At 40.6% G+C, this 144,179-nt stretch overlaps 2 protein-coding genes and 1 long non-coding RNA gene across 16 annotated transcripts; 1 reads left to right on the forward strand and 2 right to left on the reverse strand.

The window, feature by feature from the left end:
- Nucleotides 1–7,371: 7,371 nt before the first annotated feature.
- Nucleotides 7,372–18,981, reverse strand: KCNJ2 (potassium inwardly rectifying channel subfamily J member 2). 2 transcript variants are annotated; one of them, XM_047706850.1, is made up of 2 exons: nt 18,601–18,981; nt 7,372–12,692 (listed from the first exon to the last, which is right to left on the reverse strand). In XM_047706850.1, the coding sequence occupies exon 2, from the start codon at nt 12,475–12,477 to the stop codon at nt 11,194–11,196; it is 1,284 nt and encodes a 427-aa protein (XP_047562806.1). In that variant the 5' UTR covers nt 12,478–12,692; nt 18,601–18,981; the 3' UTR covers nt 7,372–11,193. The 2 variants fall into 2 exon arrangements, with proteins under 2 accessions (XP_047562806.1, XP_047562805.1); XM_047706849.1 differs by lacking the exon at nt 18,601–18,981 and adding an exon at nt 17,742–17,919.
- On the forward strand, nt 18,070–31,044 carry LOC125087024 (uncharacterized). Of its 2 annotated transcripts, none has more exons than XR_007123333.1 (2): nt 18,070–18,182; nt 26,870–31,044. It is a non-coding gene; the product is annotated as an uncharacterized LOC125087024 (long non-coding RNA). The 2 variants fall into 2 exon arrangements; XR_007123332.1 differs by lacking the exon at nt 18,070–18,182 and adding an exon at nt 23,858–23,890.
- A 14,944-nt stretch (nt 31,045–45,988) lies between these two features.
- KCNJ16 (potassium inwardly rectifying channel subfamily J member 16) lies at nt 45,989–103,399 on the reverse strand. Of its 12 annotated transcripts, XM_047706854.1 has the most exons (6): nt 102,959–103,399; nt 93,955–94,053; nt 71,715–71,841; nt 51,452–51,620; nt 50,050–50,193; nt 45,989–49,565 (listed from the first exon to the last, which is right to left on the reverse strand). In XM_047706854.1, exon 6 carries the CDS (start codon nt 49,475–49,477, stop codon nt 48,218–48,220), a length of 1,260 nt encoding a protein of 419 aa, XP_047562810.1. In that variant the 5' UTR covers nt 49,478–49,565; nt 50,050–50,193; nt 51,452–51,620; nt 71,715–71,841; nt 93,955–94,053; nt 102,959–103,399; the 3' UTR covers nt 45,989–48,217. The 12 variants fall into 12 exon arrangements, 11 of the variants coding, with proteins under 11 accessions (XP_047562810.1, XP_047562808.1, XP_047562813.1 ...); XM_047706852.1 differs by lacking the exon at nt 71,715–71,841; XM_047706857.1 differs by lacking the exons at nt 51,452–51,620; nt 71,715–71,841.
- Nucleotides 103,400–144,179: the final 40,780 nt, after the last annotated feature.

The following is a 144,179-nucleotide window of genomic DNA, read 5'->3' on the forward strand; positions in this document are numbered from 1 at the left end:
AAAAAAAAGAATGGGGAAAATGAGCCGTGTGTTCAACTCAACAATCTTGCATAAGACCTCAAACAATGATATCTTTTCACTGGAAAGTTATGGAAATTGTAAATAAATTATAAAGCAAAAAGTGAGACTCGGGTTAAATGATCTGGATTATGGGATGTTTGCACCATCTCCGGGCTGGACTTCTCCTTTGGTCTTACCAATATCACAAGAGAGACTGCTTAGAAGTAGGACTCTGGGAGTAAATGGAAACAGTGGAGTGCGTTCCGTCTTATTCACACACACGTAGGTGGGCGCACGTGGGTGCCGGTGCATGTGTGCGCACGTGATAGGGTGTGGATGATGGGCAAAATGAGCTCCTTCCAAACTAAACTCCTTGTCAGGAATACTGCTTTCCTTTTAAAATAATTTGTCAAAGGAAAAGCAATGGTTCCTTCTAGCAAATTTTCCAGAAAGATTTCAGTGACATGAAAATGTAGTGATTTGGCTTGCCAAATGATTTGATAAAAGCAGTGAGAGAAAATAAAAAAATCTGTAAGGAAGTGATAGAGAACGAATCCTTTGGAATCTGATGAGGGGAAATTGCTTCAGACACGGAGATGGCAGAAAGGAGTGCCTTTCTCCTACAACCAACCCTGATGGAAACATCACCAATCCCCGGTGACAGATCAAGGCCACTCTAGATCGGCTCCAGCCCCTTGCACTTGGAAAGCAGCTGTGTTTTTGGCCAGCTGAAGCCATTTTCTTCAGCAGAACCCATCTGGGGTACCTAATCCATTTCTTGTTTGGGCATTGACCCTACTAGAAGGTATGCCAGGAGACTACACTCTTCTCTCAGAAAGAACGAGAAGAAGAAATAGCTAGCATGTCTTAACAAGTTGTAAAATCCTATTCTTCTTGCCCCCTGAATAGAATCCAATGCCCCAAGATAAAGGAAATCCACTCTGTAATCTGATAGGTTTGTTACTGAGCATTTTGCCAAGAACAACGCCTTTCCTTCACGTAGTGCCAGGGTCCAGGTGCATAAACTCCAACCTTATAAACTCCAGTACAAAAAAAAAAAAAAAAAATTGGCATTTAGTCCATATAATATAACATGACAGGTAATGCCACAGATTTTCTCGGCAAGGGTGAGGAAGACTAGGCTTACATCTCTTGCAAAGACACTATAGTGGAGGTCTTTTTGACTTGAGTGCTAAAGTCAGAGCACAAATATAGAAATCTAAAATTAGTTTACTGTGATTGTTGTTCTCATTCCCCTCACCCCGCGGCAAGCTCTTTGAAAAGAGTACTTTTGAATCTCCAACATACATCATAGTTCTAGGTGCTAGATGGTGAATGTTTCTAAAATGAGAAAGGGCAATTTTCTCTTTCTCTTTTTTATTTTTCTTTCCTTTTTTCTTTCTCTTTTTTTGGGGGAGGGGGGAATGGAGAGGGGAGATGGACAAATGTTTTGTATTTGGGGAAAAGATGATCTATATTAGGAAATTTAAAAAATGGTTACTAAAAATATAAAACTAATACATATAGTATTTTCAATCATAAAACACTCTTACAAACACTATCTCCTTTTAAATCTCACAAAATTCTGTTTTTGTTCTTATTTCCCAACAAGCAAACCAAGGTTCGAAAGTCAAAAGTAACTGGATTCTAAAATCTAGAATTCCAAGACCTTTGTACCCAGAGGCAGGTCATAACCACTCAGAGGTTCCTCAAACACAGCTTTAAATATCTGCTTGGCTCTGAGTTCAGATGGACCCTTTCTGGTTTTTAGTTGCTGTTGTTGGTGTTGGTTTGATTTTGGTTTTGTTTTCCCCACATCGACCCACAACTAGAATTCAATTCCTCTTTGAGTCTTTCCAAAATGATTTAAAAATCCATTATTAAGCAATGTGGGCTCTGCAGAAAATTTCATATGGGAGGTTGAGTAAGGGTTTTCAACACAGGAAAAACACAAGAAAAACAAAAAAACATCTTGCAGGTCCTATCTCAATAAGGACATTTTTCTTTTCCCCCTGCCCCCTTCACAAGGAGTGCCCAGCCAGACTTGGCTTTTTTTTTTTTTTTTTAAACCTCCTAAAACCCAGGAAAATGCTGAGCAAAACAAATGGCCATGGGATTCGTAAGAACCTCCTGGCTAGCAACGGGCAACTTTGCAACTGCACAGATTTCTTTTTATCTTGTATAATAACTAAGATGGACAGAGTAATAACCTCCTCTGAGTAGTTGTTACGTACCTCTAGGTACAAAGGTCTGAGAATTCCAGGTTCATTAAAGTAAACATTTCCAACCTTAGATTGGCAAGCAAGTTCTTCAGCTCCATATATTTTGCAAGCATGTCGCTTGTTCCAGCATTAGCAACCCAGCCAGCGTGGTTTTACAAATGGCACCAGCTGAACCAGCCAGTTTTTACCTGCAGGCTGCCATCTCCATAAAGGGGAGATTCTTTCAAATTTTATCCACAAGAAGGACTCATTTGCCTTGCAGAGAACCTCAGTGTAGGACCCACACACTATGGAACATGGTGAAGGGGTGCACCCAGTCCTCCCAACCAAGAGAACGTATTCATAGGCATATGCACAGACCACAAGGAACATCGTATTCTTGCTTATCCGACATACCTTGTACCTTTGCATTTTCCTTTTTAAGTATATTCCATATCGCATACCAGTTCATGCAAATCACTACCAGGAAATGGCAACGCTTTTCAAATCAAGCCAGCAGGTAGGCTCTGTATGGTCTCGTTTCCAGAACAGGAGAGGAGGGAGAAGAGGTAAGCTTCTCTTCTGATCCATTAGCCCATCAGAAGGGTGAAAAACAGGGACCGCCACTCTTGTACCCACCCTTTCTCCTAGGGAAATATTACAATAGGACCGCTGTTGAGGTATGTGTGTCTCCCTCCTTCTCCTCTTCATTGTGAAAGGAGCTTGTATTGCAAGTAGCAACAGGATTGGGGGGAAAAAAAATAAGGAAGTAGACGAAGAAGAAGAAGAAGAATTCTGTTAGCTGGCTTTTCCGCTGACTGCTTTCCTGGCATATTCCTGTCCAGTTTTTTTTTTTTTGTTTTTTTTTTTTTTATTAACCTACACAATGATCCTAAACCTATAGAATGTTTTAGACTAGGGAATGCCTGAAGGCAGAGAGATTTCAGTAGGCCCTGGTGAGTCCAGGGGGGCTAATAACAAATGAACAGACACTAGAAATGGACCCTCTTTCAAAAGACTTCACATTCAGATGTCGAGTATGAGCTGGGGAAAGGTAGAAATGCAGCAGACAGCCTCATCCCCTTATCTTGCAAACCTGGGCTCACTTCCCTTAAACCTTAAATGAAGACTCCCGTTCTGAAGAGTTCAAATGTCTCGAAATAGAAGGGAGGAGCGAGCGGCAGGCTGAGGCTAAAGTACATACTGTATTTATCATCGAAAACAGCTTTTTAAATAATGACATCCTTGTGCACTTTTTATTTTTGGTTCTTGAATCAAGTCACTCAGATGAAATTAAAGAGAATGCGGGAGAAGGTGCCTCGAGGCTTCTTGTGGTTTCTATGGCAACACCGGGGCATCTTATTCAGCTGCCTCATTGACAGAATATGCCCGAGTCATGCAGGCTGCAACTTTTGGCTGCTTCTGGAAAAGGCAAGGAGGAGTGCTGTTGATCTTATGGCCACCCAAAGAGCTTCTGACAGAAGTGAAGAACATCTCTGAATGGCTGATTCGACTTTCCCTCGTTTTTGCATGAATGGCTGCCATCGGAGAGCACGTTTGCCAAGAGTATTTTGTTACGGGATGCGCATACACTTGACATTTCCCTGTTGGTAAATAATCTGTTGGCATGGGTCTGTGTCTAAACCCCTAATGCAGCTATTTATAGATTTTAAAAGAAACTCTGATACCCTAGTTAGGGGAACATTCTGCAGGATCAAAGAAAAAATTGCTTCACTGGGACCTTAGATGTGGAAATGTATTAGCAAAAATTTGAAATACAAAAACCAAATAAAACTCTTACCCTGTGAGATTTGGTTCATTTCTCTGTTAACCAGGAGTGAACCCAGACACTTGCCCAAGGGATGTTTTTCTGCCCACGTGTCAGGATAGGGAAAGTGTGATTCCGAAGACCTAATCTTAGCAGAGACTGGGGTCAGAGGGGTCACTCAGGCTGAAGCGGAAGAACAGCATCCTTGGGAGCAAAAGTTTTACAAAACCAACGTAAGCAAGTCCCAGTAAGGTGTTACAAAAATATTTGACTCCATGGCAACATCCCTGAAAAAAATACTTAATGGAGTGAGGATTCCTGCAGATGGAGGGCAAGAATTCTATCTTTGTGTAGTGCCTAATGCAAGTACCCAACTGGGAACTATTGTTGTTATACATAAATTTCTTATATCTGAAACTCAACCGCTTTTCTTGGCTGCCAGACAGAAATGGAGATCCCTCGGCACGGCTCATTTTCTAAACTATGATCTACATAAGACCAAGTCCATGTAGAAAACTCTGAATAACCCACAGTGTATCGTAATTCTTCAATAACTATCTGGTCAAGTTGAATAGGATTTTTCTAGAAGCCAAACCCCTTCCCAGCCTCAACTTCTTAGCATATAATCTGAAACCTGTAATTTAAAAAAAACAAATAACGAAAACAAACAAACAAAAAACCAACAACAAAAAACTCTGAAAATGAGTGCAGTCACCCTACAGTCCCACCATTCAAGCCATACTTTGGTGTCTCATCTGTGCCTTTCCTGATTTGCCTGGCTGGCGTTCTGATGTTCGTCATATAGTCCTTAGAATGGATTATCTTATTTCCTGGGCACAGCAGATGCGAAGCAAAGACCTAAATGACCCGCTAGGGGACTCTGGCAATGGACAAAACAGCAGTTGATGATTTCATGGACAAAATTTACAGACACATCCCACGAAGCAGAGCAGCACCCATTAGCTCGTGTACCACAAGAAAACATGAAATAACACTGAGAATTATGTAATATTTTAGAAAACCATTCCTCCAAAACAACTGATGCCCTTGAGGCAACAACTTTCAGTTATTTGGAGAAAGACAGTTAGAGGTAATTATTCATCATTATTATTCTTATGAGTTAATAACACTCCTGTGTTGGATTTTGAACTCCTCCCCTTTCACGTTCTTCTTAACCGCATCTCTCCTTTCCTTCCCCAACACTCCACTCCTCTAGCTTCCAAACCAGGAGACTGACTCATCCGGGTTTGTCCAGCAGTTTCCCAGTTTTAGCACTGTGAGCCCCATGTCTGGGGAAACCCCTCTCTCCCGGGCAAACCAGGACAGGTGGTCACCCTATTCTGAAAGCAGTGACAGGATTATGCTGGTGCCTTGTGGGTATCACCTTGTAATCAGGCAATTTTTGAAGTCATGATAACAGTCCTCATGTAGTGGCTCAAATCATCAGCTCACTAGAACCCTTAACTCGAACTATTTGGGAAAAAAATAAAAAAGGCTCTGGGTTCTTGAAATACGCTGATCACGGACTCAGTTCTTAAAGTGGGTAGAGCTAGCCTTCCTTTATTTATGCACCAATTTATTTAAATTGGGGAAGGAAATCTGATTGACTTAATCCATTCTGCCAGCTCTAAGATGGAAATTTCTAGAGGGAAATTTGTTTTCTTCTTTGCAAGTGTGATCTGGGCTGCCACTGCTTCAGAAGGCCAGCGTTTGGAGGTTTTTGTTTGTCGCCGAAAAGAAGCCTAAGCTTCTCAGAAGGACCCAGATCCCACCTCTGTCTTTTCTTTTTGCACATATATTTAATAATAATTCTTACAAAGTAGAGATGAGGCCCATATTGCATTCAGCTCTCTGCCTGGAGGTACCATTATCTTGCTCCATGGGATCAATCACCAAGAAGCTCATGTTACACCTTTGGTTCCCTACAGTGGGAAGAGAGCAGAAATGTGTGACGTGCTGGGGCGCCTGCAACTGGCTTAGTAACAGGGCTTTGTGGTTTCACCTGGAGTCAGGACTAAGCAATTCCTAGTTAACTGAAATTAATCTGAAGTTTGAAATTTACCCAAATTCCACAACCAGTGCCCTTAGTGTACCCTCTGTGAGTTGTTCCCTCTCTCCAAGAACTAGATGAAAAATGGTGGAGAAGATTTTGAAGGAGGTGGGAATCCTGGGCTCATGCGTCCCATGTGGAGAAACAGAATGCAATTTCATCATCTAGGAAAATAAAAACTAAGGAGCAGAAAGGTCCCAGGGCAAATGGTGAAACTTTTACCAAGAATGCCTCCAAAGGAAAAGCAGAGAGTACTGACAAAAAGCCCAGCCAGGTGCTCAATGGCCTCAGTTTTAAATCTCAGCTCTCATACCTACTTGCTGTGTGTGCTTACACAAAGCACTCCACCTCTCTGGTCCTGGTTCCTCATTTCTTAAGTGGGGATAATACCACTGCCTACTCCACAGAGTTGCTGTTAAGATGAAATTACTACTTACAAAGAATTCAAGAACCATGCTTGAAACACAGAAAGTGCCACGTGAGTATTTGTTAAAAGAATATTAAGGAGCAACCCATATTCCAGAATGCAGATTTTTCTCAAGATTTCCAATCATGTGACAGCAGTGAAGTTATTCCAAATCTGCTAGAAGAAGTGGCATTTTCTCTGAGACTATGGTAACTTGGTGTCCTGGAACAATATACAGTTTAGTGGATTAAACTAAGCGTGGAGGCAGTTAAAATCTGAATTTGAAATACGACCTCCATGGCCTCTTAGCTTTCAACTGAGCCTCAGTTTCCTCTATACCGGAGGTTGATAAATTACAGGCCATGGGCCCCACGTGGCCCATCACCTGTAGTTACAAGTAAAGTTTTACTGACACACAGTGACAACATTTGTTTTCCTGTTATCACTGATTGCTTCTGGGCTCCAAGGGCAGAGTGGAGACAGGCCCTCTATTCCACAGAGCCAAAGGTGTTTACCATCTGGCCCTTTACAAAAACACTTTCATCAACTCCCAATGTACAATACAAGAAGAATATTATCCTAATCTGGGAGGGGGCAGGGCTGAGATAACATACAAGGCAGAACCCTATACAGAGTTTAGGCTCCACAATGGATAACTATTATCATTAAACAGAGACTCAACTTAAAGATTAGAACTTGTTTCATCAGTATTGTTTTCTCACTTGTTTTCTATCCTCTCTACCTACGACTGTTTGGTCCAAAAACAAAATATGAGCTTGACTTCCTCTAACTTGGATTAAGCTAATCTGTCACCCACCACCCCTCCCTGTTGAGGCCATTTCTATGGCTCTATTCATCCCAATGTTCAGCCTTTCTGCCCTGTGGTTAGGGAACCTTTGCTTTGTTTCTCAGCAATGCTACAGTAATCATACAGGAGGCCCGCAGATGCCTGCACCAATGTGTCTTCAATTTTTTAATTTTTTATTTAGAAATAATAAAATAAGACATAATATATAAAAATATGTACAATCCATGGTTTGTGCAGTACAATAGGAAGACTTTTAGATACAAAAAGACGGCAAACGGGAAAATAGTAACTATCACGATTGTCAAAGGCCAGGACTGTTCAACGCACCAGAGCCCAGAGCTGAAACCCAACGTCACTAGAAAAGAGATTCTAGTCAGGAGTCGGGAGTCAGGAGGGGACTACGCAACACTTTTATTTTTTGCCTTAACATTATTAGACAACAGAGTGAGAAAGAACTCACCCTGTTTTTCAGAACAAGCTCTTTGCCTTTACCGAGTGACTTATTATAAAACACGAGCTGACATTTGTCATTTGCATGGGTAACATGATTCGGGGGATAGAGCTCATCACATAGACAGTCAAGGTTTGGGATGGGAGTTCACAGGGAAGAAGGAAAGTGAAGAAATAATGCATGAATAGTGTTTTTCGTGTTTTTGTTTTTTAAAAAGGTAAAACAGACTTTCTCCAGGAATTTGGAAATGGCTACAGTGCTGTACTGACATCCTTACAATGTCTGATTCAAGTATACTCTTAGAGGGATAGAAAACTATTCCATTCTCAATAGTCAAAATAGAATTCACTTTGTCTATCTTTTATTTAAAAATAGGAGAACCAGGAATCTATGCCTCCTACCAAAAATATAATGCCCATCCAGATACGAGCAAAAATTCTTTGAAAGGGAGTAGTAAATTCAACGGCAGGGTGGGAGGGTTTGCTTGCAACAGAGAAGCAACACGGAGCTGAGAACAGACCCCAGATATTCACGGCGAGTCTCCTCTGACTTCATTCTAATGATGTATGTGCACTAATTAAGGAGACCCAGTCAATAAGGACAAATGCTTTGAAGGTAAAATGCAACAAAAAAAATATTGTGCATTACCTGTGTCTTGGCTCTTGACAAAAAAAAAAAAAAAAAATTGCCATTTAAAGCTTGTAATTGTTAAAATACTAATAACTAGAAAAAGCTTTCAAAGAAACAGTCCATGCTGAAATAAATAACAGAACATAGCAATACGAACCTTATAAGGCTGGTAAATATTTGCTAAAACCATGCTAACCGGTAGCATAGAGGTACTAGCTCTCCGAAATTGCTGCACTGAAATTGTACTTTCTATGGCAATTTTTTTTTCCTTTACAGACTTCTATTTACATTTGGCTTTAAATATGAAAATATCTGATAAACTTTATAAAATGTACACTTTAAAAACATAGCTTCTGCAAAATTTTCTTGGAAAAACAAAACAAAAACAAAAACAAACCTGTGCACCAGAAATCTTAGATTTTTTTTTCTGTTTTTCAGAAAGAAGTTGAAAGATTTCCCTCCCTCGTTCCTGCCCCCAGACCACCCCCTTCCAACTCTCTTAAGTCTTCTGGAGTGGCAGCACTCTGTTTGGAAGGAGCCCTCTTCGTGGCCCCCTCCGTGCTCCACTGCATCTTCATTTGATTTACATATCATGGAATACTCTTTGGTTTGATTATTTTCCTTTGCAAAATATCGAAATAGCAGCAGCTGAAGCCCTCAGTAACCTCTCGCCCTCGACAGCCGAATCGTTCCCTTGTCTGTCCATTCTTTTTGTCCACCCAACCCCAGTTCCTCCAACTCTCTGAACAACTTCCCCAACCTGCCTCTAGATTTGGATTTAAAATAGCAACCACTTGCTTGACATCTCTGCCTCGGTTTCCAGGAAAAGAACGCCACAGTCTTCAAACCCATCGGCTTTGAGGGCTGAGAGCAGCAGACACTGTCCTATTATTGCAAGCAAGGCATTTCAGAGATGGCTGTGTAAGACCCAGAGACCATCACACGCTTTGACTTACAAAATACAGGATTCCAGAACAAGCTGTTTTTTAATGGCATACAGGGATATAATACCATAAGAGAGTTGATTTTGAGACTCCAATGAAAAAGAAAAGTCAGCAACCCCCAGATTTCACACATAAGGAAATTTAAACCAAAAAAGAGTTCCATGATTGAGTTAGAGCAGGGGAAAAATAAAATAAAATAAAATATATATGTATGTATGTTTCGATCCAGTCAGGCAGCCAGGCAGGACAGACTTCTGGAAAATAATGTGTCCTTAGTAACCTGCTCTTCGGCTCTACAGGTGACAAGAATCAGTTCAGATCCCATCTCAAATGTGCATCCATAATGTAGAAATAACCCTTTTAGATCATTATCTCCTCCACTTGTGGCTGTGTTATATTTTGTATGGCTCTTTGTTGACCCCAAAATACTGCGGCATTTTCATTCCTACCCACTACCATGAAAGAAAAAAAAAAAAGTCACTTTCCTCTCCCTCCCGAATACTTAAACGGATGTGTTACATCAATGTGGTTGGTCCACACCTCGCTGTCTCCCGCCGTTGACATCTACAACCTCCCAGATGTGGGAGGACTCGCTCCAGACAGGCTGATTGGAAGAACCAGCCTAGAGGCCAGGCATGGAATCTTCTCCAAGGGGAAATCAAGCTGGAAATGTCCTGACAGTTGGGGCAATGTATTCAGTCGCAAGGATTTAAACCTGTCTATCTTTCATGTTGGGTAGCTCAGATTTTGAGCCAACTAACTCCAACCTAGGTCTTATGGAATACATTTTGGAATGTGCAGAAAGGGGAAATCCAAAAAAATCTAAGAGCACATCACCTTCTTTCATCTTGTGCGTTGACCTGGCCAGCCTTAGCAAGCAGGAAAGAGAAGGTATTTTGATTGCATATGTGTGAATTTTAATTCACCTTTCTTCTTCCCCTATCATAAACAAGTTGCATGAAAGAGTGAAATCGGAAAAGCAGGACACTGACTAGACTCTGTGCGTATGATGTTGTATTTCTGAGTAAGTGAAAGAGGAGAGGGTAGTTCAAGGTCTTGCTGAGGTTCAAAGTTATTGTTTCTTGATTTCAAGGCAGCTGTGGGGCTTTCTATTCTTTTTAGTCTAAGCTCCACTGTGCAAAAATGTGCATTATCTTTGGTATTTATTTTAGGTAGTCTAACTTAAAATTTGAGATAACCCATTAACATCATGGAAGGGAAAAAACAAAACAAAACCCAGAGGCTACCATTTGGCTAGTGTTACATAATGCCCTTATGTAACCAAAGAGAGAGAGAGAGAGAAAGAGAGAGAGAGAGAGAGAGAGAGAGAAAAAATCAATTCTAGCAAACAAATTACTGGCCTCAAAATAATCAGGCTCTCGTTTTGGCAGCTTAATAGCCAAATACTTGCCACTTTGAAGCACATATCATGAGCTTTCAACAAAGTTCAACACTGACTTTTAAATTACACGAAAGAAAAACTACACGGCAACAAAAATACAATTTGTGTTCATGTAGTTAGCAGCTTTTCAAAAATTAAGGCAGAGTCTTGCCTTTGTTATGCCATTAAAAACATTCTTGTTCCCTAAAGAGAAGCATTCTGGATTAGTCAAATACCCAACCAAGGCTTGCCTGCAAGTTCAAGTTTTGTAAAAACACAAAACAAAACATAAAAACCCCATAACTTATTCTACAACATGTATGTGCCATTGGGTCACGGGGAGGGGGGGAGGGGGTGGGGAGGGAGGCATGTTGAGTGCTTTATGTTCATCTCCGAGCTTACAGTCTTTCTTGGAAACCATCGTGCTCGCCTCGGTCCCTTGTGGCCACTCGCCTTGACCCACCTCTTCACCAGTACCGTCGTCTGAGTAACTGTTTTGGGCCTTTGACCAACAGACTGTTATTTTAAAGTAAATATTCCAGAGAAGGAAGCAGTCATATCTCCGACTCTCGCCTTAAGGGCCTGGGCTCTAGAGGGACACTTGCCTGGTTGTGAAGGTCTATGTCAGGGGGTGTGTCCGTACTGGTGCTTTCTGGAACCCCATTGTCACTGTCATCTTCCTCTTTGCTTGTGAGGGCGACTTCATTTTCGTAGCAAAATGAATTAGCATTTGAGAGGATATATTTCTTTTCTGCTAAGTCTCTGGCACTACAAAGAGGAGTGTTGGGCACCTCATAAGTCTTGTGGAACCTTGAATAGTCTACTTTGTAATAGTGCTTCTCCTCAAAGAGTACAGGCTCGTAGCGGTGGCCCCAGAGGATTTCATTTGCCAGATAGGAGCTCCGGCATTGTGTGGTCATGGCAGTGGCTTCCACCATACCTTCCAGAATGACCACAATTTCAAAGTCTGCGTTGTCAATGTCCTGTTTACTCAGATCATATAAAGGACTGTCTTCATCTATTTCATGAACTATCGTGATCGGAGACACCAGAAATATGCGGTCAATTCCACTGTCAAACCCGACGTTGATATCTATTTGATCCAGGGGGATGTACTCCCCTTCCGAAGTAATTCTGGATTTAAGCAGCTGGGCTCTCACGTGAGCTTCCACCAGGTGGCTTTTCCTAAGGTTGCCCACCCGCCACATCAAGCACAGCTTGCCGTCTCTCATGGCGATCACAGCATTGTGACTGAAGACCAGAGTCTCGTTTCTCTTCTTTGGCTTTGCCATCTTCGCCATGACAGCGCCAATGATGAAGGCGTCAATGATGCAGCCCACAATTGACTGGAACACCACCATGAAGACAGCAATCGGGCACTCGTCCGTGACACACCTGAAGCCGTAGCCTATGGTTGTCTGGGTCTCAATGGAGAAAAGGAAGGCAGCCGTGAAGCTGTTGACCTCAGACACACAAGCTTTGCTCTCTTTTGACGCATCCAGATCCCCATGGAGCAGAGCTATCAACCAAAACACACAGCCAAAGAACAGCCACGAGAGAACGAAAGCCAGGCAGAAGATAACCAGCATCCACCGCCAGCGAATGTCCACGCATGTGGTAAAGATGTCTGCAAGGTACCGTTGTCCTTTCTCCCCGACGTTGATGAACTGAACATTACAGTGGCCATCTTTCTTCACAAAGCGGCTCCTGCACTGTTGTCGGGTGTGGACTTTGCTCTTCCCGTTCCCAAAGCCATTTGCAACCGCCATGGTGGCCAACTTCATTCCGTCTTCTTCTGAAGAGACAATGCTATAGCGGTTGGTTCGCACACTGCCCATCGCTTCTGCTGTGGACGCCAGTGCTTCTGCTTTGGAAAACAGTCTGAGTTTTTGCAAAACCCTTTGGAGAAACAGTTTTGAATGTTCAGTGAGGTCACACACAAAAAAGAAGAAGGAGAGATGGGGGTTTCCAGGAGCCTTGACGGTCTACCAAGGTCTGTCTACGGACATGCAAAGCTACCTCAGTAACTCAGCTGACATCCAGAGTACATGTCCTGAAAACAACAACAACAACAAAAAGACATTATTTTTTTTAGAAAAGAAGTCATTATTAATGGGTTCTATTCTCTAAGTAACGACGTTTCCTAGCAAGACACAGCCAGATACAGATAAAAATACCAGTAAATTATAAGGTATTTCATTTCTTCATCCCCTAAAAATATTCTTATTGTATTTAAAAGCATGAAGTTATTACACATGGGAGAGTTCATTGTTTGGGACAGTCTTTCAATCAAAATTTCAGGTTCTTTTTCCCTCTATTGTTTCCAGCAATCTAGGAGATTCTATTTTTACAGATAAACCTCTCTTATTTTCTCTCTGGCCTCCCCTACTTGCTAGGGTCCCAAGTTATTAAGCAGAAGAAAGACTTGCTTAGTCCAAGGTTTGTCACGAGGCTTTGAGAACTCAGACATGTCTAGAGAACAGTTCGTATCAAGGCAGAATGTTAATATTAATTGAGGTACAGGTGCATTATGGGAGAATACCAGAGCCCTTGATGACATGATGGAAATCAGAAGGCACAGACTATTTTGTTTAAACAATAATTTAAAAAGGAAAAAAAAAAAACTAAGCCTACAGCCCTTATAATGATCTGAAATCGGTCCCAATTTCTGAAGACTGTTTGGGCTTGCTTCATCACCTCACACACTATAAGCAGCCACTTTGCAGAAATGCTTGATAACATCTCTGTTAGTGCAAGTGATTCTGACTTGAAGGCGTAGGTTTGCTCTGGGGGATAAAGAGCGAGTCTGTTGCCTAGCGATGAGTCCTGAAATTCTCCAGAGATGGGACTGCCATGTGTAATGACAGGCTAGGAAGTAAGCACCTTTGTGCCAAAGGACCAGGTCTTTAGCGAACTGAGATAAGGCAGGAACTCATTTCATGTGGGTCCAATTCTGTGTTTTCCCAAACAGAGACAACTTTGTGGGACTGGATCATAATTGTCAGTCAGCTTACTTTCACTTCGAGCGCTGCTGTTTGCTATATGTTCCCATGGAGAAGGCACTCACCTTTACCTAATGTGAACAAACAGTAGTTTTCAGTTTTCTCCTCTAGCCTCATCCTAACCTCGAGAAAAGCGATCTATTTACTTCAACTTCCCCTCTTCACTCTAAAGAAACTATTTTTTTTCCTTGACTCACAAAAGTCTAAGATAAAGTCCAAAGTGTTTCCCTGTATCAAACAGAAATTAACAAAATGAATACAGCATAGAATGAAAAACTAGTGATTCTCCCCTCGTCCAGCCACCCAGTCGATCTCCTATAGTAAAGGGGGACGAGGGAAAACAGATGGAAAGGAGCAGACATTTGCTGAAGCCCTGATAACAAGGACTCCACTTTTTCATTCTCCCCCAAAACCACATTGAGATCAAGCCGAACCACCTGCAAACAAATCATGCAAGTCATTTATCTTGTTTCTGAATACCCCCTTAAAGAGGGGCAAGGTGCATTGTCTTTGAAAATGCCTTGTTACAGTCTTTTCACTTCTCCCTCCTTATCCAAGTTATTATGCAAGAATGTGCCCCAACACATTTTTCCTGAGATTAGTCATCTGTGAAAATTGCAATGTGTGTTACATTTTGGCAGCTTTTGACACGTAAATGATGCCCGATTTGAAAGTGCCTTTGAATTACTTTATAAAAAGAAGTTACTGTGCCTTCCCAGTCTTCCACCTGCTTCAATGTTTTGTCTGCTTCCCTATGAAGTTTGTACTTGGACAAAAGAAATAAGACTCCTATCCCTCGGGGTTCTAGATCCTGGACATGGGAGGAATTTTTTTTTTTTTTAACAGTGATTTCAGATTATTGGACTCATATGAAATTGCCAAGGATTTCTACGCAAAACTAGAGAGACGTAATAATAGAACACCAGATGCAGGTGTACTCTCCCAAAAAGGGGGAAGGGAGGGAGGCCTCATTTAAATAGTGCTTGTATCTTGAGGTCTGAATGACTTCAGAATCTTACACGTTGACCCCAAGAAAGTCCCTTTTCATGATTCAAAACAACCCTTCCATCTGAGTTACCATTAGGGACCGTGAGTAGACAGTTTCAAATTTCTTCTGACTTATTTCTGCACTCTTTCCAGATTAAAGCATAACAACCATATGAAATCTAAAGACTGAATTACGACCTCCCCAAAATCATGACCCCAGGACATTCGTTCGAATTCCATAAAACACACAATACCAGTTCCCTACCAAGAGCCTCCTGCCTTTAGAACTTTGAAAAGAGCCTGTATTGAATGACTCTTATTGTCTTATTTCCACTGTTAATGACAGAATTTGTTCCACATGCAGAGCATCATTTAGAAATTTTACCATTCTGCCTGGAAAGGGGGGGGGGATTTTTTTTTGGCAAAGTGGAAGCTTCTGTCACTTCAAATAATACACTCCAAAACAGATTTGTGTGTGTATATGTGTGCACACACATTACGTGTCTTCCGAGTTTTGGGGAGCTGACTACATAGCAAAAATCTGGAACCTGCCAGTCTGCTGGGGTGATTGTCTTAATAGTTCATGGAGAAGAACGCTCTCCTTACTGACTTGCCCACATGCCCAAGTGGCTTTAGGCAAGCAGAAAATTTCCTTGCCTGCTTTTTATCTCACTAAAAAAAAAAAAAAAAATCACCAATTCGTGAGTGTCTGGAAAAAAAAAAATTTCCTTCAGAATAGGGCTTCTGTGCAACTTTATTTTAGGCCTATATTCAAAAGAGTTCTTTTGAGAAGCATTTGATTGAGAGGAGATGAGAACACTAAGTGATCCGACTCCTTGATGGGTGCAATTCAGGAGAAACCATAACTGATTTGACGGACAATGTGTAAATTCCCCTCTTCGCCAAAATATTGAAGGGCCTGATGTAAATCTCATAGATAGAAATAATCATTTTACCCAGGCTATCACCAATGAGGTAGAAAGTATTTCTGGGAAATTGAGAGGCTACATGCGGTGCTGTTCATGTTAAGACTATTTATAGGCTGAGCCAAAATTAAGCATAAGCAATGGAAAAAAATAGTTCAGCCATTTCAGTCTTAGGTAGATGTTAAAGAGAGAGAGCCCTATAGATCAATTCAAGGTCAAGGAGATAACACTGTATAAATGAGTGCATCTAAATAATTTTTTCCCATTTAGGAAATATCTCCAATAGAAAACCAAAAAAAACATAATTATGACAAATAAATGAGGATGAATGTATCTCATAATATGGTCATGGTGTGCAATGGGTGAGAAAGTTTGTGGACTGCAAATAAGGACAGTAAAAGAAAGTGTGCTGGGTTGAGAGAGACGTCTGCTAATGAGTGTTCAGAGCAGTTATTCCCCAGCTGACGCCATATAGACCAGCCTGAGTCTGCTCTGGGCACATGTTGCTATGTGGGCACAACTGCTAGCAAAGCAACCTCTTAGGAGCTCAGTAAACAGAAGGGAGGGGGAGGGGGAAGAAGGGAAGGGCAGAAGGATTGGCATTTATCTCTGTGAGCACTTTAAAATCTATATTCAGCAGTGCACAGACCATCACTCAGCATTTGCGAATGCTGAGAAATATACATATCTGGTGATTAAAAAAACAAAACAAAAACAACCCTGCAATGGTCTATCTGTTCAGGTACAGATGTGGCCAATCTTTCATGCTACTGAGAAGTCATACAAGGACTTTACAGCTACCCAGAGATTCTACACCTGAGGCAGCAGAAGAAAGTAGAAATATGGTGTGTCCAAAAAAAAAAAAAAAAAAGGCCAAATTCATAGGAGTTTAGAACAAATATTCCTATGGATACCAATAAGTTTAAAGAAAGTATAGGCAAAACAGGAGGGAGACAGGTTAAAAGTAAAGTTAAATGACCTTGACCCCAACTTTGACCCCTCTCACCATCCCTGTAGTAACATCTCTTACTCCTGAGCCTTGAGATTTTTCCAGCTATTGGCAAATATAAATAAAGCATTAGGGGTGGGGGGTGAAAGTGAGTTTACAAAATGTTAACAAGTGTACAGGTAATATACAGCAGACCTAGGGCACTGGTTAGTGAGAGGGAAATCTAACAGAGGATTGATTATTAATGGGAAAAGAAAGCAAGTGATAAAAGGCAATATGCATTCTTTGCATACCCCAAACATGTTTTCAATGCCCTGTTTCCTAACAGGTAAGTTCTAAGTCCATGAAAACCCCCAGGATTCACAGCAGTATCCTAGTTACCATCCCACTGGTAAGGCTCATCCAGGCACAGACATTAAACTGCCCATTTCCTATCTCGATTTTTTTTTTTCAATTGTCATGAGGAGTCTATGCTATGATGCAATCTTTTTGCAGAATCCACTGTGCTTTCCTGAAACCACGCTGTCTTCAACTTAGGTATTAATGCTATTGTTACTAAGAATAATACGTTGCTTAGGAGAGAGTGGCATAGGATGTGAAAGTTTTGCGGGGTTCGGGCTCAAATCCAACTCGGGCTCGCTCTCTCTTTCCCCAGCAAAGCAACTTTGAGACGCTCGCTCTGTTTGGAACTCGACACTACACTTGAAGCAATGACAAAGGGGGAAAAAAAAGAGAGAGAGAGAGAGAGAGAGAAAGAAAAAAAAAAAAAAAGACGCGAAGGGTCAAGACTAGGGCTGAGTCCCAAGTCTGCCTAGGTTTGAGACCAGTGTTCTAGAAGCACTCCCCAGCCCCCGCCTTTTTTTTTTTTTTTCTTTCTTCGAGCAAGAATCGAACAGGCTCCCTCGCCCTTGTCTCCAAACTCAGTATCTCGCTACAGCTGGTGCATTGGAAGTAATGAGCACAAACAGATGCTGCGGAGAAATCTGTTCCTATTGCTCAACTGTTCCAAGCATGTCTCAGTATTTTTAGCTCTGGGGATGTTCTGGTGCGCACACAAACTCTATAGGCATGATCTGGGACTCCGCAGCGTCGGGAAGCGCTACAGCAGCGTGACAGCTGGGCACCTCTGGAGCACTGGGGCAGGGTAGGGTTGGGGACGGCGGCCCGAGTCCACTCACTCCCCAGGACACCCAGGCAGCGGGAGACAAGGAGGGAAGAAAACACACAGCAGCCCTTACCTGTTGCTGGCGCAGGAGCATGGGGACATGAAGTGGAAGTGGGGGGTACAGAGGCATGTAAGATCCAGGAGTTTGTAAAAGCGAGTGAGCCAAAGCAAACCAGAATCCCCAAGACCCAGCTTGCCGGCGCCGGGGAAGGCTGCGCGCTGGCCAGGGCTCCAGTGCGCTCTGCAAATATCCTGGGCTCTTTTGAGATACCGGCCCGCCTGGCTCCGCCCCCCGGCCCCAGCCAGCCAATCGCAGCGCGCCTGGCGGCACGGGCCGGCCCCGGGAATCGCGGCGGGGAGGGGACGATGCTACACCCGCGGCCCGCGACGCTGCCAGCGAGGAGAACCTGCCGCCGCTTCCTCCCCCCACCCCTCCGCCCTCCGAGCCGGGTCTGGAAGTCCGGCCCCGGCCGGGGAGGAGGAGGTGGCGCCCCAGCTGGGACAGCAGCAGCAGGTGGGAAGCTCCGCGGCCGGGCGTTTGCGGCTGCCTAATTGCAGCGTGGCCTTGGGCAGAGCTTCCTAGCCCTCTCCGAGCCCCACACTTCCCTTTCCCTCTGCTCGGGGGCGGCGGTGCCGTGCGTGCTCCTAGAGCGGCCCTGGCGCAACGCTTGCAGGCGGGGAGGGTTGCCTTTCAGCCCAGGCGCGTCTCCCTCTCCCCTCGCTCCCACCCAGTGCCCCCCGCACGCACCCCCCCCCCCCCGCCCGAATTCCCCGCAGAACCTGCGGTGCGCGGAGGAGCCGCGAGTCCAACGGGAAAAGGGACCGGGACCGGGACCCGCTCGCGGAACCCGGCTGGATTTAGACTCGCACAACTGTTGCAACTGCAGAGCCGCTGGGCTCTTTCTGCTCCGGGCTGCTGGTGAATTACTTACAAAGCGCCCAGACTTCTCTGAAGGGTGAACGACTCGTTCCCTCTCGCACTGTCCGCCCTCAATCGCTTTCTCCACCACCGCCCGGCACGCTCTACTGATCTAAAATCAGAGCAATTAGAGTAATGAATTCTCTGGAACAGCAACTCCTACAGACACTCAGCTCTGCCCTCGCATCAGCGCCTCCCAGCCTCAATTCCCAGCAACCAGGCAAGAGCATGCAGACCCTTTAAAAAACCTATGTCAGCTTCAGTGTTAACCGCGTCTGGATCCTGGAACTTTGCAGATTGATCCGTGTGTCCGTGTGTCCGTGTGTCGGTGTGTGTGTCTGTGTGTAAATGGAGTGAGTGCGTGTACCTCTGAGTACTGTGGTGTCATAACGAAGCTTTGCTCTTAAAGGACGCAATATATTTAGGAGTCTTCCTTACACGGAGTTTGAAATTCCTGCGTGTGTGTGTAATGTTTATTGCCTCAAGCGAGCAAATGCGTCTTTCGTGCAGTTTGGTTAAACCTCTAAAGGCCTTCCTGGAGTCGCCGAACTGCTTCGCCAAGCTGGCTTGGATTCCCGGCGGCACAGACCGGGTGCAATTTTGCGTGTAGGGGAGGGGAAACTGACTATTCAAGGAAAGGGTCTGCGCGGGTACCGGCTTCCTAGCCTCATACCCTCCTACGGCCCCTAGGAGGTGCTGGTGAGATAGGGAAGGTTTTGCAGATGCGTCCTTAACCCTGCTTTAGCAAGCGTGCCGCTTTTCCTAGCACGGAGCGAGATACTGAAATTTAAAAAGTGTGGAATAAGTTAGGCATGCGGTGTTTCTGCTATGAGAGCCAAACGTATTGCCGTTCCATTCCACTCGCTGACATTATGCAGTCTTCCAAGCCCTGTAACCGCCTTGCCTTTTAAAAAAAACCCTGTGTGCGCGGCTGGAGGTGGGAGAGTGGAAAAGGCTCACGCCATGGGGGCTGGGGGGGGGGTGCTGGGGAAGGAGGGGAAGGGGTCTGTCTACTTGAGTATTTATTAAGTAATGCATTACTTTTAAACTGCTTGAATTAACTCTGCAAAATAGATGGGTGTATAGAAACCCAGTCTGTAGCCCTGAGACAGAGGAGCTAAAATTCTATGTAGTCAAAGGGAGGAGAAGGAGTAACATTTCACCCCACCACAATATGCTTCTTCTGAAATGTATTTCAGCATGGATTTCTTCTAAGAAACAGGTGGGAGAGGTCCAGTTAATCCCTTAAAACATATTAAGCCTAAGTGGGAAGAGGAAATTAATCATGATGTATGTTCTCTTCTTTATTATGATTCAATCCGTGCATCTGTGGATGGCTAAAAATTTTCCAAACCATGAATTCAGAGAGGCAGCATTTTTATTTCCAGGTAATGAGCTCTTTTTGAAAATCAGTTACCCAGAAAGGGATCCCATTTCTCTGGAACATGGATTGAAATTGTTTTATTTTAATGTTCTTCTCTAAATAAACTGAGTACACCATAGGACAAAATAGTTTCATATAATAGAAAAATCTTCAAAGAAATGAACACAGAGTTATAAGATTATTGTTGGTTGCATAAATTTAGTTATGGGAGGAGACAAATAAATACACATATCCTAATCTTTCTTACCAACATCACTCTTCCTCACCATGGGCTGATATACAGCAATGCTTATTTCTTGAAGTAGAAAGTTAGAGAAAAACTGATTATTGGAATAAGTACCTTCCCAGCCTGAATCAAAGTTGTACCTTAATTATTTAGCTACATAAGGAAAATGAAGGATTATGTTTTGTAAGTAAATGTAACTTTGTGAATCAGGATAGCATTGATTAACTCCACTGTTTCCTGCTATAAATGAAAAAAATTAAATGTGCATTTTAATTAGTAAGTGACTCTTCACTATGTGCCTATTAGGAAAATTCTAGTGTTCCAAAGTCTTCAGCACTTTTTGGAGTGATGCATGATACAAATTTCTCTAGTCAGAGTATCTTTTTTGGCTGAATCAGTCCTTATTTAGCAAAAATCCCCGTTAGTTTTGGACACCAGTGCTGTTGGGTGTTGGGATCCATCTGTGGATTAATTTTTTCCAAGGAAATGACAGTTATGCTCTTACTGATTCCCTCCACAGTAACCACCTATAATATTAGAGCCAAATATTAGTCATAATCTAGATCTGCAACTCAGATTATGAATGGTTGTGTGACGCAGAAGGTGATTGTTCCACTAGCAGCACAGATCTTTCCTTTGCACTTATATAAATATCTCTAGCAATTTGCTATATTTTCAGACTTCCATTAACTATATATGGCTCTCATATATAGTATATGAGTATATGCTATATAGTAAATGCTATATATATAGATATATATAGCAGTCCAATTTTACAATGATGAGAAATGAAAATCTCTCATTTGTATCTGCCGGTATTGAGAACCCCTTACTAATCTTCACAGAATAATTAATAGCATAAATAATAAATGTTGGGTGAACTTAAAGTGTAGGAAGGATGAGTTTGCAATCTGCTGCAATGAGGACAAGCCATTGACTATGGTATTTTAAGGCACTGAATGTAATTTTTTTTTTAAAGATTTTATTTATTTGTTTGAGAGAGAGAGGGAATGAGAACAAGTGGGAGGGGGGAGAAGCAGCAAAACCAGAGGGAGAAGCAGGTTCCTGGCCAAGCAGGGAGCCCAGTGTGAGACTCAGTCCCAGGACCCTGGGATCATGACCTGAGCTGAAGGCAGACACCCAACTGACTGAGCCACCCAGGTGCCCAACACTGAAGTAATCTAATCAATGGGAAAACAGCTCTGGCAATTTCACTTACCATCCTGGTAAGATTTCATCTTCATGTTAAATTCCATAAATGTATTTGTTGAGTAAACACTTTGTAGCTTTGTGATAGGCTGAGTGATACGGGAGACTTAAGAGTCCTAGGAGGAACAATTCATTCCCTCTGAGAATTCACAGTCTCTCATTGACAAGACAAGCAATGCACAAGTGAAATCGAATGGCCAAATGACAGTATAAATAAGGCAGCTTATGACTAAAGTGCTAAAATCAATCATGCAAGGAAAAAAAAATCTAGAGAGTGTCTGAGGAGTGAAATCAACTAGAATTCATGGGCATGTTTAGAATGGAGGTTTAAATACGTGTGACATATTGCCGTGTAGAGCTGGGTTAAGGATACTAAGAGAGAACCAGAAGACAGGATTGCCTCTTCATTCAGTTTATGTCCTAAAACGCCTGTTATGCTTCCAGATCTGTCAATACACATGTAATCATGTGTATAAATTAGAAGCTGCTTCTACAAAGGCTGTATGTCTCTGCTTACACAGACATTTTTTTTTTTTTCTTCTAAAGCAGTGGGCTTTATTCCATAAGGCTTACTGGCCATTTGTGACCACTGGGGCACACACAGTGATGATGCCTTATTATTCTGGCATACATGGGAATGCAGCATATCACATCATAGCTTTTCCAGCTTATGGACATGTGTTTGGGCTGAGAATCATTGTCTCTAATACACTGTATGCATCCTCGAACTCTAGCTGATTGCCCCTGGAACACTCTAGCATGTTTTGAAGTTTTGTTCTTTTCATGCTATTACAAATATGTCTCCCTATATTTTTTCCACTTTTCAAAATCCACTGCCATGTCTTTTTTTCTCTTTATATCCTCCTTGCCTTGCACCCAGGCAAGGAAATACATCAGTTTCAATAAATGTCAGCTGAATGAGGGAATGAAAATAACAGTGTTTTTGAGTAGACTACGACTTTTGAACAATGACTCAGTATCATTATAATAAACATAAACTATTTCATTTTTACCTGCAACAGAGGGGACTATCCAAATACAGTGAAAGCAATGTCGTCTATGTTAAATGACCATAAACTAAGCTTATTTAAGTCTTCTGTTTGTTTTTTCTCTCTTCTCCACCAATGACAGCCTTCACTTCTCATTTTTGCTTCTGCCAAATATATCAGGCTGTCACCATGCTCTATCTAATTCGTTGATTCTCGTCTGCACTGGACTGAGAAATTACATAACCAAGGTTGCTTAAAAATATATGCAAAGTGAAAGCAAATATAATCTAAAGGGCTTAAAGTGGACATATATTTTTGAAATAGTATGAGCAGATACCAAATTTAGAGTTACCTTGTTTTGGTCAGTTTCCATTTTGGGTCAAGAAGCTTCAGGATATGGATTTATGACATCTATTTTGGCTTCTCAGAGCATTTAAATGCATTAGTCCTTGCATTTACTGTGTAATGAATAGTTGAGGGAGACCTCTGGGTAAGGGAGGTGACTTTGTGTCTGCAAATGTGCATATGTTTACATATATATGTACAACAAAGTCATATATAGTCATTTATCGAGAGATCGTCTGAGTGCTTACTGTGTCCATTAATAGGATCTTTATTTTCCGTCAGATATGTTAAAGCCAACAATAATGAGTGGGATTTTTTTTTTTTAATTCACAATTCCAGAGCAGCTGAATTATTACTTAGCAAATTACTCTTCTGTCGTGCTCTGGAATACTTTACGTATTTCATGTGGGTGAGATGACTACACTCTGAAAATGCTGCATCCTCCAGACCCCCCATGACCGTGCCTCTTAACACAGTGATGATGATGACCATTTCATCCCTGTTGTCTGTGGCACATTAGCTCCCTTAGAGGTAATGACCCTAAAGTCCCGGGTTCATTCTCTGTTCAAGTGGATGGCACCTCCTCCGGTCAGGTAACCTTATTATAAAATGCCTGCAACTTGGTGTTTTCCAGAACTAACAACAACAAGAAACAACTTCAAACAACCATTGTACTCACCATTGTAGACATTTTAGGACTATGCCACAAAATACAAAGAATATACAAAACATATTTTGAGTAATGTCAATGATCCTGTCATGTTACTTTTTTTTTTGTCATGTTACCTTTGAAAAGGTAACCTTTCTACCTTTGAAAAGGTATCTTTCTGTTTCTATTTTTATATCTTTATAGATATATTTTTTATGATTTTAGGATCCATTGTATGATACATGAGTATCATACTTTTTATGTGTGTTTGTCATGCGACTAAAATTCATTTGAAAGCATATGTTTTAATGTTTACATATATTTCACATCTATAACATGTATGAACCATACTTGGATGAATAATCACCTATTCTTATACCTTTATATATATTTTTTTGTTTTATACTTGTATAAAGATGCATTAACTGCTCCTGTCAATTGTTTATCTTCATCTCCTCTTATCTTGTTAGGTTTCCAAATGTGGAATTACTAGGCCAAAAGGTATGCTTTCTTGAGACTTTTTTTTTTTTTTTAATTGCATTGTTTCAAGGCAAATCCCAATGCATTGAATCTCAAGGATATTCTAAGTTGTGTGACTTTGACAGTGGTGATGGCATTGCCTGGTGGGGAGTGTTTTTGGGCTTTGGGTCAGCCTGCTCTGTGTTTGTGACATTGATCCAGCCAGCTGTAAGGGACTGTTACAGGGATTAGAAATAATGCCCCTCAAGTGCTTGACACATAATGAACACTTAGGCAGTGGAATTAAATACACTAACTCTTGGTGCTACTACTACTACTAATGATGATCAACTTAATAAATAGAGTAACTTAATTGGGGGAATAAGATGTCTTCAAGAGGTATTTATATATAATAAGCCTTTAAATAACACATCGAGCTCTTGCAATGCCTGCTTCAGTGCAAAAATGATAAATGGAGAGGAAGCATCTGAGGAGGTTAGGGGCATTGTCACAGCTGTATGGAAGCATGGGTTGGCGTTAGAGGGAGAAGAGCAAAGCAGATTTTCCAGGTGATGGTCAGCGTTTGAACACATTTGTGAATAAAGGGATATGAGGACTGAACATTAAATTGGGGCCAGACCATAGACCCATAAGACAACATGAGGAGTGACCCTTCAGTTTTTAGACAGCGAGGGACTTGCCGATGAGTGAATGTCAGGCTAAGAGAAGAGAGCAGGGCTGTTGGAACACTGATCCCGCTGTCATTTCTCTGTCGGTGGCCTCTGGCTGCCATCCTACCCTGTGATCTTTTCTTCTGGATTTCTCTTCCTGTGATTTCCCGAATCCTAATGGTAACTGATAAGGAAATAGAGAAATTCGTGTTGCAAGGAAGGTCCTCGTGTGAGGGGAAGCTGAGGATCCAGCCTCTAAGCCTGCGGATTTCAAACCCAAGTTCCCCTCCTCTGCTTTTAGCAGAGGATAACTTTTCATGGCATCTGTCCTCAGACAAATCTAGAAATCACAGAATAGGACTGGTAATTTTCACAGCCAATGACTAATTCCCCCCAAATGGTTCCTACATTGACTATAATATATAAAATTTGGCCTTGCACACCTCCTACAAGACCTATTGCCAGATATTTGGCTCAATTCTTATGCTTTCCGGTGAGAGGCTTTCTTCCACTTTAAAAAAGTAAATTCGGGGGTGCCTATGTGGCTCAGTGGGTTAAAGCCTCTGTCTTCGGCTCGGATCATGATCCCGGGGTCCTGGGATTGAGCCCTGCATGGGGCTCTCTGCTCAGTTCTCTCTGCTTCCTCCTCTCTCTCTGCCTGCCTCTCTGCCTACTTGTGATCTCTGTCTGTCAAATAAATAAAATCTTTAAAAAAAATAAAAATAAAAGTAAATTCGATCAGTTCTGAGGAGATGACTGATCGTTTTCTCCTTTGTTGACTTGTGTTCTGCAGGTAGATAGCCTTCATTGGCCCTTGGTCAATTTATCTTTTAATATTCAAATCCCTGTGTACAAGTTACAGATGAGTAACTTCTATCACAACTATACAGAAATCAAATGCTATACCTCATAGTCGCTGATCACATTAATGACTCCTGATAGGAAAAACATCACTGATAACATTATATGATTTTTAAAAGAAAACCCAAGTTATGTTACTGCCCATTTTATAAGTGCTTATTTAGATATTTTAGTGTACTAATTAGGATCAAATCCAGATATTTCTTCCTCCCTTTGGATGTGAGCTCCATCCAGTCCATTCTAAATGTAAAGAAATCCGAGGGAATTATCACTGAAAAGGAGCATTTCAGAAAATTATTTCTATAGTTAGCAACAGAGAAACTGAATTTATTGCACAGACTTAAATCCTGTCATGGTGTTTCAGCTTCTGATCTTATCAGCAAGGAAGATCTCATTTTAAAATGTATATTTATGCTAAATCTGTCCGTTTATATGGTTGGCATAACTGAATCGCCAAATTTTAGCAGACGCTATAAATAACGCCTTCTAGTCACCTCATGGTCTTCTTCCTGCGTGTAAACTGAAACACAAAGTCTACAACTTGAGGGAAAAAAAGTCAATTAAGAGACCTAGCTTTCCCATTGACTGAGATTAAACCTCTTATATGTGTTAACTTCATCCACAATAAAGCTTTCCACAAAGAAAAATCCTTGAAAGATAATGATGTATTTCCTACTTGGGCAAAGGTTAAAACCCAATGCTATTGTTCTTAATGCCTATTATTTTTAAATAAAAATCTAGTGCCTTCTTAGTACCAGTTTAAGTGAAAGAAGGAATGTACTTAGTAAATTAGTGGATGCAAAGCAAAATTAAAGTGCATAAATGTGAAAATCACGCACACACAACATTCTTTCTCTTGACATCATGGCATCATATCTAAAAACCTCACAAGACGTGGAAGACGTTTCCATTTTGGATCTGTAGCTATTTAGTTCTGACAAAAGATTTGTAGCCTGCTTCCAGACTTCAATTTCTCGGCAACTCGCTTTCATGATTCTGATTTTATGGTGTTTAAGAATTCAGTTATATTTTACAATTTGCAATTTAAAAAATTTTCTACTCACCCATTGCACACATATTTCTTATGCATGAAAATATGAAACTTTCAAAGCAGATAGTGGCGACTCTCTCAGTATTTTCCAAAAATAGAATGATCTATAAAGCTCTGAGGCTAAACAGCTTCAGTGTTTCTGCAAAACGCTAGCTAAGTACACACGGTAAGCAGTTCTTCCCTTGGAGCAGCAGACGATGAAAGTGTTAACTTGGATTTCCTGGCAGAAGTTATCTGAACATCTACTTGGTCAAAGCATCATATAGTGCAAAAGACTGTCACCGGTGCCATATTCATAGTGTCAAAATCCAGGCAGTATAATGGAGATGTAGGCAAACCTCCTTAATCCTGGGCTCACAATGAATCGGCGCTCTTTCCTAAGTGAATTAAGCACAGATATTAATTCACTCCTCTCTCTGTTCTATCTTCTTTCCTCAGGCACTGCTCGCCTTGGTTCATTTTTCCTCTCCATGGTCCACACATTTTTTCAAATCCTACAAGATAAGAGGACCCAGACATAGCCAGCGATCCAGGCAGAGCACTTAGAATTGTATTATTAACATTATTCAGCATTTGATTCATCTCTGCAAATGCATCTCAGATCTGCATGATTCCAGCTCCTCGAGCTCCATGACAAAGGCACAGCCCATCAAAGCAACTTGCCAGAACAGCCTCAAGCACCCTTAATATAAAAACCAACCCACACCCTGCAGGTAAAATAGTCCAGGCAGCACAAAATGAAAATAAAAACATAAAAACGATTTTTGAAATTATTTTTTCCACAAGGGAAAGCAATTCTCTGTGAATTGACATATGGGCCATGACATAAAACCCCAAAATGAAAGAAAGAACGGGAACAGGAGGAAGACCCCCCCCCCCTCCAGGCATGGACAGGTGTCCTGTTCGTTCTCCTGTCTCCTGAACCCTCTTCAGAGTCTCTGCCACAAGGAAGGCAGCCTGACCTGCAGTCCCATGTCAAGTAACATGGAGACTGGAGATCTCTCCTACAAGGTTTCACCCCCTAACTCCTCTGAAGACCCTCTCAGACCAAGAAAAATTTTTCTCACAGGAGAATTGGAGAGAGTCTATGAGTTCATGCTCGAAGTGAATTTCCTAATTTCCTCTCTGAGCAAATACCAGGGTATTTATTTCTCTTACGTAATTTCCAGGGAGTCCGCTCTGTGACCCAACTTCTATTCTGTTGGTCTACTGAGGGACCTTACCGTCAAACGGTCACCCGTGGTGAGAACGTACCCAAGGACTGATGTATGACTGCAAAGGAACTTAACAATTCCTGGAAGGAAAAGGGTTAAGAGCCAGTAAAAACAGCATAAATTTACACATGACCTAGTATGATTACACTTTTATTCTCTTCCTTGCAAGGAACAACAATGGTGACATCCATAAGTAATGCTTCTGGTCTAAAAATCTTCTCGACAACCTTCTGGTGCAAAGGGATCTCTAGACAGAGAGATGTATTTGCTGCTGAGTTTTCTTTCCGAAGGTTCTAAAAGGTTCATTACATCATGGAAAAATAATCTCAACTATTGGGAGCAGGGAGCAGCCTTGGGTGATTGGTTAGTGACGGTCTGATTCTGGCTGACAAGTTCTGGAATTACAGCTGTTTTGTCCCAATCTTAACCTTTCTGTGAGGAGGGGAGATGGCTTCAACAGCCAAAGGAACTTGACTTCAGAAAGAATTATGAGCAGAAAACAAAAACAAAAACAAAACAAAACAAACAAACAAAAAACGAAAATAGTTCTGGAGAAAAATAGGGGACATGCATTTGTTTTCTCTTATAGATGAGATCAAATTCTCCAAAGAGTGAACGAGCCAGACACTGCAGTCCTCTAGGTCCTAATCCTGCAGTGGAGGCTTCCCTATGGGAGCAAACTAGTTGCCCGCTGAGCATTCTGTAGAGGGTCCAGTTTGGGGTGGTGGTGGGGTGGGGTTGGAGGGAGAGAAAGTGGCAGGAGCTAGAATGCAGCCCTCTGCCTACCTCCCAGCCCCAACCCCCACCCCACCGCTCTGATCCCTTAACTCCCTCCCCGCCCAGCAGTCCCCTTTCCTTTTTCCCCTTTCTCCTCTAGGAATTTTCCATCAGCTGGAGAACAAGGACATCAGTAGTCACACTAATGGGAAAAGTTGCATGTTTGTCTTTGGCCCTGGCAGTATCTGGGTAGCCATGTACTCGCCTAAGAAGCCCAGTGATGATGAGTGGTGCATGGTTGCCCCAGGGCCCTGTCCTACCAATGTCACTCTCTTCTCTTCCTCCCCTCTCCTCCTCCTTCCTTGTGGTTCCTATACTAATGTCTCAAGGAAAACCTTTATGATGCTTCCTGGCAATGGAGCTCAATGGTAGATCTAGATCAGGATGGTACCTGGAAGAGGTGGTCTTGGGAACTTTTCAATAGTTAACTCATAACTCCATAAAGAAGGACTCAATTGAAATGAAAAAGGTAGCAACCCGGCGGGGGGGGAGACATTTTGAGATAGTGTCTTCAGAGACTTTCTTCCTTTAAATATTTTTTTTTAAAAGACTTGATTCCTTGTGTAGAATTTTATTTTAAAATCCCCTTTATTTTGTTCATGGAAATGATTTAAAATTGAGGATTTTGATGGGAGAGTATCGACATCAAGAAAAGGAACCAGAGCCAAAATCATGATTTATATGCAAATGTCCCTGTATTACAAGACTCTTAGAAAATGAAAACTTTTTCCTGAAATCCGGACCTTTCTTTTTAAATCAAGGATGTCACCCTTTCCCCTGTTCTGGAACAGGGTGGGATCTGCAAAGCTGTAGCCCAATGGGCCAAAATCTGGCTCACCGTCTATACAGCTCCTGAGCTAAGAAGCATTTACAGTTCTTAACTGTAGGTGGAAAAAAATTGAAAGAATAATGTTTTGTGACACTCGACTATTTTATAAAATTCAAATTTCTATCTTCATTAGTAAATTTGTAACTGGAATGTAGCCACTCTTGGATGCTTACAGATCGTCTATGACTGCTGCTTCTGTGATGTAACAGCTAAGTTGAGTAGAAGAGACAGAGCCCCCGTGTGGCCCACAAACCCTGGGATACTGACTCTGTCCCCTTATGGACAAAGTTTGCTGATCACCGGTCCAAAATACTGCTGTGGGCATTAGGCCAAATTGAGCATAAAGAGTAGGAAAGCCATTCCTCAGCTCTAGTAACTAGCAGCTGAATACATTTAATGGTAGGATTTATTGAACTGCTGGTGCCTCCTTGTTAAAATGGAGAGAAAATGCTCATAAACTTACTTTTAGGAATAAAACATATATGGAGTATAAAATATGTATTCAAACAATAAATATTTTCTGTTCAAACTAATTATAGCTGGCATATTTTTGATCGAGTTCACGTCCATGTCAAAATTCAGTACCTTCCACGAAGCCTCCTAAAATAAAACTAAGGTTACTGTTAATATCAGTCCTTAAATCAGTGAACATCAAAACTGATTCTGTGAAGACTGGATTTTTGCAAATCTGTAGCTAGTCTGTTTTAGGCTTGTAGATCTACAGCAGACCTGAGAGTCTGTGAAACGATAAGACACATTTCTCCCTTTGAGTTGCGTCAACTCAAGGAACCTTGCATTCGATCTCATTAGCAATCGTTAAGTGTTGCATGTAAGAGTATTTAGTGATAGAAAATATAAAGAAAAATAAATAATAGAAGAAAATGGATTATTTTGCAAAAAAGAAATTGTGTCCTGAAAAATGTTTAAGGGCTTTGAATTTTGAATGCAGATTATATCATATGATTCCATTTCTTTGAGAAAAGAAAAAATTTTTATATTTAAACCAGTTTCCAAATCTGAACCTCTCTCTGTATTTGTCTTCAGTGCTAGGATTAGGGTGTGGTAAAGAAGGCACTACACACCTCAAGTATGAACTTCAAGAGGCGCAAAACAACAATGACAATAACAACCCAGTAATCAAGACAAGTAAGAGTTTAATGCATAATTTTTGAAAAATAAGAATGCAAAATAACCCATGATAAACAAGATAGGTCAAAATTGTTATATATATTCAGATTTGTTGAAATTGCCTGCAATAGTTGCCAAAATATTAATATATTAAAAAATACAAACCTATTTCTCTTTCATGTAAAAAAAAAACATCTGAAGATGGGCCTCCAAAATGGTATTCTGGGGACCCCAATGTAGTAGATGTGATTATAATTTAATTTTATTTCCTTATCCTTGGTATTGGCATTTTCTCATTTTTCTCGAAATATTTATTGTTTCTTGACAAAGAACAATGCCAAATATACTGTATCATTTTAAGACTAAAAGGAAGATGCCATTCCTTTTTTATTAAAAGTTTGTCTACTTGATTAAGACCAAGATGGCACTTTGATCCTTTGTTTGCCGAGGTGATTACAAGTAAATGCTCTCCTGGTGCACACAGATTTGCAATCATATTTCCAAACTCATTAGGGGAAGCATGTTGTATCTGTCTAGAAACACAACTAAATCATTCATATAATATTTTGCCCTTTAGCTGTTAAATAAGTGAATGCAGAAATAGTTCTAAACCAGTATAAGTTCACTGGTGAAGCTAGGGGAAATTTCTTCTCTGGATTTAACAGGAAAAAAATGAAAAGCAGGATGCCTATTTTTAATATAATGCAATATATTGATTAATATATCAATGCAATGTACACCTTTACCACCCTGCCTCACAGAGGCAAATTCTGGTAAATTCCTTTGAGGAACGGAAGTACAAAGTCACCAAAACTTCTTCCCACTAGAAATTTCTAAGAACTAATAGGAGTTTGGTCTTTTCTCTCCAAACACCACTAGACATGCCTATAAGCCTAATTTAATCCTGTTCTGTAAATTACATTGTCTGTTTATTTTACTATCAGAAGCTCAGTATTAAATCAATAGGGCTTTGGGCTTCCGCTCATTTGAACACTTCCTTTAAAAGGGAGGGAGGTGGGAGCACATCCTATCATTAGCCCTCCTGCCCCTGGTTTGTCATCGCACTATTAATAATATGAAACAATAAACCCACAGTTGGACCCTGAAAACCCAATTCTAACGTGTGAAAATCTGCCTAAACATACTGATTTCCAGTGAGCTTATTCTGATAGGTTTGTCACCTGACATTAATTTTTCTTAACCCTGGTAGATAGAGGCATAACAGCTATGCTTCCAAGAGAACAATTTAGCCCTTAAAACATGTGGCATGGGGACACCCGGGTGGCTTAGTTGGTTAAGCCGCTGTCTTCGGCTCAGGTCATGATCCCAGGGTCCTGGGATTGAGCCCCGCATCGGGCTCCTTGCTCAGCGGGGAGCCTGCATCTCTCTCTGCCTCTGCCTGCCGCTCTGCCTGCTTGTGTTCTCTCTCTCTCTGACAAATTAAAAAAAAATGTGGGATGGAGAAAAGGTTCAGAATTGCCTCTAGGAATCAGTCGAAGAAAAACACAATAGGGAGAAAAATCAAATATGATACTGATGGGATTTAAAAACTAATAAATTATTACATTTCCTGAGAAATTGTAGGAAGAGAATTCATGCAACATTAAAAAGAAATAAAGCCAGCCCATTGATTTCAACGGAATTTTGAGTTTCAGAATCTACTGCAATGAAATAGTAATCGTGATACTAATTCTCTCAAACAACATAGGATCCCTCCCCCAAATCCTTTCTATTTAGTTTAATTTTTTTTTTATTTTTTAAAAAAGGGATGCTAATGATCTTTGGGGTTAAAATGTTTAACATCAATAATCCATGGATTGGGGCACCTGGGTGGCTCCATGGGTTAAGCCTCTGCCTTCAGCTCAGGTCATGATCTCAGGGTCCCGGGATCAAGCCCCACATCGAGCCCCACATCGGGCTCTTTGCTCAGCGGGGAGCCTGCTTCCTCCTCTCTCTCTGCCTGCCTCTCTGCCTGCCTCTCTGCCTACTTGTGATCTCTGTCAAATAAATAAATAAAATCTTTTAAAAAATCCATGGATAAAAATCAATGATCTATTTTATCCTCTTTTAATAGTGTACAAACTTGGAAGAGGGGTTTGAGCAAGATTTTCCTTGCGGGTCTGTCCAAAGTTATTTTTCTGTGATTTCTTTGGCCAAACTAAAATGTAAGGTAAAATTTTATGTTATTGGCCCTCTTAACTTCGCCTACTAGAAATAAAATTGTTATAATCTCTGTTCAAAACTTCCGCATGAATGTAAGTCCTCTGAGAGTCGTATAATTTAAATGATTAAGATAGTAAACACAGTTAAGTATGAGTTTTTGCCTTAGTCAGTCCTATGACATTCAATATGACATCAATATGTATTTCTTCTGTTTGTTTTTGCATAGTTATTTAATCTGATGATCTCTGAAGGTTGATATAAAGGTGCTGTTACTATTATTACTATTATTATCATCATTATCATTGTAGTTTCCACTTCGGAGAATGCTAAGCTAGAGACGGCCTCTTTCTTTCTTCAAGGCCAGTAATTGTATGTGAGTTTATTATGGATTATGTATATTATGGATTTCCTTCATATAGTCTCCCGGAAAAACTAATTAGATGGCAGCTATCATTGCAAACATGCAGAAAATAGGAATATAGTGTTTTTGATGCTTTCAAGAGTGTTCCCTTTGTAATAGTTTGTAAATAAGTATACTAACAAGTTTTTGTGAGCCTCTCTCTTGTGTGTATCATAGTTAACAAATGCACCGTAGCTACCCAATAAACAGCAACTTTAATATAAACAAAATATAAGTTTAAATACAACCCTCATCCAAATGTTATAATTGAACTTATAATGACAACCACAAATTATGCCATCAGAGTTTTGTTTACATCATAAAGGCCTCTTTCTCAATACCTCTAACAGTATACATTGAACATTGTTCATTAATCAATACAATAATGCGTGCGCTAATATGCACCCAAACATAGCTCTACAAATAGTTAATGCGTTAATTGAAAAACCCATTATCAGGGGCGCCTGAGTGGCTCAGTGGCTCAGTTAAAGCCTCTGCCTTCGGCTCGGGTCATGATCCCAAGGACCTGGGATCGAGCCCCACGTCGGGCTCTCTGCTCAGTGGGGACCCTGCTTCCCCCTCTCTCTCTCTGCCTGCCTCTCTGCCTGCTTGTGATCTCTCTCTCTCTCTGTCAAATAAATAAATAAAATCTTTAAAAAAAAAAAAGAAAAAAAAAAGAAAAACCCATTATCAGACTTGAATCCATCACTCTCTCTCTTTACAACACATTACTTTTTTTTTTAATTATGTTCAGTTAGCCAGCAGCATCTTTATAATACTTGAAATGAAAAGTGAACTTCTCTAGTTTGTATATTCTGTTGACTGAGTGAAAATCTTCCTATTAGATTTTAGCATCACTTAACTATGTGCTCTGTAATAGCAAAGTTCAAAAACATGAAAAGTAAATTCAAAAATCAAATTTAGGGGCCCCTGGGTGGCTCAGTCAGTTAAGCCTCTGACTCTTGATTTCAGCTCAGGTTAGAGTCATGAGCTCAAGCCCCACATAGGGACTCTAAGTTGAGCATGGAGCTTGCTTAAGATTCTCTCTCTCTCCCTCTGCTTCCTCCCTCTGTAAGCAGGCACACTCTCTACCTCCCTTTCTGGCTCTCTCATTAAGAAAAAAAAAAAATCAAATTTGAAAGGACTTTGTTACAATGAGATATCAAAGAATATCCCAAACCAAGGCAGGACCCAATCCTTTAAGATCTCTCCTGTCCTCCCCCAAAAAAGAGTGGTCATGGAAAGTGTCCATTGGAGAAGTAATCAGTCGTAATCCAGGGTAGATACAGGGGGATAGAGGCTGACTTTAACTGAAAAGACCGGTTTTGACATTCCACGCAAACACATGGGGGAAAAAAGACAAGCCCACGGATGGAAGAAAAAAAAAAAAAGTTAAACTAGCGTGAAGACAAACAAATGTCTGATTAAAAATCATTCCCCTCAGTGGATGGCTCATTACCTCCAGCACCGACCCACGGCTGCCAGGGAGCCACAGTTCTAGAAAAATCTCAGCTCCAGACTCTGGTTCCTCAGCTCACGTACTCTTTTTACTACACTTCAATACCAGATCCTAAAAAGCTCGTGAAATAGTATACAGACCCACGGGCCAGGATGGAGTCCCAACACACTTTACACGTTTGCTTTCGACAGTTGGTTGTAATCGAGGACCAAACAGAGAGAGAAGGAGCGCGAGCGTGTTGAGTCAGAGGCTTTTTTTTCTCTTTGGTACATTTACGTGGTCAGATGTTCTTGCTGAGCCCAAATGGTCATCAAGCCACGGCTTTCTGCGTCTTCCCGGTGAATGCTTCCATGGCAGATAAAATTACTTCTCTCTTTTATTGGGTTCTGTGAGCCCCTGTGCTACTCGTAGAAATGAGATGTGTTCAATTCGAAAGCTGGGGTTCTTTGGGGCTTGGGGTTCTTTGTTTTTGAAACCGTTGTTGTTTTTTGTTTGTTTTTTTAATTGGTAAATTCTTGGGAATTCAATTTTATGTCAAATGTGATGTGACTTTCAACATGGTCACAGGCCTCCAAGGGGCTTCAGGAGCGCCTGACAACCCCATTCTATTTTCCTGGTCCATCCACCCTCCTGGGCTCCGAGAGGGTCCCGGAGCCGTTTCCAACTCCACTCAATCCTGGAACATATGCCTCGCTCTCAGCTGATTCCCTTGCTTCTCATCAAGAAATGGAAGCAGAGAGAAGGTTACCTTTTCCACCTCCCGGTCCCTGAACACTCCCCTGTCTTCATCCAGACCTGGTCACACTGTTCTTCCTCCGTGTCCGTAGCTAGAAGGTCCCCCTCCTTCCTCTTGAAGACCGGGTGCCGTCCCTTCTCATCTATTCAAGGCCTCTTCTTTATTTATCCCCTCTCTCCTACATTGTCTATTTTTTCCTTTCTATGGGATCGTTCCCATCTGCTCATAAGCATGCTGAACTACCTCCCACTAACAAAAGAAAGAAAAATACAAAGAATTAAATTTAAAAAAAAAAGAAAGTAAAAAAAGCTTCCCTCGACCCTGTACCTTTCTCCAGCTGCTACTTCATTTATCTCCTCCCCTTTTTATCAAAACTTTTCAAAAGATGTCCCTGTCTTCTCAGCCCAAATTCTCCATCCAGTCTCCTTGAGTCAGGCACCCCCCCCAGGCATTCTTCCATGCCCCCCCACCCCGCACCTGCCCCTATCAACTCTGTTTCCTCACACTTGGCCTCCAAGCACTATTTGACAGTCAATCACTCGCTCACTTTTTTTACTTGGCTAAGTAACCCCTCATCTGTCTTTTCTCCTGCCTTATAGGACAACTCCTTGTCTCCTTTAATGTATTTATTCGCTTCACCCTCCCCCATGTCTTTGGCTCTGGGGACCATCCAACACGCCCCGTCCCCTTGTCTCCACTCAGTTCCTAGGGCATCTCAAGCAAGCCTGGGCCTTAATGTATGTATGCAGAGGGCTTCCAAATTTCCTTTCTCAGGTCTGACCTCCCACAGTGCTTCCGAATCCACGTATACAATCTCCTACTGCTTCCTCTACGTGGGGACATCCAATAAGGCATTTGAAACACAGCCTGGTTCAAACTGAACTCTTAAGTTTTGCTTCTCCACCAGGCTCTCAAACTTGTTTTTGTTCCAAGGCCTCTGCCCTGGCTTGGAACTTTGTTTCCGTAGCTAGCCACACAATTTGCTTTTTCTCCTCTACATTTCTGAGCAAATGTTACCTTCCCTCAGGGGCTATCTCTTACCATTCTGCCTAAAATGGCACCCATCACTCTCCTCACAGGTGGAACAACCCTTTCTTTTCTTCTTCTTCTTCTTCTTCTTCTTTTTTTTTTTTTCATTGCAATTTAACTGTGCCTGGCATTAAACGATGTTTGGTTTCTTGGTTTGTTCATTTGTTTGTTTTACCTCTCCTACTAGATTGCAAGTTCCTAGAAAGATCATTTATTCTGTTTAGTTCATTAGTGCTTTCACAATGTCTGTGAATGACCAGACATGATGTAGATGTCCAATATATGAATATCGGAATTAGTGAATATAGAAAAGTGAAGCTTTGCAATGGAAAATTTTTATCTCACTGGCTGCATTAATTCTAGTCCTGGCAAATAAATAGAAGAATGAGGGATGATAGATAGATAAATGATAGATAGATAATAAATAATAGAAAGTTAGTAGAGAGATAATGATAACTGCTAAATAAATAATAATAGATGATAAATAATAATAGATAAATAGATAAATAATGATAAGTAGATGATAGACATACAATGATAGATGATAGATAATCGATAATGGTAAATGCTAGATAATGATAGATATATAGATAAACAATGATAGATAAGGAACAGGGAAAGGGAGGCAAGGAGAAAGGAAAAAAGTAAAACTAGCCAAAAAATAAAGCCATGGTTTAGAATGAAGATTGTTGTTCATTGCAACCAACTCTGGGTAAGGATGTACAAAGAGTAGACAAGGGTTGGGTTGGGTTCTGTTACTTAATTACACTACTCTAGGCAAGATGTTCTCTGATTCTTAGCAACTCACTGATAAAGTTGTGCGAAGAGGTACATGGGAGGTATTTCTGTTACAGAATTCTGTGAGCTGAATCTCTAATTGACGGTGACATCATACCTCAAAGGGAGGCAGTGCTGGAACATGTTGACATGGATCTGAATATTAAGAATGGGTACTTTTTTCCCAGACAATAAAAATAGAGATGGGCACCACTCATTGTCCATGTACTCTGTGCTAAGTATTGTCTTACACGCTTTTGTGTGCTGTGAGTCATTCAGTTGTCACAACAGTTGTGGGAGTTACATCCTTGTCCTCCTATGTAACACACAGGGAAACGGAGTTTGAGAACTTTGTGCGCGGCCACACCACTAGAAACCCACAGAGCTGGGACTCCAATCTAGAGCAGGAGACCTCCGGGATTTCAGTCTAAATTAAATGAGAGAATGTAGGGTGCCTGGGTAGCTAGTCATTAGGTGTCTACCTTTGACTCCGGTCATGACCTGGGGTCCTGAGATCGAGGAGCCCCGTATTGGGCTCCCTGCTCCACGGGAAGCCTGTTCTCCCTCTCCCACTCCCCCTGCTTGTGTTCCCTCTCTTGCTGTCTGTCTCTCCCTGTCAAATAAATAAAATCTTTTTAATTTTTTTTTAAATGAGAGAGTGTAACAGAGAAAGAGAGATGCAGAGAGACTACCATACAGCCTGTCATGTAGCATGCTTGCACGGCAATGCCTCTGTGAGGATTTGTTAAACTCTCTGGTTCTCTCTCTCTCTCTTTCTCTGTCTCATTCTCTACACATACATACTACTTATAATGAGAGAGTTTTGGAACTTCATTCTTTTCTACTAGCTTCATCCTTGATAAAAGCTATAGCCTTGATCAAACAAGCCTTGATAATATATATCAGTGGCCATTAAATTTCTGAATTTGGTACAAAATATATAATTTAGTTCCAAGCTCACAAGTAACTCTGGGGGCAGGTGGGCTGGTCCTGTCTTTCTCTGTTCTTTATATCAAGATACTGACATAGTGGAATTTAGAGATTTAAAAAAAAATCATTTAAACAAATAGCACAACTCTTCGAAAAGCACAAAACTTATGAGACTATAACATATTTACAAAGCAGATCTTTACTCATGATAAAAATTGTGTTTATTAAGCTGTTTCTATATATGCATTAATGTGGTTATTCTAAGCTAGTATTGGGGATGGATACTTAAATTCTGATTGCTTTCTCTTACTATAATTAGATTACTGGATTAATAGATTCTCGATGGACATGATTCAGATTTCCATGTCTATATATGGAGATCAAGAATGGTAGCCTAAATGAACTTTAGTGTCTTCTTCTAAATACATAATGCACATTGAGGTAGCAGAGGGAAAATCTAGTACATGGAATCCATAACTAGACCAATGTTACGCTAGTTTCTGATTTGAGTGGTGCCCATCATATTTTATTTATAACCCTTATTGGCAATGTGCTTCCCAAAGTATTCTTCCAAATATCCTCCCAGAGTAGCAGGGAGAAGATAAAAATTTAATTGATTGACTTCATGGAAAAAAAGTGTTTTCCCTTGTGACCACAAGGTGGCACAATGGTGACCAAGAATATTCAACATCCTAATAGAATTGCAATTACCACAGGCTTTTACATAATTGTTATTATTAATACTGTGTCTTATTATCATTACGATATTTCAAAAGATTGACATATCACCTTAGCCTTTCGGGGGAAAGATAAAGTGCTTTTATTTATTTTTTATCATCTTCCTTCTGCCTGCAGAATTATTAATATTTTGTTTTTCCCCAGTCCCCCACCCCAGGAAGGACAAGTAGGTGTGTAGAGCCTTGGTTTAATAATTGCCCAAAGCTTTAAACTGAAGAGTAATGCCACAGATAATAAGTGATGTATCTGGAGAAGGATAAACAAAACTTTATATTGTTTGATGTAGATGACATTGTTCTCAATTTAGTTTTCATCATCCTATGACCATTCTAATATTTATTTGTAATATAAGACTACAGAAGCCATCCTAGAAACTTTAGTTTACAGTAAAAGTTCAAGTTTGTTATTTGCAAATTGCTCTTTTTTTGGTCCAGCACCAGACATGATCTTGGGAAGAACACCCAGGAGATTCTAATGTGCTGTCCAGTTCTTTTTTCATTGTTTGGTATTGAGATTGGACCATCTCTCCTCATGCTCAGGGACCACTAGAGCCTGGGAAGCAAGGTGCAACAATCATAAACAGTTGTAGTTATTTGGAGAGTATAAAAAAAGCAGCCACTTTTTCCCAACTGGAAACATAACACAGGCCGGCCAGATACAGTTGTTCAGTTGTTCACTGCATAAATCACCAATCAAAAGAAGCACCTTTTAGTAGGAATACAAAGGGCTAGAGACATCCTTCACTGAAAATTTTTTCCTCAACTTCCATAGATCAAGTGTTCTGGCATTTCACAAAATTTAGTAGCGTATTTGGTGCCCTTTGTGAGTTTGTCATAAATTTAGGTTGTCCTCATGAGAATTCTATATTTTTCATGCCAGTACTTGCTTCCTGCCAGTGTAATTAAAAAGCAACATTTTACCCTTAAAAAAAAAATCAGGCTTGTATCATTTTTAAATTCCTTGAATGTTGTTATTTACAATAGATCTTATGTCAGAAAAAAACTGTAGTATCAGACCTGAAAACTAAGTTCAACAAGTATTATTGTAGCTGCATTGTCGATGTATTATCATGAAAGTAAAAAGGCACATCACAGTTACACATTAAAAAAGGATTTTATAGGGCACCTGGGTGGCTCAGTGGGTTAAAGCCTCTGCCTTAGGCTCAGGTCATGATCCCATGATCCTGGGATCGAGCCCCATATCGGGCTCTCTGCTCGGTGGGGAGCCTGCTTCCCCCTCTCTCTCTGCCTGTCTCTCTGCCTACTTGTGATCTCTGTCAAATAAATAAATAAAATCTTTAAAAAAAAAAAAAAGAAGGATTTTATAGGGGCGCCTGAGTGGTTCAGTGAGTAAATGGTCTGACTCTTGATTTAAGCTTAGGTTATGATCTCAGAGTTGTGAGATTGATCTCTGCATCAGGCTCTGTGTCAGTCTCCATGCTGGGCATGGAAGCTGCCTGAGATTCTCTCTCTTCCTCTCCCTCTATCCCTCCCCCCTACCAAAAAGAAGAATTTTTGTAAGAAGCAGGAAATAACAAAATTGACCTTTCCTATAAAATTCAGTTAGTACAGTAATCATGAGAACAGGGAAGATTGTGGGAAATTACATACACTAATGAAGAAAAGCATAAAAAGTCAACAAGAAAAAGAAAGAATCAAGGGAAGAAGTAGAGGGAGGGAAAATCATCATATTTTGAGGCTGCAAAGAATTATGGGATAACATAAAACAACGTCCCAGCCATAAGTGTTCAGAAACAGTGGAGCAGAAGGGTTGAGTAATTCCCCGAAATCCCACAGCTGATTAGTGGCAGTGCTGGGACTAAATCAAGTTCTCCTGGGAGCAGGCAGAGAATACATCTAGAACGTTGATTTTAGACACCAAGATGAAAACATGGTTAATTAGAAAAAAATAATTCTGTGATAATACAGCATTATTATCCTAAAGCTGATGATGTGTTTGCTTGCAAATCCCTTTGAAAGATGCTACTACTGAAGAACCTGGCTGGCTCAGTCTGTTAAGCATCTAACTCCTGACTTCTGCTCAGGTCATGATCTCAAGGTAGTGAGATCAAGACCCACATCAGGCTCTGTGTTGGGTGTGGAACCTGCTTAAGATTCTCTTTCTCCCTCTGCCTCTGCCCCCTCCCTCTCCCTCAAAAAAGAAAGGAAGGAAGGAAGGGAAGGAGGAAAGGAGGAAGGGAAAGAGGGAGGGAGGCAAGGAGGGAGGGGGGAAGGAAGAAGGGAGGGAGGGAGGAAGATAAAGAAGGAAAGGAAAGGGAAGGAAAGGAAAGGAAGAAAGATGCTATTACTGATTTATATGAAGGAAAAGAGGGAATATTAGTTTTATCAAGCAAATCCCATGTACCAGATAGTTACATATATGCTTGTATATACATACATAGGTGTGTGTGTGTGTGTGTGTGTGAATATCCTGGTACACACTTCACGATTGGTCCACAAGGTAAATACTATTATCTGCATTCATGCTCATGCAGGAACACAGGCTCAGTGACAACTAAGAAATTGCTCAAGCTCACATAGCTCTCAAGGAGCACACATGGAATTTGAACCCACTTCTGTCTGGTTTCAAGACCACAATCATCATACTACTGTAGGTCATACCTTAGAGAAGAAGGATTGTTCTTCCCTCATCCCAGATGACTTTGCCACTCATTCGGACACATGCAGTGTGGCTCTCAGTCTTCTGGGTGCTTTGCAGACTCATGGGGCCCCGCACATCGCAAGCCAGCAAAGGTTTTCCAAGTTCAGTTAGCCATGGCTTGACAGGGTTATGATGGGTCGTTTCTGGATAATGAGCCTGCTTCTTCCAGAAACCCCTTAATTTGCTGTAACATGTTGAGAAGTTTGAATATGATGCGTAATATTATTACATGAAATGGTTAAATAGTTTTTGAAGGGGCTTAAGTACAAGGCCCAGTTGACGATTTACACAGCAGAGTATCCTGTAGGATCTGCAATCTGATTTTTTCCTTGGGTTGGTACTATTCATGAAACCTTCTGGGTAGATGAGTAGAATAATATTTTTATTCTCAAAGCACCATTTTACTAAGTCCTGATGCCTCAATGGAGAGGAAGTGTGGCTTACATAATCCATTGTGGTTTTGGTAAGAGGACACCTATCATTTACCTTTGGATGAGAATATTTTATATTCCTTCTACTAAATGTTCCTTTTAATAGCTTTTGTTCCCTTTTTCTTCTTTTTTTGGTTGGTGGGGGTGCTTAAGTCAATGTCAATTGTCAAGGAATATGAATTAATAGACAAAGGAGTTTGCCTCTGACCACAATAGCTTACACTTTATTAGCCCTCATTATGAGCATTTTACAAAGGTTACTGCACTCCATCCCTGCAACAACTGTGAGGTGGGAGCTCTTATTTTCCTCACTTCATAGCTGAGAAAACTGGGGCACAGAGAGATGAAGTAAATTGCTCAAAGTCACACAGCAAGAGTATGGTAGAAATGAGATCTAAACCTAGGCCGTCTGGTTCTTAAGCCTGCAGTCTTAACGATGGCTTAATTCAGCAAGAACTCTAGGGTAGGGAACTAAGAATCAGAAATGCTACCCAGGTTGTTCAAAGTTGCACAGTTAATAAGATGACTGAATGCTGTGAGCTCAGATCTATATAAACTCTCTCAGCTGGCCCCCTTCCCTTGTAGGTCCGACCTCAAAAAACTCTGTGCCCGTATCCTGGATGAAAAATCCCACTCTACATTGTGTTTATTTATTCCCTAAAGGCCAGCCCTGCTAGAGGACTAAAGGTTCCTGCTTCCAAGGCAAAAAGCCTGGTGACAGTGGATTAGTGCACAGCTGTATGTCCCACTGGGCATTGGCATGGCCCTGGAAAGGAGGGGAGGGGGCCTTTTTTAATACAACCATTTCTGTTTACATCTTGGAGAAGATTGTCTTCACTCATCCTGACTCTTACTGGCTGTTTCTCACATTTTTTTTTCCTTGCTTACTCTCCAGTCTCTCTAAATAATCAATGACCATATAACAGTTCAGTTCAGAAAAACACTTCTAGAAAATAACGGGCTTTTATTTGACAAAGGGTCTTGGAATGATCGCTTTTTCTATTGCATGATTACAGAATGAAAATAGCCCAACCTCAGGTAGCAGCAGAACAGCTCAGTGCTCTGGGCCCTGAGAGTTTTCTTCCTTGGCGGCTTCTGCATGGCTGGTCTCTGTGGCCAGATAACCTCTCTAAAGTAGGACGTTTCTGCGTTCGTAAAATAGAAAGTGATTAAATGAACTAATACCTCTCTGATGTCTGAAAAGTCTTTGGTTCTGGAATTGGCAGCTGGCAGAGGCAAGCTCTGTCCTTAACCCGTCCCCTATAGCTAGCCTCCCTTTCCCATGCAAACTGGTATCGAATAGAATCAACAAGTAGCAAAATACATAATTGATCTCCGATATGTGCTCCTAATTCAGATAAAAAGCCTTCCCTACCCACAGTGCAGAGTACATGTGACTGATGCATTTTATGGGCAAATTTGTAGGTTTCTGATAACTTTCTGTAAAGAAGTTTTCACGGGGTCTAAACCTCTTGGGGCTCTTTCCGTCTCAAGTTCAAGTTACTTAGATAGTGATTAAGGATGTTTTATAGGCTCTTGTGGTAAATGATAGCATAGAGAAAAAGCATTCCTTGGCCGTGTAATTTAGCAAGACTTAAGCTGTTTGGGTTTTCATCCACTGGGCTTGCTGAAAACTTTAAATGATTAACCTATTTCTCTGCAGCCTGCAGAGGCTCCAACATTTGCATCAAGGGCCCGAGTTCAGTGATTACCCAGCTCAGGTTGCCTTTTTTTTTTTTTTTAATTTAGAGAACCCTTCATCTCTGTCCAGCTGCTTTTTTCCTGGGACAACAGACTCTGGATACAGTATCCTTTTACTCTGCAGTATTTATAAAATAGTAGAAGCCAATGAGACCAAACAGCAAAAGTCTGTTGTTTCTTTAACTCAGTTTATTTGAAATTTTCCCCTGCTTGGTATTTAGCGACTAAGAGCCTATTGAACTTTGAAAGGCCCAGCCGTGTCACCTGAAATCTCCAGACTTTGTGCAAAAGATCCCAAACCACAGCCTGGTCGCTCCCGAGGGAAGGAGCACAGGGTTACCTGACGGGACAGATGCGGGCTGCCCTCAGTCAAACGTCACCCCCCACCCCAGCCACACAGTCCTAAAAGGATTGTGTTAAGTCGCTTTAGAAAAGTAGGCTCTGTGCAAGAGGAACTTGGGAATCCCCCAGGTCCTACAGTTTTGTTAGCCAAACAGAGCTCCAAAGCAAGGCAGACTGATGGAGGACGGTTTCCAGGCAACGTTCTGATTTTGCCTTTTCAGGAAAATGGAGGCCTTGCCTGCTCTCTCTGCCCACAGAGTCATCGGACAGAGTCTCCACTAGGAGCTTTCATTTTCAAAGACCTCCTATCCCGGAGAAACTTCTGCGGTGTTTGCCAAGCCCCTCCCTGGTGCTTCATCTCCCTCTGTGTCTGTGTCACCATCCCTCCTCGCCTTCTGTCTGTGGCACCCAAAGTCCTTTTTTTTTTTCCCCCCGGAATGTAGGTCAGGCTGCTTATTTAAAAATGAAAGTGAGCGAGCCAGAGAGGCCATGCCAGATTTGGAATTGAGGGAGGGTTTTGTGTTTTCTAGGGTATCCCAGGGTGGATAGGGGTGGTTTCTGGGAGTCCACAGTGGAAGCTTACCGGGGTTGTGGGGGGAGATAGGCTTATAGATATGCCTTAGAGAGCATTCAGAACTGAAGAATCAATGCTTATAATAATGGAACTCATAAAATATTCTAAACCAGGTAGAATTTAGTGCCTCATCATTGAGGCCCAGAGAATCAATTGCACACATCTCCTGGCCAAGTCAGAAGTCATTCAGTACCAATCTCTAAAGAGACGATCTAGATTTCTTGGTGCATATTTAGTGTCCTTTTGAGTCCCTGGAGGCCATTGGGTCGCACTGGGGGGCTGAGCCGAGTATTAACAGAATTTTGTTTTTCTCCCAAACTGCACAGTACTTGCTTGCTCGAGTCTCTGAGGGTTTGGGTCACTTGTCCTAGTGAAAGTCCTGTTGATGTAATTCCAGGGGAGGGAAAGGAAGGAGATGAAGGGCAGCCCCACAGCAGGCCTCCTCAATCTTCTTATCAGGGTCACTCAGCCATCCGTGTCTCAGAGAGATTTCCAGGCCCAAAGTAATTCTTTCATGTTTGTTTTACAATATAGTGGCATTTCCTCAAGTCCCCAGAAAATATGTGCTTTCCACAGAGACCAGCTCCATCCAGTGTCAAGTACAAGTACGAGCTGGACCCAGACAGCCCATCATTTTTTTTTTTTCTCCCTTACCACTACCTGTTCGGTGAGAAATCATTTCTTTTCACTCACGCGGAAGAAGTCTGGAGATAGGCCATCCAGGGCTGCCTACTTTCCTACTTTTCTGATATCCCTTATAAGGGCTGTCCTCGACTGCCCCTCTCTCTGGATGGTTGCAGGACCTTCAGCTACAGAGTGTGAGGTCTAGGGCAGAAGGATGGATGCAGGCAGTCAAGGGGCATATGCCCCTAACTCTGACCCAGGGAACGGGTTTTCTTAAAGGTCACACCCAGAGAGCTCTACTGTCATCTCATGGGCCAGATCCATGCCATTTAAGTCACCACCCCCAACCCCACCTGCCACCCCCTAGATGCAAGGGAGAAGCTTAGTTATATTAGGTGGACACACACACACACACACACACACACATATTTTCTTTCCTGGCACATTGTTGCCCCAGTTGGGAATTGGCTAGTTAGGAAGAAGCAAAAAATGAGATATTTGATGATACGGAAATTAAAAATATCCACCCCATTATTCTGTTGTGAGGACAAAGCGTATGTGTGCAATGCACCCAAGCGTGCTTGACGAACCAGGGTGACGTGAAATGGCATTTCCTTCTCTCTCCTCATCCTCCCTTCTCTTCAGGGGCCCCGTTCACAGGTGGAGCACACAATGGAGAATGCCTTGATGCCACAGTGTGGTTCCCATCTAATTACATCCACTGAATAATTTCATCTTTAGGGACAAAAATAACTGCTATGAGAAAAAAAAAATCAGCCTCCCTCTCATCGTGGACTGAGCGTCTGAAACTAGAAATGGAATTTTCTCGGGAGCCTTCTTGCAGAGCTTACAGAAACAACAACTATTAATTCAGATAGAGCCGTCCTACAAGCTGTTAAAAACCCATTAAAAATGCTTTATGATTCTGCCTACGTTCTAATTCTGTGAGGCAGCAGTCTCATTTTTGGGTGCCCTGTACCTGATGCTGACCATGTCGACAAGAGTTTACACTAAACTGAAATATAGGCAAACACACACAATTTCTGCATTACTTAAGATCTTTATTACTAAGTAACTCATCGGGGGTGTCAGAGTGTGTTATGAGTCTAAACAGAAAATTGAGATAAATGTGACAAGGGAACACGGATTTTATATTCTACTCGGGGTAAGAGGATTTAACCGGTGAAAGCGCATAGCACAGGGAAATGTAATTATTGGATATTGACAGTTCTATTCTGATACTAACAAAATGTGAATCCTGGTTTGGCAGAGTCCAGGAAGCAAAGCAAAATGAAATGAAACTAGAGATGTGTGAAACCATCTTAGAAAGTCGGGTTGGCTGGGGGGAGGGCCTCTGGGTTTATCGCGGTGGCGGTAGATTTCTACTTGGTAGATGGTGGCCTTCTAATTTAGCTGAGTAATTGTTGCTACAAAATCTGAATCTACAAGGCATGTGTAATTTTAAAAATGGATTTTGCATTTCTGGAGCAAGACAGAAAAAAATGCATTCTTTAGATCTGTGATATTAAGCTTCAGGACAGTTTTACAACCTGGGACCTGAATGAATCTCTTATCCATAAAACAACAGGAATAAAAGATTTGCACACATGCATTTAAAAAAGTTACTTCAGTGCTCATGGTCAAAAGAAAGAAAGAGGGAAAGGAAGGGAGGGAGGAAGGGATGATGGAAAAAGAAAAAAAAAGAAGAAAAACTCTTTATATACCTACATATTTTACTTTGGTAATCGCACACTCTATGATTCAGTTCAATTTACTTGTAAGCTTTCATTTAAATTGGGGGGGGCAGAATGTTTCCAGAAACTGCAAAAACAATTTGTATGTACATATATTTAAATAAAATAAGCAAAGGAAAAACTGTGGCATATGCTTATTGTTCCCCTCAGCAACAAAAAAAGAAAAAAGAAAGCGAGTAAAGAAACACATTAATTCTGAATGAAGTTAACAACTGTTCAATTTATAAAGCTGAAAGTGATTTTACTCATAGGGAATTGGGCTTAAAGTAATCATGATTAACATCTTTTGACACAGAAATAGAGCATACAAATTTACTTCCCCCAATTTAAGCAATTCCATAACACCTAGCTTATCTGTTTAATAATGTGCATAAAAATCACCTTCATTATATTTCACAAAATCTTCCATTTAAATGATCATTCCAAGTTCAATGGGAGAGTTGTTGAAAATCTAGAATTCAAGTCATTTATGTCTTATAGAGTGACCAAGACAGAAGACATACTTAACTGCTTCTGGGCACAAATAAATTTCTTTCCCCTTGCTGTCCCCCTATGTCTTCCCCTGCTCCTCCCCAAAAAATAATGGTTCCATCCCTTACGTAGCAAGCAAAAGCAGCTACAGTCTTTCAGAACACAGCACAGTTGTCTGAGAAATGTTTCCCAATGCCATCCCTTCCCTCATCCCACCTCTGTGATCCTATCTTCGTATTGTCTTTGGAGAAGATGGGGTTGGGCAGAGGAAGCTCCCTTGCTCGAGAAGCTAGAAATGTCACCGTTGCCTTATTTCTGCTCTTCCATATAAAGGCATTTGTTGCCATCACTCAGGGTGTTTGAGAGAGAAATACTGTTCTGAATAATGTCAACTTTTTTTTTTCTGCCATATGAATCAGAAGAAACAAAAACAGCTTCTAGCGCTCTTCAATCATTAACCTGCCCAAGTGGCAGGTGTCTCTATCTCACAGTCACTACCTCTTTCTGTGGATACCAAGACACTATGAGGGGCAAACACCGAGCCTGCCAGGTGATTTCAGTTAAATATCTCAATGTTACAATCTACTGGATGCATATCTTGCCTATCTTGGTTAGAAAGACGTGATGTTTTTTCCAGGAAACTACTATCCATGTTGATACATTTAAAAATTAGTTATTCATGCTGGCTGTCTGTCTTCCTTATGCCAGTATCCTACCTTTGTTCTCCTTTACCAAATAGGACACCTGCAACTAAAGATGCAAGTGTGTGATATAAGAAAAGGAGGTGAAATTTAAATTAATCAATTAGGCTCTGAATAGCATCCCTAATATCAAATTTGCTAACACACACACAAAAAAGTTTAAACGATTGGATCCTATGTAATTTTTAGATGATCTTTCACCGGATTTAACCTGCTCTTCTTTTCCCCCAAGTCCGTCAAATGTAGCTATACCATTCCTTGAAAGCCCTGCTTATAACTACTTGCCTTAAAGTGACGGGCTACAGAGTAAAATGATGGAGTGGTGGCCCTGGTCATCACAATTTGAACTACATTTGGGATTCTACAGAGATTCTATTTAAAGTCAAGACAGCTTTCTGATAAGGTGCTTCCTTACACTCATCCACGGCGGAGGTGATGGTCTCTTCTGGGTTCTCACAACTGCTGACAATGGCAATGGCACTAAACGACCTTCTTCTGACCGTGGTGTCTGACGTGCCAGATCCTTGGACCGGGGGGCCTTTGTCCATGTTGTGGAGCTGCTGGTCTTTCCAGTCTAGCTGTTTGGCGCTGCAAAAGGGAGCGTATACCTCAACACTCCCCTCAAACTGTAAGCAGTTCACTTTGTAGTACTTTCTCTTAACTTCCAGGACGTCATTAAACCTATGGCCCCAGAGAATTTCTCGGGGAACGTAGGAACTTCTGGATTGGTGGGAAGTGCCCGTGGAATCACCAGTGTAGATAAATGTCACCAAAATCTCAAAGTTATCTTTGGCCACTGCTTTTCGGTCAAGGGCATACAGAGGGCTCTCGTGGTCAATTTCATGAACAATAGTTACCGGTGTGACAAGGATGATCTGGTCATTGACCAACTTTAGGTCTTTGAATGCCATGGTCATTCGCCCTTCGCTGTCTTCTGTGTAGCGGAGAAGTTGGGCTCTCACTGTGCCTTCTACCACATGGTTTGGCCGGAAATCACCAATGCGCCACATGAGGCAAAGCTTCCCATCCCTCATGCCTATGAGGGCAAAATAGCTAAACCGAATGGTTTGGGCTCTCTTTCGAGCAGTCGCCATTTTGGCCAAGGCGGCTCCTATGATGAAGGTGTTTATGATGCAGCTCAGGATGGATTGAAGGATCACCATGAGCACTGCCACCGAGCATTCTTCGGTGACACAGCGGTACCCGTAACCTATCGTGGTCTGAGTCTCAAGGGAGAATAAAAACGCTCCTGTAAAGGAATGGACATTGTCAACACAAGGTGTGATGTCCGGATCATTTAACAGATCACCATGATGAAAGGCAATTAGCCAAAAGATGGAGCCAAATATCAACCAGGAGAGAATATAAGATAAAGAAAATATGACAAACATATGGCGCCACTTGGTGTCTACAAGAGTAGTGAAAATGTCAACCACATAGCTCCCCCATTCTCCAAAAATGTGCTTGAAGTACACGTTGCAGCTACCATCTTTGTGGAGCAGACGTCTTCTGGCTCTTCTCTTCTCAGCTAGGATGTGCTCTTGGGGGTATCCTGGGTATTTGGGGTCCACGTTTACAATCGGGTAGCTGCTGCCGTAATAGCTCATCCTTTCCTCTGTCCTTCTGGCATCCAGGTGGATTTTGTACAAGGAGTAGTTCTGTTGCTTTTTGTTGATTTAAGTTTTCAGTTAAAACCTGAAAAAAAGAAAATTAAATACGCCTTAGCTTTAGCTTTTAATTTCTATCTTTAGAGCAATTTTCCAAAGTTGAAGCAATTTCATGCCATCTGAAGTGGCAAAGACTTCATTTGAACGACAGAGACACTCAGTATTGATTACTCATTTCAGCTTAGAATTCAACTCAGTCATTATAGGAGCAAAATATGCAATTAGAGAAAATAACATTTTTATATATGCAAAAGGCTTGGGCAAACACTATGATTATCCCAAATGAAGCCTCACTACCTTTCCTGACCTGACATAAACAAAAGTCTTGTTTTTATAGACTCTTCTGGCATGAGGACGCTTAGAACACAAAGCAATCTTTAATGTTGAAAGGCAAAATAGAATTCAGATATTTGTCTAGTAGGGTTAGAAGCCTTCTAACTGTTGAAGTCAGTTGGATTTTCTAAGAAGGATGCTAGGAAGGGTTGCCACCTTCACGCTGACATGTAACTTACATACTGAATGCCGCAGACCCTCCCCTTCAGCGCCGGCCGTGTCCTCTCTTTCTTCCCAGGAGGTTTCTCTTCCTCGTGTACTTCCCAAGACAGAACAGAACTGACAGCACCACTCTCTCAGATTCAAGTCCTTTCCCCTAGCTCCTTTAGTTTTAAGAGGGCAAAAAAATGTTCTTAACCCCAGAGGAGTTTAAAAAAAAAGCAAAAAAAAAAACCCACAAAAACATGCCCAGGTAAGCTTTCAATAAGGTATAAAATTGCTTTTGCTTTTGTCTCATGACAGCATCCTTTTTCTTTCTTTCTTTCTTTTTTTTTTTTTTTCTTTTTTCTTTTTGGACACTGCCATCTCTTCTCTTTCCCTCTGAATAGAAGCCGAAAATTTGCCAAAGTTCTAATCTCGTTTCCCTCTTAAAGGGAGCATACTACAATTGGCCCCTTCTCTCCAGCTCTGCAGTATTCCTGATTCCTTCACAGCTATCCATAGGCAAAATCATTTTTCCCCCTCCGAATTCAATCTTTAAAAGATCAAGGCAGAACATACAGTTCCTAGTGCTTTTATCATCCCTAGAATAGGCCCGTGGTTTTCCCAGATCAAGTCTGAAAGTAAGTTTTAAAAATTCAATGTTAAAACTGAGGGTTGATGGGGGGAGGGGGGTTGGGAGAGGGGGGGTGGGGTTATGGATATTGGGGAAGGTATGTTCTATGGTGAGTGCTGTGAAGTGTGTAAACCTGGCGATTCGCAGACCTGTACCCCTGGGGATAAAAATATATGTTTATAAAATAAAAAAAAATTAAAAAATAATTCAATGTTAAGTGGTCTTGAGTTATTTCTATGCCAAAAAAAAAAAAAAAAGTCACTGTAGCCCAGTGGTTTAGTAATTATTAGAATATGCTTTCTACACACCCTGCCTCTGCTAGATGAGGGAAGGAAGGATAAGGAGGGAGAAAAGAGGTCCCACTAAAGGATCCAGCCCACGCTGCAGAGAAACTAGTCAGAGTCAATACGGCGGCTGACATCGAGACCCACTCCCCTTTGAAACTGACCATCGAGGAATTGAATCACAAAGCTCTTATCTGACACCTTCCCTGAAAAAGGGAGGAAAGGGTTAATTTCCTTCCAGTCAAGAAGAATCACTTTTCTTCTTCTCCAGGGATCAGGCCCACTTCACAATAAACACTTTGTTTGATGGACCACTACAAGGATGAACTCTGCTTTCAGCCAAAAAATCCTGTAAAGCCTGTGCAAGTTTCTCTCCGTCCATCCACACGCCCCCGCCACTCTGCCCACTAGACCTGCGGATTAGCTTTGACTAGTTACATCTCCGCCTTTGTCCTCAGCCAGGTTTTGGAGGAGATGGTTGTATAATTTCAGGATGTGACCCCGGGCTGACAAAATGCTTACCGGAATGTCGGATGTTAAATGGTTCCACAAATTTGGCCCACAACATGTATCATTCTTGTAGGTTCCTGTCCCATTTGTCATCCAATGACCCTTGACAACAACAAGAAGCTGCTCAAGGTTTCTGGGTCTTCATTCTCTCACCCGACCATTGGAGGCATGAGAATGGGACCTATTATAATCAAAGGCCCATAGGATTTCAAATTAAAAAGTAGATTTCGAGATAGAATTGTTTCCTTATTAAATGCTCCCAACCTTGTTCCTTAAAGGGAACGGCACACACTGTGGGAGTCTGAGAATAAGAAAGTGCAGTTCATAAATCAAGAGCTACTGTGTGACTCTGCTCTTTTCTGCTGCCAGAAGAAAAAAAAGAAAGGTTTTTATTTGAAACGGCATGCAGTGTGAATTCCGGTGGTGCCAACAACTGTTATAAACAAACCATTTTAAAAACACCTTCAATGTTATGCTAATTGGGGAACGGATTTTCAATTAATACAAGCCGTAACTGAGTGAATTTGAGGATGTGGAAAGTCTATTTCTGAATAGTGTAATAGATTCAGGGATACACCTTATGGCTGTGAGAATTCTGCCCTAAACCCACCATGCCCTGTGTCCCCACCATGGCCCACCATGTTGAATTGATCATCCACTCATTTCAACTTATCCAGACAAAAGCTTTCAGAATCTGTTCTAGTGCAGACCCTTGATTGATCTTTGATTTTTTAAAAAAGATTTTATGTATTAATTTGACAGACAGAGATCACAAGTAGGCAGAGAGGCAGGCAGAGAGAGAGAGAGAGGAGGAAGCAGGCTCCCTGCTGAGCAGAGAGCCCGATGCGGGGCTCGATCCCAGGACCCTGAGATCATGACCTGAGCTGAAGGCAGAGGCTTAACCCACTGAGCCACCCAGGCACCCCAAACTTTGATTTTTCCAACCAGGTAAATGATACACTTTTGAAAAGATGATGGTCTTTAAGCTAAAGGCGGGATTTTAACCAAAGTAATTGTATCAAGTCTTAATCATTTCTCAGATTACCCAATGAGCAAAGAATTTTACAGACATTCTTTTGTCAAAATGACTAGACAAACTATTTATTAATCTGTTTCATACATTGTGTTCATTTGTACACTTTTTCCCTTGTTTTCTTTTTTTTTTAAGATTTTATTTATTTATTTGACAGAGAGGGAGAGATCACAAGTAGGCAGAGCAGCAGGCAGAGAGAGAAGGGAAAGCAGGCTCCCCGCCGAGCAGAGAGTCCGATGTGGGACTCGATCCAAGGACCCTGAGATCATGACCTGAGCCAAAGGCAGAGGCTTTAACCCACTGAGCCACCCAGGCGCCCCTTCCCCTTGTTTTCTATTAAATGATAGAGAAGATTGGCCAATTGCGTGGACATTCTGTGTGTAATATTGGTGTTACTTAGAATTAAAACCTGGCTTTCCAAACACCTCCATGCTTTCATAATCATCTTGTCACTTACCTTTCTATCCCGAAAAAGCATTTGCAACCTTCCTCCTTCTGCATTTCTCTTTGCATGCTGTTCTCCTTGCCCTCTAGAAACTGATAATGGCTATTTCATTGGGGATAAAATTCCTTTTTTTTATTAAAAATGGGAACCTGGGGGCACCTGGGTGGCTCAGTGGGTTAAAGCCTCTGCCTTCGGCTCAGGTCATGATCCCAGGGTCCTGGGATCGAGCCCCATATCGGGCTCTCTGCTCCGCAGGGAGCCTGCTTCCTCCTCTCTCTCTCTCTCTGCCTGCCTCTCTGCCTGCTTGTGATCTCTGTCAATCAAATAAATAAAATCTTTAAAAAAGAAAAAAAAAATGGGAATCTGAGTACCGCAATGACAAAATCGTGGAATATAAAGTGCGGAAGGAAATGCAGAATTTGCAGTTCCCCTTTGTACCAGCTTCAAAGTATTCTGCAGGTGGTTAATGGCCAAGGCAGAAAAAAGACCGTGACTTCATTGTCATGATAAGGAGTTCTAATATAGAGGTGGCTAGAGTGAGGGGAGAGGCAGGGTCAGCATGGTGCGTCATTTCCCTAGATCTCGTTATACTAACTTCAGACATTAAAAATAAATAAATAAAAGCTTCTTAATCGACTTGCACTGGTGGGACCTGCTTTTAGTCCTCTAGATCTTTGTATGGATTCAAGGAGAAACCTCTACTGATTTAGCATGTTTCCAACGGGCTACACACATGACAGAATATTTTCAGCAAAACAAGTGACCGACCTGAGTATCTGTCCTCATTTCTCAGTATGGGAAGTGCCTTAATCAGACTCACCCATTCGACAGCAAACCCTCTGTCATTTGCTTATATCCTCTCAAATTCAGCTCTTTACTAAGCAGAATACTCTCGCGGGTAATTCTTCAAACTAAAACTTTTCATTAGCACGTTGAAGGTACAACAAAATGGCTAAAACTTTAGAAAAATCCCATGTCAACTTTAAAAATAAAATCCGATCTTGTCTCTAGCATCTGCTTACTATAAATATATTAATGAGGATACGAATTGTCTGGGTAATTTGAGACACACCACAAATAATGCTCTAAATACCTCTGGTGAAACTCAATTATTCATGCCCAGGGCCTGTGATATTAACAAGTATCATCTTTAGCATGTCGCTGATTTACATGAAGTCCTTGGGAATCAAGTTACTTTCCTGGCGACCGTGAGATGAGATAAATTGTAGTGGACACTTGAGAGCTGAGGAGGCAGAGTGTAGAAAGGATGACCTAGATTCTGTGTGCAAGTCATTGTCTTTGGGGACTGGCTTGGGTGCAGTTCTGTGGTTCGTGGAGGGGCCTGAGCAGGGGGTGGCTGGTGGGTAGTGAGAGGAGATGTCATCAGATGGCACTTGTGGGTGGGCCCTGGTTGCGAAGGAGGAAAGAAAGAGGGGTGTTAATGGGATGGGACAGAACCCAAACAAGTTGGGGTTATTTTGCTCCAAACTTGTCCCACAACTTATTGCCTTGGAATTAAGCCTGAGCCTTATGTTGCCTGGAATCATAAAGAGACTCAGACACAGTTAGGTGGAGCTCTTCCTTCAGCCACTGACCACCTGCTTCACTCAGAGCCCACTAGATGCTGCCCAGACGTCTCCAAATAGACCCTGTCTCCTGCATGGCAAACAGTGTCTCCTTTGTTGACATCTTATGGTGTGCTCATGTTTCTTCTCAGCTGCTCAGAGCAGGTCTCTGGTTAAGCTACAGTCTTTAACCTCTCTGTTCTCTTCTCCCTCCCAACCCCAGCCTCCAACTCTGGTCCAAATCCTCAAGGACAAAGACCTTTACCTCTTTCCTGATATAATTCTACAATTTCTCCTGAAGTTGGGGCGCCTGGGTGGCTCAGTGTAGGTTAAGTATCTGACTCTTGATTTCCAGCTCAGGTCCTGATCCTTGGGTTGTGAGATCAAGCCCCACATCAGGCTCTGAGCTGGGCTTGGAGCCTGCTTAAGATTTTTCTCTCCCTCCCCCCTTCCCTCTCTCTTTCTAATTAAAAAAAAAAAATTCTGTGCCAGTTTATGATAGGGAAGGGACTCTCAACTATATTAACAATTGAACTGAATCCAGAGCTGGGAAGGAGAAGAAGAAATCTGGTTTTACAGCATTGCGAGTAACTCTGGAGAGCCTCTTTCTAGCTCATTTTTTTTCTTAAGTAATATCTACATCCTAACCATAAATCCTGCTGCATCCCAAAAGATGCTGTGTTTTATAAAGAAGTAGGAAAAATTTAGAGGCTGGGAGTATGTCTCCCCATTTTTCTGGTATGTCAAGATCATACCAAATTAATAAGAATTATAATTCTACATTATCCTGCCTTAAAAACAAATTGCCTTCAGAAGCAATTGTCTGAAATAAAACGTGTTTGGGTCTTGCAGAGAAATCAGGAATTGGGAGGCAGATTCCAGTTCCAGGGCTGTCCCCAACATCCTGAGTGGCTTAGGAAAGTAACTCTTCTCTGAACCTCAGTATCCTCATGCCTGAATCAGGGATAAGAGTACCTATGTTACTGAGTGTCAGTGAGTCTGAGTGAGATAAGGACCAGGAAGCCATCTTTCACTGGGCCAAGATCATAGTAATTATTCAAGAATTGTTACATGAATCAGAATCCTACGAGGGCTCAGTTTCCCCCTCTATAAAATACCAGAGCATCTGCTTGTAGCCTGTCAAAGAGCTCTCCACTTGCATGACACATGACTGACAAAGTGGCTCCCAGTAGACATTTCTATTTAAGCTCAGGGATGGCGCCATTGTTTCCTACCACTAAAGCAGGTGGCCCAGTTCTCTGCCTCTCCACTAGCTCCCCAAAGCTCTAGGGACCAGATCATTTTGCTTTCCTTTTCACAACTTTCACCAAATGGGAAATCCCCTATTCCTTGTCCTCAACACACATGCACACACACACACATCTCCCTCTCCCCAACACACACACACACACACACACACACACATTTATACACATGCTTTCAACTCATTTTTTAAAATGTATTGCTTAAAAAGAAATTGTATCACTCTTTCCTCTGAGCAACCAAGCTAAAGGAAACAAGCCCGACAAGCTTGGCAAAGTTACCAGGTTAGAGAAATTCACAGGATGGTTATCATGTTTATTCTTTGTCTTAAGTGGTATGGGCACGTTTTACCAAGATGGTTCTGAAGGTTTCTCTTGTTCTTATCATGATAATCAGCCCATCCCGGTCTTGGCTGGAGGCCAGCCTGAGTTGCTCAGAACTTATTTTGAGCTGTATCTGGGTTGGTTGCAGAAGCTGGATATCATGAGGTCTTACATCCTTTTAAAGACCACAGTTCAATTTCCTCTTGGTGTAGAAGGTTCCCCAGGGATCTCTAAAGCTCTCCAATGAGAATTCATTGCTAACTGTTTTCATTCTTGTTTTGTTTAGTCATTCATTCATTTATTTTTTTTTTAATTGAGCCCTTACTGTGTTCCAGAGTCATCCACTTTAGAGAATTAGTAAGACTCCTACCTCTGTGGAACGTGTCTTTGTGGGCTGTCGAAATGAAGCATTAACTCAGAGAATGGCTGGAGGGAGGAGGGAGGTTGACTTCTGGGCAGGGTGATCAGAGAGCCTTTGGTAAAGGACTTGATCTCTAAGTGAGAGCAGGCTCTTTCACTGCTCCTGCCTGTGGCCGTCGGTAAACATGTTCTCAACTCGGGCCTTGTTCTCTGTCCCATTTTGTTTGTTTGAGACACAGTCACTATCTAGATGTTACTATCTCGCTATTTCCAGGTGTAGTCTGACAGCTGCGCCCTTTGTTCTAAGCTAATTGTAAGGCCTGGTTCTCACAAGAACCTATCATTACAGGAATTCATCTGCATTTTATCATTTGAAATCAGGCTTCCCTGATCAGGTAAAAACCTGGTTTTACCTGGTCTACATAACACCCTTCTAACTCATCTCTTGCCACTTGCATCCAGAGCCATAGTTCTGACCTGAGATGTAAATAACCCTTCCTGCTACTGTAGATCCCATCCCAGCTCCCTATTATGGTTGGTCCTGCATTAGCATTGTTAAAGGACAAAAGTACGGGAATCGAAGACTTGGATTCTAGTCATGGTTCTACCACATCTCAACTGCATCCTACAAATATCTTTCAGCTTCATTTATTTATTTTAAAGCATAGGGACAGTGCTTGACCCTCTCAAAACCTTTTGGTAGGGAATGAAGGCCATAATATAAACGAGTACCCAAGCCAGCACCTTGCAAACTGTTCTTATTTATAGCCTCTGTTGAACCCCTGTTTAACCCTTAACTTGAATACATAGTTCTCCTCTGTTTCTTGCCATAGCTTATAATACTGGGCCTTTATCTAGTCTGGGAGAGATGGCTGTCTGAGCTACAATCTGAGAAATAAATACAAATTAACCAAATAAGAAGAAAGAGAAAAAGAGTTTCCCAGGCAGAGGAATAGCATTTGCAAAGGCCAGGTGACTCAAAGATGCATAGGGCCTGCTTTCCAAAGAACTGAATTCGGGCCATGGGGGGTGGGGGTGGGGTGGGTGGAGAGTCGATGCTGGGAAGAGAGAGACAGAATGTAAATAAGTAACCTGGGAGGGAGAATTTAAGATTTGGGTCTTTTTCCCAAGAGCAATAAAAGCAATCGAAGCACCTTCACCAAGAGCACTGCATTACATTTCCATTTTTAAAAAGACCACTCTGGCGATCCAGTGGAAAATCGGTTGGAGAAATTTAAAAGCCGATGCGGGGAGCAGCCCAGGAAGGCATTTCAATGATCAAGTAAGAGACGATGCTGGCGAGGATTAGGAAGATGCAGTGGAAGTGGAAGAAGCCACTTCGCACCGGCGTGTTTCTTCACCTGCTCCTGGAGCAGAGTCACATGACCTTGGAGGGACCAATCAGAACTTCGCAAGCAAGACGGCCTCTTGAGGCAGGGATGCAGGGATGCAGGATGCAGGGATGCAGGGATGCAGGGATGCTGGAGCCTGTTATTCCAGGCAGATACACGGAGTCAAGACGCTACTGGTGTGGCAGGGCATCTACGTTGCTCCAGAGAAGGGCCCAAGTCACAGCTCTAGGGATGGCAGTCCCCGAGATAAGATCTCCGTTTCGTCCTGTCCCCTGCTTCTGCTCCTATCAGGTTTTCTCTTTTCTCCCTTCCTTTGATGTTATAAGTTACCTGTTACCTTTCTAATAATGTTTTTGTCTGCTTGTGATACCCAGGGATAGTTTTCATCACTCGAAAGAGGGAAAATTCAGTTAAAATTCAGTTTCATTGGTTTGTTTTTCTATTTTTTAAAAGATTTTATTTATTTATTTGATAGAGATCACAGGTAGGCAGAGAGGCAGGCAGAGAGAGAGGAAGAAGCAAGCTCCCTGCTGAGCAGAGAGCCTGATGTGGGGCTCAATCCCAGGACCCTGGGATCACAACCTGAGCCGAAGGCAGAGGCTTTAACCCACTGAGCCACCCAGGCACCCTTCACTGGCATTTTAAAACATGTCCCAGATGCAAGCGTATGGTCTGGTCATCACATAACCCAGCAGCAAGTCCTGTCCTGTGGGCTCACCTTCAAGGCATATCTTAAATTTGATCATGTCTCCTGGTAGTCAAAACCCCCATGTCTTCAGTGGACCCCTAAGAGATCTTCTCTTTCTGCCCTTGTTGTACTTCAATCTACCCTTTTTAAAAATAAAATCAAAACATGTCACTCTCCTACTTAAAACCCTCTAGCATCTTCCCAGTCTTCTCAGGGCAATTAGAGGAATTTGCATAATTTGTATTGTATACAGAGCAGCTACCTCTGACCTTGCCCACCTCTAGAAATTACCTCCTACCATTCCCTTTCCACTCTTCACTCTCTAGCATCACTGTGTTTCCCTCTTTCACTAACACAAAGGTCCAAAAATTATAGTCTAAGGGCAAAATCCAGCTCACTGGTCACTTTCGTAAAGTTTTATTGGAAGACAACATTCAGATGATGATTTATAAAATTGTCTGTAGCTACTTACTGTCACAATATCACTGCAGACTTGAGTGGTAGCAACAGAAACAATGTGGTTCACAAAGCCAAAATATTTGTGATTTGACTCTTTACAGAAAAAAAAATCTACTAAATTTCACTCTCATGAACAAGGCTTTTCCTGCCTCAGGACCTTTGTACTTCCTTTTCTGCCCATGTGGCTTCTTATCATCACTGAAGTCTCCTCTTCAATGTCACCTTTTCAGAGACGCCATGTCTGATGAGGAGTTAAACGAAAATCCTCCCCCACGTCCTTATTTTCTGGATCATAAACATGATTTTCATTTCAAAATGCTTGCCATGACTGGATGATGACTTGTTTGTTGGCTGGACGGCCCCACGGAACAGATTACAGCTTCCACGAAAAAAGATCCCCTTGCCTTCTTTGCCACTGTATCCCCAGCACCAGAGAAACATGTGGATTTCAGGTACTCACTAAATAGACATTGAAGGAATAAGCTAATACGTCCTTAATGAGATTTGCCTCCCAGTAAAAGAATCAGTAAAATAATTTAACAATTCCTAGAATTGTTAAAACATCAATGCTGACAGTTCTGCAAACATCAGCTCTCGGTTCCTTCTATTTACCTTCTCTCTCCCCTGTCCTAGCCACCAGTTCACACATAGTTTAAAAAAAAAAAAATACTGTTTACTTCAGGTTAGTAGCTTCCCTAGTATGATAATTCCCATAATCATGCTACAGAACTCTGGAAATCTGGAGTTGGGAAGGAAAATGAGCTTGGCATTAAGAAGTATTTTGTAAAGTTTATTAAAGCAACAACTGAATTATTAGCAATGTGGTACTCCCAACACTGATGTATGTAATTATATTGTCATATTCAAGATATGCTCAAATATAATATATATTGTACTATTTAATTTGAGCTGTTTCTGGAGGTAAGCTTGCATAAAGTGACGGTAGTCTAGATGTTTGTTACAGCCTCTGATCCAAAAACTCCACTTGTGGCAGTTTATCCTAAAGAAATTCTCTTGGATGAGCATAGTGATGGTTACTAGTGTAACTCACTTGTACCACTATTTGTAGTAGCAAATTTTGGCCCTGACCTCGCCCTCTAATAAGTGTGGGATTGCTTCATAGGTAATGGCACAATCAGAACATTACTCGTTCCTTTTAACATAGCCATTAAAAGTGCAGGAGTAGAATGAGAAACAACTTGAAACATATCGTCAGGTGGAAAAAAATAAAACAGGACTAAAACAAAATGAAACAAAAACAGCTTGCATTTTATATATATATATATTCAAGTACAGATCCATTCAAGTACAGATCTAAATATATATATATATTTTAAATAACAGACAGAAAACTACATGACAGAATGTCAACTGTGGCCCTCTATTTGGTCTGATTAATTTTTTGCTCTTCTTTTTCCTTATTTATATTTTACAGTGAACATGCGTTGCTTTAGCAAAGAGGAAAAAACAGGTAATTTCAGTTGGTACCAATTCTGAGTCTCCACAAAGGGAAAGCAAACCAATAGCAATCTAAAAGCATTTATTAGGGCTTTAAAAGGCAACTATAAATAGCCCAAAGAGGCAGACAGTCCTACAGACGTTTAAAGTCAGACATGGATGCTGTAATTTTTGCTGGAACAATTCACAGAAACAAATATAGTGACATTTAATTCATCTAAGTAAAACCAGATCTCATTTAAAACAAGGGGGGGGGTTGGGGGTGGAGAGGGAATCGGGTCAGATTTGGCCACTGGAGACCAATTGCAGAATTCATGAAAGCAGTTGGTAACAAATCAGGGATACATAAAGCAGAGTTAAAATTAAACAGGGATCAGATGCAATCCTTCTTCTCAGTGCCCCCTTTTCTCCCTTCCCCATTCCAAAACATATTAAACTGTTAATACCTTCATTTCTTGGCTGGCTATCCCAAAGTCTATTTTAGGCATCTTCCTTTTATCTTAATATTTTCAATAACTTTGGAAAGAAAATGTTAAAAGTTGTGCTATTTTGCAACTTTACTACTTTAAGGCCTATGTTGTTAGATTTTAAGACCCAGGGAAATGGTCCTTTGAAATGGGTGGATTTGAGAAGGGAGGTCAGATGTTTGTGATGTAGATTTGCCTATATAGGTGGCCCTAGCCAGTTCTTAATAATTCATTTTCATGAACTCCAAAACTTCATTAAGACACCTCGCCAAGCAATACAGTACAGTAGTGTTGCTTCAAGTATTGTCTACCACCAACCCGATGGGAAAATCCTAGGGGAGCACATTACACCTGCAACCACTGGGCTTCAACACGATAATTTTGATCCCTTCCCCCCGACCCCAGCCCCAGCTGATTCCTATATCTTTTTTTTTAAATATTTTATTTATTTATTTGACAGACAGGGATCACAAGTAGGCAGAGAGGCAGGCAGACGGGGGAGGGGGGGGAAGCAGGCTCCCTGCTGAGCATAGAGCCCCTTGCCGGGCTTGATCCCAGGACCCTGGGATCATGACCCGAGCCGAAGGCAGAGGCCTTAACCCACTGAGCCACCCAGGTGCCCCCCTATATATCTTCAAGATAGAGATCTACTACCTTAGAGTTTCAAGAATTGAGACACTGAGATGGAGTTCAGATATCTGTTTAATCTTTAGTGAGACTAGGCACTTGTGCAAAAGTTACTCAAACTCTTTGAGCCACGATTTGCCCATCTGAAAATTGCAAATCATACAACTGCCATGAAGATTAAAGGAAGCTGTGTCCCCAAGTCTCCTTTCACGGTGTTGGTGCTTAATACGTATTTAATTTCAGGGCTTCTAGTTATGACTACAGTCCATTCAAGTACAGATCTAAATGATGAGAGAGAGGCTGCCATTTTCTTTAACCATAAATTATTAGACGGGCAATTTCCCAGACTTATTTAATTTTTTTTTTTATTTGGCAGATCACGAGTAGGCAGAGAGGCAGGCAGAGAGAGAGAGGAGGAGGAGGCAGGCTCCCTGCTGAGCAGAGAGCCTGATGCGGGACTCGATCCCAGGACCCTGAGATCATGACCTGAGCTGAAGGCAGAGGCTTTAACCACTGAGCCACCCAGGCGCCCCTCCCAGACTTATTTAAAAGTTCCCTTCTAGCATCTAATTGTCTGGACATAACCTTTAGGGAGGCATGGCAGAGCTGCCCAGAGAAGCCACAAGTATCATTAGGAATAGGAGTCATTATGGACTAGTGACCCACCTCGCTTTCTAAATGTCAGGTTACCTATGACTGACCTTTAGTAGCTCCCATATAGTTTGGTTCGGGAGCTGCTTTGGTTGAACCTAGATGGGCATTCCAAAACAAATGTCATCTATGAAAAACACAAGTGCCATGACTTTTGACCTTCTTCAAGTTTGGTATTCATGGTTTTCCAAAAGAAAACCTAGTCCTATCTCTGTTGGCATTTTCCCATTTTGAATAAACTGCCTGCAAATTTTCCGCTTTGGCAATTTACAGAGAATCTATTGATTGTCCTACTCAGTCTTCTGGAAATCACTGAACTCCTACATATGATTTGCCAGAAGACTAGGAACGGCCTGAATAGTGTCTACAAGGTCTTTACCCTTTAAATGATCGACTTTCTTTCTACCTTAAACTGTCAAAATGAAAACTCAGGACATCTTCATTGAGGAGGAAAATAAAGCAACTGTTATTGGCTGTTAATCTCCATTTCCACTGTCCCTTGTGGATACAGATACATTGAGAAAAGGTCTTTAAAATGCAAGATAGAAGAACTCCCTGGAAAGATTCAGATAGATAGCCTATTAAGGTAGTACCTTAAGCTTGGTGTTGCCTATCACAAGAGATTAGCTTTCTATTATTCTGTGTCTTTCAAGGGCACTTGACAAAAAAGCATTGCCACTTACTGCAGATAATAGAAGATTTAAGTAGCTGTTGGAAGTTAGAGCATTTGATAGACTCTTAAATTTCTATGTATGTCATTTTATATGTTTTCTCCACCAGTTATAGTTGTCTCTACTACAATGTTATAGAAGCAGAATGAATCATCCTACCCTGAGTTGGAAGGTTTAATTCTATTATCTGTGAATGCCTATGTAAACAGAAGTGACCCACATTAGTAATAGTTCTCTTAAAAAGAGAAGTGATTTTATTCCCAGTATATTTTTCTTGATGGGCACTAGGGAGCTCAGTGTGGGGCATGCTAAGATATTTGAACCTTCATCGTAAGAAACTGCTTCATTTAGCTAAACTATACTAATGCCTGTAATGAGCTAGGAAAAAAAAAATCGTGGAAACAAGTTTTGTGTATTCTTCAGTTCGATTAACATTCAAGTATATCTGAGGCATTGTGAGGGCTATTATGAGAAGTATGCGGATGGTTACTGCCCTGAAGGAGCCTCCATCTTGCCCATTATACCACAGACATCTGGTCAACCCATGGGAGCGTGGAGGTATCTGTGGTAGAATCACAAAGTGGCATTATGCTGTAGATCCAAAAGAAACGTGGTTGGGTTTGAGACCTTCCCAGCCTCTAACATGCAAAGGTGCTTCTCCAGCATTTCACTTTTATGGTTAAGTTTTGACTTTCTAAGCTAATGAAGGAAGATGTTGCTATAGATAAGTCACAGGAGGAAAGCAATGAGAAATCGATTTGCATTTGGCTTCGAATAAATCATATGCTTTGGAAAGAATGCCCCATTTCTGTACTTTGCAGGCTATTAAAATGATTTTTCTGTTCCCTGAATTCAAGCTATCAGACAGGCAGGATGTAATCAAGGGGAACATTCTGGGCAGCTGAGCAAAAGGCAGTTTAGGAATTTTTATCTTTAATTTCTTGGGCTAATTCATCCAGCAGATAATCTGCCTATGGAAATTTAAGTGGTGCTTGGCTTGAACAAATAGATTTCCCACATCCAAATCCAAATTCATTCTTTGCCAAGAATGTACACAGCATAGCTATATGTAAGAAGGTTTCCAATGTGTTTTGAAAATTCAACAATTTTTAGCTACTGATTTTATCAAAAATTATTCATGTAATTTTAATTGTAGCCAACATGGTCTCCTTTTATTTGAGACTGATTGGAGGAGGGGGTGGAAATGAATGCTTTCTCTGGTAATATAATTACCTTTTGCTTCAACTTCATAAAAATGCCACTTTGCACCCGTGTCTGGTAGATAACATTTACAAAAAACTCATTCAACAGATGAGCCTTGGCAGTACTGCAGAAATTTAAAATCTTAATGGAAAGAATATGCTATGAACTAAAATAGCTTTTTCCATTCATAGAGTTTAGGAGCAGAGGAAGAAATACTGGGTTTTTAACTGAGAAATGTAAACATCATTGGCATTTGAACTTCCAAATTTCATGTAACTTTGTAGAGAGACAGATTGGATGCCCTCATTGAAAAAAAAAATTATAAACCAATCCTCAAAGGCAGATTTTCAACAACTTGTGAATAGGCTCATGCCAGCTTCCATATCCACAAACATTTAAGAAAGGAAACATAATAGGCTGAGGGAGTATTTGTCCTGTTAGTCACTCATAGTTGGCTAAATGGCACTAAAATCTCGTGAAAACCAAAGGCCCCACCCCTTCCTCTCCAGCACCACCAACGCAGAACTTCCCCTTGGGTCTTGGGTTCTTGGACCCAGGCTTGCCTTGGCAACACAAGATCTATGCCTATGCCATCAAGCAATACTGATCTCCACTTGCTCTTCCCAGCAGTGTCATTCATGTCCTCTATCCTGGTCATCTGAATCAAAGAACACTCTTCATATGGAAACAACAGATTGGGATTTGTGGTCTTGCCCACGTGTAAGCATATTTCCCTCATCCCTTTCCCCAAGGAGATTTTACTGTCAGTTTAGTAGACCAACACTAATAAAAATCTCAGCTATCTAAACAGTGATGGCCAGTAAGTCAAAGAGTATCACCAAGGAGCTCAGTGTGGTGCCACCTTGAAGGTCCAGCCAATAGGCAATTTGTGAAGCTAATCAAGGTTTCTCTGTGTACTTTCCACCTCTACTTTTAATGACATCTTCCCTTCAGTCCAGCTGGACCTTTTCTTTAAGAGTCTCAAAGATGTATCATCCTCCGTTCATCCTAACAACCATCTCAAAAAGCAAGTTTTATTATATCCTTTGTTTTGCAAATTAACAAACTATGGCTTAGAGCAATGAGGTTGTTGACTAAACAAGTAGGCTTCAGCCCAGGGCTCCATAACCAGGTTATAAGTAGTGCATAAAAGTGAATGTCATGCTTTTGGATGTGCATGTTTTTTGTCTATAAGGCCAAACCAGATCTTCTAAAATCGGGGAGATTGTGTACTATTCCTGAAGGTTCCAACACCAGGGTTGTAGGGAAACATTTCAGCATCTGTGGTTGTTTTTAAGCTTTCCTGAGATGTATCTACCCACTCTACAGATAAGATCAGCCCTTGATGTGCACTCCAGGATACCAAGATAATCCCACCTCGTCGAACCATTAAGAAGTGTCATCAAGGAAAGAGACCAAAGGAAATTCAGAGCTGGAGTGGGGGGTTGTTGGGGAATGCTGTCAATGAGAGCTTATTGGGCGCTGCCTTTTCGTGGAGAGGAATGTTTCCAATTGGGAGATTACACCATCCGTGGGTGGGCTTGTTGGCTTTGGACGCCCTTTGGAATGAAGCCAGTGTTTGAACACAAAGGGAAAAACAATCCAGTGTTGATGATGTCAGAGAGCATCCTGAGGAAAGCAGCAAGGATAACGCTTCCTACTGCTTGGATCCAGAGAACACAGATTAGTTCGGTATGAATTCCTTGTGCAGCCAGTAGCTTGGCTGTTATGGAGGGATCCGTCCTAATCATAAAGTCTCAGCCCTGGAGAGGAGGGTGTGTGGGTATCAGTCTGGTTCCTGATCTGTGAGTTAGAAAATCAGTTCTCCCACCTCCCCTCCACACACGCTCTTGATTTTTTACGAATCCCTCTAAGAAGGGAAAGGCCATTTCCACTGGGGAAGACAGGACACGGGCTTACTCTCCTCAAGGACACTTTCAAACTCTGATCAGAGATCTGCCTTCTCATATAATAATGGTGATTATTAGATATGGGAGGATGGGTGTGGGGAAGAGGGACCCAAAACAAAAGGGGCTTTTTGTCAGTGGGAGACAGGCAACAGTAAAATAAAGAGACATTCATGCCCTAACCAATGACTGAGGACAGTCTATTTGTCAGGTCAAATCAGAGATGAAAGAATATCTATGTATTGTAAATATTTTTACATTGTCTGTGTATTTTTGATATCTTATCTTAAAAAGAAAACCAAACCAAACCAAAACAACACAACATTCTGGCTGGCTGGGGAGAGACTTCCCCTCCCAGGGCTAGGGAATTCTTTGAGCTAACAAAAGACCCAGCCTGGAACATGCTTCTGATTATAAAAACCAACTGATGCAGAGCCCTATCTCTTCCATCTGGCCCGTCCATTCAAGGAGGCAATATTCTTCTGTCTTCGTCATCCCACAGCCAGGTATCAAGCTGCTAAGGTCAAACTCCCACAGCCCCAAGCCCACCAAAATTATTTACACTAACCGAGCCTAACCTATGAGTCCTGTACTGCCTTGCCTTTCCCACACAAATCCCTATAAAGGTCATGGCTTCGACACCCCCCTTGCTCCTGTCTTCTATCTTCTGACCACCCTGGCATCTTTCCCTTGTGGTCCCATGCTATGCACTGAACCTCCTGTCTTGAGGGCCTGTGAGAAGAATGTATTGCCCATTATAGGCCAGAGAGTTTAGGTAGAAGTAGCACCTTCCACTATGGAGAGGTATCTTGTAACATTGTAGGTGAATGATAACATATCCTGAGTCTTCTGTCTTGAGGGTATTGGCCAAGGTTGACCAAGCACCTGGTGGTAGAGTACAGCAGCCATAGCTTCTTGCTTTCAGTATGTGGGTCTAGGAGGTTACAAGGGTCACCTTGAATGGCTGTGAGCACTAACTTAAGGAGAAGATGGCAGGACCCTTCCAAGTATCAAATCAGATATATGCAGATCTAGGTAATACGATGGCCAGACTATTAAGGTCAAAGCTAAGGACTTAGGATTGCCACTGGAGTGGGGCACAGGCTGTGCTTGGAGGCAAGCCCAGGTACGCAACTGCAGAAGGACACAGCTTTAGCTGAGCTGCTGGAGGAGAGTAAAGAGAGAAAAGAATTATAGTTAATCACTTAACAGCCACCCAACGGAGGGGCCAAGGGACAATAAGGAAGGGAACACAAAGAGGTGGGGAATTTAAGAGAAGTGAGACAAGGCAGCAGGTACGGACTCCAGCAGGCAAGCATGACACATTAAAGAGGGAATGCCCAAAGTCACTGGGCTCTAGGTGGGGAGCTGGGGTTCAGGATCTAGGCTCCAGACTGAGAAAGGATGAGGGTCAGATACAACCCTCAGCCTGAAAAGAAAGACATCTTAAGTGCCAGACACTCTATGTCCATGTATCTGTTTTAATTTTTTCCCAAGTTCTGACAACAAGTTATCAGCATCAACCCAATGTTAAGGATGCAGAGTTAAAGCTGAACTAGTTCAGTAGCTCCATCCAGGGTCACACAGAGAATAAATGTTGAGGGAAAAAAAGTCTACAAGAGATTCATTACATTCTACTACTCAAGTTTGAAACCTTAGTGAGAAGAGGAGCTATTAGAAACAGAATCAGGGGGCGCCTGGGTGGCTCGGTGGGTTAAGCCGCTGCCTTCAGCTCAGGTCATGATCTCAGGGTCCTGGGATCGAGTCCTGCATCGGGCTCTCTGCTCAGCGGAGAACCTGCTTCCTCCTCTCTCTCTCTCTCTCTCTCTCTCTGCCTGCCTCTCTGCCTACTTGTGATCTCTCTCTGTGAAATAAATAAATAAAAATCTTTAAATTAAAAAAAAAAAAGAAACAGAATCAGGATGAAAGTGGGTCTCTGGACCTGATCTCAGGAGAAAAAAAGGAAATTCAGTCAGTATGACTGGGCACAAGTTCAGGGCAGAGCTAACTGTAAGAGATACTGGGTAAGTCCTGTAAGGTGTGTTCCAGAACCCCTTAGGTGCTCTATGGATTGACCCATCTCAAAACCCGGAGCACAGGGACCCTCATGTAGGGTCAATGCCCTTAGCTCTAGAGATCAAAGTAATTCACAGCAGGGAAATATAGGCAAATGATTTCCTTCAAAGCTGATCTGTCTCAAGCCCAGAAGGTCAGCAGAGGTGAGCAGTAGGAAAGAGTAAATGAGCTTAAAAACATATCTCTTCCAGAAAATCAAGACAAAGATGCAACAAAAATATTTTCATCCACACAGAATTTCTAGTGAAAGTCGTCAAAGTTTCTTCCACTGGAGACAATTCATACCTGAAATGTGATGTTCAACTCTGGATATCTTCCTCTTTAGAAGTCACTATCAAGGTAAGACGTGGAGCATAGCAGGAAGTGGAGAAGAAGAAAACATCAAAGAAAATATAGAGTTATGTGTTCAAAACCTTTGCTGAGTACCAACTATATTCCTGTACTGTGAACTAATTGTACTGAGCTCATCACATGCCTCTGCTCCAAGAAGCTCATAGGCTTGAATTTCAGAGATGGGACATCTCTATTCATCAGGAGAGAAAGGTACTTGCTGTGTGATGCCACAGAAGGTGGGGTGGGGGTCTGGGTGTGGGATGGACAGGGAAACAAATTTAATACCTGCATCAAGAAGAATATTTTTATTGTTAGTATCTCTAATAATTGAATGAAGATTAGGACTCTCAGGGCACCTGGGTAGCTCAGTGGGTTAAGCCTCTACCTTCGACTCAGGTCATGATCTCAGGGTCCTGGGATCGAGCCCCGCATCGGGCTCTCTGCTCAACGGGGAACTTGTTTCTCCCTCTCTCTCTGCCTGCCTCTCTGCTTATTTGTGATCTCTCTCTCTGCCAAATAAATAAATAAAATCTTTAAAAAAAAATATTAGGACTCTCTACTCAGAATTTGGATGATCAGCTTAAAGGATAGATAAACATTTCCTGAACTTGTTAGGAGGTTTCAACTATGTAACTCTGAAGGTCCCTTGCTCAAAGATTTAAGGATTTCTGTGTCGTGTTTCATTAACTAGTAAATAGCATCTACACCAAATCTATAAGGTGAATTGTGGTGAAAGATGGGCCAAGAGGATTAAAAATAAAGTGTCTGAAAGACCTCATTGTCTCATTAAAGTAAACACACTTGAGTCGTCTGATTTTTTTAAAAATTATAAGCCATATTGTCATAGAAATAGGAAAGATCATACTGAGATTTTTTTATTTCACTTTTTTTTTAATTTTCGCTGATCTGTTTTTATTTTCATTTTATATTTCTGTGCATGCCCTAAACTAAAAACAAACACACACACACACACACACACACACACACACACACACACACACACACACACCCTCAGCCTGGATCATGGGATTTTTCTTAAAAGAGCAAAAAAATTAGAGAAACCCAGGGTAATGGTTGACAGGGAAGTTTCCAAGGGCAGGAGATACCTCTGGATCAGTTCACTCTTGTGTTTCAAGATGCCCCTGAGTCCTACTGTGAGGTTGGGCAGACCGTCTCTTATAGGTGAACCAAATTCAGGTTCTGATGGTCTGGTCTCAGAAAGGCCTTACCCAGGTTCCTATCACAACCTATCATTCCAGATACATTATTTATTTAATGGAAACAAAGTAGTGCCTTTGCCTTAATCTGTTAGATTTGACTACTGGAGTCAGACTGATTTCTCTTTGCATCTCATCTCTACCACGTACCTAGCTGAATTCAGAGTAGTTATTTTCCATCTTTGATCCCCTCCTTTTAAAAAGGGTAATTCAGAGAATTAAATCAGATAGCATTGCCAACGAGTAGGTGTCCCATAATGTCAGGAGCTTAGCACTTGGACAAACTAGGAATTTTGCTTTAGCTGATTTGAAGCAGCTCCTATGACCCATGAGAGAGACAGAAGTTGTTTTTTTTTTTTTAATTTTATTTTTTATAAACATATAATATATTTTTATCTCCAGGGGTACAGGTCTGTGAATCGCCAGGTCCACACACTTCACAGCACTCACCATAGCACATACCCTCCCCAATGTCCATAATCCCACCCCCCCTCCCAACCTCCTTCCCCCCATCAACCCTCAGTTTGTTTTGTGAGATTAAGAGTCGATATGAGGGAGAGACAGAAGTTTTGATTGCAAGAGATCAAAATGTGAAGTGACTGATTTGCCTTCATTAAACTAGGTCTACACAAAAGTACATCCTGGGTCCTCACCTCTCATTGACTTTCATCACCCACCGTGCCAGCCCAACATATCTTCCCTGACCCGCCCCGCATCGCTGGGCTGCAGAAACTCAGCTCATCAAAGAGGTGAGGCCCAGGGCTAGAAGGCGGATGTCTGAATGTTCAATACTGCTGGTCAGAAAACCAAGTCAGAAGCAGGTGGAGGCTGGTATACCTTTGACAATGCAACAGGAGCCTACCTTCCTTATGACAAAATTGCAATTGGCCAGACTTCTCTCAAGCCTGAAAACCGGAGATATGCTCCTTGGAGTGAAGTCATTTGAGATATTACTGTGAGCTTAGCTTGTAATCCACTATCACGTCCACATCAGTTTCCCTCCTCTCTAACACAGAGCCAGTAACCATTGTCTCCATGCAGCTTGTGCTCACGGGGTGCCAGATACCCTATCAAATGAGATTCAGTGATATCTCAGAGACAGACCTTATTACAGGCGTCTGAAAAGGAGGCAGAGAGAAGCTAGGTAACTCGGGAAGGTCGTGCTTCTGATAAGCAGCCAATTGGGGCTCTACCTGCAGGATCATGGGCTTTCAGAACCTCTGGGGATATTATCCCTAGCTCCTAAACTCTCAGCATTATGTCAAGGCTCATTAAAATCAAAGAAAGAGCAGGGGAAGGGGCTTTTAAAAGAAAAGCTTCAGGAGTTTCATCAATAAGGCATGTTTATGTGCCATGGCCATGCACCTCTGCCATCCTGGAATTTCCAGGTAGATGACCTGTATTATCTCAGCCTCTGCTCCTTCCCCGGCCAAATGGGATGCTAAAGGCATGGAATGGAACAGATGCTCTTTACTGCATAGCGACAGTACAGACTGCAAATCGAAAGACAACAAAGGAGTCGAAGAAAACCTTAAAAAGTTAGAAGGCTCAGGGGTTTTGTACCTCATCAGACTTTACAGCTTGAGAAGCTTATCATGTACTGGAGTTAACTTTTAGCAGCTTTCCCCCCCCCCCAGCACAACTTTCCAGTATTTCCGTCTCTATTTTTAGCAGTAAGGACGCAATGAATTACAAATCAAAGACAACATGTTTTAACACGACCTTTCAAATTCTCGATGCCACTTTGTTGTCACTTTGGAACAGTGGAAGGGTGACAGAAACCTTCAAAAAAGAGGGTTTTATGAATGACTGTTTCCACCGGAGGTTAAAGACTCATCCTTTTCCATGTCGCCCCCCCACCCAACCCCCGGCAATAAGTAATGTTCAGCTGGCTAAGTCATCATGCTTTCAGTCTCTCTCTTTCTCCGAATGTTACTTCCCTTCACTGATCTATAAATGGCACTCACATTCTTAATCTGTTTGGTTCAGCTCTCCCCAGAGATTATATGAGAGAAAGAAAGACTATTCCCACCCATAGATGGTACGGCATTAAAGAGCCAAAGGAAGCACCCTTCAGGTGCCTATAGCAGGCATACATGCAAGCAAGAACGAGCTCAAGACCAGACAAGCAATTCATTGAGGCTTGGATCATTCTGTAACCCGCTAAATGGTCTTACCTTAGTTCCAGATAATGAAGTTCAGACCCAAACCCGGTGTCCTTTTCATCTCCTCAGAGCACTGCAACTACGCATCCCAGGCTCCTTTCTCTTTGCTCCTTCCTGCTCCCTCTGAAGCTGTCAGCACCTACCACCATGGAGATGAGAAACCCCACAGGAGAATCTTGTCCTTCTTTGCTTTTCCGGACACATTCACCACACACAAAGGCCAGTGAGTTCTCAGCTTCACTCTAGTGAATCAACACTTTCTTTAACTGGTTCCCATGCCTACACGTAGTAGACAGTCTTGCCAATGGCGGCTTCAGAAAACAAGCATGGAGAAGGAATAGCCTTCCTCCCTGCCCATCTACATCTTTGTCTTGTGATCAGACCATTGTGAGCTTATTCAACAACAAGGATCTCCCCAAATCGCAAAGTGGCCACAGATGGCCCCCTAAACTTCTTACTGTTCCAGAAGGCTGGATTTTCTCTTACTCACACCTCCCAGACTCGTATAACTTCTTCCAAGTGTGTTCTTCTTAGCTGTAGGTGCTCTATTATAGCCGTAAAGATTTTTCTGTGCAAACACACACCCTGTCTAGGTAATCCTATACCTAAGGCAAACAGCATCTTGCCCAACATCATTTCGTTTGGGTTCCAGGAAAATGTGTGCCCTTAGATGACCACTGACAACCTCAGTAGTGGTTCCAAAGCTAGAGCTTAAATCTTTTTCTGAGAAACTTGTTTTGTTTTCTGGTTTGTTTGCTTGTTTCTTCTAAGTCTGGGATCAGGGAGGGAACACATTTCTTACTCAATGCCTATTTTTATCTATCGAGAAGTCTTAAAAATTGGAATGAACTGGTCATAAAAATGTGGACATATATAAGTAATTAAGCAAATATTGGTGCCATTTACTGAGATAATGGAACTGGGAGAGAAGGGATTTAGAAGTTGAGGTATTCTTGTGGTAACTGGATATTCTCTCTGGCAACCCAATGAAAATGTCAGGTAGACAATATAATACTCTGGAATTGAGGGAAGAGGTCTAGAAGTAGAGTTGTCAGTACATATATAGTATGTATTTATTCATAAAACCATGAACATAGGTGAGACCAGACAGGCAGTGAGAATAGTTATAAAAGAAAGAGATGCCAGTGATCAAGCTCTTGGGCAACCCAAGCTGGGCTTGGGAAGATGAGGAAGATCCTACAAAGAGGACCAAGAAGGTGAACTGTTTGAAGTTGAAAGAAAACCTCCAGATGGGGTATGAAGTGAAGGAAGTATGATAAGGAAAAGGGAGTTGTCTGTGTCACAGATTAATGATGGGTCAGGAAGAGAAGGAAGAGTCGACCACTGGTTGTGGCAACATGATATCACTGGTGACTGATGAAAGATGTCTCAATAGCATCCTGGAGTCAGATGCTTGATGAGACCAGGAACAGGTAGGAACAGGGTGGGAAGGAGTGGAAACCATATGTATCCCATTTGTAGGGATCCCTGCTGTCAAATGGAGTAGGAAAATGCTTGAAGGATGGGAAGGGATATAGGGAGCAGCAAGGATTTATTTTTCAGAGAAAGAGTTTCTGCTTTCTTTTATTTTAATATGGGAGATGTTATAATTTGTCACTTAAGATGTCGCCAACTTATTGATTTTTTAAATAAAGTACATGTCCTACAATTAGTACTGTGTGTTGTTTCCATTACAAATAAGTACTTTCAGAAGATTTGAAGAAGGTGTCTTGTTTGACCTCATGGTTTCATTACAAAATCATAGGGAGAGAATAGAATACTATTATTGGATTTACAACTAGATCTGCTCTGTGCATGATGTATTACTAAACGCCAGTTTCAACTAACCGGGTGAAAAGTGAATAATCAACTCTTTTCTCTCAATATATTTCTCTGCTATTTCTCTCCTACATTATGTAAAATACTTCACTTAATTTCAACTGAAATAAAACTGTTTCTATAATTGTGGAACATGATATAATCTACAGGAAATATAAAACCCACATTAATAACCTAACATTGATCAACTTAATCACAGCTACATCCTCAACTATTCACTCACCTAGAACATTACTTGATATATAGTTTATGCTTAACACTTGTTTCTTAAAAAAATTTGAACGGGGACACCTGGGTGACTCAGTCAGTTAATTGTCTGCCTTTGGCTTGAGTCATAATCCCAGGGTCCTGGAATGGAGCCCTTCATTGGGCTCCTGGCTCAGCAGGGAGCCTGCTTCTCCCTCTGCCTGCCCCTCCCCCTGCTTGTGCACTCGCTCTCTCTCTGTCAAATAAATAAATAAAATCTTAAAAAATTAAATGTTCTTCTAAGAAGTGGCATCTATACACCATGGAATATTACTCAGCCATAAAAAAGAACAAAGCTTTTCCATTTGTAATGACGTGGTTGGAGCTGGAGAGTATAATGCTAAGCAAAATAAGTCAGCCAGAGAAAGAGAAATACCATAAATTCCACTTGTATGTGGAATTTAAGAAACAAAACCAATGAACAAAAGGGATAGAAAAAGAAAGAGAGAGGGAAACCAAGAAACAGACTCTTAAATGTGAGAACAGACTGGTAGTTACCAGAGGTGGGGGGGATGGGGGAAATAGATGATGGAGATGAAGGAGGGGACTGGCTGAGATGAGCACAGGTACTTACTTCAATCACTATATTGTCCCCCTGAAGCTAATACTGGACTGTACGTTAACTAACTGGAATTTAAGTAAAAACTTTAAAAAATGAATGGAATTCATTGCTATTATAACCGTTTTCTGTAAGAGTCACATTTAAGACTAAATTATGAATCTGTGTCCTTTATAAACCATTCAGCCTTCTGAGAGAATAAAATATAAGACATATAAATTGAGTCTACTTAATCTGACAGACTGATATATTAATAATGATAGATTTAATTTTATATGCATATAGTTTTTATAACTTTTATAGTACTGTGAGGAGGTGCATAAAATGTCCTCAACAGAATCATTTTAAATGTACAGAATACCCTAGACCTGGGTTTCACAGTCTTCACATTTGAGCCAGATAATTCTTTGTTGTGGGAGGATGTTCTGTGCCTACAGGGTGTTTGGCAACATCCCTAAATTTTGTCCACTACATGCCAATATGACTCCAACCCATGATGTAACAGTCAAAGATGTGTCCATTGTCAGATGTCCCTTGGGGGGAAAAATCACCTCACCTCCAGGTTGAGCATCACTGTTCTAGACTCAAAGAACTCTGTAGACAAGTTTTGTTCTTCATTAATGGAATCCATAGTAGAATAATGGACTCAAAAATTGGGAATGTAATTTCTATCATAAAATATAACAAATGTTGGGGCGCCTGGGTGGCTCAGTGGGTTAAGCCTCTGCCTTCGGCTCAGGTCATGATCTCAGGGTCCTGGGATCGAGCCCCGCATCGGGCTCTCTGCTCAGCAGGGAGCCTGTTTCTCCCCCTCTCTCTCTGCCTGCCTCTCTGCCTGCTTGTGATCTCTCTCTTTCCATCAAATAAATAAATAAATCTTAAATTAAAAAATATATATATAATAAATGTGAATTCCTTAAGGAGATGTGTAAAAGGATAAAATGTGTGTAAAAGGATATAGTGTTTTGAACATCAACTTTCACAGAACCTGTGTATATGTAGGTTCATAAGAAGAAAGGTGGGCTTCAGAAGAATGGGTAGGGATAAAACATATTTCCATGGAAGGATGACTGCCAACCTTGGGTTTCAGAGAATCATATTAAGGTTGACTTAGTTCTTATCTTTACAGTAAGAGATGACATCCTAAGAGCTGAGATTTATAGCCCTGTTGATTAGAAGATATCTCTAGCTACTTTATTTATTTTTTTAAAGATTTTATTTATTTATTTGACAGAGAGATCACAAGCAGGCAGAGAGGCAGGCAGAGAGAGAGGAGGAAGCAGGCTCCCTGCTGAGCAGAGAGCCCGATGCGGGGCTCGATCCCAGGACTCCGAGATCATGACCTGAGCCAAAGGCAGTGGCTTAACCCACTGAGCCACCCAGGCGCCCCTCTCTAGCTACTTTATTAGGCACTCTGTCCCTCAGTGCTCTCATCTATAAAAGATAATGGAAGCATCTTTCATGTAGCTCTCAGCAGGTATAAATGAATGAGTATTGGTGAGGCACTTAAGAAATATCAGGCAGTAATATTTGCCATCTCTGTGCTGTTACATAGCAGTCCAATTGGTAGACCATGAAGAGAGATTCATGTGGTTTGGTAGATCAGAGTACAGGTTTCTCTTAGCGAGTAGTCAAACAAAATATGGAAAGCATTGGAGGAAACTGCATCACTGAAGGGATGGGCAGAATCATTTGTGGTAAGCTTAGAGGCGTGTAAATGAAAGGCATTGGTCTAGGAGAAAACCCCCACCAACGATTCTTATGATAACACATATGATAATCTACCTGACTAATTCAGGGAAGTCATCATCTGAGATAGGGAAAAAATAGTCTGACTTCTATGTGGTACAGTACAGTAAGTACAATAGAGTGGGTAAGGGGCAGAATTGTTTATTTTAACCTGGTTTTCCATACCCAGTGGACAATTTTGGGTAGTTTCCTATAACCTCAGCCCCTACTGAAACCATGCCTTCAGAAAGACCCAAACAACCTTCACAGGTGCCATTTTTGCTGGCCTAAGGGCTTCCTGTTATCCTAACCCTGGCTACTATAGGGTACAGAGAAAGTGCTCGAAGTCCCTGCTACTCACCGGTGTGTTCCTCTCCCACTGCTTATGGCAAGCCCTCCCACTATTTCTGATACTAAAATTATTTGAAACTCATTGACTTGTGTTCTTCTCTTTGGTCACATTGTGCTGAAGTAGAGTATCCTAGTAGAGTTTTGGAATCAGAAATAAATCTGTGTAAGACGGTGAGCATGTATTTCCTCTCAAATTAGTGATAATTATTTAATTTTCCAACTGAACATGAGGTTTCATAAGCTTTCTGGTTTGGGTTAATTTTTTTTTTTTTTAATTCAAAGGAATTATTTTCCCAGCTGGTTGTTGTACCAATTACAAAACACACGTTACCAAGCAAAGACCCCCCTTGGGAATTGCCAAAATGTCTGAGTCAAGTGCCGTCAGAGGAGGATTCAACTCAAAATATGAATCCTCAAGAGGGCATTAACGCAACAAGAGATCATTTCTTGAGTTTTTCTACCAGATCCCCTGGAGCTGACCCTGAGTATTGTCATTGACAAGGAGCTCACTGAGCCCTCATGTGTTCTGTTCCTGTTTTAAGATGAGTCAAAGCCACCAATGAGGAAGTCCTCCCTTAAACTCAGATAAAATGTCTCCCCTTAGCTTTCACAAGGCTTTCCTGTCCTCCTGTTGTGCCTCTGAAAAACAAGTCTTGGACTACTTCCGACGGCAAGTTCTTCAAACAACGTCAGATAGAAATCTTCCATTTGTTTCTTCCTACCTCAGTCTTCGCTTTTTCCAGTGAAAAATCTCCAAAACCTCCAACTATTTCTGGCCCGCATGGTGTGTATTTAACTTGTCACTTCTGAAAGCGTAAAAGGTGGGGACAAATGCTAAAATGACGAGTCACTAAGACAACAGGGGTCAACCAGGACTGCAGAGATATTTAGTCAATTTATTTATAAGCAACGATGGGCGGGCAAATTTTAATAGGGGTCTCTGAGGAAAACAAAGGACTGCCCGGTAGAGTTTACCAACTTCTATAGTGTAACTGCTTTAACCGTGGTTGATTTCAAGTGACCAATGTGATGTCTCAGAAGGTGAGGTTGATAAGAGGTTCCTGGGTCGCCTGGGCTGGTAGGAACTGCTCAGCCAGAGTGCTGTAGGATAAGCTAGGCTTTTGTATCTGCTCAATGTTCTGGTTGTTCTCCTCTGACGGTACTCTACTTCAAAGGTCCAATTCCCTCAAAATTCAACATCAAACTGTCAATGAATGGGGGAAGTATACCATGTCACAGAAAAACCCTCTAGCCTCTAATATTTGGGTCAGAAAAGAAAAACTGGTATCTCCACTGGAAATAAAATCAACTGCAAAATTGATATATTAGGGGTACATTCTCATTAAATTATATACACCACTAAGCAATTATTATATACCACTAAGCTTAAGTATAGGTACCACTAAGTTGTGTGTGTGTTTTTATTGGAATGGAAAACTGGATTAAAAATAACTGGAGGAGATTATGCTGAGTGAAATAAGTCAAGCAGAGAGAGTCAATTATCATATGGTTTCACTTATTTGTGGAGCATAACAAATAGCATGGAGGACAAGGGGAGATGGAGAGGAGAAGGGAGTTGAGGGAAATTGGAAGGGGAGGTGAACCATGAGAGACTATGGACTCTGAAAAACGATCTGAGAATTTTGAAGGGGTGGGGGGTGGGAGGTTGGGGGCACCAGGTGGTGGGTATTGTAGAGGGCACAGATTGCATGGAGCACTGGGTGTGGTGCAAAAATAATGAATACTGTTATGCTGAAAAAATAAAAAAAGTTAAAAAAAAAAACTTAAAAAAAAAAATAACTGGAGGGATACTGCAAAACATGATTTAAAGTTTTAAATGTTTCCATATAATTCAGCAAGCATGTATCAAGTCCTTATCGTGCAATAAAGAAACTATAAATATTGAGCTTAAAATTCCACAATGAGGGGCGCCTCACCGGGTAAGCATCTGACTCTTGATTTTGGCTCGGGTTGTGCTCTCAGGGCTGTGAGATTGAGCCCCACATCGGGCTCTGTGCCAGGCCTGGAGCCTGCTTAACATTCTCTCTCTCCCTTTGCCACTCCCCAACCTCTAAAAAAATCCAAAACAACAACAAACAAACAAACAAACAAAATGAAACAAAACCCCAAAAATTCCACAGTGAATAAATTTGTTTTCTTGTTCAGCCCTTTTCACTCTTGGATAGGCTCCTACTTCCTTTAAAGCCACGGATATGTTTGTTTTTGTTCTCCACTGAATCTGCTCTGCAGTAGGGACTCGTGAGTCCCATTTCCCCAAGGGTGTAATTTACACCCTTACTCTATTCATACCGAATGCAACTGGTTGAGGCAAACTGTGTTAGCACTGAATAAGCATTCGCAGGAAAAATAAAAATGCTTCTTTGGCTCCATCCTGGGATCTAGGATGGCGAGACGTATAAGAAAGACAGAGCTGGGGTGGTAAGCAGTACCCAGTAAGTCAGGTTAAAGAAGGTTGCTTGTTCTAAGGAAGAATTAAAGGCTTCTGATCCAGGGAGTAAGTAAGCCAATCTGATTAGCATTTCAGAGAAGATATTCTGGCAGTGCTGGTGGGAATGGATTGGCCAGACATCTGATAGGGGAGGTAGGAAGAGAGGTATTGCATAACCCAGGGGAATACAGCAAAGGGAACAGATCGGAGAGATCCTTGGGAGTCTGAATCTACAAGGATCAGAAATCCATTGGGGAAAAAGAGGGAAAGGAGGAGCTTCCTCGTGGAGGGATGGAACAGTCAGGGATGAGCCCAAGGAAAGGACGCATATACAGTTGGAATCAAGCCTTCAGGCTGGGTTGCAACAGGTTTGTGACTTTATCCTCTGGTTAGATAAAGAGACTGTGGGGCGAGGAGACAGAATAAAGAGATTTAAGGAGAATGGAAAACATTTGAAAAAGCCACGGTAGGGAAGTTGAGAAATAGGTGATATGTGGCTGCACCAAGGGCCCCTTCCTTAGTGACATTGCATCAAGGATCTACGAGCATACCTGTCCTGTGAAAAAGTGTTCCAGATATCCCCAATAGGTCATCCCACTTTCCTCTAATGACCTGGCCTCTAATTTCTTTCTTCCCTATTTTTTTTAAAGATTTTATTTATTTATTTGACAGAGAGAGACACTGTGAGAGAGGAAACACAAGCAGCGGGGGTGGGAGAGGGAGAAGAAGGCTTCCTGCTGAGCAGGGAGCCTGATGCAGGGCTTGATCCCAGGACCCCGGGATGATGACCTGAGCCAAAGGCAGATGCTTCACAACTGAACCACTCAGGCACCCCCTGTCCCTCTAGTTTCTAATGAAACCCACCATACATAACAAAAGCTTTATGATTGAAGAATTGTAATAAGGTAAGTCATTCCAGTCTTTATTTCCAGATTGAGTACTAAATGGCTTTTGTGACAAAAACAGTAAAATTCCCGCAAGTATTTGCTCTGAAAATGTTGGCTGGAGACCCCCGACCTCCACCCCAAACAAATCCCTTCATCGAGGAGACAGGAACACCGAGGCAACGCAATCCATGCGGTCCTTCTGAGGAACTCCGAAATTCAGTCAAGGACCAAACCCCATGAGGTCATGTCTCGTTTGGGATTAAATGGCTAACTCTGATTCTGTGATTACATTAAGAAAAACACACACAAAATGCCCAGGAGTTTTTTCTTTGTTTGATTCAGAAATTAAATGTGCTCATGTCATGTCTGTAAAATGAACGTTTCAGTGTCAGGTGTTTTCTTTGACTATAATAGGATGTAGATGAGAAGAGAGGATGAGCTACCTTCTTTGGCAAGCTGTGCCGTGTGCCTTACAGCACCTCCAGAATTAACCAATTTTATTTTATTTTATTTTATTTTATTTATTTATTTATTTTATTTATTTGACACACAGAGAGAGATCCCAACTAGGTAGAGAGGCAGGCAGAGAGAGAGGAGGAAGCGGGCTCCCTACTGAGCAGAGAGCCCAATGCGGGGCTCGATCCCAGGACCCCGGGATCATGACCTGAGCCGAAGGCAGAGGTTTTTAACCCACTGAGTCACCCAGGCGCCCCAAGAGTTAACCAATTTTAAATGTAGTTTTGTCTACACTCTAAGAAACAAAGTTGATACCCAAAAATCTTAACCAACTTACTAGCTGTCACTCGCTTAACCAGCAGAGACCATTGAGAAGGAAAAGGTCAAAACATCCTTGATTGCCTCAGGCCAAGTCAGTCCAGCTCTGAGAGGCTTGGTTTTTAATGCAGCAGAAGGTGTACATCAGCTGAATTATGAAGACGACTGCCTTCACTCTCCATATGAGGTCATGCATATATTGTCTTGTAACAGCGCTTATCTGATATGTAACACAATTGGAAAACTGAGCAAATCACCAGCAATTTCTAAATCTTGGCTTGAAATAGTCCGTGTTGAGGCCCCTGGGTGGCTCAATTAAGTCCAACTCTTGATTTCAGCTCAGGTCATGATCTCAGGGTCCTAGGATTGAGCCCCACATCAGGCATCCTGCTCTTGGTGGGGGTAGTCCAGTCATCTCCCTCTCCCTTGGGCACACTCCCACCCTGCACTTGTGCTCTCTCTCTCTCTAAAATAAATAAATAACTCTTTAAAAAAAAAGAAGTTTTCTATGTTGTCACATAAGATATAAAGAAGATTGCTCATTGGAACTATGAACATCTATTATGATAGAATAATAATGGCTATCCCTTTTTTTTAAAGATTTTATTTATTTATTTGACAGAGAGAGATCACAAGTAGACGGAGAGGCAGGCAGAGAGAGAGAGAGGGAAGCAGGCTTCCTGCTGAGCAGAGAGCCTGATGTGGGACTCAATCCCAGGACCCTGAGATCATGACCCGAGCCGAAGGCAGTGGCTTAACCCACTGAACCACCCAGGCATCCCTGGCTATCACTTTTTAATACATATTACATACTGGGATTTCGGTAACTGTTTTACAGAAATTCTGTTTTCATTCTTGTGCAACCCATAGGATATAGGTGCTAAAATCATGAGCAAGTCTTAAATAAGCCAACCGAGACTTAAGTATGGTAAAAGACTGTCCTCAAAGTCACATGATGAATGAAATTTATTGGTAGGATTTGAATTGAAATCTTATAATATCAAAGATCACACACTTTTCAGCTAATCAAGGCAAAAATTGACTTTCTCAAAGACAGAGAGCCAATTTGATCCCACCACAGGAAGTGTCCATTACACCTGACCCATTCCACAGAGAAAAGAACCACATGAACCAGACTGTATGCAAGAGACTCATAAGCAGTGAGAACTTTGCTGTAATGACTTAGAAGTAAGAGTGAATAATACAAATGTCAGATCATCACAGATCTGAGCTAGGTTGAAGGAATCTTGATCCAAGCGTGAACCAATTCTAATCATTTTTCTGGTTTTCCGATTGTTGGCACTATACTCAATATCCAGTGGCCCTAAATGGTTTTCTAGACCTGAGTATAGCTCATCTTGCCATTGAAAAGTTTCTATATAGAAATTATAATAAATATTGTAGAAATAAACAAAGATTACCCAAATGAGAACCAAGCAGGGGGTACCATTCAGAGTCTGATATAGCAAGGGAGTCAGCCATCATTTCTTGTGTTTGACAGAGACTCAAAGAGAGGCAAAAGATCAGGGAAGCTTTATAGTGAAAATGGAAAATAAAGATATGATCAGAGGTTACTGACGTGGGAAGCTAGAATCAGGTTAACTAGAAGCAAGGCATTCTCTGTAATTAGTTTGGGAAGCAAGTTTTGTTTTCTCTGGTTTGGTTCTTAGAAGCCAGGGGAAAGATTGGGATGTTGGAAGTCAACGACCAAGTCTAGACCATTTGGGGCTCACTGCTCCAAAGATGGTGGTTTGTCACCTGGCTATTTGTTACAAAGGCTATGGGTCACAGCTGTATTATCATACATGGTCTTGGCCATTGTCCATTTGTATACCCAGTCTCCAAAACAAGCACCACAACATGGTGGTACATGAAAGGTGGGACAAGCTACTTTAACCAAAATATAGCTTCTTGAAACTCTAGCCTCCACACCAATACTTGTAAATCAGTTCAGTTCTGATTAAAATTCCCAAAATAAAGTATTCAAACTCCTCCATTATAGGACCCCCCAAAAATGCATTTGATCACTCTCTCTCTCTCTTTTTTTTTTTTTGTTTTGTTAAGGACAGCTTGGCTTTCTTAGAAATCTAATTATCTATCAGCTAAATATTAATGCTGGGTTGATTTAATTATAATTAAATCTCCTCCATCTTAATGAAAACTATTTTAACAAATACCCAATGATGATGGTTTTTCTGTGGAGAAATTGGATGACCTTGTAGTTTAGAATCTTGAGGACAACGCCTCCTGCCATCTCTCAGAACTGGTAAACTCTAGCTTGTTGGATACATCATGTTCTTAGACACATGGTATTTTACCCACTTTGTTTTACTTTAAAGTGGGACTCTAGGGATGTCTGGGTGGCTCAGTCGTTAGTGTCTGCCTTTGGCTCAGGTCATGATCCCAAGGTACTGGGATCAAGCACCGCATCGGGCCCCCTGATCTGTAGGAAGCCTGCTTCTCCCTCTCCCGCTCCCCCTGCTTGTGTTCACTTATTATAAATAAATAAAATCTTAAAAAAAAGTGACTCTATTTTAACGGTCCAAAATTATTTTAAACCTTGGTGTTGGAGGGGGACAGTGTATAATAGATTTCAGCCTTGATAAATCTACTGAATCAAATTTGTTTTAGCCACAAAAAGGAAGGTAGACGTATTTTACCACTTTCCCCACCTTTTCTCCTGGCTCTTTTTCTGTGGCTTCTCACATCATTGGGTAGTAGAGTGTACTGGGTGGGTGTGGTGACTTGACCTTTTTGCCAGCTCATTCTTTCAGTCTAGATGGTGACTGCTCATACAGTCAGTACACACTTTTCCTAATTGTTAGCCATGCGAGTCCTTTTGATTTTTCCAATTCTTTCAAAGTCACAAATGCCAACACTCACCTATCAATCAACAGTCTTTGTAGCTTGTTGATGCTTTCTTTCACAGAAGGATTTATTTGATATTCTCATCCCCCCACACACGGTCCGCTGTTTGAAAATATTGTAATTACTGCCCTGAAAATGAAGACCAAAAGACAGGCTTGGCCAAAAGAACTGAGTCCGTTATTCCATGCAGACATGCCTTGAATGTTACTTTTATTTTCACTTTGTTTTTTTCCAAAGCCTTAAGTAAATGCAAATGTGCTATTATTTCTCTTTAGGCTAGGAAATCTGGAAAATATAGAGGAAGCTTCAGAACATACGGCTGTCTGGGGCGCAAGAGAAATGATGGAAGAAAATCTGAGTCATGAGTTCTTGCGTCAATACCCAAATCCTTATTTTCTCCATGTTTATAGGGTAACTATTTCTGAGAATCCTTCATGTCTTTCATCTTTCCTCAATCTACAGTGGTTTGTTCCTTTTATTTTCCCTCTTCATTTGGCGTTTCTTTTCCTCTCTATGAGATACCTTCTGCCATTTTGTTCATCACCAGCATTAAGGTGGCCTGCTTACTGACAAAAATTCAAATTTTCATCATCACAGCAAATTACAAAAGAGCAGTCAGGCAGTGTCCCTTCAAGAAGTGAAAGATTCAAAACAATAAGTGGAAAAATAAATGCTTCCATCTAATATTCTCTAACCATTTTATAATGGCCGACAGAAATAAAAGGCACAATAACAGAAAGAATGGCAAGAGAAGGAAAGGAAGGTCATCCTTCATGCCAGTGTGTTTTCAGCGTGTTTCTGAGGAAAGCATGGAGTCTCTCCTTTTTCTGCCATCCTTGTCTGGTATGGGTTGGACTGAGTCCTCCCAGAAAGACATTTTGAAGTCCTTACCTCTGGCACCTGGGACTGTGACCTTATTTGGAAATAGGGTCTTCGCAGATGTAATCAAGTTAAAAGGAGGTTATTAGTTTAGGTCCTCGACCAGTATGACTGGTGTCATCCACCCAGAGAGAAGAGTAACAGGTGAAGACAGAGGTAGAGGTTGGCGTGCCATTGCCACAAGCAAGGAGCCTTGGGCTACCAGAAGATGAAGAGGGAAACAGGATCCTCCTCCAGAGTCTGTGGTGGGAGAGTAACCTTGATTTCAGACTGTGGGCTTCCCAAACTGTGAGAGAAGACATTTCTGTTTTAAACCACCCATTTACAGCAGCCTGAAGAAACTAATACAAGACCCATACTTGCATTTGAAAGGTGATTTCACACCTTCTAGAATTTTCTCCCATCTGCTCCGTTGTCTCTGAGGGATCTTCTACTACCTTTGCATCTATGGACTAATAGATAGTTCTGTTATTTCCAACCATAAAACCAGCTGCCCCACGGAAAGCCAAGGTCCAAGTTTGTTTAGATACTGAGCTCAACTCTCTGGTTGTGACATATCACATTCCCAAGAGGAGATGGAAATCTTAAAAAGTTGCTCTTCAACTTTACCTGCCATCAAGAGATATATTTCCTGGGGTGGGGAGGCGGGGTTGAGTCTGCTTATACAGTTGATTTCATAATTTTGAACAGACAGGCTAAAGGGAGCAAGCACATTTTGGGAAGACATGATTTAAGTAATTTTGATTCTATATGAAAACGGAGATTCCTAAAACAATAAAAACTAAATCCAGAATAGGAGTAGCCTGCTGGGTTTCACCTAAGTCTGCTTTTAAATAGCTACATTAGAATTCTGTTATTTATGAGACAGACCAATTTTAAGATTTTTTAGTATTGTAGAACGCCTGTTTTCCTGGCCTCTGAATGAGGCTCTGCTTAAACAGTACAAGTGACCCGTCCTCCCCCCAACTGTCTCAGATGAACCCTCACCCAGGCCCCCAGAGTATTTTACATATTAACATTACTTATTTGTACAGGTCTGTGCACCCAGACCTGTACAAATTAAATGTAAATATTATATGAGAAAGTAAAAGAAGAGAGTAGTGTCTCTTCATGGGATCGATCAGGATGATTTGAGAATATAGGCTAAAATCAAGCAAAAAGGCCCTTCTGTGTCTTACAAAGAAAGCCCTGTGTGGGCAACAGCAAGAAAATGAAAACCCACCTGGAGTAATATACCAAAGAATCAGGCCAGCAACCAAGAGAACAGATAAAATCAGAACATCAAAAAGAGGGGTGTGTGTGTGCATGTGTGTTGGGGGGATAGAGTGAGGTGCCTCAGGGAAGGAAGGCTCCAAATAAAATAACTAACTTAATGTAACTTGTTTACAGTGTATCCTATCAAGGAGCAAATTCTATGCTGTATCCCGTCTAAGCCTAACTTTTCTATTCTTTGCCTCAAATGAGTAAGTGCTATTTGCTAGGCCTTTTCCTGCTTCCTCGATTCGAAGTAGGTAACAGGTTGTTCGCCATTGTATGATTTCTAAGGCATCGTGCCTGTCCACAAGAAGTTCGCAAGCTATGTAAAAGACAAGATGTAAGAATCAGAAAATGACGACTTGAATAGTAGTCTCATTTCAGTCTTGCTTTGGTTGACTGTCCAAGGAGTGGAACAGGGTCATGGATGAAGGTCAAGTGAGTAGAAGAGGAAACAGTTAAAGGAGGGCAGGCTCCTGGTTGGTTCAATTCAAATTCATGTGTAAGGTGTCATGCAAAAGGTGGATTTGTCTAGAAGTTTGAGAGACATGCCGGGATAAGGAAGAGTCAAATAGGAGAGGACTTAAGTTCTCCAGTTGGGAGCACAGGACACAGCATTTTTATAAAGCAAGAAACCTGGATTCATAAAAGAGAAGTAGTCACTGAGAACAGAAAAACATTACGTCGGGCCCCAAATGGCAAAGCTTTAATCTGCTTGGATAGGGACTTTGAATGTTTTTTTTTTTTCTTTTTTTAGTAGCCATATATCTCTTTAATTGTTTTTTTAAGATTTTATTTATTTATTTGACAGACAGAGATCACAAGCAGGCAGAGAGGCAGACAGAGAGAGGGGGAAGCAGGCTCCCCGCCGAGCAGGGAGCCAGACACCGGGCTGGATCCCAGGACCCTGAGATCATGACCTGAGCCGAAGGCAAAGGCTTAACCCACTGAGCCACCCAGGTGCCCCATTAGCCATATATCTCTTAAAGAACATTTCTGAGGGTGCCTGAGTGGCTCAGTGGTTAAGTATCTGCCTCTTGATTTTGGCTCAAGTCATGATCTCAGGGTCATGGGATGGAACCCTGTGTCAGGCTCTGCGCTCACCGGGGAATCAGCCTGGGATTCTCTCTCCCTCTCCCTCTGCCCCTCCCCGTACCTGCTCCTGCATGTTCTCTTTCTCTAGGAAAAAGTATTTCTGAACAAGGTTTTGGTCATGTTTCTGGCAATTCAGGCAATGAGGAATGGATGACCCTTCCATTATTCAGGTGTTGTGTTTTACCAACTTTGCAAAATTATACCATACACATTCTTGGTCACCTAAGTGGATGAATCACAGCTTATTGGAGAGAGATTATAGAATTTGATAATTCAAAATGACAGCCACAGACTTTTAAGTGTCTTTAACCTTATGAATATGCTAAATGCTCCCAGTGAATTTAACTCGATCTGTAAGTAGGACTGTGTACCTAAATTAGGTCCATAATTCATCCCAGAAAAGGAAAGGACCTGGGAAAATGACGTCCGAGTGTTTTCATTAACCTCAATTACCCATATAACGTGTGCATTTTCAACCAGCCAAAGTGTAACAAAGATGATCTGTTCTCTCCCAGTGAAAGGTTGGTGAGAAGGCACACAGTGTTTTTAGGTAGACTTTCCCCCTTATCTTAGAGCTCTCAAGCCTCAGAATTTTCTTTCAAGGGAAACACAAAAAACCCCCAAACAAAAGACTCCTTTCAACTACAGAATCCCTGTGATCAGCCTTTCCATGGCTGACCCTTCGGACAGGAGCAGAGATAGGTAGGTTCTGCCAGGATTGCGTGGCCCCGTTTTACCAGCACAAATGCTTGGGCAGGGAAATACCTAAGTGATTAAATCCGAGGAGGAGCCTAAAAATATAAATGCTGAGCAAATGACTGAGTAGCTTTTTTTTTTTTTTTTTTTTTTGCAGGGCAAGGTGATAGCTGAGGCTGAACAGACATGGCCACCACCGGTTTCCCTCCAAGATGTCCTTGCGTAAGTGCCAGCACATCAGGGCTGGACCCAGCGATGGGAGCAGTTACCACAAGGACAGGGAAGGCTGGCAGAGCGTTTCAGGGTGATGTAACTGGAGATTCTGAGCAGAGTCAGTCAGAGCCCTATGTTCTCTGTAAATACTGGAGTAACTAGCTTTTAATCTTTTTATCGACAGGCAGCGTTGGTAAACAGAGATAGGGAAAACCTTCTGAAATAATGTTACCTGCACTTGTAAAGTCTAGTTTATACCTAAATATTTCCCCTTCTTCCCAGTGAGGTAAGCTACTTTATTAGCATGCCCTCGGATGACAGACTGCCGCAGTGACGGAAACCCTGTAGTGTCACGCTTTAGGAACAGAAAGGCTTTTAAGGTTTTGGGGGTTTTTGTTTTTCTCACTGCCTGCCCCCCCTCCCCCTGCCCAAGTTAGGAATCCCACCTTTGGGAACTATGGAGAAAAATAAGTGACCAAAAAAACCATGGCTTCAGGTGGTTGTTTCTCTTCAAACTTCAGGAACTTAAGTTGAAAGCAGGTAACTCCTGCCCCCTTCCTGGTAGTGAAGACCCACGTACAAATTATGTGAGACTCTTAATTCCATCTAAAACCAAGAACTTGGGTGGCCAGTTGATGTGGCTTGAGCACCAGAATTTTGAGAACACCTCCTACCTGGCTTCCCCACAAGCCCCGAGCATACAACATAGTACCTGGAACATGGGAGGTATTTAACAGGTGTTCTCTACTTTAAAAGGCCCAGGAAGAGGACAAACAGGGAAATCAAAGAGAAATTGACTGAATTTACTGGCCCATATCTACATACTCCATAAGCCTACCTAAGACCAACTTTCATATATTTGGGTGAACACAGGCTAAAAAAATGTTTTCATTGAGTTTCAAAATTAAATTTTTAGATTTTTTTTAAATTAAGAGTTTTAAAATTATGTGTGTATATATATACATACATAATATAATATACATATACACATTATATATACACACATATATGTTTATGTATGTGTGTGTGTGTGTGTGTATATATATATATATATATAAAACAGAACAAAGGAGCATGAGCTGAATTGCGGGAAGGGAAGAGAGAGAATCTCAAGGAGACTCCCCAACAAATGCAGAGTGCGGGGCTTGATCTCACAACCCTGAGATCATGACCTGAGCCAAAGTCAAGAGTCAGATGCTTAATTGCCTAAACCACCCAGGTGCCCCCAGATATATAAATTTTAAGTAATTCAAGCCATGGGATGACATTTGGCCATTGGACAAAGCTATCATGAACAATTGCCAGAATCACATAAACAAAAATCAAATAAAATGACAGTGACAAAGACAGGCCCTGCCCCTACCTGATTTTTAACTAAAAATCACTTGGCTTCCTTGATTTCCTTTCGATGGCAGCTACTAACTACTTTGGACATAGCCAAAGTATACCATCATTTACCCACAAGTTAGAAATAGTTAACGACGACTATTTCTCTAAACTCCAGGTTTGGAGAAAAGTGCTGCATTCAAGAAGAGTGATCACTTCACTTCTGTTCCCACATTTATGGAATGAGCTGGAATTAACTCTTTCAATAAAATTCAGTTCCTTGAGAATGTCAATGTTTCTCAAGTGGCTGTCTATCATGGCTGTGTGACATTTATAAGAGCTACCGTGGACCCAGCTGGAAGACAAGACAGAACTTCTGCAGTGGTGATATGCCTTGGTCTAGACCCCTGGTTTTCAAAACTTCGTATTGATCAGAATCACTTGGAGGGATGGTGAGGAAGAGAGATGCTGGACTCTAGCCCCAGAGATGCTTCTTTGCTGGGTCTGAGGTGGAGCCTGAGAATCTGCATTTTGCATAAATTCCCAGGCAATTCTGAAGCTGCTAGTCCCAGACCACACTTGGAGAACCACTACAGGTCACATGTGGCAGAGTTTAGATTAAACCCCAGGTCGGTCTGATACAGAAAAGCAAGCTGATACCCGACAAGACACCTGCTAGCCTCCTAAGATTTCTCCAGCGCAGAGATGGAAGAGGTGAGGAAGCATGGGTACATGAAAGAGAAATGGATCTAGAGGCAAACCCCCGAGGCTGAGTTCCCCTGCTGGCCCTGTACAGGCCCATTGCTTAATTTGCCTGATCCTTACTATTTCCATCACTATGCGAAGAATTCTCCAGTATTCCCAGTACTCTTGCCAAGGTTTTCTGAAGACAAAACATGATCTTTGCTGTCAAAGCATTTTCTAAGCTTTGAAATGCGACCACAAGTGTTGTTTTATGATATTCATTAGGAATCCAAAAAAAAAAAAAAAAAAAAAAAAAAAGGGAATAAAGGTGAACCAAACAAGAAAAACAAAAACATGCCCGTGAATGATCTGGTCTTTAGTTTAAAAGCTGAGACTACGTAAAAGGAAATGCCAAACACAACAGAAAAGTTTATTGGAAGCTTCAGGAGCTCAGTGATCTTAAGGATGAATGCACTAACGGCTTTAAGGGTAGGGCAACTGCCAAATTTTTTCTAATTTTTTTTCAACTTGAAAAGTAAACATCGTTATTTCTTTAAGAGATGGCCTTATGATGAATACTGAAAATGATTAATAATCATGAATTATTATTTGATTATTATGTTTATATAGTATATAAATATTTATATAAAATTTTTAATAAACCTATATACATTTAATATAAATTTATAAATATAGTTACATAAATAATTGTGTCTTATTGTCTGATGTAACTATTTTTGAAGAGTAAAAATTTATGTTAGCAGCTTTCTTGGGAAGTATGGTTTTCTTTATTTCATAGAATACTGAAAATATTTGGGGCGCCTGCGTGGCTCAGTCATTAAGCGTCTGCCTTTGGCTCAGGTCATGATCCCAGGGTCCTGGGATCAAGCCCGATATGGGGCTCCCTGCTCAGTGGGAAGCCCGCTTCTCCCTCACCACTCCCCCTGCTTGTGTTCCCTCTCTCACTGTCTCTCTCTCTGTCAAATAAGTAAATAAAAATCTTAACAACAACAACAAAAAAGACTCCTGAAAATATTTTATTTAAAAAATACAATTTTACTACATTGATCGTTGGCTTTTGTCTGATGCTTTTTCTGAAACTATGCATTTGACTTCATTTGTAACACATGGCCAAACCAATGAAAGACAGGATTTGCTCCCAATAAATGATTTCATCACTGTTAATCTTCACTGAGTGTTAATACAAGAGTAAAAACTAAGATTTCTTCTTCCTACTCCATGAAAATTCTCATCATAAATATTTGCATATCAAGAGCAGTAATTTCTAGCAAAATTAATATTTACTAGCACAAAGAAAAAGGGCTATTTTATATTAGATTAATAAAGGAGAGACTTTGCTCTAAACTGAGAAATCTCTCAAGACCCTTTGGGCTCTGCTTTTGTCTCTGTCTTTTCCCTCAAACAAATGGCTTATTTGATCTTAGTTCAATATTTGATATTAAAGCCAACAGACTTTCATATGTCATTAGGACCACGAAGAATGATTGCATTTCCCCCCATCAATGAAATATTGCTTTCCTTAGACTATATGTTATCTTTGCTCAACAGAGTGAAATTATTGATTTATGGTGTTAAACTTCTGTTTGTGTTTACTCACTTTTGATGAAAATGGCAAAGCCCTGTATTTGTGTGGCCGGGGTTCTGCCCTTAAATAGAGTGCAGATGTCTTCTTTTCTGTCTCTGATTGGCTTGTTTTTATCTTTTAAGTGGCTTGACAGAGGACAACCAATTTAATGCCTAGCATGCAAACTAGAATACTTTAAAGAAATCAGTAATTACAGAGTAGAGAGCAGGGTCCCACTGGTACGGTTTCACACTATTTTATCATTTCAATGCCTGTGCATTTCTCATGTTTCCCCTTTGTGTTGTGTACAAACGTTTCTTGAATGCTGGGTATATACTCTAACTTATGTGTGAATGTCATTTAGCATTCTTAATAATCATGTGGCTATGAATGTACAAAAAAACTGAGTTTCCATAGAGGGCACAGATTAGTTGCTCAAATCGGATACTAGGGACAAAGACGGGTCCAAAATCAGCTGTGCCCTTTACAAGCTGTGTGATCTTCAAAACATTGCGTGGCCACTTTGTGCCTGCTTCTTCATCTATAAAAATGAAATTCATTGTGGGAATGGAAGGGTTAATATCTGTGAAGCACTTCCCATGGGGCAAGCATGTCGTTGTTAAACAAAAATTGATCAGTAAATTGAAAATATTATTTCTGCAGTCAAGGGACACATGTTCCTTTGTTACCGGTAGGGGAAACATCTCAGAAGTTTCACCATGTGGTGTCCTATCATTCATAGAAGATGGAGCAAAAATATCTTCTATTCATGACTGGTAACACAACGTTTAGGTTGTGGACACAGTGAGGCCACGTCATCATTGTGACACTACCCCTGAGATACAGAGAAAATGTGAAGAGTCTGAAAGATGCAAAATCTGCCTACTGAGACAGCTTCCAAGGGAGAGAAAATGAGACAGAGGGCTGAGTTGAAAGGGTGGGTCAAGTACGGTCTAATAAAGAGAGAGCAGAGACAAGCTACGCAAGATTGTGCTGATTAAAAAGGAGTTTTCTGGGGCACCTGGGTGGCTCAGTGGGTTAAGCCTCTGCCTTCAGCTCAGGTCATGATCCCAGTGTCCTGGGATCGAGCCCCACATCGGGCTCTCTGCTCAGCAGGGAACCTGCTTTCCTGTCTCTCTCTGCCTGCTTCTCTGCCTACTTGTGATCTCTGTCTGTCAAATAAATAAGTAAAATGAAAAAAAAAGAGAGAGAGAGACAAAAAAACAACAAAAAAAAAAGGATTTTTCCCAGGACAGATCTGACACAACATTTTGAGGATATTCTAATCTTCAATGCTTTTTTTTTTTTTAAATTAACAGTGGAGGAACTTAGTTATCAGCTTATTGTGTCCCATTTTCTCAGCTTAAAAGAGGGCTAAGTTATGCTGAGCCAGGACAAATCTTACTTCTGTGGGGAAATAGCTGGTGATTTCAATGAACAGGTACCATCTCATGAATGAAAGGACTGGGTGAATGCAGAAGTTTGGTTGCTATCCATTCAGCACCACCGTACTACTCAAGTGAAATAAGACGAAGACGAGGGGCTCTAAACTTACTAAAATACCTAGAATGACTTTATTCCCAGTGTTCACTTTCAAGTGTAGAGGTAATCACACAACCAAAGTGAGACTCTGAAAAGCCATTAAACCTTTAACACTTCCAAAGCTCATTCATGTGCATGAGTCTCACTTTTTGCTGGTAAAAGGGACAAATCAGTGCTATTTCAACATATACCAGAGTGAATTAGGACTCTCTTCTGCCACAGGGATGGCTCTTTGGAGGCAGGAACTATGTCTCCATCATTTGTTTTATATTCTGAATGGCAAATATCAGGAGTGGCAGATTTAGACTGTATGGATTTAGCTAACCTGGGACCACATGTTCCAGAATGCCATTCCTGTCATAGTTCCATATTGGCCTGGACCCCCTGGGAGATGTTTTGGATGAGATTTGTAAGATGAAAGGGAAGCAAGAGCCATATTCTTTTTATAGCAGAAGGTTGGCATAGGGCATGAGGCTCTGTGGTCATTCACAGAGGTTGTCACTGATCATCTGCCTTGTGTGATTGGTACGGAGAGCAGGTCAACCCACGGTTTCTGTAGCTCTCTTCATTCAGCTTCTATGGCTCCTGTTTACGTGATGGCAGGTACCAGCTTTTCTTGCTGGCTACCCTCATTATCTAATTGGAGGCTTAAGCATCTCATTTCAAGGTGAGAGATGGACATGAGCTCCGTTTTATCCTGGTAGCTTCCAGCTCATTTTCACTGGTTCTCATTTGTTGTCTTCCTTTACTTCACATGCATCTGTCACCCTGAAAATTCTATGTGTCAACCACTCGGAGCTTCTCACACTCTTCTGAACATGTCAAGTTCTTCATAAATCAGGAAGACATTTCTTCTTTCTTCCAGGTTCCCTCAGTTCCCCAGGCACAGCTGGTTTTTCTGCCTGTGTCTTCTTTTGCTAAGTTTTGACTTTCTCAATGGTAAGCAACTGAAAAATTTATCTTTATAAACCTAGTGCCCAGTGACAGGAGCATTGCTCACTGAGTTGGAAGAATGAAGGTGCCATTTGTTCAATTCAAAAAACAAAAGTATAAAGGATGACAATGTTCTGTCCATTGAATAGCAGTGGGGGTTACCAAATGCTATGATTGTGATGCCTACAAAAACCATGTCCACAATACCATACTAATGGTATAGTGATTACTGTGGTAATTCACTTGTATATAACTAGTATAGTCCCTTACTTTCCACACAAAAAGAAGCATGGTGACTCTAAACAGCTCTTGTCTCCAGGACACAACGCTGGACTTCTACTCACCTCCTGGTTCTGCTCAGTCCGTGCTCCCGTGCTTCTGTTTCATAAGCTGCTGCAGCAGATGAATACCAATTTCCATGCTGAATGGAGAAGTCGTGTCCTCTGTTTACAACAAGAACAGGAATGATTTGATGCAGTCATGCAGAAGAAACACACAAAATAATCTGCCTATAGCAATATAATGCATGGAAACATTGTCCTGGTTTCTCCATCATGCTTAACTTCTGTGAGTGTAAAGCACAGTACATTTTGCTTCTGTTGGGTTTCCTTCAGGTCTGCTGGTTTGTGATTTTGCTCTCCTTAGTTATTTTTCTCCAAATGTTTCTTTAGCTTTTTAACTCCTGATGCCAATGATGCAATCTTATCATCAGCTCAATATTGTTATCGAACACAGCTAAATAAAACTTTAGTCATAAGGAAATGGAACCGCTTTCTATTCCCACAAAGCCTAAACTTAAATATGTGTAACTTTGTTCAAATTAGTCACACCACTTTCTCCTTGAGTGTTATCTAACCACCCACAAGTTGGCTCAATTCTGACCCAAATAAAAGGCAAGCTAAACACACAACAGGAACAGGCTTCTTGCTGTGACGATCCTGGTGTATGGCTCATAGTCTTTAATGTCCTGGCACCTTCTCAATTTTATTTGCAAGTCCATGGAAGGATTTTACTCTACCATCTATAAATAGAACTCAATAGTACATTACCAGAACACTAGAAGGTCAGTTAATAACTTAATAGCTCATCAAAGATGGCCAAGTGTGTCTTTCAGGTAAGTGCTAGTTGGACAGAGCTATTTTGCTCATGCTCAACTGACTAGATGGGCTGGCTTCCTGCTAGGGGGTGCCCCGAATCAGAGATTGACTGCAGAATTTTGGTGGTCAAGGCTTTATGCTAGGTGCCTTGTTTTGTGAGGTTACTTTTGGATTATTTTCCCAAAGTAGAGACAGAATGTCCTGAATTACCCATTGTTTGGAAAAGTCTCACATGAGATGTGAAGAGTACATAGTCGTGAAAAGACTGGCCAAGTTTGTGGGTGAGTAGATATTTTTCTGGGGCAGAGCCAACTAACTAATCAAGTAGTAACCTAACCCAAGAATTTAGTCTCACAAAAATTATCCTTTAATAGTACTTCTCAAAATTTTCCATTAAATGAGAAACCTAAAAAACAAAACAAAACAAGAGAAATGAGTATGTTACCGTTATCCCTACCCCAAATCCTAGGGAGATCTGAGAATATAACACAAAGAATTGAGCTGAAGCTCAAAATATCCTGGTCTTAGGATTTTTTTTTTAAATCTGTGTTGATTTTGAATTCTGGATATTTACCTCAAAATACCTGAACTATGGGGCGCCTGGGTGGCTCAGTGGGTTAAGCCTCTGCCTTCGGCTCAGGTCATGATCCCGGGGACCTGGGATCAAGCCCCGCATCGGGCTCTCTGCTCAGCAGGGAGCCTGCTTCCTCCTCCTCTCTCTCTCTGCCTGCCTCTCTGCCTACTTGTGATCTCTCTCTGTCAAATAAATAAATAAAATATTAAAAAAAAAAACACCTGAACTACAAAAATAATTCTTTGCACTACTTATCAGTTAAATTATTGAATTCTTCTTATTCTCAATCCTAATTCTGGAATTAAATTAATGCTTCTGAATTGTACACCATGTTTTTCTTCTGGCTTCTCATAGATCCTGGCAGTGTTACTACCATGAACAGAGTCATTTGGGAACCAGACTCCTATATGTGAAAAATAAACTGCAGGCAAATATAGGAAAGAATATATAGTAGCTGAAAAATATGGTGTAGCATGTGATGGAAGAGGAGACAATGCTGTTAGAAGGATGGACCATGAGGGCGCCTGGGTGGCTCACTGGGTTAAAGTCTCTGCCTTCGGCTTAGGTCGTGATCCCAGGGTCCTGGGATCAAGCCCCACATTGGGTTCTCTGCTCAGTGGGGAGCCTGCTTACCCCACCCCCCTTCTTTGCCTGACTCTCTGCCTACTTGTGATCTCTGTCAAATAAATAAATAAAATCTTAAAAAAAAATAAAAGAAGGACGGACCATGGATGTCTTTTAAAGTAACCTGTTCTTTGTCTTAATTAAGAGAAATGACTTTTTCCTTGGCCAGATTGCATGGTAAAAAGCTGTAACAGTGAGTGAGAAGGCTGTATTAAATTAATGGCTACTTCTCTACCCAAATGATCGCATTTTTAGGCATATCTCTTTTGCAGAATTAAAAATGTAGTAACTATTAAAGTGTGGTTCTTAAGTTCTTTTCTAGAAGTTGAAGCTTCAAACTTAGAATGTCTATATGACAAAATACAATCAGGGTGAAAATGCCCTGTGTCACTGTGATGGTTAATTTTTGTATCAACGTGATGTGACTGGGCTGTGAGGTTCAGTTGTCTGGCCAATCATCATTCTGGATGTTTTGTGAAGATATTTGATAGATGTGATTAACACTTACAATGTGTCCACTTTCAGCAAAGCAAATGATCCTCTAAAACGCATGTGGCCCACATCCAAGCAGTTGAAAGTTTTAAGAGCAAAACTGAAGTTTCCAAAGGAGAAGCAATTCTACCTCAAGATTGCAACATAAGAAACTCTGCCTAAGTTTCATGCCTGCTGGTCTAACTAGCCAATTTTGGACTCCAGACTACAATATCGGGGCATCTGGGGGGGTCGATTAAGCAGCCACTCTTGATTTCAGCTTGGGTCATGGGTCATGATCTCACGGTCCTGGGATCCACTACCCTGTCTGGCTCTGCCCTCAATAGGGAGTCTGCCTGAGGATTCTCTCTCTCCCTCTCCTTCTGACCCCGCCCTCATTTGTGTCCACTCTCAGTCTCTTTATAAAATAAATAAATCTTTAAAAAAAACCCAAAAGACTACAATATCAACTCTTATTTAATTTCCAACCTTCCTTCTAACCTACAGATTTCAGACTTCCTTCCCTGACAATCACATGACTGATTCTTTAGAATAAATCATTCTCTGTCTCTCCTTCTCTGTATATCCTATTGGTTCTGGTTCTTTGGAGAACCCTGAATAATTATCAAATGAAGGGAAGAAGATGGCCAATGTAAGGCACTGAAACATCTTGTTGTAAAACAGTTCATAGTAAAAACAGTATCTCAGGGCACCTTAGTGTCTCAGTAGGTTGAGTGTCTGACTCTTGGTTTTGGCTCTGGTTGTGATCTCATTGGGATCAAATCTTGGGTTTTGACTCTGCTCGAAGATTCTCTCCCTCTGACCCTCCATTCTCCCTCACACACATGAGTGTGCTCGTGCTCTCTCTCAAATAAAGTAATCATAAAAAACCCCACAATATCTCAGTCTTTAAACATTCTGAATTCTAAAAACAAACACTGAACAACACCCACAGGCCCCAAAGAAGGCCATCCCCCTATTGCTTTCCTGGAAAAAGTTCAGTGGGCTGGTGTGCTAGTCTTATTTTATCACAGTCCTAGGCCACTGAATCGCCCTTAATGACGTACAGACCTGCCTTTTTCTGCCAGACTGAGGGCAGGGACCAAGTTTTTATTATCTTTGTATCCAGATTGAATAAAAGATTATTGATTGCCTGGGAACATGGTTCTAATTTAAAATGGAATATAACAAAAAATCAAAATTCATCATAATAAAAATGGTTTTGGTCATGTTTCCTCAAACATACTTTTTTCTTTAAAAAAATTGAAATAGTTGAATGTTCACTTTAAGTCAAAAGAACAAATCATATTCAATATAATCTGAAGCATGGAAACATCTGAAGTCTTTTAAACTATACGTATGTAAGTAAAATAAAATTAAGAATTGAGGTGATACTTCAGGACCATATTTAAGGTGAAAATCATCTTTATTTGGAATTGTCAAGTAAATCTACTTTAGGGCTATTTTTTACTCAGTTTGACTTTTCCCCCAATTTCCTCTGCATCTGTGGGCAGTTTCAGGTCTATTTTGAAGAGAAAGTGAATGTGGGGCCAAAATAACTAGAAAAAGATGTATTTAATAGTGAAAAGCATCTTTAAAATGCAATGTACATTTTGCATCTGAATTCTTGGTTTCAGAGTAGAAAACCTTGGAGGAAAAGTTGATCCCATCTTTTTCATGCAAGAGCAGCTTTAAAAAAATAAAGTCATCCACTCCTTACATTTTAAAACCACAAAGTTCAGGGCGCATAGGGCTTAAAGGGTGATGAAGATTTCTTCTCCAAGTCCTCTGAGGCTGGCCAGCTGAGAAAGAAGGATACAACTGTCTTTACATAATGCAAATGTATTGCATTTCAGACTGTAGACCTGCCATTATCTCCCTCCCACTCCCCGCCAAAGACCTAGAACCTCAACCAAAAACAACCTGAGTTTATTTCAAAGCTAACAAATGTTTGTGTCCTCCCAAATTCACACATTGAGTCTTAATTCCTAATTTAGTGTTACTAGGAGGTGGGGCTTTGGGAGAGGTGATTAGGTCGTAAGGGTAAAGCCCTTGTGAATGGGATTGGTGCTCTTATAAAAAAAGACCCCAGAGAGCTCTCTTGCTTCTTCTGTCATGTGAGGATCCAGTGAGAAGGTGATCCTCTGTGAACCAGGAAATGGGTCTCACCAAACACTAAATATACTGGTATCCTAATGTCGAACTTTCAGGACTGTGAGAAATAAATGTTTGTTGTTTAAGCCACCCAATCTGTAGTATTTTTGATACAGAAGACTGTATGTAGTAAGACAAAATGCATCTCAGAAGGACTATTTGTTCAGAGCTATTATTCTTATGGTTTCCAACAAAGGGACCACTTGAAGGATGACCTACTGGTCATTATTTGCTCAAAGCTGAGAGAAGAGCACATACGACTCCGCAGAGAGGCATTTGGAGAAAGCCTCCTAGAAAGCCTTCAAATACTGTTTACTGCCCAAGAAAACTAGTTTTGCTTTATAGCCCCCGTCTGTTGGAAGCAGCTGGCATGGCCCAAAGAAGACCTGGTTTCTGTGGTGATATGTGTGTTCTCCTTACAAGTCTCATTGGTGAGAAGGTCATTGGCCTCAGCATAGTCTTGATATTAAGATGCCTCTTTATTATCCCATTGGTCAAACTAGAGGAGCCATGTCTTCATTTACCCTCATCCCCTTTTCTGTATTTTCTTCATCCACATTACCTGCCTACCATCTACAATGCTCTTCCTCCCTGTCTTTCTACCTATTTAAATGGATACCTCCCTGTGGTCCTTCATAAGTTCCCAAAAAAACATCTCTGACACATTCAGTTTGCAGAATCCTCTCCATTCTGGAAAAATCATGGCACATCCACATGACCTCATCTACAACTACTCTTCCCTTTTCAATTTTGGTTCAGCCACACGGATCCCCTTGCCATCTCTCAAACATGCCAGGAACACTCAGAGCCTTGCCATAGCTATTCCATCTACCTGAACCATGCTTCTCCAAGGTATCCATATTGTTCACTCCTGACTCACCACCTCTAGGTCTTCCATCAAATATCGACTACTTCATGAAGCTTCCTTTGACAATCTTATTTAAAAATGTAGAGCTATGACAGGCAGCTTGGAAGATGGCTCCCTAAGATCCCTGTTTCCTAGTGTTCACGCTCTTGTGAAATCCCTCCCCTTGAGTATTGGCTGGAATAAGTGACTCATGTCTAATGAATAGAATTTGGCCAAACTGGGGGGACATCACTTTCAAGATTAGTTTGAAAAAGACTCTGTCTCTGTCTTGTTTACTTGCTGCTTGCTCTAATGGAAACCAGCTGCCATGTTTTGAGATATTTTATGGACAGGCCCACATGGCAAGGAACTGCGGAAGGACTCTCGCCAGTAACTAATGGAGAACTGAGTCCCCCCCCCCCCCATCCAACTGCCCCAAAGGAACCAATCCTGCCAAGTACCATGTGATGAAGCTTGGAAGAGAATCTTCCCCCATGCAAGGCTTGAGATGGTTAGTCCCAGTGGACACTTTGACTGCAGCATGTGATCCAGAGGACCCAGACAGCCTGGATTCCTGACCCAGAAAACTGGAGATGACAAACGATTGCTGCTCTCAGACACAGTTTTGGGGAAATTTGTTACACAGCAATAGATAACGAATACAATACTCTCACTCCTCCAGCCCCCACCTCCAGTAACTCCTCCCTCCATTGTGTTTTCCTCTATACTGCTTATCACCGCTAACATGTTTTTAATTTTACTTCTTGATAGACTCCTCCAACATCTACTCTAAAATGCAAGATTCATAATGCCAGGAATTTTTGTCTTTTACTTTTCACTAATATGTCCTTTTCATCAGTTTATGTCCAATCAATGTCTGGCACAGAGTAGTCAGACAATAAATATTTGTTGAATACATGCTATATTATGCATTGTCAAGTCATCTGTTTTTCCTCCTTCAGTAGTCTCAAATTCCAAAAGAAAGTGGTTTCACCCATTAAACAATCTTCCACTCAACCCTTAAGATTTAGGACTCGTCACTTAATAAATATTTGTTGAGAGAATCAATCAATGAATCAATCAGAAAAAACAAATGTTTCTTGCTAAGTTCAGGACCAGCTAAATCAGGGAAATGACAGGATGATCCATTATCTCTATGTCATTGTCTTATAGGGGTTAAGGAGCTAAGATGATGATGGTAAAAACAAAATAAAACAAAAACAAAACAAATTTTAAAAAGCAAAGAAAAAAGCAAAGAAAAGCTTTTTCCACAAACTTTGCTTTTCCACAAACAAAATGTTGGTCATTGTCTTCCTAAGAAAATGAACTTCTTTCCCATTATTTAAAAAAAAAAAAAAAAACATCTATTAGTGGCAAAAACAAATGGAATTTCCTCCATGCTGGAGGAATTGCTTTTACTAATGCGACATAAGTAATTGTAGAAGAAGAGTAATGCCAGCCATCCCTTGGTAAAAAGAATCAAGGTAGATTCTTGAGGACTGTCTTCAGTCATGTTGGGTTATAGAGCTGTGACGATTGGTTCCAGGTATGTTAATAACAATATCCATGAACAAGACATCACTCATAGGTTCATAGGAAGAGCGTACTAGTGACCTACATGATCTCAGACACATCCATGCACAAGGACCACACATGAGAGATCTTTGGGGGGCATTTCCTCTTTGCCCTGTATATCAAGCCTATTGTGTGGTAATGGAAAGCACGCACATTTTATTCCTAAACTTAAGTTCAAGGCCACTGTTCCTAGAACAGGGAGATAACATAGGAGACTTGAGGATAAATTCATATGGGACAAAAGCTGGGGAGTTTGTTCAGATGATGGGTATTATAAATTTGAAAAAAAAAAGATTTACCTAAATATATGAGTTGCTTTGGTACTAAATATTTGCTCTAAATATTCTTTATATGTCTACCTTCTTCCCTAAAACTATACTTTTTGCCGATTCCTAATTTTCAACTAACTCATATCCAAGCCTTCACTTGGACTCACCATTTATATATATATATATATATATATATATATATATATATATATATATATATAATGGAAGAAACATAGTTTTCCAAAATCCTTGAAAACTCTTGTTCTCTTGCAAGTCAAAATATACTTTTTTAGGAAAGTGATTTCAAATAGCATGCTACTCAAGTCTTTTCTTCCAATGTCAAATGTGGTCATGGTCTTGTTTTGAATGAGACTAATGTCTTGGATTTATGACAGTTTTCATGTTCTAAAAATAATTGTAAGCAGGAGTTACATCTACCAGTTACCTCCAGTTCCTCACTGTGTCTTCCTCCTTCTCTCTGCCTCTGTCTCTATCACTCTCTCTCCCTCTGCTATTTGAATGGACATGAACTCTGGACCCTGTTCACTTTTAAACTTCTTTTTAGCTTCATTTCAAGAACTCCTTAAATGGCATTCTACAAAAGAGCTGTAGGTTAGGTTCCTCATGTCACTTTACTGGTTGAGATCTGACATAGAGAGTAGTTGACCTACAGTTTCCAAAGTAAAGTGGCAAAGATACATTAATCTAATGTTTCTTCCTGAGGCTCTGACTCTTGCCTAATTATAACATTAATGCTCAGCAGAAATACTCCTCAGGACTATTTTCCTAAGGACCTTTCAGGTTAGTAAGATCATCTAAGAGCTTAATGCACCTGATCAAAATCCACCAAGTTTGCAGAAAAGTTCTTGTTTACCAACCATACCCACTGCCAACAGAAACAATTCAATTAGAAAAGATAGAGAAGTCATAGTTTCCAGAGAGCAAAGATAACATGCCCACACTTGTCTCAATAAATACCCAAGAACAAAATTTCTAAGATTTTAATGCACAAGGGGGAAAAAAAAAGCTGTAGAAAATTTAAAGTGAACACAACAGAATGAAATTCTCTACTTCTAATTTATGATAGAATTAGTCTAGAACTGGGGACCTGGCTGGTCCAGTCAGCAGAGCATGCTACTCTTGATCTCCCGGTCATGAGTTCAAGGGGCATAAAGCTTACTTGAAAATAAAAAAAAACCTCACACAGGAGACTAGAGAAAAGAGAAGGATATTAAAATAAGTCTATAGATGTGCATATTTTTATTTCCTCTCATATCATTATTTCCAATTCTCAGGGAAAATTAACCTATTTTTCTTGAAGTTTTTTGAAGGGATGTGTAAAAGCACACTTACATGCTTAAAGCTATATCTCCATACATGTGTATACACTTAAACAGGAGCGATAATTTGCTTTCAGAAGAAATTACAGAATATTCCATATGGTATTGAATATGGAATACAATAAAGTCACTTTTAGACATTTACATATATCATGTCATGTAAAAGTTATTTAATAAACTCTGTAAAGACAAATTTGAGAATACCTTGGACCAAAGTTTCAAAAGAACTCAAGGAATATGACACTCTACTTACAGCACTTACATAGGAAATTAAATTATCTCAGTTGTCTTTAACTCAACATTGACATTGACATTGCTGCCCCTTAGACAGAAACTAGCGTGAACAAAGCACAGGCTGAATGACTTTGTATAATAACAAAAATAGAGCAATGCTTACCTTTATTCACTCTCCCCGCAGAGGATCTATGAGCTGGGTGCTCCCAACTGAGCAGTGGTAAAAATGTTCTTTAGTTAATAATAAAGGAAAGAAAAACTCCAGACACCAAGAACCTGAGTTAACCATTGACACAGGTTTGTTCCTACAGTTCCACCTGAAAATCTACATAGGCAGCCCTTGGCATCTTATAAATCAGGCGATAGCCGGTCAGCTGAGACAGAGGTTACCTCACTGCCCTGTCCCTCTGGAGGAGGTACAGCGTGAAGGGCATTCAGGCATACCCTGACTAAGTTTTCGCCAGGTCAGGGATAAAAAGGAGGAAGATATCCTGGGCCAGAAATATGTTCAACAAATATGGATAAACAGGGTTTTTGAGAGGTGACCTATGGAAATGCTCCTACCCAATGCAAAAAAATCCTTCTTACCAGAACTCTTTGTCTACCTCTCAGCCAGTGAGGGCTGAGATCCAATGCCAGTGAAAACTGAGACAGGACAGCTAGAAATAACTAAGCAATCATTCATTCCTTTATTTGCCATGCCTCTAATGATTAGTCACCCTGTGCAGGACAGTTCCGAAGAACTAGCCTAGCATCTTTGAATAAACCCTGATAAATGGAAGGCAGAGATTGACGCTGGAGGCTCCTCCCTCCCTGAACCCCAAGGATCAGAGCTTAGAATAAAAATGATTAATAAAAACCACAGGCTGTGGTTCCCATCCAGGATACGCAGTCTGATCGCTACTCTGCCCCAGCAACAGGTCCTAAGAGATGACATGAAATGGTGAGTGGTCGTGGTCCAGCTAGTGGACCAGAAGTCAGAAAATCGAATAAGTGAAGAGGTGGCTTTAAAATGGTAGAGTCAGGAGAAAGGTCCAGAAGAATGTGAAAGGCAGCCACAAGAAATGAAAGAAATAATAATCCCAAGCTCTTCAGAACCTGGGGGAGCTGTACCCAGAAGAGCTCAAAAGGAAGAATGGAAGGCAAGGGTTTCATATATTTCTTTACTCCCAAGAGCGCAGGTAGCCAGATCAAGGAGCTTCCATCCAGTTTGGTAAGCCCTACAAATTTAGGGGGTCATTTCTGGGTTCTGACCACAGTTGCCATTTTGGAGTTTTGGGGTTTCATTTCCATTTTTAAAAGCGTGGCACTTGAGGAAGCAAGATAATGATTTTTCATTTAGTGCTGTCACTAGGTTTGTGATAAGCGGAGCTATGCATGCTGTCTGCATCCCAGTTGCCTCATCTGTAAATGAGGAGGATAATAATAAATATGACCTACCTTAGGAAGATAATTAGTGTCTCCAAACTGCTAGCTATCATTAAGGATTTGACATTCTGATGGGAGCACTGATTTTCAGCCTGCTACGGAGTACCAGGCAGAAGAGTCTGAATTCTCTAAGGGAGCTATCTTTTCCATTACCAGTAAATGTTAGGAAGGTGATGGACACAGAGTTGCCTCTTTTGCAAAGAAGTCTGAATACCAGGAAAATGGGACATGTGCATACTAATCAAGGCAACTTACACTGGTTTATCCATAATAAGTCTGACTGGGTGGTTTAGTGAGTATTTTATCACTTACTCTGCTTGATTGCTTCCTTGTTTGAAAGCTGAGCTCTCTTTGTTAGCATTCCATCTGAAAGAACTTTTACAAGAACACCGCCACACACGTAACACCCTCCACTCTGGGAGGACCATTTCAGGAAAGGTAGCTTTGTTTGGGTGAGTGTTTGGATTGATCTGAGAAGATGAGACATCTAAACACAGCCTAAAAAAGACTGCAGAGAAGAACAGGACAGAAGGCAAGATAGAGAAATTGGATGGTTTCCCAACTCCCACTGAGTCAGAAAATCACAGCGTGGCTTCATTCCTTTGTTTGAAGTAAATTCCCAGAACATCAGACACACCCATACTCACATGTAAGTAGAAAAACACTTTCTAAAGCCAGATGAAAATGATATCTGGGTTGGCTTTTCTATTGCATGTCTATGCCTCCTAAATCCACCTTAACTGAAAATTAACTTTACTGAAGGTCAACTTTGGTGAACTACGATCCTCCCTGAAACAGAAAGAGACACCAAGGCAAGTCGAAGGGGCAAGTTTGTGTTACAATTTGTCATGCAACAACATGATGAAAGAATTCATAATAAACTATAAATACTTTGTGATAAATAATTCTCTTTCAATAATTTGTACTTAATGGCTGTTCAATGATCTCTGTAATGGCCTAAAGGAGATAGATTACACAAAGAGACTATTTATTACATAGAAGGGTGGAATAATCACTCTAGCTCTGTCTCTGGAAAAGTTTCTTTGTTCAGTCTGATTCCTGTTTTTGGAAGCCCTTCGAGCTAAAAATAGTTTTTACATGTTTAAATGGTGGAGGCACAATTAAAAAAAAAAGAAAAAGATTCTGTGACATTTGTAAATTATATGATATTCAAATTTCCAGGTTCTACAAATAAAGTTTTATTGGAATACACCCACACTTGTCCACTCGCATATTGTCAATGGCTGCTTTCACTATACGATAGTAGACTCCAGTGGCCCTCAGAGCCTCAGGAGAGGCTATGTAGCCCTCAAAGACTAAAATATTTAGTATCTGGCCCTTTACAGAAAAATGTTTGCTAATCTCCACATTAGCTAACCCATAAGATTCACTATTCTCCAATGACAAAGTTCTTCTTTATGATTAATGATTAATACATGGTTAACTCACAAACCAACTCTATAATCTAAAATCTTATCTCTCTATCGTACAATCCAGCTATCATGCTCCGTGGTCTTTACCCAGAAGAGTTAAAAACTTTGCCCACACAAAAACCTACACATTGGCATTGATAGCAGCTCTATTCACAGTTGCCAAAACCTGGAACCAACCAAGATGTTCTTCAGTTGGTGAATGGATAAGTAAGTTGTGGTTAAAGCATGGAGGAATCTTAAATGCATATTACTAAGTGAAAGAAGCCAATCTGAGAAGGCCACATACTAGAAGATTCCAACTATACAATATTCTGGAAAAGGCAAAACTACAGAGACAGTGAAAAGAATTGAGGGAATGTAGCGTGGACAAAGGAATAGGCAGAGCACAGAGAAATTTTACAGTCATGAAAATACTCTGTACGGTTTTATAACAAAGGATACGTATCATTACACATTTATCCAAACTCATAGAATATACAAAACCAAGAATGAACCCTAAGTTAAGCTGTGGATATGGGGTGATTATGATGTGTCCATGTAGGTTCCTTCTTGATAAAAAAAAAAAAATGCACCATTCTGATGAGTGATGTTAGTAATGGAGGAGCTATGCCTCAGTGGGGGCAGGGACCAGATGGGAAATTCTACCGTCCCTCAATTTTACTGTAAACCTACAACGGCTATAAAGAGATAAACATCTTTTTAAAATATCTTTCCTTCAAGTTTCCTTTTACTAACTCCTTCTCGGCCTACTGTAAACATCAACTTGTACTTTATTTAAAAAATAATTTTAAGAACAAACGTTTTAAGCGCACTGTCCCTTTCAATTTATATATTACACTTCTCTCTGTACATCTCATTTGCTGAATTTCATTCATTTATTTTGTTTTAAGATTTTCCTTTTTTTTATTTGAGAGAGACCACGTGAATGTGAGCAGGGGGGAGGGGCAGAGGGAGAGGGAGAAGCAGGCTCCTTGGCTGAGCAGGGAGCCCAACAGGGGGCTCCATCCCAGGACCCTAGGATCATGACCTGAGCTGAAGGCAGATGCTTAACCGACTGAGCCACCCAGGAGCCCTTCATTTACTGAATTTTAAATACTAGTGGATAAGGATTGACTAAGTCTTACAAATCTTTGAATTCAACAAAGCACCTAGCAGATAGATGTGACACAGCAGATGATAAGCAATGAATGCTTTTCTTAAACAAGTATACCATATTTGTAGGAGTCAAACACTTATTTTTTTTTTTTTAACTCCTCTGGACTCCTTTCTTTAGTTCAATGTCTTAATGAGCTTTCCTATCATTCCCTGTCCATTTCCCACCCATCCTGACACGGAAGACCCTCTTGCTGCCCAGATACTCTACCCAGCATCATAATTACTAGAAGTTGCCTGCATTTTCATTTGTGTTGCTGTTGTTGTTGTTGTTTGTTTGTTTTCTCTTCATCATCCCAGCTCTCAGATTTTTCTTTGTTGTGTCTCATTTCACGTGAAGGGGTGATGTACTCTGTTCCAAGCCCCCCAGAATATATACCGTAAGAAGCAGAGGAAAAAGGGCAGGGGGAGTTAATTTGAATTTGCTTTCTTAAGAAGCAATCCAGTCCAGAATGGTCATAAGATGATGTGCCATAATTCAACAAATGATTTAAATAAATGATGAAGGGGACCGTATCAGAAAAGCCTGATGTAGTGAATCACACAAACAGGTTAAAAGCTGCATGATCCCTCCTGGAGGAGAAAAAAATATACCTTTAAAAATCTCTTCCAGATATTAAAATTCTATATGTTTATTGGAGGTAATATGGGTAAAGGTGCAAAGAAAGCAATAAAGATGAATCACAAACCTCAGTGTCTTTCGGTAAAATGATTTGTATGCTTTCCCCCTATTTTTTTAAGATCAAATTGAGATTCCAATTGTATTAGCACTTTTGAATCTTGTTTTTTAACCTTGGCTGAGGACCTCTTGTCTTAACATTAACAGAATGCATTTCTAACCTTGGAATTCCCGACCTCCGGGAGATAAAAGTCAAGCCCATCTTTGGGAGCCTGTACACTGGCTTCCCAGTACTCCAGTTCCACCCACGTTTATGGGAATGGTTGATACCCTGCGGTGGGCATTAACTGAAACCATGCCTGGAGAAAGCTTTATAAACTGTCAAGCATGCCCCAGGTGTGATGCAGCATTTGAAGGTGTACCCAAACATTAGGTAAATCTTAATCCTGTGGGAGAAGAGCTTAAGTATTGAGAAGCTGTCACTCCCAAGGAGGCATGCCTTCTGAGTCAGTGAGAATGGCATCAAAGGCAGCTGACTGGATTTCCAAAGACACCCTCATTTTAGAGACAGTTTCACTCGTATTGATTCTGTCTTTGTCTGTCCGAGGGAAGATTGGAGGTAATTACCTGAATACTTCAATACTTCAAGCTCTATACCCCTAACTAACTTCCTTACCACACCGATGACTTCATCGGGAATTTCTTGCAGGAGACCCATTTACCTGAATAGTGACTTCACTTCTTCCTCACTTTTCCTGCTGGAGGCAGAATCCCATCCTTCTCTCCTTGGGCCCTTTTGTCCTCTTGTCAAACTTCAGGAATGAATTATAGAAAGGAAGGTTCTTGTTGCCTCGTTCCCTTCCAAGACATTTTTTTTTCTAATGCTTTCCTTCCCCCCAAAATAAGAATTAAAAGTGATATTTCATTTGACAGCTGGTAACTAATCCCACCTTAGCAGGAAAGAGAAACAGGAAGCCAGCAAAGGAATTTTCCATTCCGATGTCCCTTTCAATTTTTTTCCACATCAGGTACTTTTCAAAATCTAGACGTTTCCAGTGAGTCTGTATATCTTCTTGTTTTGTCTACTGGAGTCACATGTCCTTTAACTTCTTCCGTGCCGATAGAAAACCTCATTGAACTGATGTTTGTAATTGAAGGAGCGAGAACTCGAGAGCTTTTGGAATTCCAAAGGGAATATAACTGAAATGGGATTCCTTGGCTTATGCAAACGGGATTTTTGCTTTTGTAAAGATAAAATTCACCCCGCGAGTCCCTCAAACCACACATCAAAATGCTTCATGCTGTAATGAGAACTACAACTTTGACTCCTGAAGTAAGTCTCTGTTCAACTATTTCCCCTGCCAGCCAGACTGCTTTCCTCCCTCCCTTCCTGCCTTCCATCTTTCTTTCCTTCCTTCTTCCCTCCTTTCCTTTCTTTCCCAAGCCCTTCAGTCTTCCCTTCCTCTCTGCCTGCCTCCCTCCCCCATCCATTTCTTCCTTTCTTCTCTGTTTAAATCCTAAAGGGCTCTGTGCCTCTTAATATGTTCTCAGCCTTCCGAATGTACTTTATAAGAAGTGGAAGAAAAAGGAAAGAGCCAAGGAAAGAGTCGACCTGAATGTGTTTCTTCAAGGAACAATCCAGTTCAGCATTTTCAGAAGACAATGCACGACACTCCAATGAATGATATCTTTTAATATTTATTTACTTATTTGAGAGAGAGAGAGAGAAAACACATGCGTGCATGAGCATGGGGAGGGGCAGAGGGAAAGGAGAGAGAGAATCACCCCACTGAACGCAGAGCCCAAGGTGGGGCTTGATCCCATGAACCCCCAAGAACAGGACCTGAGTTGAAATCAAGAGGTGGTTGCTCAAATGACCGAATCATTCAGGCGCCCCACAATGAATTATTTTAATAACGAATTTAGAGTTTCCTAAAGTGGGCGATTTGGACAAAATGTGAAAGAATTATATTCATGTAAATTGGTATCATTTAAAATGAAACAATTTAATTAAGATGATATATACAGCAGCATGTTAAATTCTGTGTAAGTAGCATTAACATTGCTCTGTTTTTCTGAATTTTTTTCTGCAATTTTTTGAAATTTCCAAGTACCTATTTTTACCAAAGCAATAATGATTAGAACCTAAATAAAAGCAGTAAGAAATATTTATTCAGTGCATACTAGTAGCAGAGACTGTTTTAGGTTTTTGATGTATTAAATCATTTATTTTTCTCACTTAACCAGGGGGTAAGGTGAGGAAGGCACAGGCATCTTATATTATCTGCTCAAGGTCTTACATCTGATCAATAAAGGCCCCAGGGTATGAACCCAGGCAGTTGGCCAGAGAACGAGAGATCTTAACCAGAGAGCACATCATAGCTCATATTCCTCTGATAAAGTCCACTCTGTCTATTTCACCTATTTATTTGTTTGAATAAATTCCTAAGACTTTTGCATCAGTCACAAAGCAAAAAAACAAACACCACTAAATGACAACTCCTTGAAACTTTTCACTGAGTCTTACACCTGTTATATAATAAAACAGATACAGAATTAGAATCTCTACATTTTTCTAGAAGAGATAGAAGGGCAAGGAAGGAGGGAGGAGAAAAAATAATAGGGCAGAAAGGAAGAAGATAGGAAAGCATCTTTATTTTTTAGAATAGAATTTAGGTCTAATATATATATATATATATATGACTTGATTTATATTTATATATATTGATATATATTTATATATATATATATGATTTGATTTAATATATATATGATTTGATTTAACGCACATTTACTGAGCACCAGGCAATGTGTATATAGTGTTTGTAACATGACAGTTATGAACTTAAATAAGACATCGTGCTCTGCCTGTCCTCAAGGAATTAGTAGTCTAGTAGGAAAATATGTAAGTATGGAAACAACAACAAAACTATTGGATTTTGGGTAATAGGAATGCTTAAAGGAAGTACAAATCCAACTGGTATGGGATCAAAGTAGGAACAATTTAATCCACTGGTGGAGGGCCACAAAAGCGTCATGCAAGTGGTAATTTCATGAGTTTTCAAGAGGTAGGAAAGGTTATGCATGTATTCTAAACCGAAAGAAAAACGTGAATGAAGACAGAAAGGAGAAACTCTTGGGGAAATAAGAGTGTTGCCAGTTGATGTGGTTTGGGGCACCTCTAATGAAGAAAAGGCTAAAAAAAAAAAAATGGTGCCAGACATGGTGTGATGAGCACGGGGTGTTATATTTAACTAATGAATCATTGAACACTCCATCAATGCTAATTACGTACTATATAGTGGCTAACTGAACATTTAAAAAAAAAAAATGGTGCCAGAGCCTGAAGAGCTTCATCTTCCACTGAGGAGGCTGTGTTTTGTGTGAGAGACAACGTGGAGCCACCAGAGGTCAGAGTCAGGAGGGGAATCTGCCCACAGATTTGAGTGGAAAGAGACAATTGGGCGGTGGGGGAGGGGTGGGGCAGTGCACACAAAAAGGGGGTGGAATCAATTAGGAGTCATTTGTTAATGAGAGCTGGAGTTAGTGAGTAGAGGGAGAATTTGGCAAACATAAACGGAATACAAATGGTTTTATGTTATTTAGCAGTTGATAAAACTAAGCAATAAGGGAGAAAAGAACCAAAGATAATTCTCAGTTTTCATTATCTGAGTCTGCGGGAGGAATTCTGCTGAAGATTCATAATATCTTAATGAGAATAATATTTTTCAATGGCAGCAACTAAGTACAAGCAGCCAGTGCAGGGGCAATATTACTAGAGAAAAAAATCAGGAAATTGGGTTTTACCTCCATACTAACAACTAACCACAGGTATGACCCTTGTCAAGACAATTTATTTCTTCGCATCTTAGTTTTCTAGCATGCAAGTAAGAGTTGGATGATCACCATTATTTCTTCTAAGTATGTAATTTTAGTGTTCCATATTGTAATGAAGCTTCTTTATGAACAGGGATTGTGTCTTTTGTTTTATTCTACACTGCAAAGTCAATGCCTAACACTAGTACCTAAACCACAATATGTGCTCAATAAATACATGCTTAATGAATGAGTGAATGAATAAATCAATAAAAGATTGTGTGTTTTGGGGCGCCTGAGTGGCTCAGTGGGTTAAAGCCTCTGCTTTCGGCTCAGGTCATGATCTCAGGGTCCTGGGATCAAGCCCCACATCGGGCTCTCTGCTCAGCAGAGAGCCTGCTTCTTCCATTTTCTCTCTCTCTCTGCCTGCCTGCCTCCTTATTTGTGATCTATGTCTGTCAAATAAATAAATAAAATCTTTAAAAAAAAAGATTGTGTGTTTTTATCAAGGCAAAAGGACCGATTGATTCAGTTATTTATTTTTTTAGGATCTTATTCATTTATTTGAGACAGAGCAAGAGTGAGAGAGATCACAGAGGGAAAGGGAGAAGCAGACTCCCTGTTGAGCAGGGAGCCCGATGTGGGACTCAATCCCAGGACCCCAAGTTCATGACCTGAGCTGATGGCAGATTCTTCACCAACTGAGCCATCCAGATGCCCCTTGTTCTTGTTTTTAAGTCAAAAGAGCCATTTGAAGTTTTAGTTTCATTATTAAAGCTGGATTTGACACCAAAATAATTACAGCCACACTTCTATAGACTTCAAAGTTATTTGCTATTCTACACATGTAAATGTTCCCAGCAATGATTACTCTTCAAAATGGAAAACTTCTGTACATTTCTGTAGATCTCTTATTCCCACTGCTATCTCTACAGGCTGCTCATGCTATGTAAAATAGAGATCTAGCTGAGGCTGAATTGGAAGGAGTTACTTTGAAATTTCGCTGGTGTAGAAATCTTACATTTGGTTGTGCATTTCTATAGTGCTGTTTGAAGATAATATACATCTTGAATAGTTTTTTTCCTACAATATATTGGCTAACTCTTTTTATAACGCCCAGTTACTTTGCTACCTTGTAAATCACAACCCAGCAACATATTTCACGTTGCAACTATTGCTTTGATTCATAAGGACAAAGGATGAAGGAGCCAAAATTCAGCAGAACTGTTTAGACAAACTTCTGCACACAATTATTCTAGAAAGTGTATTCACAATTTCTACTTTCCTGATCTATGAGTTTCAAAAGCAGGTTGATAATTATTAATAATTCTCTCCCCCCCCAACAAAAACACACATTACAAAATACCTGAATTGTTAATTCTATGCATACAAAATGCCTAGATGATAGATTGTTTGCTTGTAATAAAGTTGTTTGGACATCGTATCTAATGGCTTATATATTTCTTAACCCAATCCTAACCCACTATTTTTTCTTCTTATATAAAATTTAATAATATAATGAATTGGAAATGCAAATAGCTCAGTTTATGTTATAGACTAAGACTATAATAAGATAAAATCTGACCTTCATAAGATGAATATTTTGATAAGTCATAAGATAAATAGTACTTTGTGAAATTATATTTAATATTATCCCAAATAAATAAATGTAGTAAATACCTATGAAGTAAATAAGTAAATAAGTAAACTATTCATTTCGATGACTTCTAAATCACAGGTGTTTTATAGTGAATTGCACTCACATTATAGCAAAGATATAATTACATTGTTTATCCACAGAGTACTTTTAATAACTTCAGTGTTAGAGAGCATTATATTCCTAATAGTGAATTTAGCATGGGGTTTAAATGAATCTATTCTCCTCTCTTATGCAAACTGATATCTCTTCAAAGGTGGGTTTGGTAGAAGAAAGAGATGTCACCGTGCATGCACGTGTTTGTGTTTTTGTTTTGTTGAAACAGCTAAGAAACTAATGAAGTAACATTCCTTTTTGTTACGGGAATAGAATGTTCTTGAGCGGGTGAGATGGCTAGGCTCTCTTAAAAATGGGAAATAAGAATGTTAGCGTTACACTTCTGATTACTGAACCCATCCATTTTATTTTGCCTGCCCACAGAGCAGAAAGACATACATTGTTCTAGTGGGACAGAATATGCAAGATTAACCTTCTCATTCCCCTTGAACCAATTTCCACAAAAAATAGAACCCAGTGAAAGAAACACAAGGATCCCCAAATGCATACTGAAAAGTAATCCATTTTTCACTCATCAGATAACAACAGTTAATGACTTGGGTCACCCAACTTCGCTCTCCTATGGCCTTAATGAAAAGGCCAGTTCATTCCAATAGGAAATCAGTGAGATGAATCGTAATGAAAAACCATGATTCTTTGCCAGGATTTAGCAAAGGCCATGAATAGCCCAGCTTAAAAGTTGAATTTCTTGTTTTCCTTCCTGTGTGGCTCTCTTTGAAAGGACAAGAAAATGGTGCATTTGGTCTTTGGAAAACCCTTCTTAGAGTGGGAAGCCTTGCCAACTGGTTTAGGTTCATTCTAGGTAAATGAAGCCACAGGGGCATTAGGAATAAAATGACCAGAGGGAAAATTTGCAAATGAAGACAAAGTAACATGCTTAGATTTTCTTGCTAATATAGTGAGGGTATCAAACAGATCCCATTTCACAGGAAACAGCATCTTCAGGGCATGGAGTCCTGGGACAGCCCTATCACCCCTGAGTTCTCCTTTTGGTGTAGTAGTTCTGCTATCACATGACCTAAGTGTTCTGAAAAATGCACCATGCTATGCATGACCTAGGGTGGGGGGGAAGGACAGACAAAAATAAGGTGGGGGCATAATACTTGAAAGTTTTGTCAGCAATATGTAATTAAAAATAAATAATAAAAATAATAAGGAAATTTTAAAAATTCAGGATGCTAATAGAAAGAGTAGCAGAGTTTTACACTTGGTCGGTATTAAGGAATGCATAAATGCTACAATAAACATGGCACTTTGCCTTGAGAAAGGTCTGAGGTTTACTTGTGGATGTGGGCATCAGAAGAAGGGGGGAGAGCTTATGAGTTTATTGCAAAGTGGGTGGAAGGAAGATTGTCTGCAATCTGATGGAAGTTGTAACACTGGGGGATGGGTGAATGAGCCTGTAACACACGCGGGGCCCTGAAATGACTGGGAGATGTCCTAGGATCATGTGGATGGGTTTTGTGCATTCCTGTGTTTCTCATGTCAAGTAGGTAAAGTTGTTTTCATTTACCTAGTGTTTCCTGAGCACAAGATCACACATAGGAAACACAAAGCTTAGCTCAAATTACATGGTATCCTCACACTGTTCCCTTGTATATCAAGTGCATGAAACTAACTCACATTTTCAGAACAAGTGTGACCCAGAACTGACTGCATATTCTCAGATTATACTTATTTAATACCTGAACAGTCAAATGAAGAGTTAAGTTTTTCCTATCCTTGTGGAGATTTCCAGATGGCTGCTCAGTTCAGTGTTGTGTTGACATATCATTCTAACTCTAAATTCATTAGCTGGCCCCAATAATACCATTCTCTTATTTGTACTAGAGGACCGTAATTATGGTAGAGTTGAAGACATTGATCAAGAGTTTCCTTTCTTCTTGCATGATGGAGTGTGTTATTGATCAGATTATGTTACCCTTCCAACTCCTCTTCTATCTCTATTCCAACTGTTTTTTTTTTTAAGATTTTTTTTTTTTGACAGACAGAGATCACAAGCAGACAGAGAGACAGGCAGAGAGAGAAGGAGGGGGAAGCAGGCTCCCTGCTGAGCAGAGAGCCCGATGTGGGGCTTGATCCCAGGACCCCGGGATCATGACCTGAGCCAAAGGCAGAGGCTTTAACCCACTGAGCCACCCAGGTGCCCCCAAATGTTTTCTTTTTTTTTTTAATTCTATTTGTTCCAGGTCTCAATTATAGCATTCTATAGCCTATCAACGTATTATTGCTACATTCCAAAAGTTTATCCAGCAATCTCTTATCCTTGAAATGTTCTTTCCTTGTTTCATTTAAAGTTGGATTTTGTTGTTACTGTTTTGTTTTTTTGGTGTTGTTCCAATTCTGTGACACTAATCCGCTTACTTAAAATATCCAAAGCAAATGCTTTTCACTATACTTCAACTGTTTTTTCAGTTCTGCAGAGTTCAGAATCTTCTCTGTCTAGGAATCTTACTCACTCCTTGGAAAAGATTTTACAAGGATCCAATGTAAATATAAAATAACAGGAACACGCACACCATGTTTGGCCTCTTTTCCATCATGTTTTTAATGCTAATAATCCAAGAAAACAGCCTGTAAAATATGCACACACGTATGTACATGGCAGATCTTCTTGTAAACATCCCTTCTGTGATTAAATTGATTCCTGAGGAATTGGTTAAGACAAGCAGTATCAAAGGTCACTTTCAAAACTTCCTGTGCCCCTGAGAATGTTTTGTGTTAATAATATGCATTAGTTTTATAGCCACTTAAGAAGACCTCATTTATGTCAAACCAGAAACAGAGAGCCAAGTTGAAAACAAGTGGAAAATCCTACCACTTCTATAGAATCAAATGAATGAAGACGTCTGGAAACAAAAGAAAGCTGAGTTTTGAAAGATTCACTGAAAATCTCAATCTCTTGTTATTTTATCCCAAAGCCTACACACCATGCAGAAAGCAACAGGAAATTGTGCCATCCAGGGACAGGAGCTGTGTATTGATCAGACAGGATGATAGATGAGAAACAGAGGAAAGAGTCAGACTTAGGATCACAATTGTGAAAAAGCAAAGCAAAACAGAAGAGTTGGATTCTCCGTGCTAATCAGCTTGCTAAGCAGGAGTTCTTTGCCATTGTAAAGAAAGTAGAACTCTTAGAGAACCTTTTAAACCTCTTCACATTTAAGGACATGTGTTTTTTAATTTTCTTGAATACAAATATGTAAATATCAACCAATCAATCCCAAGCCCTTTGGGGGGCAACTTTGCTTGAATCTCCAAATGGGGATACCATGTGAGAACAATACTGGCTTTCTCGAGTGAAAAGAAAATCAGCAGGTGTTTCATACAGAGAACATGATTTCCCTGACAGTATTAAACCCTCTTACCTACATCTCTGAAGACAAATGCTTCTAGTCTCTTTATGGAGCCAATATGTTTTGCTTTCTCAGAGTAACACGACACAGTTCCATAAACCATAGATGGCTGGTGAGTCACTTATTTTTTTTTTTTTCCTAGAGATCAGAGCTTATCAGAGCTTGAAATTTGAATGTTGTGTAACTGCCCCAACTCTCCAACATTGCTCATGAAATTCTGAAGTTTTAAGCAGAGAAGGAAAACATGTTTTAAAAAATCAGATTTTTTTTTTTAAATTGGGAACTCAAATTACCAATGTCCTGCCCTTATCGGGCTGCTGTTGTCATAGTCTGCATGGGAGACGTCTCTCATATGATTGTAATTACCAACATAACCAAGCTATTAGAGTATGGTATCAGGGCCTGTCTGTAAGGGTGCCTAAGGTGATTTGTTTTAAAAAGAAGAGAGAGAGAGCTGCAGATGGATGAACTTAGGAAACTGAATTGTGCAAGTTATTCAGTTCAGCAGCATCGACTCAAATCCAGCTTATGGGGCCCGGCTCAGGCATCAGTAACCGGAAGAGAGCAGGGAACAGCCATCAATCGAAAATACTCCTGTCTGATCAGTTCAAAGCTTGTGACAGATGACGCACTGTATAGTTAGTTCCTCCGGGAGAAGGGGTGAGAAAGAGAAGAGTCTAATGGTGGGAATAACCCACTGAAACTCCCAAATGTGAGTCGACATTAGTTGAGCATAAAGGAAAAAGACAAAGTATATGACCATGGCACAGAAAATATACCCTGGATTTCTCATCATTTCTGCCTCTAGCAGATTTTTACGATTTATTTTAGATTATTATTTATTTTATTTGCTTGTTTAACTAGACGTTGGTGCTTTGTTGGTTGCTGACTTCCTCACTGATGTTAGGCTTCGGGGACTGACACCTGCAGTATGTGAGCTCTTCTGAGCACCATCTTGGATGCTGCGATCTCGAATGATTTGTTTGAATCCACTCCCTGAAATCTGCTGACCTATTGGCTGGTCCCCTGAGTACTTAACCACTTGTCCGGATAGAGTGTGGATTTTCTATTCTTACTTGGTTACCATATTTGCAGGCAGTGCCTCTTTTTCCAATAGGTTTGTCCCATTGCCAGGTGAACTCCTCAGTGCAAGTCTATTGTTGGTTTCCGGTACTTCCATTTGGGGCTATGAAAGGAAAATGCCAGCAGGATTGGGGAACCCAGTCTGGGCACCTGATGCATGGTAAGCAGTCTGCATGTGTCAATAAAACAATGGGTTAATGAATCGACTTGGCAAAGTCAGACCGTTGAGTCATCTGAACACGCAGACATAGCTTGTGCTATCACAGCACCAGTCTCCATGCATCATGAAATAATGGGAAGCAGATTGCTACCAGTTCCCTCAAATTAGTCTGGAATGAACAAAATAGCTTCTACTAATAACCATTTCCCAGCATGCCTGTGTGAAGAAGAAAGTGTATAAAGGAAACCAGGTATTTTGTCTCTGGGGTACATGATTACGATAGGTGGTTATGACTCATGACCTTTCCCATCACTCAGTTATCCAAAAAAAATCTCAAAAATTACATGTCTTATATATATATATATATATATATATATATATATATATACTATATAAATTATAAATATATATAGCAATATATAAATGCATATATATATTTGTAAGACACAAAAACAGAACTCCTGGTGGGGCACCTGGGTGTCTCAGTCAGTTAGGCGTCTGCCTTCAGCTCAAGGGTCCTGGGATCAAACCCCATATTGGGCTCTCCCTGCTCAGCAGGGGTCTGCTTCTCCCTCTGCTCCTCTCCCTGCTTGTGCTCTCTCTCTCTCTCAGAAATAAAAATCTTAAAAACAAACAAACAACAACAAAAAACCCCCGAAAAAAACAGAACTTTGGGTGGGAATGATTTCTGAAATAAAAGGTAAATTCTGGATCATTTCATTAAATCTCAGCCAGCTGATACTTGTTTCAGAGGGTATCCATATGAGGTAGTAGGAACTACCTAGGTGTAGGAAATCATAAATATTTATTAAATCATATAAAATTGAGCTGTATAATATTGAAGAGAAGACAGCTTGACTATGTAGTTTGAAGAGCACTAGTCTTAAAACTGACAGATCCAGGGTGCCTGGGTGGCTCAGTGGGTTAAGCCTCTGCCTTCAGCTCAGGTCATGATCACAGGGTCCTAGGATCAAGCCCTGCATTGGGCTCTCTGCTCAGCAGGGAACCTGCTTCCCCTTCTCTCTCTGCCTGCCTCTCTGCCTACTTGTATCTCTGTCAAATAAATAAATAAAATCTTAAAAAAAAAAAAAACCCAAACTGACAGATCCAGCTCTGGGGTCTCAACTTCACCACTTACTCATCCATGACCTTAAGAGGTCACTTTACTTCCTTTAGTCTCAGTTTTTTATCTGCCAAGTTAAGATGACTAAGAGTCAAACCTGAAATTCTTTCTGGCCTAGAAATTCCATGGTCTTGGATGAGTTTTTGTCACATTCCTACATTTTAATTGTAATTTACAATTAAAGCCAAAGCTTTAGATCCATCCTCATTTGCTTTCTTTTTAACATGCAACACAACTATCATATGGTTTTTAATTAAATGGATTAGAATGAAATAAGCCAAAGCATTTCACCTTAAAGGTGACTGTATAATATGTAATTCTGATATTCAGTAATAGTGCTGGCATATCAACGTATGCTGATCAGGCCCATCTCGAGAAATGGAGCTACAAATACATACATTGCCATTCAGGCATAGAATTTTCCTCCACCACAAAGAAGGTGGTTTCTTACTGAAGTGAGTTAGAAATGTTTTGTGTTTGAGTACAGATGGTTTCAAGTCATGCATGGAATCGGTTCATGGAGGCTGCTCCTTTAGTCTGTCCAATGGGATGGTGATGGTGGTATTTGAAGCTATGGAAAAAAAAATGTATCCTCTTACTAAAAAGGAAGCAGGAACCTGTCATAGAAACACACCCATTCTGGCACCTGTATCCTGGTAATTTTTGTTCCTGACCCTTAACTCTTTGTTGGTTTGGTCAACGGACAAAAGCAGTTGCTCCAACACAACCAGATGGAAATCTGTAAGCTCAGGGAAAGCTGAGACTTGCTTGAGCAAGTGTCGTATGGAGCAAGGTAAGGGTGCCAAAACGGGTCAAAGTGCCCCAAAGCAGAGAAGTGTGAACTACATGTTACAGGGAGGTTATAGTATTCATTGTCATCTATTCGACTTTCAAAAGCAGCACCTGCTGTGTGTGTGGAAGGAATGAGTATCACTTTGAGCCAACCTCAGTCAACATCAGAGATGGGCAGAACTGAGTCACTAAATCGTGGAGCCACAGACAGCATCCTCCTCTTCTCTTGTATAGGGAAGGCAGGGCACCCATTCTCTAGGGGGCAGAATTCTCTCCTTCAGACCTAGGTCTCACAGTTACACTACTTCTATGCTAATGACATGAATTCTAAAAATAAGTCTAGTAGACCAAGGACAGCAGTAAGACATCCTGCCAAGGTTCTCTTGGTCTTACCTTAGTTAGATAGCTATTCTTAAATAATGAACCCTCTCATGATCCATTTGAATTACACTTGTTTCAGGCATTTTCTGAGGAAAAGTTGGTATCATGACAAAGGAATAAAAGCCAGGTTGGTTCCATATGTACTTATTTTTCCCCAGAAGAGATACAAATCCATGATTGCCATCTAGTTAAAAGAAAATCAGTGCAGGGAGCAAAAGGCCCAGGGAAACAACCATCTTGAGCTATCTATAGCAGCTTTCTCCCATTGTAGCATTTGCTCTAAAGGTCAGGCGCCATGTTAAGCATTTCAAGTGTGTTATCATATTTAATCCTTATAACCTCATGAGTCAATACAAAACTATTGCTCCTATTTTGCAAATAAAAATATGAGCCTTGAAAACGTTGACTTCAAAGTCACACTGAGAATAAAGGTCCCAGGTTTTCTCTTATCACTGGCCTTCCTCCTGTACCTGTACTTTTGCATATGGCCCTTGGGGCAGAAGTGAACTGGGCAGTCTCTTTCATCTAAATGAGAAATTTCCTCTTGAATTAAAACAGATTGCTTCTGGGTATTCTAACAAAAAAAAAAAAAGTGGGGGAATGCACAGGGCCAGAAACCCCCTACTGACTGCAATGTTAGTTGTCCTGAATATCGCAACTCTCTTGAAAGTTAATGGGAAATAGGATATGCCAAGCTTTTTTTTCTAGGACTCATCTTCACCAAGAGTGGGGGGATATGTCGGGTTAGTCACTTTTCTTCCTCGGACTCTCACTACTTCATTTGAAATGTCTGTCTTCCTCTGACTGGTAGAATAGGGCTTACGTTGTCACAGAAGTGATTGTCAAGGTCGCTGGGGGGATAAAAACACCAGCTTCTCTTGAACTAGGTTCACATACTGGAGGTCAGAGGGGGCATTCATTCAGTTCCTGAAATTACGTAAGCCCTTGAAACCGATACTGATCTGCAAGTTCTTGGATGTTCTAGACACCCAAACCACAAGGGGATTGCGGAAAAAGAAGGTTGCACACCGGTTCTGTGGTATTAACCTAATGGAATTTTCATTTGATATTACACTGAGCAAGTTAAAATTCAAGAATCTGTTAAAAATCTCAGTAAAGAAAGAATACAAATCTGAACAGGATGTTAATCATCCTCACTTTAAAATCTATAGGAGTTTTCCAGCTCTATTCAGTCTTTAACTACACCTACAGTTTAACAATCCTTTTTAATGACTTCCCCCAGAGGCTCAATTCCATTCAAATTATATCCAACCCACATTTTAAATCTCACCAGAAAGTTTCCTTTAACTTTCTATTTTCCAAGCTATGCCTTTTCACGTTATTATAATCATGGGTAAAATGACCAAATTATGTGGAAAAAAATTTCAGGATATACGGTCCAGAGGAATATGTTTCTGATTTATGAGTTTATTTCCAAATAAACAAAATCTGATTATCTTTTTAATGAATTGCCTTTTTTGAAAAGCATATAAAGGCACAGAGGCGGACTGCCATAGAAAATCTGATTTGCCTGGTCACGGGGCACCTTTCCTAATTGTTACACAAAAATAACAGCTACCACTGTGGAAAACTTTAAAGACTCAGCAATGTCTATATCCTAACTGTAAAGAATAAATAATCTTTTAAATAAATAAGCCAAGAATTAAAGTAACTTATTGTCCTCTTGAAAGTGAGGCACATGCTTAACATTGAAAAGTCAAAATAATTATTTGAGTTCAATAAGAAGTGATACGACTTTTTTTTTTTAAGATTTTATTTATTTGACAGAGAGAGATCAGAAGTAGGCAGAGAGGCAGGCAGAGAGAGAGGAGGAAGCAGGCTCCCTGAGGAGCAGAGAGCCCGATGCGGGGCTCGATCCCAGGACCCTGGGAACATGACCTGAGCCAAAGGCAGAGGCTTTAACCCACTGAGCCACCCAGGCGCCCCAGTGATACAACTTTTTACATTTTTAAATTTTATTTTATTTTTAGAGATGGAGAGACACAGGTGGAGGAGGGGCTGAGGGAGAGAGAATTTTTTTTTTAAAGATTAATTTATTTATTTGACAGATGGATCACAAGTAGGCAGAGAGACAGGCAGAGAGAGAAGAGGAGGAAGCTCTCTGCTCAGCAGGGAGCCTGATGTGGGGCTCGATCCCAGGACCCTGGGAACATGACCTGAGCCAAAGGCAGAGGCTTTAACCCACTGAGCCACCCAGGCATCCAGGAGAGAGAATTTTAAGCAGGCTCCATACCCAGCATGGCCTAGGGCTTGATCTCAAGACCCCAAGATCATGACTTTGAGCTGAAATCAAGAATGGGACCCCAGCCTACTGAGCCACCAAGAAGTGATAGTATTTTTATAATTAGCCATTAGTTATAACATTTTGAAATTCACACATCAAGGTTGTTTTAAAAATACAAAGGACTCTCCTATATTAACCCATTAAAGTATACAAGAGCCACTTAGGGTGGGTTTTTTGGTTTTTTTGGGGAGGGGCAATTTCTGTCTATACTATCTATTATCTATTATTCAGGATCATCAGAAAACCAAACACAGAATTTTGTCCCAAACTACCATTTCGTAGGCATAATCTGGTTTCACTCCCGCTGTCTTTCCATTTTGTTCTCTGTGGATGTACAGTACTTGGACCAACAACATTCGAGGAAGAGGGTGTTCCCCAAGTCATCAGGAGCGAACAATGCAAATCTGGGGAAGGAGGAAGCATGAAAAAGACCGAGGAAGCATGAAAAAGACCAAGGAAACAGAATCCGCTCTACCCTGGAGAACTGGCCTTTTTCTCCCTTTCCTTCTCGAAAAAACTTCTCCATCTTGTTTTTCACTTCCCTCTGCCTAGTGCTCCCTTCTAATCTTCCCGAATTCCTGGTTAAGGTCTAGCTAGAATTGCCGCACGGCACATGTGCACGTGCACCGCAACAGCTAGTGGGGTGGGGGGGGATGCCCACACCTTAAACCTCATAAGAAGCATAGTGAGATGATGAAGATGTAGACATACAGGGCGGTTTGTCTGTTTACTGGGCTCATTTCCAAAGGGCAAGCTGTTGGTGCCTCTAACCCCCCTTCACGCCACCTAATTCACTTCGACCACCAGAGACCCAAACTCAGGAGACCCTTGAACATGAAAGGTTATTAGCCCCACACCACCTCCTGTTTCCTGCTTTTGCATTTCAAGTATCAGATGCTCAGTCCTCCTCCTGACTTGCTTACGAGGCCATTCATAACTGTAGTATGAAAATGGATCGGCTTATTTGCCTAATTGAGAAAGTTTAAAGTCTAGAACAGGTAGATCTGTTTTACCAGTGACATACGAGTGGTCCATGCATCTTCAATAAATCCTCCCTCTTTCCCAGGCTAAATGGGTCCTCCCACATACGACTGTGCAAGGCTCTATGATCACACTTGTAGCTACAAATGATGATTATTTATATGCACAGCATTCTTCCCCATCATACTGGGAACTTCTCAAGGCCTTCTCATCATTTTGGCGGCTGCCACCCACCCTCTTCTGTCCCTCTAACTCATCATGGTAACTTCATAGTAGGAATTTCATATTGCCTTTTAAAATAAATATAGAAGTTAAATCTCTAAAAAAAAAAATATATATATATATATATATATATATATATATATATATATTTAAAAAAAGGGGTGCCTGGGTGGCTCAGTGGGTTAAAGCCTCTGCCTTCAGCTCGGGTCATGAATCTAGGGTCCTGGGATCGAGCCCCGCATCAGGCTCTCTGTTTGTTAGGGAGCCTGCTTCCCCCTCTCTTTCTCTGCCTACTTGTGACCTCTGTCAAATAAATAAATAAAATCTCTAAAATATATATACATATTTTTAAAGAATATATATATATATATTTTTTTTTAATAAATATAGAAGTGAATGAATAAATGACCTTTGGTTGTCCTTCATGTCAACAAATGCCTTGGTCCTAAAGAAAAATACAGCTTGTGTTATTTTGCAACAACTCTTTATCACAGAGCAGGTAGGCTCCAGGAGATACGGATTACTTCCTCAGTCTGATCTTATTTACTCTTTCTCCTGTACTACGAAGGAAAGGCAGCAGACTTCCTGTTTGCTAAGAGCAAATTTGCTTGCCTTTGATTGCATTTTGTAGCTTTTGCTCTCAGTTCCTCAATGATTCCTTCACCCAGAAAGGCAGCTTCGTACTTAGCTGTGGCTGCATTGTTACTAGAATCCACATTTTCTAGGCTGTTAAAAATGACCTTTGTCCTTTAGCAACCCCATTCCAAATGAATGTGTTTTGGAAGACAAGTGAAGTTGATCTCCGGACTCAGAGAAACAGAATGACATGTAAATCAGTGGCTGTTCACAGTGATTAGATACCTTTGAAGAATATATTTTTTTTAAATAAATGACTAAATTTCCTTTAGGATATAGGCTAATATATCTTAAATAACATTCCCCACTGCAGCCCTGATTTGTGGTGAGATTATGATGATTGAATTGGATGGTCTAGATTTTCAAAGTCCATCCTTCCTATTTTCACAGGAATTTCTGGGAAAGAAAAATGCAGCAGAGGTCAGAGGGCTTGGGGAAGGAAGACGTTCACAGATCCAGTTTCAAAGTTCCCCCTCTATGCATGCCATACCCAGCAACAAGACACTTGCCTCTGGAGAAGAAACAGGCCTTCCAGAGTCAGCTGGAAAACAGAAACAAAACCCCAAAATGAAATGGCCTTCACACCTTTGAAGCTTATGTAATTGTTTTTTAAGTTTTTTGACACCACTGGGTGTGGAGAGACACGACGAAGCCACGTTTAAAATTTTCTCCAAGTACAAAAGAAAATTTAAGTACCTCATTATAAATCAAGGCTACAGTACTGCCAAAAGACTGTGAGAATAAAAAGCTTCTTGGGGTGCCTGGGTGGCTCAGTGGGTTAAGCCGCTGCCTTCGGCTCAGGTCATGATCTTAGGGTCCTGGGATCGAGCCCCGCATCGGGCTCTCTGCTCAGCGGGGAGCCTGCTTCTTCCTCTCTCTCTACCTGCCTCTCTGCCTGCTTGTGATCTCTCTCTGTCAAATAAATAAATAAAATCTTTAAAAAAAAAATAAAAAATAAAATAAAAAGCTTCTTGTTGTTGTTTTTGGTTTTTTGGGGGTTTTTGTGGGGTTTTTTGTTGTTGTTGTTTTTGTTTGTTTGTTTGTTTTAACCTTCTGTGCATGCAGGAAGGGACAGGTCTAGCAGTGAAAACTTAGAGAACACATCCCAAATCTGAAGAAATCTGCCTTTGGCAAGGTGAAGGTGGCATCTGACTGATACACTGGCTTCCCATGGAAGGGCTGCATCCAAAAAAAAAGTGTCAAGTATTTGCCTCAAGGTAAGTGAGCCTCGCTGACTGAGAGGGACCCCCTGAATCCCAGGGCTTACACTCCAGAAATCTTCTGCAAAGTAAAATAATTTTAGAAGTTTAAGCGAGGGGGACAACCTGAGCTCTGTTTCTTACCAGCGTATTACCAGGTCTTCTGCAATATTAGAATGCAAATATATCCAGACAAAAGTTGTTACTGTCTAAAAGACTTCAGAGACAGCACAGCTTCCATCACCTAAAGGCTAGTAATGGTGAATCTACCAAAAACAAACAAGAGCTCCACAGGCCTCACTTGGGTTGGTGTATTGTGCTCTGATTCCTTAAATGCTCTTCCATTCACCTTCCTTCCGTTCCTTTAGCAAAGCTCATTTGCAACAGACAGGATTACAATGAAGCATTGTGGGCGCTCCCCTTCCATTGTGGGCGTTCCCCTTCCATTTTAAGCACTGTGAGTTGATACATAATTGGAAATTTACCAAAATTCATATGGAAGGTCTCTTGAGAAGACAAAATTCAAACTTTAATTCAAATAAATTTAGATTGAAAACTAGGGCTGATTTGGAGTTTTTAGGTAAAATATTCAGGTTCTATTTCTGTTGAACTAAATTGTCTACAATCCTATATTTTCCAAGTATATCTTCCCTCCTTTCATCATTGTCTTTAGGAATTAACCATTTAAAATGACCTACTCTGGATAGATGCATATGGGAACCTGCTTCTAATAACATGATTAATTGACTTCTTTACTAGATGGTGACTTTGAAAATGATTAGAATCCAAGAATGAGGTCCCAAGTCCAGTAGTTTAAAAATGTCATTAGACATAGTCTCTGTATCATAGCCCTGTATATCTAGAAGAATGTATCCCTCAATTTAAAGCACCTTGAAAGTTTAAAAAAACGAATGGTTCTTGTCTTGGATATAAGAAGTTTGGAAGTTGTCACACCATGCTAACAACAAATAAAAAACTGATCAAGCTGAAAAATCAACAACTCTTCTCAGATCTGCCAGAGCAAATTGCTTCCACCAAAATTGGAGACACATACAGGGAAATACAGAGAATCACAAGTTACCAGAGCAGAAATCTCCATGGGAACTAGAAAAATCTAAACTGTTGCTAATCATTGCTGGAGGCTCACGAGAACAAGTCTGATAAAAACTCTGGGGGGTTGCATATTATCTCTTTAAGATTCTTATTTCAATTCCTTTGAATATATACCTAGAAGTAGGATGGCTGGATTGTATGTAAGTTCTAGTTTTAATTTTTTGAGAGACTACCAGACTGCTTTTCTTTATTTTTTTTTCAAGATTTTATTTATTTATTCAGCAGAGAGAGAGAGAGGGAGAACACAAGCAGGGGGAGCGGCAGACAGAGAAAAAAGCTGAGCAAGGAGTCCAATATGGGGCTCAATCCCAGGACGATGGGATCATGACCTGAGCCAAACTCAGATGCTTCACTGACTGAGTCACCGAAGCATCCCTAGACTACCATACTGATTTTCAGATTACATGTACCAATTTCCATTCCCATGAGTAAGATACAAGGGTTCCTGTGCCCTCACATCTTTGCCAACACTTGTTATCTCTTGTGTATTTGATAACTGATGTCCTAACAGGTATGAAGTAATATCTCATTGAAATGGTTTCAAAGGTGTATCTTATTCTCTTACTGATCATGAACCTCAATAAATGTTATCACTCTTTGATTGATGACCTACAACAGTGGGAAGAAGCATCACTAGATTTTGAAAAGCTATTAACTCTACTCTCTTCTTTGCCATTCAAATGTCAAGGAAACAGGAATGTTTATTTTATATGAAAACCTCGAGACAGAAATTCAGCTGAAATTCATTTAGAGAGTTCTCATTTATGGTTGTAGAATCCAAAATGTGGCTTTGCAATCAGACTACTTCTTCAGAGCAAAACCCAACCTGTGATTTGAGGCACTTATAACATCAGTTAACATGTACTTACTGTCTGGACCGACAAAGGCCCTGGGCTAGAAACCTTACAAATATGATCTTTTATTTCCCTAGCCTCTAACCCCCATTTCACAGATGAGAAAACTAAGGCTCAGAATTTAAAGTAATTTACCTAAATTCACACAGATAAGGAGCTCTGAACTTGGAATTCAAACTTAACTGTATATGATTTGAAATCCATATCCTCCCCATGAGAAGAGACCAAAATATGAACCTAATTTATACATATTCTAGCAAGGAAACTGAATTAGAAGTGAGGACACTTGTTCCCATCACAAACCTCGACCAACTGTGTTACTCAGATAAGCCATATCCTTTCTCTGAGGCTCAGTTTTATCATGTGTGGAATGAAAAGATCCAAAACAATCTTTAATTACAATACAGCCCAACATTAAATAAATAATTATATCAGAAGGAGAGACAAAATGAGAGACTGTGGACTCTGAGAAACAAACTGAGGGTTTTGGAGGGAAGGAGAATGGGGGATTGGGGGTGCCTGGTGGTGGGTATTAAGGAGGGCACGTATTGCATGGAGCACTGAGTGTGGTGCATAAACAATGGATTTTGGAACACTGAAAAGAAAAGAAAATGAAAACAAACAACAACAAAAAATAATCACTAAACAGTTCTTATTAACATTCATTTTAGAGACAATATTAAAGACATATAACAGAAGCGTCTAGACCAGAGCTGATAGCTATCACTTAATAGAATAGAAAAAAAAATCTTCTATTGCTACAAATTATTGAAGTTTAAAGTTTTGACTTACCTATTCACGGGCTCAAAACTTCCTGAGTTAGCTGCTTCCTAAGCGTCTCTCAGTACATCTGACTCAGACTAAGCAAAGCACCTTTCCTTCTTTGGCCAGTCTCTGTTATCTCCTTTTATCAGAATCTTGGTTTGATGTCCAGCCCGGTCAGTCCCTTAGGATTCAGATATCTACGACATTCTGACGCCAATATTCTGCTGTGTTCACAAATGGTCTTCCCTTCAGCCAAACCACATGGTCACCAAATATTTGAGGAGAGACTCGTATCGGATTGAAGTGTTAGAAAAAAACCTGAGCATCTTATCAGTTCATCATTGGTTCTCTGGAGACTCACACCCCTTTTGCCAACACAGCCCGGGGACAGCTGTGGAACTGGTCAAGAGCCTGTGGTTCATTTTGAGCCTCAGGTTGACTTATAGGCTGAGATGTATGGATTCTCCAAAACCCCGGATTCATGGAGATTAACAGACTATGATTTTTCATACCTTCATACTCTGACAAATCTCATAATGTCCTCTACCATTTCAGAATCCTGGAAAACTCCTATCCATACTTTTGTGCTTGGTTTAATCATCCATCTTTTCTGGGAAAGTTGTCCCTATACCATGGCTGCTAATTATAGGCCAAATATTTGCTCCTAAGTTATTTTTTTTTTATTTTAACACCTACCATATTGTAATGTAAACATATTTTTACAGGTTTGTCTTTGCTCATAGACTAGAAGAATCTTCATGACAAGACCCATGGCTTTATATTTTTCTAAATCTTTCAGAGAACCTATCAGGGGCCTAGGACATAGGAGGCCCACATAAAACATTGTTGTAGTTCATTAATGCATCAAAATCCTAATTAAGCACAGATCCCTCTACTCAGAACAACCTTGAAAGACAGAAGTAATTTGTTCTTAATCTCTAAGCAATGTTGTTTTATCCATCCAACATATATTTATTGAGCACTTACTATGTCGCATATTCTTTTAGGCTCTCTGAATGTACTGAAAATTAGATACTCTCCCTGCTCTGTGAATATTACATTGTAGTGGGAGAGACAAGTGGTACGAGAAAAGTTGAGTATAGTAGAAGATGAGGAATCCAATGAAAAAAGCTGGGAGATAATGCTGGATGTAAAGGCAAAGGTAGCTACTTTATATAGGACAAAGATGAGGATGAAGAAGAATAAGGAGGACAACTAAAGTAGCAACGACAATTAGCAAGTACCATTCAATTTGGCTGATGGAATTATATTTAACAAAGCAATCACACATACATTTTCTGGAGTCCAAGGAAAGTGATTCACCGGGTTTGCCTGTACTGTGTTTTCCTCATTGTTGCTCCTGAATATAACATAATTCACTTCACTCTTAACCTGTAAGGGTAGCAGCCAGAACCAGAGAGAAAAGTCTTCCCCTTTAATGAGATTGATGGGCCAACGGATCACCTTGAATTTTAGAACCCCCCTGTTCTTATAGTTTCTGTTGCGTAGGGATCTTTATCTTCTGGGGCTCTAATTTCAAATCAGAAACCCTCTCTTTCCCTGAGAGTGACATTCATGTAGCAATTGTCAATTGTCAGGAAATTCTCTGGCAAGATTATTTCCAAATGCTTGATATTTTAATTGTTCAGAATAGCCTATTATTTGATGGACAACAGTTGACTACAACTTCCTCACACCTGTGTAGCTGCACACATATACGTCAGGGGGAGGCGGAGGGGGGCATACAGTTGCCCAATTTGTCCATAAAGTGGTACAGACAGATTGATCATAACATTTAGGAAGGACAACAAGATATTGAGAGAATGAAAAACTCTAGTAGATGTAGTAAAATACTTAAAAGCCAGTAGTACACTATTAACTTCTTCATACAGAGAACAGATGAAAAATGTCAAGGAAGTTATAGGAGAGATTGCTAACTTGCAGGAAAACTCAGATTCCTTCTCTTGGGAGTCCATGGACATTTTCATAGAGAATTATCACTGGTCATGTTTCTCAAACTCTGTTTTCAAGACAGAGGGTTTGTTTTGTTTTGTTTTGTTTTTTTCCCTCAGGTTTTTCCCTCAGGTTTCCCTCAGAATAACCCAGGTTATTCTGCTGCAAATTATTCTTTTCCCAATTTGCAAGAAAAAAATTCAACAACAAACCAAATTTTTTTTTAAAGATTTTATTTACTTATTTGAAACAGAGAGAGAGATCACAAGTATGCAGAGAGGCAGGCATAGAGAGAGAGAGGAGAAAGCAGGCTCCCCGCTGAGCAGAGAGCCTGATGCGGGGCTCTATCCCAGGACCCCAAGATCACGACCTGAGCCGAAGGCAGAGGCTCAACCCAATGAGCCACCCAGGCGCCCCAAACCAAATTTTTTAGTGGGTACATGTCAATTTTAGCTTTCTTTCTTTTTTCCTTGCAACATAATCCCCATCCAATTTTCTGTTTTTTTGGTTTTTTTTAAGTCTCTCAAAGTAGATTTTTGCTTACAAACTATAAGGGTTTATCAATAATAAGCAATTATTTTTCCTATGTTAGCAGTAACCAATTAAAAGGAATATTTTAGAGGAAAAATGACCTCATTCATACAGCCACTATGATAATCTAACAATTTTCTTAGTATCTAATGTACATGATGGGTATACCACAGAATCTAAGAACATGGGCTTTTGGAGACAGACTCTGATTCTGACTTTGGACCTACAGTGATTAGGGACAAATCACTTACCTTCCATGTTCCTCGTTGTCACGACTGTTAATGAGGATAATGACAAACCTCTCCCTTATAGTCTTAAGAGTTAAAAACTATTAATACATGGGAAGTCCTTAGAGCAATGCTTTGTACACAATTTTCAATAAACTATTTTTACATGGTATGGGGAGTGGCACAATGCCATTGAAAAATATGAAAGAAGAGGGGCGCCAAGGTGGCTCAGTTGGCTAAGCATCTGACTCTTGATGTCAGCTCAGGTCATGATCTCAGAGACATGAGATTGAGCCCTGCTTCTGCTCCATGCCCAGTGATGAGTCTGCTTGTCCCTCCTCCTCTCCATCTCCCCCACCCCCTTGGATCCACTCTCTCAAAAATAAATACGTAAATAAAATCTAAGAAAAGAGAAACATAGAAAAGAAAAGTTGAATAAATGAGAATATACATTATGCTCCAGGATGGGAAGAATCATGGTTATCACAATGTCAATTCTCAAATGATTCCACAAGTAGCGTGTGCTTCTGATCTGAATTCACATAACAGCAATTCTTGTTGGAAATTGACAACATGGCTAAAAATGCAACTGGGAGAGTAAACTTACGGGAATGTCTAAGAAAAAAACCTGGTTGATGAGAGTAATGCAAGTAAGTCACATTATCGGGTGTTAAAACATTATAAAGTTGTAATAATTAAGCCAATGGTGAAGAAGCTAGAATAAACCAACAGATAAACTTAAGACACTAGCTTTTCCAGAGGCAGATACTAAAATGGGAAAAAGCAAAATATTTGATAAAGGTCACAGCACAAACTAATGAAGAAGGAATGTACTATTCAATAATAAAAGAATAAAATTGGGATAATTGGCTAGCTATTTGGAAAACCAATCAATTTAGAGCCTGTCTTCATAACTTACAGCCAAATAACACTGAGGGACATTTTTAAAATTAAACCACAATGAAGAGAAAAGAAAAAGCATTTGATTATCAGATACATAATGAGCACTTAACTAATGACAGAATTGTGCCTTCAATTATCCACCAAACATTTACTATGTGTTGGACAATACATAAAGGGCTTTCCATTCTTTTTTCAGAGCAATGACATAAGATAGATATTCTTATTGACTCCATTTTAGAGCCATGAAAATTGAGGCAGAGGGAGGCTTAGTAAGGTCACATGACCAGGAAGTGGCAGAGTCAAGGTATCAATCTGGGCAGTTGGACTCTAGAACCTGGGCTTTTAGATTTTTACCACCTAAAATATATCTAACAGAAATAAAATTGGAGAGGAAAAAATAAAATGGAGAGAGAGAGAAAACAAACCAATGGGTCAAGATACAAATGAAAACTTTGTTAACAGAATAAATGTAAATGGATAATAAACTTGAAAAAAAGTTGAACTACTGTCATCAGTCACACACACACACAACTATTTCACCAAGATACCATTCCCCCCCTTTTTTTAAAAACATAAAATCCACACAGCTTTCTTTCTTTGCCTTTCTTTACAAATGATCATATTTAGAACTACTAAGATCTCAGGGAGGCATCAATTAAGCATTGCCAAACTGTTTTCCAGAGATGACACACCAATTCACACCTCCCACAAGTGTTAAAAGAATAGGTAGTCTGAAAAGTATTTATAGCCTTTGACCTAGAAATCCCACTTCTAGGAATCTATTCTAAGGGCAATGGAAATGCAGAGAAAGTTTTAATCATAGAGATGTTTATTTTAAATGTTTTATTAGAGTAAGGAGATTTGGGGAGTAATTTCAATGGCCCGCAGTAAGAAGGTGGTTGAGTAAATTCAGGTGTATCCAGGAGATAGTACACTGTGTTATACTGTAGCAGAGGGATCAGCAATCTCTTCCTGGGAACTGAGACCAGCCCACTGCCTTTGTCAATAAAGTTTTATTGGAACACAGCCATGTTTTCATTTACATATTGTCCATGGTTGCTTTCATGATAAAAGGACAGAGGTGAACAACTGTTACAGAAACCATATGGCCTGCACTGCTAAAAACATGTATTATGTGGCTATTTACAGGAAAAGTTTGCTGATGCCTGTTGTAGCCAGCCAATTAAGTTATGTTTATACAGAATTTTTAACAAGATTAAATGCAAAATTGGCTGTCTTAAATGAGAAAGAAGTTATATTTATTCTGATCTATTAGCACAATATTTAATTACCAATAACAATGCTAATCATAGTAAAGTTCTGGTGCAAAAAAACTGTGCCTTGGTATGTCACAATAGTCAGTTTTAAAATGGAATGCATCTGTATTAGGATTTTAGACTCACTTAAACAGAAATATCTTTTTTTTGTGGTAAATTCTTTCCTAGTACTGGTAATTCCTACAAAGTGCATCATATCTCTTTTCTTCTATACAACTCGTGCTGCACAAACATTGATCTGCGATAATTTATGAAACTCTGGTCCCCAAAGGCAAGCAAGGCCACTGCCAATGATGATGTCATCTGTCATCTATCTTCCCCTTGAAGGCCAACTCCCCTCTCCCCCCAGCTGACTTTTTGATCCAATGACCATACTTTTTCACAGTACATCAAAATCTGGAATTAGCCGACTGACCTATTGGGTAACCCTCGCCTGGAAAATTAGGTCAGTATACTATACCTAATTTATATCTGTTTTTAGGATCTTAAGAAATTGCAGAAATGAGTGTAGACCTTCCCTAACTGCTCCTCCTTGGAAAGCAAGCAGTACCTTCCAGTTAATAAATCACCAGGAAGGGGATGACAGCACAGAAATCCGTGTTCACGTCTCTCTGTTGTTTTTTGTCTGGTTCAGAAATCATTAGCACCTGATAGTGGTTTCAGTGTTCTCCCAACGGGGAAGGCTAATTCCCAGGCCAGGTTTCTGTCAGACAAGAGACAATCTATGGAGACAATACCTCGGAAGGAAAGAGGCTTGCAAACTTTCAAAGAGCATACCTCAGGGCCTTATAGATGGAGTCACTCATGCGAGTTTCATAGTAGAAATCATAAAACAATATAATTTCCAACAAACATAAGTAATCCCTGGTTTGTTTTTTTCATTTTGTTTTCTTTTAATTTAGAGAAGATTAGGATCATGCCAAAGACTAAATTGATCTAGTTCTACAGTATCTATTAAAGAATTTCCTGTTTCAAGAGGTATATGTATTATTTATCATTGTTTCCATTAGCTGAACTAGGGAATGGGAAAATTGAACTTGGCTGTGAATTTGAATACTAGTTCTGATACAAAATGCATTCATTATCTTAGAGAAAGATGTTACATTATTTACTTAGCCAACTGGTATGTCTCAGACATGGTTTTTTGTTTGTTTGTTTGTTTTCAAATACACAAATAGACAATACTGAATGTTTAGTTGTTGCTTTTGTGGTTTGCGTGCTCACTTTTTTTTAAAGCTCCCTCACCCCCATCTATCCTACCTATCTTTAAATATTTTGTAGACTCTGTATGTTACAGATATTATGATACCTGTGGTGGATACAGACAGTTAATAAACTACAATCCCTGTTCTTAAGAAACCCAAAGTCCAAATGGAGTAGTCAGTAATAGAGAAAGAGAATGAGAGAGGCTATGTAAACAAACCAAAAAGAAGAGGTGGGAGAAAAGAAACTTCACACAGGTAACAAGGTACTTCTTAAGGAAAAGAAGGAATTCTTTGGGTAGACAGGGTGAGTAAAAGGAAATGATGTCCAAATCCTAGAAGCATGAATAGATTGAAGCAGCTGGATCCCATGGGGAAAGTGAGAAACAGTCCAGGGAAAGTGTAGAGAGGTAGAAACTACCCTCCCCAGGGGCTCTGTGTGCCAAGATGAGACTGGATTTACCCTCAAGGTAGGGGGAAAAGGTTTTCTAACATTTTAGAAGTATCAGCCAGACAACAGTGTAGATGGTAGGTTTGAAAGTTGTTTTTTGTTTGTTTGTTTGTTTGTTTGGTTTGAAAGCTTTTACTTAAAAAAATAAGACAAACAAATTAATTTTAATAACATTTAACCAGATATACCAAAAATATTATCATTTTGACATACAATCAATACAACATTTTTTCCTGAGGCAGTTTCTTTCTTTTCTTCTCTCTCTTTCTCTCTCTCTCTCTCTCTCTCTCTCTCTCTCTCTCTCGGTACTTTTTTGAAGCCCAACATTTTTTTTTCTTTTTTCTTTTTTTTTTAATTTTTATTAATTTTATTTTTTATAAACATATAATATATTTTTATCCCCAGGGGTACAGGTCTGTGAATCACCAGGTTTACACACTTCACAGCACTCACCATAGCACATACCCTCCCCAGTGTCCATAATCCCACCCCCCTCCCAACCCCCCTCCCCCCATCAACCCTCAGTTTGTTTTGTGAGATTAAGAGTCACTTATGGTTTGTCTCCCTCCCAATCCCATCTTGTTTCATTTACTCTTCTCCTACCCCCTTAACCCCCCATGTTGCATCTCCTCTCCCTCATATCAGGGAGATCATATGATAGTTGTCTTTCTCCGATTGACTTATTTCGCTAAGCATGATACCCTCTAGTTCCATCCACGTCATCGCAAATGGCAAGATTTCATTTCTTTTGATGGCCCAACATTTTAAACTTAATGCACATCTCAATTTTGGTAAACTGTATTTCAGGTGATTAACTGTCATATGCATTTGTGGCTGCCATTTTGAAGAGTGTGGGTTTAGAAAATAGAATCTTCAATTCTCCTTCACCAGTTGGGCAAATAATAATAAAAAGAACAGCTACCATTTGATGAGTTATTATATAGAAGTAGGGATAATAACTATATATTATTTGATCCACACTTAATCCTATGAAGTAGGATTTTTTTTTTAAACAGCAAGCTTAAAAAGGTCAAGTAACTTGGCCAAAGTCACATAGCTTTGGTAAGTGACAAAACTTTGAGCCAAAGTCTGTAGAGTGGAATAGCCCAGACTCAACCACTAAATTATGCTGCTTCCCAAAGCAAAGTACAAGAGGAGTTGAGGTTGATGGTAATGTGCAAAAGTTGATGGGTGATCATACCACTCCCTGCTTTGGCAGTTGACAGATGTGCCCTTGGCTCAAGACCCTTTCCATTCTCTAGCCCTTTCTTGCTCATCTAATCCCCATGCCATTTATAAGAGCACAGGTAAACTTAATCCTCCTCCCAAACCAGTCTGGGGCCATAGTAAGCTTCATGGGCTATACCACTCTGCTTCTGCTCTACTCTCCTCATCATGGTAGTCCTGGGACTTTGGGAACACATTGCTCAGTGCCCCTCTACTTTCAGATCATAGAATTCAGGATCTCTCCATATCTTCTATCCCTGGATTCAACTCAAAAGGTGCAGAACACAAGCTTGATCTGTTTGAACTCCCCTTTCAATCTTGCCCCTGGGAATCCTAGTCATGGTGACCTTGGATACGCTGCCCACAGTTGTGGCACAAATTTTCTCAGATCCCTGAAAGACTCACGAACACACACCTTTTCTTGCTAGTATCTTTAGTGCCTGTACCATGAGTTGTGAAAGTCTATTTTAAAATTCTGTCTTTGTTTCTGCAGTAAAAAACCCAGGTAAAGAACATTAACGCTGGTAGGTAAAGCATCCTTTGGCAGTTGGCACTGGGAGGAGAATTAATAAGCAGGTTCAAGAGTAGGAGAGCATGCCAAGGAAGGTGTGTGACCATGGGGAGAAACACGTGCCTTGTAAGTTCAAGATAATATCCAGCTATCCCACTGAACCCTACACAACCATGAAGAATGACATTGCAAATTAAAAGGCATTGTCATTGAGTGATCCTCAAGGTGCATAATATTAAAAATGTAACTTTCACATTATAAAATAGTGTGAACTTAGGATACATTTTATGCTTTTAAAGTACTTTTATGCATAGAAATATATTAGAAGTACAACCATGTTGATTATTATTATCTTTCGCTATTGATATTATGGTTATGTCTTCTCTTTTGCTCCTCTATGACTATATTATTTTCTAATTTTACATAATGAGTATGTATAGCTTTTTGTAAAACCAACAAACAAAAGAAACTCAGTTTTCATTTTCTCAAAGCTGTGGAGGGTAGTAGGGTGACAGGCAGTAGCAGGAGGGAGATGTGAGGTCAAAAGCAGATTTTGTTTGGAATGGCAGAAATTTGCTCATGTTTACAACTGAGGGGAAGGAGCCCATAGAGAAGGAAAAACTGAAGATATGGGAAGAAGGAGGTCATTGTTGGGGCAAGGTCTTAGAGGAAAGCAGAGGGGAATGGAATCTAGCAATAAAGGGACATTGGAAGGATGGCTACAACCCAAAACAGGAATAGTTCTTCTTCCCATTAAAAAAAAAAAAAAAAAAAAAAAAAGATGTGTGGGGGCACCTGGGTGGCTCAGTTGGTTAAATGTCTGCCATTAGCTCAGGTAATGATCTTGGGCTTCCTGCTTAGTGGGGAGCCTGCTTCTCCCTCTGTCCCCCTACACCCCCGCCCAGCTTGTGCACGCGTGCGCTCTCTAACAGGTAAATAAAATCTTAAAAAAAAAGAAAATGAAATTGATGCATGTTTGTCTCTAAACATTCATAGGAAGGCAGAAACAGGGCCACAGAGAGGATGGGGAGGCCACACGAGCTTCACTTTCCAAGAAACAATCACTATGGCCCCCATCCCTTTGCTTAGGCAGAACTGTCTTCAGTCCCTACTCCCCATCAACTCTCCAGACCCACCTCCAGCCCACTTATGTACAGGGTCTCTGCAATGTCCCAAGTCTCCAGTAAGCCCTGACTTCCCCTGGATAATTAGATCCCAGAATCTTCTGGGGAACTTTTCCAAAACGCACGTTCCCAGGATCCTACTCCTGGAGTGTCTAATTCCATAGCTCAGATTAGCGCTTCCTTAACTTTGATGTGCACACGAATGGCCCCAAAAGCTTATTAAAAAGGCAGATTCTGATGCAGTGGGTCCAGAATAGAGCTAGAAGTGTTACATTTCTAACAAGGGTCCAGGTAATGCCCAGGCTGCGACCACCTGGAGAGTAAATGCTAGAAAAGCTGTTACTTTATTTTCCAACCAATTTCAATGTAACCAGTCTGATAAACATTTAGGAACTAACACTCACCACTCCCCTGGCTGTTGGCATCTGCTCTCCCGTTTTATTACAGATATCTGTCTTTGTATTGGCTTGGCTCATATTGTCACGAGGCTGCAAATCTTTAAAAAGAACAATGACATTTAATATTCTTTTGCATACCTCCATCTAGCAGAGGGTCCTGCAGAAATGACACTCACATGTGTATACATATTAAAGAAAATGAATAGTGTTGATATTTTAAGCCTGACCTATCCTAAAGAGATTCCAAAGCTGCTGCCCTGATAAACACGGAGTGAAAAGGAAGGACGATTTTCATTTTTCAGATGGCATCTGAATGTTAACATATGCAGTTTCCATTAAGGACGATGGGTCACCCACTGAAACCCACTGTGGGCCCTCACTGGTGACACTTACCCCTGTTTCTCTGCTGGATTTATTATTCATCTGGCCTTGGGTTTGCTTTAATTACCAGGTGTCTTGTTTCCTTCTGCCCACACCTGATTTCAGGATGCTTTGGTCACATGTCCCCCCTTTTAAGTTCCCCACATCCCACCATACCCTGTTTTGAACACCTGAAGTATATAAAATCAAAGGTTAACATGGGTTTTATGTTGTCCTTTGGGGCAGGAAAATATAAAACCTGAGCTCTGGGAATGACCTACTTCCTGTTTTTATTGGTCATAAAGTTTTCATAGTGGGAGCAGGTGGCACGGAGACCCAGAATGGACTAACTCCCAGCAAGTCTCTTGCCTAGATGGGAGGGCAACCTCCCTCTTCCATATGAAACCATATTAGAACACCTGCACAGAAAACCCGCTGCAGTCCTCAGCCCCATTTTATATGTATAATTGGATGATTTTTTCATAAATGCACCCAGTTGACAATGTGTCACTGTGATCCTAATTCAGAACATTTCTGTTACCCCAGTAGATCCCCCAACCCTTTACAGTTAATCTTTGTTTCTTCCCCATCCCCAAGTATCCACTCATCATTTCTTTCTTTCTTCCTTCCTTCCTTCTTTCCTTCCTTCCTTCCTTTCTCTCATCTCTCTAAATTTGTATTTTCTGGGTATTTCATGTACATGAAATCATACTGCATGTGGTCTTGGGTGTCTGGCTTATTTCATTTTGAATAGTACTTTCGAAGTTCATCTACATTATAGGCTGTGTGAGTCCTTTATCTTATTATTGCCAAACAGTATTTGCTGTATGGAAACATCTTTTTCTATTCAGTCTTTCACTGGTTAATGAACATTTGAGGCGTTTCCAGCTTTTGTCTGTCATGAATCATGTTGCTATGAACATGTATGTACATGTTTTTTGTGTGGCCATAAGTTTTTATTTCTATTGGGTTGAAACCTAGGAGTGGGATTTCTGGCTTATATGAGAAATTGACATTGAATTTCTTGAGCCATTTTACATTTTATTTTATTATTTTTTTTTAAGATTTTTATTTATTTATCTGACAGAGAGAAATCACAAGTAAGCAGAGAGGCAGGCAGAGAGAGAGGAGGAAGCAGACTCCCTGCTGAGCAGAAAGCCCAATGCGGGGCTCGAACCCAGGACCTGGGATCATGACCTGAGCCGAAGGCAGCGGCTTAACCCACTGAGCCACCCAGGCGCCCCGAGCCATTTTACATTTTAGCAGCAACATATGGGAGTTCCTGATTTTCTACATTTATTATTGTCTGGCTGTCTGTTTTTTGTTTTGTTTTGTTTTGTTTTGTTTTTCTAAGATTTTATTTATTTATTTGACAGACAGAGATCACAAGTAGGCAGAGAGGCAGGCAGAGAGAGAGAGGAGGAAGCAGGCTCCCTGCTCAGCAGAGAGCCCAATGTGGGGCTCGATCCCAGGACCCTGAGATCATGACCTGAGCCGAAGGCAGAGGCTTAACCCACTGAGCCACCCAGGCGCCCCCCTCCTTTAAAAAAAAAAAATCACCATCCTGTAGGTGTGAAATAGTATCTCACTGTAGCTTAAACTTGCATTTCCCAAATGACTAATGACACTGAGAATCTTTTCACAGGCTTACTACCCATTCATATACTTTCTTGGTGCAATGTTTCACATGAGTTGGTTTCTTTTTAATGTAAGAATGGTCTCAATGCTTCTTCCTCCAAATGGACCTCATTTATGCATGACCTGATGATGTAAAATTCTCAAAGACTAAGCACTCCGCAAATAGAGAAGGACTTAAGAATATGAATTGTAGGGGCACCTGGGTGGCTCAGTTGGTTAACCATCTTCCTTCAGCTCAGGTCATGATCCTAGGGTCCTGGAATTGAGCCCCATGTCAGGCTCCCTGCTCAGTGGGGAGTCTGCTTCTCCCTCTGTCCTGCCACCTGCTTGTGCTCGCTCTTGCTTTCTCTCAAATAAATAAATAAATTAAATCTTTTTAAAAATAGAATATTAATAGTAAATAAAGCAGTAAATATGCTTTTAAGAAACACAAGCTTCATTTTATAGTATATAATAAAAATGCTTCACTGCCCTAAAAGTTTTCCATTAATTAACTTAAATTTCAACTGGCACAGTTCACTTTTGTTACTTTTCCTTTACTTTCTCTGCCCTAGCCCTCCCAATTTGTCAGTATTGCTGTAAACCAAACCTCATGGAAGGCTATTATAGCATCAGGAACAGATGGTGAAAGTTTCCATAAAACAGAAAGGGAAACAGACTTGTCAGAGTGAGGTAAGTAAACACAGAGCACATGAATGGTGAGAACTGAAATCGAGTGTTAAGTACAAATTAAAAATAGAAAGCATAACTGCTAAACTTGTTTTGGAAAGAAGTGATCTTTTTATAATATGGCTATTAAAAAGCATGCATAAACCCAACGTTATTTTTATTTATCTTTGGAACATGGCCATCTGCAAGTATTTGGGACAATAAGTCAAACATTCACCAACAGCAAAACAGAGTAAGGAGATTATCTAGATAATTTAGGAACAATCGCAAACTTAATGGGGGAATGACTTCTGTTGTGTCTTTATGAAAATTAAAAAAAAAAAAAGGAAAACTGTTCACATGAATCAAATAAGGAGACAATTATCCTCTTCTCCAATTCTCTTCTCAGTCTATACTCCAGACAATGACCACTTCTTTGTCTTTGTGTTTCTTCTATTACTAGAGAGAGAGTAGATGGAACAGTCACCATTTTGCCTATCCTATAGGCTATTGCATTGGATTGAGCCAGAAGACCCCTACCTTGTTTGTTGCTATCATTGTGTCTTTTGTTCTTTATTTGTTTTTCTCACTTAATATCCATATTGGGAAGGAAATGAAAGGACTTAAGACTGACTCAAGCTCCCATTTCCTCTTCACAAAATAGGATAGGGAGGAAAACATGAACTTTTCTCTTGATGATGGGAGGAAACTATTTTTTTCATCTTTCAGGTCATGTGTTGTTTTTGTGCAACACATCAAAGTGTCTCCCTTATGTGGATGTTCTCAATAACTCTCAATGAATATGATGTAGGAGAAAAGGCAGGAGGAAACATACATGTCAAATTTGCTCACAACTGTGTCTGCAATGCAGGCTCATGTCTTGGACACCATCAATATAGTCAGCGACTCATGAATATTTGTTGGTTAATTATATGACTAAATGAGAGATAGCTGAAGATAAATTATTTTTGAAAAACTTAAATAACTTAGATCTTGTTTGACTAAGTAAACATTTATTATTTAAAAATAATCCATTAGGGGAAAAAAAGAGAACAGTACATCCCAAATTTGAAATATTTAACTAGAAGACGTAGAAGATCCCTTCAATGTCATTGGTCTCTGTGCTATGATTCAAGGCCCTTCATGTTAACTGACAACTGCTTATTATTTTTTTAAAGATTTTATTTATTTATTTGAGAGAGAGAGAGCAAGCAAGCAAGAGGGCACAAGCAAAGGGAGTGGCAGAGAGAGAGGGAGAAGCAGGCTCCACGCTGAACAGGGAGCCCGATGCAGGGCTGGATCCTAGGACCCTGGGATCATGATCTGAGCTGAAGGCAGATGCTTAACTGGCTGAGCCACCTAGAGGCCCTGACAACGGTCCATGAAACAGTAGTTTTGCAAACATCTTGCACATCTCTGCTCCAATCTCCAGTCCCAGCCTTACCTCTACACACACAGTCTAGAATATGGTACTTTATACTAGCCAATGTACAATGGGGAGTAGAGAACACACAGAGGACAAGTAACAGACAACTTGCAATTTTTCTGTGTCTTCCAAGAATCCTATCCCCTCTCCCCAAATCCATCCCTATCCACAAAGCAATTACCGGTATACACAGTATATGTCATAGGATGAAATTATAAATTATATATAACTACATATATAGTTAAATATAATTATAAACATTTATAGCTTACTTTGGCCCACTGTCAAATAGTAGCTAACAATGATACGGACTAATCTTCACATAATTCGGTGCTAACAATATACCCAGTATTCTGCTAAATTAGATTTTCTAAAGCTCTGATTATCTAGTCAGCTACTAATATGCATGTGATGTCCATTCATAGATGATCAATATCTAATTGCAATAAGAGTGGGAAGAAGTGGTGATGAATTCTAATTCCAGAAGAAAATAATTTTTCTACATATCAGTTTGGCCTTGTCATATCAAGACTTTTCAGACTCCCTAATTATTCAATTCAACTGATGATAAGAATGAGCACATAATCACATAACTGGTGTCGGAAAAGAAAATATTTTAAGAAATATAATAAAAAGGGTGATAGCAACTATTTATAGTTTCTTTTTAGTCACCAACTTGGATAATCACAGGCTTTATAGAATAACAATACATGTCATGTGTAGAGGGCATCCTAGTGATGGTTACTATTATTATCTGTGGACTCTTTAATGTACTAAATGCTTTCACATGCATTATCTCACAGAATGATATATACTGGATAATTACAAGTACCCACCTACAGATTACAAAACTGAGACTTGGCTGGACAAGGCAAGTACATACCACCAGTAAGGGAGGGAAGAAAGGTTTAAACTTTGCTTTATTTGATTCTGAACGCCACAGGCTTCTGTGATACATCTTTTGGTTTCACAAGTAGGAGAGTGCTTAAGAAGACGTTTTAGATAAACAAATCAATACCAATTAGTCACGCTGAGGAAAACATTTACATAAAACAATTACATCTCTCTAAGAGGTGCGACTGAAGAGACATTTCTTGAAGGTGTGTCTCTTCATTAATACTCCTTAGCTGTTAACAGAGTATTTTGAGACCAAAATCCAAGATACAAAGACAGCGAGACATAGTATTTTCACTTCCCAGCCCGAATGTGCCAATTCCTTCATTTATATCAGTGTATTTTTTTTTCTTTCGTAATACATACATGAAACGGGGACTAGCAGACCTAGGGGAAATAGAAATGGAATGAATCATTGAATCTTAAACCTCCGACATGGTATAAGGACCTTGAAATTCCATAGTTTTGTTTATTTATTTTTGCCTTGGTTGAGGCACATTTTTCGATTCCACTCTTGGCCACACCATCTTCACCTGTGTGTGAGAACCATGGGCACCAAGAGGCCATAGACCAAGCTTTCTTGGATGGGTGTTATCTTCACCATCACCTTGAAGGTCCAACTCTAGCCACTTACTTTAGATTTCCCCGCTAGCAGTCAACACAGAAATCGAGGCTCCCACAGCATGGGCTAGAAATAGCTTAAAGACAGTGACGTTGGCTTTATGACAGGACCCTTTGATAAAGCTTGGAATTGAGGGTGATGTCCATCCCACAAATTTCAGGTAAAAGGATCCACATCATCCTTGAGTCATGGAGCATCTAGTTGGCAGTATGGCGGAGTAGGGTGGGCACAGACTTCTCTGGTCAGACAGACCTAAGCTGGGGTCCCAGTTCTCCGACTTTGTGACTAGTTAATTAACCTGAGTGGAATCCCAGAAGGTGATTGTAAAAAATCAAATGGAAATTTTCTTTTGTACAGTGGCTGTCATATTATCAATAAATATATTATTGATGCCAGAAAAAGGTCCTTTTCCTTTGTAGGTAAAAATAAGATGTAAAATAAAATTTCAAGGATGATACATTTGAAAAGGAAAGGGAAAAGAGCCACAGAAAGGGATAGAAGAGGTGGTTGCTACAACATGGAAGCTGGTGTCTCAGAGATCTCACACTTACTTACATAGGATAAACACTTGGAATAAAGTCCAGAGGTCTTAGCAAAACCAACAGCTCCACGTGGTCTGGTCTCTGCTACTTTTCTTACTTCATCTTCTACCATTCACCCTCACTGTCTGAGCCCCTTACCTTCCTTTGCATGAAGATATTCCTCAGGACAGCAAGTTTAAGGACATCGCTGTCTGGAAAATTCTACTTTCACTTATCCACATGGTCTCTCTCTGACTACATCTACATCTGCCCTCTGAT

This window comes from Lutra lutra, chromosome 16 (genome assembly GCF_902655055.1).
Source record: "Lutra lutra chromosome 16, mLutLut1.2, whole genome shotgun sequence".
In the NCBI taxonomy this organism is placed as follows: Eukaryota; Metazoa; Chordata; class Mammalia; order Carnivora; family Mustelidae; genus Lutra; species Lutra lutra.

Excerpts from the sequence above, each read along its gene's own strand:
- KCNJ2 (XM_047706850.1), bottom strand. The coding sequence starts at position 12,477 with ATGGGCAGTGTGCGAACCAACCGCTATAGCATTGTCTCTTCAGAAGAA.
- KCNJ16 (XM_047706851.1), bottom strand. The coding sequence starts at position 49,477 with ATGAGCTATTACGGCAGCAGCTACCCGATTGTAAACGTGGACCCCAAA.